Source organism: Sorex araneus, chromosome 2 (assembly GCF_027595985.1).
Source record: "Sorex araneus isolate mSorAra2 chromosome 2, mSorAra2.pri, whole genome shotgun sequence".
Classification (NCBI taxonomy): Eukaryota; Metazoa; Chordata; class Mammalia; order Eulipotyphla; family Soricidae; genus Sorex; species Sorex araneus.
Window position 1 is genome coordinate 157,395,347 of NC_073303.1, and position 144,179 is coordinate 157,539,525.

General features: G+C 36.1%; 1 pseudogene; it reads left to right on the forward strand.

Annotated features, from left to right (window-relative positions):
• The first annotated feature begins 14,911 nt into the window (after positions 1-14,911).
• Positions 14,912-88,595, forward strand: LOC101554465 (casein kinase II subunit alpha-like; annotated as a pseudogene).
• The last annotated feature ends 55,584 nt before the right edge of the window (positions 88,596-144,179 follow it).

Sequence of the window (144,179 nt, forward strand, 5' to 3'; positions counted from 1 at the left end):
GAGATAATTCCCACTTTCTTAATTTTCAGTATGGGTTTGACTATTTCTGTTCTTTATGATTCCACATAAAGAATTTTATCTTTATTGCAAATTCCACATATTGAATTTCTTGAAGAATGTTGTCTGAATTTGGATAGCTATTGCTTTGTATTATATAGAAGGCAATCTTTAGAAAACAAAACTGAGGGTTCAGAAAAATAGTACAACAGGCAGAATGCTTGTCTTGCACATGGTTGACCCATGTTTCATCCTCAGCAACCCATATGATACCCGAAGCACTGCCAGGAGTGATTAGTGAGTATGGAGCCCGGAATAAGCCCTGAGCATCGCCAGCTGTGGCCTAAATTCCTCCACCCGCAAACACACACACACACACACACACACACACACACACACACCACATAACAAACATAGCAAAACTAAACTGTGAAACATTTTTAATAAGCATGCAAATTTCATGTCCATATATATTAGAAACATGTTCGTATTATAACTGAGTTGACAATTAAGGTTGGAAATACAATATAGCAAGTAGAGCTCTTTCCTTCTGTACACCTGTCCTGGGTTCAATCCCTGGTACCCATGTTCCCTGAGTCAGTCAGGAGTGATATGTACAGGCAGATCCAGGAGTTACCCTGAACACCCAAAGTGTTGCCTCAAAATAAAAAATTAAAAAGAAAAAAACCAAAGAGATACTTTTCAACACTGTCAAAATCCAGAGAAATTATTTTAAAATACTCAAGATGTCTTAATAATTTCAAAAGCATATGGCCTAAATGATAGTATGGGGAGTAAAGCACTTGCCTTGCATGTGGTCAGCCAATTTCAATGCCCAGCATCCCATATGTTCCCCAAGCACTGCCAGGAGCGAGGACTTGTGCAGAATCGGGAGTAACACCTGGGCATTTCTGGCTGTGGCCTACCCCAAAAGCAAACAAACAAAAAACACTACTATCTCTACTGCTGGGGGTTCATACAGAATATTAAACTTAGCAGAATTTCAATTAAAATTTATTTTAATTAATTTTAAAATACATTATAAGCATAACCCATACAAAATAAAATTTACATGTTTTTAAGCAGCCCAGTAATAGCTTTTATTGTTAAAGAACTAACATAAAGGAAATATGTGCATATGTATCTAGATCAAGATATATCTTGATTTCTATTCATAAAAAATGAAACAAAAATAAAACCTATTTGATGATGCCTATTATATATTTGAACCTTTTATGAGCTGTTAGAAATATTTTTTTAGAAAATGGTATAGCATATGTTGTCAAAAAGAATGATTATTATGCAAATAAAATCATTTCCCAAGGTGATACAAGCATTATAATTTAGTTTTCAACATGTAGATGGGTAAAGTACTTATGAAAATCTATTTCACTAAAGAAAAAATTATAGATAAATCCTAAAAGCCTCAACTTTTGCTTTAAAGTTCAGAGATCTGACTCCAGAACAACAAAATATTTTATAGATTTAAGTTATTGGTTAGGAAATGCTGAACTTTATGGAAGTTTAGCCAAAACAATTTTATTTTTTATTATTGTCCATCATTAAAAATATTTAATTTCTTTAAGATATAGATGCACATATACTTAGTTCGAAACACTAGGGTCAATTAATAGATTTGTCAATTGCTACTTAAAAATTATTCTTACCCTTTTTTTTACTTCATTCTTTCTCTTTTCTTTTTTTTTTCTGCACTACTTCTGTCAATGGTCAGGGCTTAATGCCCATCTCTACGCTTAGGAATCACTACTGGCAAGGCATAATTATTTTTTAAGAAAATTGCCATTATGACAAATAAAATGTGAGTTACACATTGACCCTGTTTTCCATTCTCATCTATTAAGTTTCTTAGTGTTTTGGACTAAGTGTATGTGCACCTATCTCTTCAAGAAATTAAACATTTTAATGTGGACAATAATAAAAAGTAAATGAAATTATTTTGGCTAAACTTCCATAAAGTTTAACATTTTTTTATTTTATTTCCTAACCAACAACTTAAATCCAGAGGAGTAATTTTCAGTGGTGACCTTGTACTGACTAAGGTCGAACCCATACCAAATGCAAAGCATGCAAAGATAATCCTTTGAGTGTTCTCCTAGTCTCTTCCTTATTCTGAACTGACTCAACATTACTCACAAATATTTAGTTTTCAACTTTAAGACAACTCGACGTTACCTGCTGCATATCTGGGTTCTCAATGTAATCATCCAGAGACAAGTCAATCTTCTCTAGAAGTTTTAAATTCTTTGATATGGAGCTCTAAATTTAGTGATATCTTTCATCCCAGTGCACTGTGCCTAATTCTTATCAAACACCGAATGAGAAATTCTTAATTAAACAATGAATGGAAATAATGAATGGGAAGTGTGAAAGAAGGAGTAAGAATGAAATATAAAATGATTCCACATAAAAATAAGGGTTAATTAATTGCACAGGTGGGAAGAAGAAACTATAATAAATATTAACTACTCTTGTAGTATATAAACCAATGTTTATACCAATATATAAACCAATATTAAAAACAAAATACTCATGTCAGAGGACCTAAGTACTTTTCATAGAAAATCTGTCTAACAGTATTGTCTAAAGGAGAGAAAATTCTGTTGCTTTAAATATTTTTCTTGCATTCATGACTAAGAAAGCCCATTTATTATGTAATTATTTTATACTGTTATTATGACTCATGGGGCTGGAGCAATAGCACCGTGGGTAGGGCATTTGCCCTGCATGCAGCCGACCCGGGTTTGATTCCTCCATCCCTCTCAGAGAGCCTGGCAAACTACCAAGAGTATCCCCCCCTTGCACGGCAGAGCCTGGCAAGCTACCCGTGGCATATTAGATGTGCCAAAAACCGTAACAACAAGTCTCACAATGAAGACTTTACTGGTGCCCGCTCGAGCAAATCGATGAACAATGGGATGACAGTGCTACAGCGCATTATGACTAATAGAATATTTGCACTCACACAAGCTTGACAATAGCAAAATAAGCCACAAGGGAAAATACAGATGACAAATATTACTACAATTTTTATCATACATTCATGGTTATTATAATAAATTTTTACTGTCCTCAAAATTGTCTTTGTCCCAGTGTTCTAGAAGAAAGAACATTAAATAATTTCTGCTTGACAATGAAAGACAATCATTAGTAATTTGCTTAGAACACTTATTTAATAGTCAGAAATGTTAGAATCCTTTGGAGATTATATAGTTAATCAAATTAACCTACAGTGTAATTAGACATGTCTAAATTAAATTCCTTTTTTTCAATGATAGTATGTGTAATAGAAGTAGTCTTCAGGGATCAAGAGATTAAAATTCACATTAGTAGTAAATTTGTTATCAGAACCACATTTATTCTTAAAGTTTTTCATCCCTGAAGGATTCTACTGGGAAATTCACAGGTTTGTCCTTTCTTACCTACTACTTTGTCTTACTTTTATTTCAAGGAATATTGGATTTTATCATAATTTCCTAATCTGAATTTTAATTTCAAAATTATTACCTTGACTTTTGCCTGATATTATTAGAAGATACAGGAATAAAACATACACACTACAGTATTTCCAACTCCCTTGAAAATTGTCAAGGGCTTTTTAGAAATGAAATCACAGCTGCCAAATTTATTCTGGCATTTCAAAGGTGGTACTGGTATGTGCATTCAAACTTTATTCCTTTTAGAAAATCTCAATTTAATTAATTGATGACTTCAATGCACAGATGACTTGAAGATACAGAGTAATGCTTCAAAATCACCACACTTATGAAGAATTAATATGTAAAATATACTTATCTCCTTTGTTCTAATATTTTCACAAATGCAAATACGTATGTAAATTCTTTTTGATGCATTTTATCAAGACTTATATCAACTTTAAAAATTCCCACGATGTCTTTAGTTCTTCAGAATTCCTGTCAGGCAGGATAGATAGAACAAAGGGTAAGGTGCTTGTCTTGCAAACCACCCACCAAGATTCAGTCCCTAGAACTCTGTAAGTTCTCATGAGCACATCCGGGAATTATTTCTGAGCACAAAGTCAGGAGCGAACCCAGATACCACCAGTTGTGGTCACAAAAAAAGCAAACAAGTTCCTTTTGTATTATGTTGCAAGCTCTGTTCAGCATGTGCAGCATTCATGTATAGTACTGAATCTCTTTTCGTTGCAATTGTACCAGTGTAAGTCATATATTTTCTTATTTTGGAGTCTTTCAAATTCATTTTTCTGCGCCTGCTTGGCCCCCAAAAAAATCCAGCATGGGAGATATTTATAGCTCATATTTAGTAGAGTAACTTTATACTGTGACTTGGAGTTTAAAATTTGAAATTTTCTTTGTTTTATCAAATAGCTGCTAATCTAAGATCTTTATTGTTATCTTCCTGGTCACCCAGGACAGGAGTAAAGATGACTTCTAATAATTGTAAAAAATTAAGTAAGCAAATATCAAACATCACTTCAATCATTCTTGGATGTAAAATGGCAGTGTTATTCTATTCTTTGCTTCTCTTATAAATCTGCTAAAGGGAACAGAGGTATAGTACAGAGGGTAGGGTGCTTGCTTTGCATGTTATTGTACCAGGTTTGATTCCTGGCACCACATATACTACTTAGAGCCCCGCCAGGATTGATTCCTGAACACAGAGCCAGGAATAATGTCTGAGCACTGCTGGGCATGACCAATGACCTAAAAGGAAAAAAATATATATACATGATACACAGTACCGGTATCACAAATCATAATGACCAAAATAAATGAGAGGGGGGAGAGAGAGAGAAGAGGGTGGAAGGCAGGAAATTGGGGACATTGGTAGTGGGAAGTGTACACTTGTGAAGAGATAGGTGTTGAAACATTGTATTGCTGAAAGCCAGTCATGGAAAGCTTTTTAACTGTTTATCTGTAGTTTATTCAATAATAATAATAAAATCTGGTCAAATCAAATATGATGCAGCTTCTGGTCTTATGAATTATTTTTCTATATATATATATTCTATGTTATGACCTATTCTATATTCTGTTTAGACAAATGTTATTTACAGATGAATGTAATACCAAAGAGGAAGTTTGTTATATTACTGTGCACTGTCATTTCATTGTTCATCGATTTTCTCGAGTGGGTACCAGTAACATCTCCCTTTATCCCAGCCTAAGATTTTAGCAGCCTCTCTTTACTTGTATTTCCCAATGATTGGAGACTTTTTCAGAGTGAAGGAAATGAGACCTGTTATTGTTACAGTATTTGGCATATCAAATACAACATGGGGAGCTTGCCAGGCTCTTGCTGGAGGGAGGGTTACTCTCGGTAGCTTGCCAAGCTCTCCAAAAATGACAGAACATGTATATCAGAGAATGCAACTGAGAATGTTAAAACCAAACACATGTGTGCTACTTTAGGCACATCAGTGGACTACACTATAAGAGGTCGTGTGGCCGCGAACAGAATGATTTTTTACATATATATGTATATATATTAAAACATTCTAGGGGCAAATTTATATATACAGATATATATGTGTATATATATATGTGTGTATATATTGTACACACATACACACACACACACATTTGGACGAGCCTCACGCATGAAGGAACCGGCAGAGGAATCCAGGGTTGTGGAATCAGGGGCCAAGATCTCCAAGGCTGCTCGGATTGGGACTGGGCTACTTCCACCCAGATTTTGCATTTTCCAGTAGCTAGGCAATCACACCCAGAATCTGCCCCCAGAACTGTGTAATCCCATCAACGGCCAACATCCAGAGACGATAAAATCAAGCTCCTGAAAGCGCAATGCGGCAGCGCAACATCTGATAGCTTAGTTCTCCCTTTTGGAGAACCTGGCAAGCTACCTAGAGTTTATTACCCACACAGGAGAGTCTAGCAAGCTTCCCATGACAAATTCATATATTAAATACAGTAACAGATATATACATACATCTCAGAGAGCCCAGAAAACTACCAAGAGTATCTATCCGCACAGGTAGAGCCTGGCAAGCTCCCCATGGCGTATTCAATATCCCAAAAACAGTAACAATAGGTCTCCTTCCCCTGACCTTGAAAGAGCCTCCAATCATTGGGAAAAACGAGTAAGGAGAGGCTGCTAAAATCTCAGGGCTGAGAGGAATAGAGACATTACTGGTACCCGCTCAAATAAATTGGCGAACAATGGGATGACAGTGATAATGTGATCTATATATATATACATATACATATATATGCATTCATATATATGTATAAAACAGGATCCATACTCAGTGGGTAGTTGGAGAAGGGGTTTGGGACTCTCAGTGATGCTCAGAGTGATGCTAAGCCTGAAGGCTCAGTGCCACACCTACTGATACTGTGTTCTCAGGTGTATCAGTGCTTACTGGCCATAGGAAAGCCATCAGAGGCACTGCAGACCTCTAGTGCTGTCCTCTTCAGTGCTGGTGAGGGTGATTTGATGTTGAGGATCAAACTCTGGCCTTTGTATATGCTAGGCATGTGATCTACTATTTAAATTAATACCTGAGTCCACGTGTTTTATACATTTGTAATGATAAATTTATTTGAGCTTCACCAGTTTTATTGTGAGGCTCAAGAAATAGCTATTGTATAAAGAAATAAATTATAATTGGCTGTTCATGGTACAATAGGCAAAGATTGCACTACAGGTTGTAAATACATTCTGACTATGGAAAATAAATTGTGAGGTCAGAGTGATGGCAAGTATGGCACGTGCCTCACATACAGCTTACCGGGGACGAATTCCTGACACACTATATTGTCACCAAGGGTGATCTCTGAGTGCAGTGCCGAGGGAGCCCTGAACAGGGCCAGGTGTGCCACACTCCCCACCAAATAAATAAATAAATAAATAATGATAATTTTAGGCTCTTATTTCAAAGTTGCTATGTTTTAATGTCTTCAATTGTGGAATTTGCTAGGAGCTGCATTTCATTTAATTTATCCCTTGCAAGCTAATTAAGTATTTCCATTTCATATTGAAGGAAATGAAGCGTCAAAATATTAGTTAAATGCTCAAAGCTATGCTGCAGTCATCTAAAGTTACCTACAGGTCTTTTAAAGTTAATAGTTATGCTCTCACTTCTGTGATGCCTTCCTTACCTACGTGGCAGAATTACCTTGTAAGCAAGTTTATATATGACATGGGAAATAATTTCACTTTCTAATAATAATCATGGAAATTAAGCTACTTTAGGTACCCAAGCAAAATCTGAACAGCACTATCCTATTAAAACTAGAATATATGAGTTTACAAAAATGAGTATAAGATAGATACAATAGATTCCAATAGTCTACAGGAAAATTGTATGAAGATTTCCAATTTATGTCTGAAATTATGACTAATGCTGGATCCTATGTATCCATTATAATTTTCTTATGTATTTATGCCTGTGATGATTATTTTATAATTTAGGCACAATAATAGTCAAAACTAATAACAGAGTAGTTATCACATTATATTAAAATTAATTTGAAAATGATATTTGTTAAAATATCTTATTTCTCATAATAGTGTTAGGACTGTATTTGAACAAAGGTAATTGAAGTAACAAAATGTTATAATGTATACTGTGGTCTTTATGTAAATAAGCTTCCAGTGATATTCTCTTTAAATGACCAGTTTTTGGTCTAATCACTTTCCTGTTATTATTGAATAGTTCTGACATAGATGTATAGAAATTTGTATTCAGATTAAAGTCAAATGCTAAGTCAAATTTAATAAGGATAAAATTGTAGTTCTGAGATAGATGTATAGAAATTTGTATTCAGCTTAAAATCAAATGCCTAAGTCAAATTTAGTAAGGATAAAATTGTATCTTTGTTACAATGTCTAATAAAAGAACAAGAAAAAGATAATTTATGGGAGGAGATACATGTGGGAAGTAAATTATAACCATTAGCTGGGTGAATTGTAGACAACTTAATTTTTTTAATTATGAAAACTACCTGTAGAGTGATTTAAAGTTTTGTGTTTTTTCATATGTAATATGTGATTATTTAATATTGCTTAACACCCTTTCCAGGATATCTTCATTAGCTGACTAGCTCAATAAACTAACATCCTTTTTTCTTCAATCACAAAATTGAAGCTAGTTTATATATAATAGCATCACAATATCCAACCAGTATTATAACCTCTTGGCTATCTGCAATTTACAAGTTCTAGTACATAAGTCATGTGTCATTATCAAGTCTCTTTTTCTCTGTAAGTTACAAGAAGTTGGCAGGTATTTCAGGATATGTATTATAGGCAATAGCTTCATGCCACAATTAAGAAAACTAAGCTTAGAAATATTCAGTAGTATAAAGGCCTATGCAAGAACCCACAATCTTTCTTTACCCCACAAGTGTGATCTTGGTGTCTAAGGACAGAAAATAAGTATGCCATCTATCATATAAAGAGAAACAACTCAAACTACAAAGGATATTTCCTCCTCCAAAGGCTAGCCTATGACAGAAATTAAAAAGCACGTAGCAACATTGCGGAAACTTAATAACCATGGATGTGCTTTTCATTTATGGGGGGAAGGGGAGCTGTGGAAACCCATTAATATGTTTCTAAGAAGATGGGCTGAATTTTCGGTCAGTCAAAACCCTGCAGTGATGCCCACCCCATTCTGCTTCCACACCACTGGTCTAATGGCCTAACCGGATGGCTTTACTAAGAATCTCTGTGGAGACAACAAACCATAGAAACCCCAGCACTAGGGATTTGAATGGAGAAATCTTGGATATTCTTAGAGTGGGGGGCCAGCATTATCCCATCACCTGAAGTACTTCGAAAAGCTCAGGCAAACACCTACCTGCTGTGCTATCGTTCCAGTTCAACGAGATATGTGAAATAAATAATCATATTCCTACTATGGAGGCAGGCTTCAGGGATGGGGAACATGGAGATTATGGTGAAGGGAAGGTCACTCAGATGATGGAATTGTTATTAGAACATTAAAAACCAGTAACAATTGTATTATGAACAAATTTGTAAATTATGGTGCTTAAATAAAGTATAAAGTAATGTTTTTCACTTAAGTTTATGCCTACCTTGGGTTTAACAGTTTTATTTTTCAATCATTTGGGCTAAGATAAACTGGAAGTTGCATCATGATAAGTTTTGTATCATGAATTAAGAACAAATAAACTTATCAAACATTGACCTTATACTTCCACTCATAAGTTTTCCAAACTACATTTGCTGGAAGTAATAAGTGTTTTGCACACATATGTCTATATTATTTAATTAAGATTATATAGTCAATGACCATCACTAAGAATATTTATATTCTTTAATTTTCAATAAAATTTAATGATGGAATGCAAATTATACTTAACTTATTTTTCATTGAAGACCACTGCACAAGCCACAATAATCCACTATCAGAGTCAATGAAGTGTTTGAAAAATTATATTCCTGCATAACCACACTTTCAAATTTTTGTTAGATTAGATGAAAATGGGGAATTAATGAAATGGGAGACATTAACGATAAATAGTGGTTAAGAAACTATGACACTTGCTTTCAAATAAATTACAATTTTGTATAAGGCACAGAAAAAACTTTAGAGTTCATAGTAAGTGCTAGGAAGTGTACTTATCCTTGCAGATTAAGAACATCTGGGTCATAAAACTGTGTCTAAGCATATTTTGGTGAGTAGATTTTTCGTTAGATGTTTTAGCACATAAAATATACATACATTTTAAAAATTGGAATAAATATCAGCTTTCTATAAATATTAATCAGTATGCTGTTGATTCCATTCAAACTCAGAAGCATGATGATGTTGAGCAATTTACTTCGAGAAACATCCAATAGAAATAAAGATGAAAAGTCTTCCACTTTTGTTGAATCATCTATGTCTAGAATTCTAATGATGATTTTTTTTTTGTAGTGATACGTTTTAACAGTCATACACTGAAAAAAACTTGGGAATTGAATTGCTTCTGAGATCAATGTGTTTAAAAATGGAAACTTAAAAGTATAACTCAATAATACATAGACATATGGTGTCCTTAAGAAATAAAAGATAATTTCACAGTTCTGTATTAGATAGTTCATTCAATTTAGGAGGAATTTTAGATTTATTTAAAACTGGAATCCACACAAAAGAGTTTCAGTAGGTTAAGGATCCATGTGGTTTCAATAAAGACCATATGGATCAAATATATATTTCTTATAATATCTCAGCTTGGTAACATACTTATTTCATTTATGTCTAATTTTAGCAGTATCAAAATCTTGTATTTTTCTTTTCAGTAAATGAATCTTTCACAAGCTCTCTTAACACATCTTTCTATTCATTTTTATGCCACTTGATATGAAATAGCAGAAAAACCAAGGAGAAAACAGAATAGCAAATGTAGAGTTACTTCTATCAATTCCATTATCTTTAATATCTTAGCCCTATATTAACATTCTGGCAAAATTGAACTCCAATCTTTTTAATCAGACAGTATTTTCTCAAGCTATTCTATTGAGTGAGATTATAACATATTTTCAAATTTGAATTTAAATAGATTTTCTAACAGTATTTTTATTAAAAAAAATCTGGTTTTCTTTCTGATAACATAGAATGCAGGCTGTGTAATCATTTAAGATGACGTTTTGCTGACTGTGGATAAAAACACTAATTAGGACATATTTAGATATTAAGGTACAAGCTATAACATATATCTTGCATCATCTATAGACAAAAGTTTTTGTGACTGGTGTTCTGATTTCCATAATTTTTATGAATGACATTGACTATCTTCTTTAAAATAACATTTGTTTTAAAAGACAAACAAACACATATATAATTATTGACATAGTTGGGATTTTTGTTTGTTTGAGGGCCACACCAAATAGCTCTGTGTTTATTCCTGGCTCTGTGCTCAGGGATCACTACTGGGATGATAGAATAAAACCTAGGTCTGTTGTATGAAAGGCAAGTACCTTACTTTCTGTACTGTATCATTGGTCCCTGATACTATTTGTTTCAAATCTATTATATTCTAGGCTCAATGTCTGGATTCTACTGCCTTTTGTTGCTTTCTGCAATAAAGGGACTATATTTCTAGCTTACTTTATTATTTTAGTTATTTGGCTTATTTTATGCTATTTTATTTTACTCTAATTCATGGCATGCATTTTTTACTTCACCTAAACTAACTTTAAGTAATATTATATAACCTCTAAGTTATATAAACATCTTGGATCCTCGTTACTGTTCTTGGAAACAGTTCTAAAGCCATTATAATTCTCTAATGTAATTAAAAATAATAAGGTACTTTTATTATATATTTGATACTTCGTCTCCAGTTTCTGAACTGTCTCCAGAAAAATAAAGGTTGGTTTTAGAGCCACACCTGGAGGTGCTCAGGGCTTACTCCTTGCTTTGTGCTCATGAATCACTTCCTTGCTGGGCTCACCAGTGTCCATAGGGGATGCTGGAATTTAATCCACATAAGCCAGGTGCAAGGGCAGTACCTTTACCTGCTATATTATTGTGACAGCTGCTAAAAAAGCATCTTATACCATTCATAATAAACCCCTTCAACTTAATTTGAATTTATCTACATGAGGTAACTTTCCAAAAGTCCTGAAATAACCACAGAATAGAAGCCAGTTGTCAGGGAACATTCTTATTCATCTGGTCTTCTCAACTGGAGGAATTGTAGGAGGGAACGAAGGTTGAATTAATTTTCAGTGGCTAATCATGTAATTAATCCTGCAAAGGTAAAGATGCTTTCATAAAAATAGAAAATTTGAATGTGTGAATTTGCGCACTTAAACGATGTTCTCACATATTAAAAATAAAAGATCTGAAATAACAGGGTAGCACGATTCAGAGAGCTACCATATTGAACACATGCAAATGTTAGACATTATTAGAGAGCGAAAACTTTTCCACATCCCTGCCATATCTTATCTATGCAAAGTACAGGATGTAAACCCTGAGTGCATAGCCAGGAGTAAGCACTGATCACCACTATGTGTGACCCCAAAATCAAAATAAATAAAGTAAGAAAGAAAGAGAGAGACAGAGAGAGGAAGGAGGGAGGGAGGAATGAAGGAAAGGAAGAAGGGAGGAAAGAGAGAGAAAGAGAGAAAGAGAAAGAAAGAGAGAAGGAAGGAAGAAAGGAAGGAAGGAAGGAAGGAAGGAAGGAAGGAAGGAAGGAAGGAATATTATTACTTCTATCATTGCTACTTTCTTTCATAGCTTACTTTTTTCTTTGTATTTGTGTCCCTAACAAAAGTTTAGATATCAATAAATGTCTTAAGAGGGGAAAAATTTTAAATGACCCACAGGTAAAATTTTGACTAGTATACCTGACTTCTGTTTTGGTCTTTGAGAAGAAGAAAATTTTGTTCTATTTTTCTGACACCAGATATGTGAGAATTTCCCATACCAGATATTTCTGCAATTCTCTGAAGACAACACCAAATTGTTCTACTGTTCAATAACATTCTCATATTCTCTACCTCTCTGAGGTTGGTGTAGACTGCACAGGTTAAGGGCTCATAGGCTGCCTACCACTTCAGATACTAACCTCAACTCTTATATTGTCACCCCTGTTTCTCAGTAACTGACAGATGCATATTCCAAGGTTAGAGATGTAGTACAGGGTTAAGCCATTTGTCTTGCATATAGCCAACCCTGAATTATTTGGTCTCAGAGAACTGCACTCATGGATTACTCCTTCTGGGTACAGGGAACGATATAGGGAGCTGGGGACTCAAACACAGGCCGGCTGCAGGCAAGAAATCACCGTAGCTATTGTACTATTATTCTGGCCCTAGTTGTAACCAATTTTAATCAAGAAGAGATGAAAGTAATTAACCTAATGTCTTGCTATCATCAGATATTAGGATAGTAAGGGAAAATTATGAAAAATAAGGATATCCTTAATAAAACAAATTTTCTTAAACTTTAATTGATTTTTAAAATTCCTTTTTAATTCCTAAGCTTTCGTGTTAAATTTAATTGGCATGTCTCTTTAAATTGTTTTACCCTGGACAGTTTTTCAGATTTTGTTTTCTTGAAATTGGTATTTCCAGAGTACTAGTCCATTATTTTCTAAAATTCCATTCAATTTCAGTTAATCTCATGACAAAATTTATATTATGGACCTGTACCAGAAATATTAAAAAGTGATGCTTCTCCTAATTATATCAAGAGGTACAATTATTTATGATGTTAGATACAAGACCTTGGTTTCTTCCAGGTTTCTAAATTAAGACATTCACTTTACTTTCACTTTTTTCAATAGGTGACTATAGATACCTTGAAATTATATACATAAATTTTGTTCCTCACTAACACATCCTATGAATTCTTTCAGTAGGGAGGTGTGGACCACACCTGGCAGATTTCAGGGCTCACTCTTGGTCTGTTATATGCGGTACCTGGGACCAGACCAGGGCAGCAACATTCAATGCAAGTGTCTTACATCCTTTACTATCTCTTTTCCCATCTCAAGAGTTCCTGTAAAATTAATGGCAAATGTATGAATCCAGTAACTCAATAAATTTGCATGATGACCTATAGTAGTAAGGGAATTTAAAGAAGAATATTTTTATCTTAAAATCTATTTTTATATAAAAATATTAAAGAATGTTTTAATTGTTTAAAATAGAGTCAGATAGCAGAGTGGGTAAGGCATGTACCTTGCAAGAAGTTGACCTGGGTTTGAACCCCAGCAGCCCTTATAGTCCCCTGAGCCCTGCCAGAAGTGACCACTTAGCACAGAGCTAGGAGTAAGTCCTGAGAAGAGCCAGTGTGGACTCAAAACAAATATTATTTAAAACAATGTTTGAAAAATCATTTTTAAAATATTTTTTAAGTTCAGCTAGTCTGGATAGTACATGTTTATAAAACTTTGGGCAGAAGAGATAATACCAAAGGTAAGGCACTGCCAACCTCAGTGCATCGAAGTTGGCACATGATTCTGCATATGATTCCCAAAACAACTAGAGCTCACTCCTGAGCACAGATCTAAGAGTATTCCCTGAGCACAGCTGGGTACTCCAAAACTCCTCAAATCACACTAAATTGTATGTCTTGATGTCTTGTGCACAAAGATTAATGATGACAACACCTAAACAATGCACAAAACACCAAATTTATAAGATTGTAAGAACTATCTTTATAAATTCCCAGTTAAGTTTTTTTTGTTTCCTATTGCAACAACGTTAGATATAACAAGTATATCCTTGGAAAAAAAAGATGTATTTTTAATCCATAGTACTCTGGGACTTTAATTAGATTTGGGAACATCCTTGGGCATGTTCAAATAAGGTTATTTGTAAATCAGAAAAATAAAAGAGTGCAGAGAGAACATTTAATGTGAAAACAAAATACAATTCAAAATAAATATATAGAAATCATTTTCCTTTTTGGTCAGTGATATCATAAAGCATATTGCCATGCATGCAGCTAACCCAGGTTCTGCCCATATGGTCCTCAAGCACCACTGGGACTGGTCTCTGAGCTCAACGCCTGGAGTGGCCCTCAAAACAAAGCAAAACAAAACAAAACATCAAATATTTAAAGAGCGTAAAGTGGAAAGGATTCATAAATAGTCCTCAGAAATATTTAGAATAATGGGAGCAATCTGGGCATACTACTTTGAAAACAAAATGACTCATTTCAGCTTTCAGTAAGAATAAAGGAGATGCAGATTAGTTAGTGAATTAATGAATTAAATCTCGTATATTAGAGCAATAGAAGAGATTTTCAGAGATATGTACCATCCATGCTGATAACTGAAAATGAACTGCATATGTATGGAATTAAAACTAGACAAGTTCTATGAGGAGAACACTTTTCTATGAAGTCACAGGTACTAACCATAGTTCCATTGCAATAGTCTCCATGGCACTGAGTGTAAACAAGCATGTGATATGAGGTGGCAGCATGGAAGAAGCAGAAAGAGATAAGAATGAGAAAGAGTCTTGTAAGTGACTATTTGTGATTTGCCTGAATGTAACCGGGAGATGACTGGAGCGATAGCACAACAGGTAGGGTGTTTGCCTTGCACGAGGCTGACCCAGGTTTGATTCCTCTGTCCCTCTCGGAGAGCCCAGAAAACTACCAAGTGTATCCCGCCTGCAGGGCAGAGCCTGGCAAGTTACCCGTGGCGTATTTGCTATGACAAAAACAGTAACAACAAGTTTCACAATGGAGACATTACCAGTGCCCGCTCAAGCAAATTGATGAACAACAGGATGACGGTGCTACAGTGCTACAATAGGGAAATAACAAGATTTATACTAGGAAATAATTTTATCCTCTTAAGATACAGTGCTATTTTCTAAAGAATAAACTTATCAGAACGGAAGGGAAGGATTTATAGGTTATGGAAATTTAGATAGGTTATTTTCCCTTTATAGTGGGAATAAAGAACCCTACATTTACTTGCATCTGTTGATGAAAATGAGGTGTAAGCAATGATTTTACCCTTTATAAGGCTGAAGTGTTAGAACTGTGGTTAGGCCACTTGCCTTTCAGCCTGCCTAATCCCCGGCACCACAGAGTGTCTCAAACTCTCCCAAGAGTGATCCCTGAGCATCCAATAAAGAGTAAGCCCTTAAAAACCAAAGGATTTGCCCTTACCTCATAAAACTATCAATAATCATAAATTTTAAATTTTCTATTGATTTTATTGAAAACTTATATTTTATATGAATACAAAATTATACTGTTTTCAGCATTTCCTCCAGTCACTTTTGTCTTCAAATGATCCTCTGATTCAGACATTCAGCTCAGGATCATGCAGTCTGGTCTGTGCACCCTTCTGTTGTATAATCAAGGTTTTCTCTGAAAAGGTCAGTGATAGAGCTAAACCCCAGAAGGCACCTGCAATGGGACACACAGCAGGTAACTGCCATGGTCCCATCCTTCAGACAGCACTCTAAATGCTCCTCAGAAAGTGCCATTAAGAATCAAGTGTACCTCTTTGCATACAGCTAAGACCTCATAAATGTTTATGTTTGCTTCTTTTTTCCTGAAGCTTTTTTTCCCCTACACTTTACTTTGCTTTTGGGGAGATGGCCTTTTAAATATTTCCTTCCAATTCCCCCAATCCGCTCGAATGTCATGATTCTCTTTCTATTTCACAGAACCTATTTAATTTATTATTTAACCCTAGTATGTTAAATTGTTTACTTTCAAATATGAGTTGTCTAGCTAGAATTTCTAATATATTTGTAATAGAGACGTTACTGAGACCACTCGAGAAAATTGATGATCAATGGGATGATGATGATGATGATGATGATGATGATGATGATGATGATAATCTTCTGCAACATGCTATTATACTATTCTTTCTTATGACATGTCAGTCTCTAAAAGCCATTCTGTCACCATGACTGCATTTCTTTAATTCATATCATTTAAAAAATCTGGTAAATGCATTATATCTAGCAAGTCAACAAGACCTATTGTAAGGTGTGTTTTTTAACCACAATATGCAGTACTTCACTTTAGCGTGTTGGGGCCGGAGGTGGGGGGGTTGGGAGGTAGATAGTGGCATATATAACTTGCAAGTGCTTAGCGTGTGTTTACCACTTTGACTATCTCCCAAGCTAAGCCACCATCATCTGAATATAATTAGAAATGCACCAACTGTACAAGACTTAGTAAATTACACTTTATATCGCCTCAAATATTAACATGAGTTTGTATTTTATGAGTTACTGATATTTTAGAGAAAGTACAATTAAGTCAGAATGTTTGGATAAGAACACACTATATTATTAATTTTTCCTTTAATCATGTTTTGAATATGATCAAGAATTTTAAAACTTCATTTAGTACACACTTTTAAAACACTCATTTAGTATACACTCATTTTTTTTTGTTTTTGTTTTGGGAGTTATACCTATCTCTGATTGGGGCTTACCCCTGACTCTGCACTCAGAGATTACTTGTCTTGGCACTTGGGAATCATATGTGGTACCAGGATTGAACCCAGGACCATTACTGTCAGGCCAGCAAGCTCACCACCCACTTACCCACCAGCCCCAATCCGAGTACCAACTCTAATGCCCACTCTCTGAAAAGTTGGCTCTATAGAGACTTTTAAACTTGAGGGCCAGAATGATAAAACAGTGGATAAAGCACTTGTTTTGCGGGCAGGAGACCAGAATTCGATTATGGCACCTCATATTGTCCTGGAGCTGGCCTTGAGTGATAATCGAGTGCAGAGCCAGGAGTAACCCTTGAGCAATGCAGCATAGCCCGAAATAACATAAAACAAACAAACTAACTGAAAGTTTAAAAGCCCTAGTTTCTCTTAAATATTAAGATTTCCAGTAAGAACACTGTTCTGCTTCCAGTGTATTTGGAAATGGCTAATACGAAGCATACTCTCCATAGCTATATAAATATTTTAAACATCTTAAAGCTTATTTTACATTTCTTTGTCAGGAACTTCAACTTATCCTTAGATTGAAAGCTTGGATGACACAAGGAATTTGATCTAAGCATAAATAATATTATTTATGATATTATCAAGCTTACTGGCAATAGTCAGGGGAGTTTAGATAATTTTTTAGAAATCTATTATTGAAATTTACAAGCAGACTGATACTTAAAGCTACACAAATTTTGAACTTTTGGGGTTGGAGCAATATTATAGTGGATGCGGGAGTCACCTTGCACTCTGTCAATCTGGGTCCCATACCAGGCACCTCATATGAGCCTAGAGTCCCTCAGGCAATGATCCCCAAGTGTATAACCAGGAGTCATCGCTGTGTGCAGTGTCCATTGTGTCAGCTTCCCCTTTTCCCCAGCCCCAAATATGTGGACTTATAAATAATGACAACGTTTTACTGATTATACTCTTGGTACAAAACTCTCTAAATTAAAATTAGCCTGAGTGATGTAGTGGACAGGGTATTTGCCTTGCACCAGGCCCATCAGGTTCTATCCCCACAGCCCATATGGTTTCCTTTGACCTGTTAGAAAAGACCCCTGCGCTCAGAGCCCAAGTAAGCTCCTCCCCCAATTCCATTCCCTTTAATTATTTTTTTAAATGAAAAAATAAAATTAGCATGTACTAGATACTAAAAAATATACTGGAAACTAAATATATTAAGGTTGAAATGTTCATGTTGTTAGCCTTTTACAATTGCTATTTTTTTTTTAAATTAAGTTTTTTTTTTTCTAATTTAGGGTTTTGGTTCCAAATATTGGGTGTCTTTTTTTTTTCCTAGAAAAAACTGTGTTCAAATTTCTTACTTAAAATAATAGAATGGCTATAGATTTGAATCATTCTATACTTTTATTTCACTTTGTTTTTCATCTTTGTAGCTCAGTGCATTTTAGGGCTGTAGATAAATCCACATATGACATTAATCTACAGTTACTTGAATGCCATAATTGCCTTCAAATTAATGTTATTTTTCTTATAGCATTTAGAAGGTAAATTTTTAATTCAAACAAAAAACTAGTACAGAAAGTTCCTTTTGCCTCTACCCTCATTCATGATTAGCTTTATCAAACAAATTCAACATCTCTCAAGAGTGGTTTATTTAATCAATGAAAATATTCACAAATAGTGTCACCCAAAATCTACCATTTCATTGTGTTCACTTTTGGTGTTATCTACTCTTCGTTCCAATCTTAATATTTGAGTTTTCTATTTGTTATTCATTGCTAGAAGTAAGTATATGACAGTTTTATTGTGGTGATTATTTTAAAAAGAACTAATTTGGTTTCATTTTTATTACCACCCTCCTGTTCAGTTTCAGTAGCTTTTCTTTAATCTATGAATATTCCCACTATTTGCTTTGGGCTCAGGTGATTTTTTTCCTTTCCGTTGTTACTTTTCCTTTTATACAAGAATAATAGTATATTATTGATTTGACAAGTTTTCCTTTTTTAAGGTTGATACTGTTATACTGTCTTGCTTATTAAATATTATGTATTTTAAAGAAAGTAATTATGGTTACTATGCAAAATAAACCAATTGCTAAACGTTTTTTCTAAAGACTTGGTAATATACATAACTTTATATTTTAGCTGTCGACAAAAAAAATTATATATATTTATTTATCAAAAATGGATACTTCCATCCCTCTTGGAGAGCCAGGCAAGCTACTGAGAGTATCCTGCCAACACAGCAGAGCCTGGCAAGCTACCCATGGTGTATTAGATATGCCAGAAACAATAACAACAAGTCTCACAATGGAGACGTTACTGGTGCCTCTTCGAGCAAATTGATGAACTACAGTGTTATAGTGCTATAGTACTATTTATCAAAAAAGTCACATCCCACTGGTAATAAATGATTTGAAATAAAGTATTGAATCAAATCTTAAATTATATCAGGACTTTATACACAAAACAAATTAGGGTAAATTATTAGATTTTGCTCGTTGTGTGGCTATAGTAAAATCAAACATTCTGATTCAAATATTGATGACACATTGATTATTGTATGGTTAGTTTCAGACACAGTGACAAAGGATATCAGGTTTCAGTAACTATGTTAATATTTTCTCAATTTTTATAGCAGCCATAAACCAGTATCTTATGCTATATGAAAAATTCCTATAATTTTGAGTTATACATCTAAAAAATAAAATTTAAGTTTACTTTTTGCCATTTTTTAGTTTTGCTTAGGAAATGTTGTTGAAAAATTTAATGTGTTTATGATACATCATAGTTAATATATTTTAATATAAACAATAATATGAATATACTTAACAGTACCAAACATATTAATTAAAATGCTCAAGATGCAGCAAACTCCTGTAAACCTTGTATTCAATTACGTTAAAAAATTAAAAAAATTGAAAAGGGTTCTTACATCTGTGAATTGATCACTATGTACTTCTTCAATGTATCTGGCAACAGTTTTTGCTATGTGAATATTAAATTTCATTAGATCTCATTCTTTTAATATGACATCTAATTAGATCGCATTATTTTAAATTCTTTCTGGCAAATTATTCTCTGAGGTTTTTTAGGGGGTCGGATGAAGGGGGCTGAGCAGAATGTTTACTTTTCACATAATTGTAAAAATTGTCCCTTTGAACTGAGTTATAATTTTATTTTATAAAAGTAAAGTGAACAGACTTTTTATCTACTCCTTTGAATCTTTTATAAGCTTATTTTATTTGCTATCACATTTTAATTTTCAATAATGTATTTTATTAGTAGAGACTTAAAGATTTCTCACTGATCCAATTATTACTTAATAGCATGTTGCTTAGTCTTCACATTTTTATATATTTTCTAGTTTTTTGTAGATGATTTCTAATTTCATGCCATTATAAGATATAAAATTTAAACTTTGATATGATGGGTCCTGAGACAATTACCATGGGTAGGGTGCTTACCCAGAATATATATACCTGACGCAAGTTCTATATTTTGCACTGCATATGGTCCCCTGACTCCCATCAAAAATAATTAATGAACTCGAGGACTAGAGCAAAGCTTTAGTAGAGTCCAGAAATCAGAAGAAAATTCAGTATCACCTCAATATTTATGCAATAATAGATTTCATATGTCTCAACATCTAGTTTACCCTCAAGTATGTTCCATGCGCAGTTGAGAGAAATGTGTGGTCAGGATTCTTTGTTTGTTTTTACAGAAAGAAATCAGAAAATCAAGTGTCTTGTTTATATCGATTAGTCATCTTTCTGATTCCACATTTAAGGCTGTCCTTCCTTTTTAGTTTTATTTATCTGTCCATCGGTGTAAGTGAGGAATTATTGTACATTACTACTATCATGTTTATCAGTGTCTCTTTTTAGCTTCTCTCATTAGCTATTTTTATTGCTTTATATGATGGTTCTTCATTGGATACATACTGTCCAATAATTGTTATATCTTCTTGATGAGTTAATTCTTTAATTTTATATGTTAATTATATATACTTATTAAATACATATATAAAATATATAATATATATTTAAATTATATATAAAATATATAATTATATAATTTATATAATGTTAATTCCTGTGTGATTTTTAAAATAATCTGTTTTAAAACCTATACTGACCAATATTGCATGCATACTAGAGAATAATGTGTATCTCTATAACACAAGGTATAGATGTAGCTACTTATTAACGTGTGGATAGCTTATAGTGGTTTTTGAGGTAATCTCAATTTATTGATCTTACCTACTGCTTTTCCCACTTTTTGAAGATGAAATATGAAATTCTCTATTTATTATTCTGTAGTTAACCATTTGCTCTTTGGATGCAATAGGCTTGTTTGTTCTTAATTTTTATGGCAATTTTTTATGAAAAAATAAGAGGGAGACAGATAGTTAGATTTCCCACACGCCACCTTTTGATGTGATTATTTTTGAGTGTTCTGTTGAAAATTCTGCTATGTTTAATGGATTATTCTAATTTTCCTTACAGTTCTGTCATTTGTTTTGCCTTGCATGATTGAACACTCTATTGCTCGCTATTGCATGCTAAAATTTTCCTACTTGAAGATTGAATCTCTATTTTTCCTTTATTCCTCATAATTTTCTTTGTTAGGCAATCTGTTCATTCTAAAACACACAGTTACCATTACCTTTTCTTTACAGAGGTAACATTTCATGGCAAAAAAGGATATGTCGGCAATTTCTCTCTGGATAGCTATTCATAATGTACTGAGTAAAATGAATTGTCACAAATATGGCTCTAGTAATGTGATACTATTGCCGATGAAATGAGGAAGGAGGGGCCATTACTCAAAAGCCCCAATAGGTTGTTTTAAAAACCCTCATTTCATAAGAGCATATGATTCTTTTATAAAACATCATTTACATAAGGCATAAGCAGAAAACAGAAACAGCTAAGAATTCGATATATATATACATATATGTGTGTGTGTATATATATATATATATATATATATATATATATATATATATATAAGCTCAGGTTTCTGTAAAGTGAGTTAAGTTGTTTGAGTTGCTTTCTTGGATGCAGAGTTGCTGTTGAACTCTTATTTCATATGTGAGCTGTAAATAAAAATCTCTAACACTGAAAACATCTGGTGGTTGGCATGTTATTGTCATGTGTTATCCACAGAAACCTGAAGTTAGTTGCAATCTGCTGCAACAGTAGTAAGATGTGGGTGCAGGAAGATATAATTTATATTGTTACTAGATCTCAGTCTTTTTCTAAGTCTATGATGTTAGACTCTGAGTTTTATAGGTTTCCAATTTCTTCCCCATCTTCTGTGGTAGAACAGATAGGTAATCCAACATAAGGGTGGGATTTACTTTATCTAAAACTAGAAATCTAGAGTCAACTGGAATTGGGCATTTTGCCAGCACAACCTATTAGTTCACAACCACCAGTAAAACTTTAGCTGGTTAAAGTTTTGTTAATTTCATCTGAGAGCAGGAGCTAATTAAGAAAAGAATAATATGTTGAAAAACGGCTCCTCCCTGCTCCACTTTATTCAAATTCTGAGAAAATGTTTCTCTGATATTTTCTATGAGTACCTGATTAAGCTGTACACAAATTTCACAAAAATGTAGTGGTTTTATGACTGGATCTTTTTGGCTCCCTACTCTCTCTGAACTTTCTACAGTTGTTTAGTTGCAACTAAGTTTCTTTACCCCATATTGATCCCACAGTGGTCTCTGTTATTGAGTCTCTGCTTGGTAGATGTTTTTCCCTGTATGGGTCTGACAGTCTCCTCCGTCTTTTTCTTTTCTTTTTTTTTTTTTTGAAGTAAACAGATTTATTTAGAGGATTCTGAGGGAAGGAGGAAGGGATAAGTGGGAGAGAGAATAGTAAGAATAACTCGCTCAAGAGAGAATGCAGGCTTCTCCAAGAGTGGAGAGAGCTCTACACACATCTGAGCTCTAGATAGGAAAGCATGAAAGTACACATCTCAAGAAAGGAGATGTGGGCAACACATGAACTCAGGCACCGAATGTGCTCTGCCACATGGGCGCAAGCAGCACATGGTCTTGGGCAGCATATGCCCCCACTCTCCTCCGTCTTAGAACAGTGGTTTCCCAGCGTCTTCCCAATTATTCTGTTTATTTGTCTTTTGCACCCTGCCACATGGTACTTAGGGCTTACTCCTGACTCTGTATTCAAGGATCATTCTTGGCAGTGCTCGAGGACCACATGGGTTGCCTGGGACTGAACCTCGGTCAGTTGCATGTAAGGCAAGCACCTAACAAGTTGTGCTATCATCTGACCTATGTCTCCTCTTTCTTAAGGATCTTTCTGTTACTAATTTGTTGCTATTGAAATTTTGGTCTTTTCAGCTGTTTGCTTGTTAGGAAAGTGTCAAATCCAAACTCCTAGAATGCAGAACAGGAAACTGAATGTAGTCTTTGAGTTTTTCTTCATGTTTTTTAGTGTCATCTCTATGGTGGTTTGTTTATTTCCTAAGGCTGAATAAAGAAAATACCACAAGTAGGTAAAACTACATAAGTTTTTGGTTTGACAGTTTTGTAAACTAGAAATCTGAAAACAAGGCTTTACTAGAACCAGCTTCTTTGGAAGTCAGTAGGACAGAATCTTCCTTTGTCTTTGCCTTGTTTCTCTGGGTTCTCCGGCAATCCTTGGCATTCCTTGTTTTTAACTCTAATCCTTCTGATTTTGCCTTTATCTTTGCATGACCTTCTCCTCTTGTATCTGTCATCACTTTTTCTCTCTCTCTCCCCTTTTAATTGAATAACCACAAGATACAGATACAGAGTTACAAATCTGATTATAGCCAGGTTTCAGTCATACAGTGTTCCAACACCCATCCCTCCACCAGTGCACATTTCCCACCACTAATGACCAATATCACCAGTTTCCTTCCCCCATTCCCCCACCATCCCCCCAGCCTGTCTCTATGGCAGAATATTTCCTTCTCTCTGCCTCTCTGTCTCTGTCTCTGTCTCTGTCAGTCTCTCGGTTTCTTTCTTTCTCTCTCTCTCTCTCTCTCTCTCTCTCTCTCTCTCTCTCTCTCTCTCTCTCTCTCTCTCTCTCTCTCTCTCTCTCTCTCTCTCTCTCTCTCTCCCTCCCTCCCCACACTCTTTGGAACGTTGGAACATTATGGTTTTTCTATACAGGTACTGGGATGTTGTTATGTTTGTTTCTTTATATGTTTTCAGCACGCAGTTCTTCCAGAATGATAATTTCCAACTATTTTTAACATGGCGGTCCCTTCTCTACCCCAACTAACTTCTCTCCCAGAACTTGAGGTAGGCTTGCAACTGTGGAACAATCTTCCTGGCCCTTTTCCTACTGTCCTTGGGTATTGGTCTCATATTATGCTGTTGTTTTTTTTTTAAATATTCCACAAATGAGTCCAATCATTCTTTCTATCCCTCTCCTGACTCATGTCACTCAGAATGACATGGACTTTCCAAGTTCATACATTTATAGGCAACTTTCATGACTTCATTTTTTGTAACAGCTGCATAGCATTCCGTTGTGTAGATGTATCATAGTTCTTTAACCAATCACTTGTTCTCTGGCCCTCGGGTTGCTATTCTTGCTATTGTGAATAATCCTATAATGAGCATCAAAGGCATCCAGATAGGAAAGGAAGAATTCAAGCTCTCACTATATGTAGATGATATGACATGATACTTATAGTATTCTAAAATTTCATGAAATAGCTCCTAAAAACAATAGATTTGTATAGTAGAGTGGCAAGTTACAAAATCAATACTCAGAAGTTTGTGACTTTATTATATACAAAGAAGAAAGCAATACCATTCACAATCATGGCTGAGAAAATCAAGTACCTCGGAATCAGTTTAACCCAAGAGGTAAAAGACCTATCTATATAAAAGGACCTATTTAAAGAAAACTGCAAAACTGCCTTTAGTTTTCTCTTCTTAAAGGGATAAGGATGCTGGATTGGAGTCTCAGTAAGTTTTATACAGCATTATCTTAATTAAATACATCTATGACAATTCTACTTTCAATTAAGGTATCATATAAAGTGTGAAGGTTAAGAATAGTATAGCAGGATTTACAATTCCACTCATACAGAAATATGTATAAAAAGGAGATAGACTAGTTAGAAATCATAAATTCTCTTTGTGTATGTGTTTTGTGTATGTGTGTGTATGTGACAAGATAGTTTTCACTCAATAAAATTTCATTAGAATGTTTTGAGGGAAGATAAAGAGAGGAATATATGTTTAATAGAGAACAAAGGCTTTTCCAGAGTGGAAAAATACAAAGTATAATTCATGCAATTCCAACAGATTATTTTTCAGTTTGTTGAAAATCTTTGGTCAAATTTTATCGTTGGTTTTTAATTTGGGATACACATTTTGCTGTTTGTTGAACAAGTTTTCAAAGTTTCTTGCACTACTTTTCTAGCCCTAAATCATTTCTTAAATGAGTGACTTAGAATCCATACCATTAAGCACCAAACTATCTTAAAGATATATACTTTGATTAATGTTACACTTTTCACTTCATCATGTGAATCCATTTATCTCTATCATGTGGATAATCACTGACACTGTCACTGTCATCCCATTGCTCATTGATTTGCTCCAGTGGGCACCAGTAATGTCTCCATTGTCAGACTTATTGTTACTGTTTTTGGCATATTGAATACACCACAGTAGCTTGCCAGGCTCTGCCGTGTGGGCAAAGTACTCTGGGTAGCTTGCCGTACTCTCTGAAGGGGTGGAGGATATGAATGCATTATAGAATTATGAAAATTAAATATGAGCTGTTCTAAAAATTAAATATAAGAATACCTTTACTATATTACATAGAGACAAGTAAAGCACAAATAAATGTTAATAATCTTTTTTAAAAAAATTGTTAAAGTCAGGAAAGGCATGATTATTACCATAATAAAATCCAAATATTAAATGCAAGTAGACTTTATTTTTTTTAATTTATTTTATTGAATCACCATGTGGAAAGTTGCAAAGTTCTCAGGCTTATGTCTCAGTTATACAATGCTCCTTTCACCAGTGCCCATATTCCACGACCAAAAAAAAAAGAAAGAAAAAGAAACCCGTATACCTCCCACCCCCCAACCCTCCACCTCCCCCTGCATAACTGATAAATTTCACTTCCTTTTCTCTTTACCTTGATTACATTCCATATTACAACACAAAACTCACTATTGTTGGAGTTTCAACACAGAACTCACTATTCTTGTTGGAGTTTATCCCCCAAGAATATGGCCCTATTGACAAGGAAACATTTGATAATTAGTTTTCCAATGATGAGAATAAAGAGATATAAAGTCTCTCCTAAACTGCGGCCCCTTGGTTTAGGATTTCTGTATTTTAGTAATTAAGTCCAGGGAGATTTAAGTTGGAAATTGAATATTTCCCTTCCTGGAGCAGCATGGAGCAAAAGCTTAGTTCACAGTCTGGAGACATGGCTGCAAGCACTTGCTGGGACCCCAAGTAATATAGCTGGCTCTGGATCTTGGTCGTTCAGCAGCAAAGTGGCTGTGCAGAGGCATGGCTACCCTGGTCAAATCTCAGGGGAGCTCGAGCCCGCACCGGCCCCGGGCCGAGACTGCCCAAGTGTCCCGCTGTTTCAAGTTGAAAACACATTTTTTTTTCTCGTTCCACCAAGTTCATACCTATTTAAAAGTTCCATAAAATGGTGGACACCACACCGCTTCCTCCCTGATGGAAGAAAAACCAAGGAAGAAGAACAAAATGCAGTAGACTTTAGATTCCAGAGTTGAAAACTTACTTAAGTAAATGAGAACCAGCATTCTATTATATTGTATTTAGAATTTTTTAAATTTATCCTAATTTTTTAATTATTTTTAATTGTGTCACTATGAGATAGAGCATTACAGAGTTGTTCATTGATCAGGTTTCAGTTATACAGTGTTCCAACATCCTTTCCTCCACAGGTGAAATTTCCCAGCAACAACGTCCTCAGTTTCCCTTCTACCCACACCCCAGCATGCCTCTTTGGCAGCACCTCCCTACCTCTCCCTTCTCTCCTCTCCCTTCTCTCCTCTCTCTCTCTCTCTCTCTCTCTCTCTCTCTCATTTTAGGCATTTTGGTTTGCAATGCAGATGTTGAAGAGTTATCATGTATATCCCTTTACCTACTTTCAATATGCAGTTTCTGTCCACAGTGATGATTTTCAACTATTCAACTATTGCTGAAAATTAAATATAAGTACCCTATACCCTCCTCTATCTTAAGTACCCTCTACCATCCACATCCTTGTGAATATTTTCAACTATTGATAGTCTTCCTGGCCTCTGTTTTTCCTGGCCTTGAATACTAGTCCTATACCATTTTTTACATCCCATAAATAAATGCAGTAAGTCTATGCCTGTCCCTCTCCTTCTGACTTATTTCATATTTCACTCAGTATGATACTCTCCAAGTCCATTTACAGGCAAATTTCATGAGTTCATTCTTCCCAACAGCAGTGTAGAAGTACTATAGTTTCTTTAACCAGTTTTCTGTTCTCGGGCACTCAGGTTGTTTACAGATTCTGGCTATCGTGAATAGTGCTGCAATGAACAAAGGAGTGCAGATGGTGTTTCTACTGTGTGTTTTTTGTTACCACCGAGGAAACATGTATGGGAGGTAGGTGGGAAACTTGGCACAATGGTGGACAGAATGTCAAACTGATGGTGGGATTGGTGTTGGAATGCCAGAAACAGCTACAATATGAACTTTGTAAACCACAGTGTTTAAGTAAAGATTTTTTAAAAATCAGAAACAGGCATCATTACCAATGTTTGTATTTACAGGATTTGCAATATAAAACTTTTCTATATTTTTAGCTGATGAAAGTTAAAAAATCCACTTATGGTAGTAGTGAATATTATTTGAATACATATATAATTTGTCTTGGTTTAATAAAATAACACAATATACAAATAAAATGTTAACCTTGTTTTGGACTAGTCTAACAAAATATCATAGAATGGGTAAAATTTTGAAAATACATATTTTTGTCATAGTTCTGGGGGTTGGAATGCTAGGATCAGTGTATAAGCATGGCTGAATTCTGATAGGAACCATTTTTATTTTCAAAGTGCTGACATCTCATTGTATTCTGGCACATAGCAGAGAAAAAGGAGAAGGCAAGCTCTCTGGTGAATTATAAAATCACTAACCTCTCTATTAGTGCTCTGTGCTTACATCTTCATTTAATGCTAATTATGTCCCATAGGTCCCACATCCTAATACCATACTTTTTCTTGATAGAGCTTTAACATAAAAATGGGGGAATGTGAACCAACAATTTGTAACCAACTTATACACATTATGTTTGAGTAGATAATATTTGTTATATATTTTAAGTAAATATATATATTGTAACTATTGTCTCTTAGCAACAGTTATAATCTTTAATCTGTACACAGTATTTTAAGTAGTGATAAAAATAAAGGCATAAAATAAGTAAATAATTTAACTACAATCTGAAGAATTTCAATAGAGTAGTTACTTAAAAGTTTTCAAATTTAATTAGACATCTTAAATATTCAGTTAGCTGATTAAAATTAAAAAGCATTTAATCAGTAAGTACTTCAAATGCTTAAACAATAATAACAAATTAGCTATTTCTCACACAATGCTTCAGTAAATGAGCCTTGCTGTTCCTATTCTAAAAAATTAAGAAATACATGTCTAAGTAAATTAAGTTTGCATGACATCTTAACAGTTTTTATTTTTTAAATAGAAGAAGTTTATTTTGAAATATTGTTTCTAATATTTTTTTGTAATACATATCAAGGGAAATATATTGACACCAATAACTTAGGAGGGGCAGGTACGAGGTTTTATTTAAAAATTGAATACTAAAAATCATGTTATCTCCTATTTGTTTCTTTCCATATCTGATATGCATTTTGACAATTTTCTAAATAAGTATAATATTATAAATATGACTAGTACATATTAATATAGAAGGCACAATGTCTTTTTCTAAATTAAATGTAAAAAAATAAGGCCATTTTATTTTTGTTATATAGCTTAATTTCTAGGTTGATAAATGTAAAGAATTGTTCAATTTATGGAATAAATTTCTCAGAACATTGTAGTGAACACTTTAAAATTCTCTAATAGATGAGTTCGACATTTCTTCAACATTTCTATATCCACAAAAACAGTCTTGGCATGAGAAATAATAGTGTAACCTTGAGTTAAATAGCTTAATGATGATTTAAGTGATAATGATACAAGTTCTTTTTGTTTTTGCAAGAGTTGAACCTAAACCCACAATTGTATGTATAAATTAAAACTTTGTACAGCGTCATGTTCTTCTCCTATTTTCAAAACGCTTATATAAGTTGCTCATCTCTCAATTATCTACAATCAGACTGATTCTCTTGTCTCAGCAGATATAATTATTGTACATTTTATAAAAAAGTTTCAGGATGACATAACATGAACTTCATGAACTTTCTACTCTTCAACTTTGTGCTTTCTATCATTTGATTCTTCTTGGTTATGCAGAGCCACTTTCTACTCTATTGAGCCCATTTTGGTTTCTTCCCTTGATGAAGAAAAATTGCTTGCATTCACAAAAACATAAAAGATGTTCTGGGAAATAATGTTGTTATATCACCAGTCAAGAATATAAAACAGAGTGGGAAAAAGCGTGGACTTTTTCCCCTAGTAGTTAATTGTAACTGGCAAAGAAAGTTTTGATATTTTTCTGCTTAGATGTTTTGTTCACAGTGATATACAGTGATGTTATAACTTGGCTGCCTCCCTTGTTCATGATTTTACCCAGGTAGGACAGATTTATGGATGAGGTCTGAACTATAAATTAAAGTCTGCCATGGTTAATCTGATAAATGTTCCACAGAGTTGGCACAATCGTCTATTTATAAAGGGAGGTACTCTCCACTGTGTATGTACTTGTTTTGTGAAAATCACAATGATATTTCAAGGCCTAATTTAGAATATTATATTCTTAAATGCAATGATGTATAAAAACTATTTTTAAATTATATTTAGAAAGCACAGTTCATTAAATTATAGTTCTTTCCATAGGGTTCATTCTGTAGAAAACAAATGCAAATTAGCCAGCAAACATTTGGGCATGACCTGACTCATAAATGAAACCAATGGATAGGTTAGCTGGCCAGCAATGTTGCAATTCTGACTAGCAGATGATCATTTGGCACCTTAGAACACGGGGATGATTGACTCTACATGACCAACTTCTCACAGATCCTAAGCTGATACAGGTATATGTGGGTAATTGCTTCAGTCACCCAAGAGGGAAACAGGGAGCAGGTGTGCGGCTACCAATAGAGCTCAAGTTTTAACTCATTTAAATTATAAATTTAGTTGGTGGCTGGAGCCAAGAAATTTGGATCAATTGAGGTTTTTGCTGTCTCAATTTTGGAGATTATAATTGACTTTTATTGCCTCTTGGACCTGATTCTTGCTAATGTGTTTTCTATATTTGTAATGTTAAAATTTAAATTTTCCCTAAGTTCCTTCTGTTCTGATAGACTTGCTGAGTATAGAACTCACTTACTGGTTTAGTAACAACTGACAGATTTCTCTTTTGAGAGATTGACTGTGTCAACTTTCCTGAGAGAAGAGCTGATGACAAAAGGTTAGATTTGTAAATTTTTTTTCACAGTGTTCTTCAGATGGACGATGGAGTGTGATTAGAAAAGACTTTGATTTTTTTAAAGCAAAAATAAAATTAAAAAAATAACCCAAAATGGAAAAAAATGTTTGGTTTCTCCCTCCCTCTTATAAACAACAAAAACATTGGTGGAGGTATAGGGTGATAATACAAAGGGTTGGAGCAGGCACACAGTTCTAAATCAATCTTTGACCTCTTATAATTGCCAAATCATTGCTCTTTGTAGTGCTTGCAGTCCCAAAGGACTGATAAACCCCCAAATCATCACAGAATTAGGCAGAACACTGAAATGTTAGGCTCAATAACCACTTGTATGTCACTGGGAGTACTTCTGAGTGAATTACCCAGGTGATTATAACTTTCGACTATCTCCCTTGGAAAAAAAAAAGGAATTTTAAAGAATCAAGAATCAAGTATACTAGACTATATTACTCACCTACTCTTATTCAATATTTTTTTCCTTTATTTTCAGGATCATTAGTGTGTTTCCTTCCTATTTATTCCTGAAAATACATTTTCTTTGCCAAGAAAACGCTTGTAATGGAAACTTGACTTTAACACCAAATTTGAGTAGGTTAGGACAATTATTTGTTAAATTGTTTATCTTTCTCTTAGAAAAAGACAGACTCTCTGTAAAGTACCATGTATTTTTCTATTTTTTGCAACTATTAATAATTGAGTATAATTACATTTTCCTTAATTATACAGAAACATATGAGCATATTTGCCTTAGTAAATTATTGCACTTGTCTATCTCTAAGAAATTTTACAGTACCTAAAAACTATATTTGTGTTATAATGTATATAAGTTATTAAAAAGTTCTCTTCTGTTTCCACAAATATGTATGTTCTTCAATTATAATTGGCAACTTTATTTCCAATTGCTTCATTAATCAAAAAAATTTTAATTTAGGAGTACTGCTATTTATTTAGCCATTGATTAAGCTGATTGAATTGGGCATGCACTCAACATTACTTTCTTTTATTCAGAATGTCAATTTTATTTTATGACGACCTAGGTTTGATTCCTTCATCCCTTTCAGAGAGCCCAGCAAGCTACCGAGAGTATCCCATCTGCACTGCAGAGCCTGGCAAGCTACCTGTGGCATATTCCATATGCCAAAACCAGTAACAACAAGTCTCACAATGGAGACGTTACTGGTGCCTGCTTGAGCAAATAGACGAACAACAAGATGACAGTGCTATGTTTTTATTATTATTATTTTTTAATCACCGTGATATACAGCTACAAAGCTTTCCCATTTGAGTTTCAGTCCCACAATTATCTATCACCCAACCCTCCTCGGTGCACATCCTCCAACACCAAAGTCCTGAGAATCCCCCTATCCCACCCCTCCTCCTTGCCTTTATGGCACAAATTTTCTCCATAATCTCCTTTGCATTACTTGTTACAAATAGTAGAAGATGTCATAGCCACACTCTCCTAGAATTCTAAAATTTTAGATAATTAGGGTCTAGAGATCTCTGCAGCAAGTTTCTTGGTTAGGTGATTCTTTTGTGTGTCTCTGGATCTTGGCCATTAATAAGCTTAAGCAGCAGCTGGCGGGAGTTTGTGGACATGACCTCCAGGGTCCCATGGGGATGCAGGATGAGAAGGACCAGCCATTCCCCTATTCTTTGAGGCCTGGAGTTCACCATCACTGAGCCCACGTGACTACACTTTTCACTGGGTTCTGAAAGTTGACAGTCACTGGAGGTTTTAGGGGTCAGATGGAGGGATGACACCTGTCCCTTTCTGAGGCACCCCAGTGAAGTTAGCCTGACTTAAATTCTGGAGTCATCTCTGCAGCAAGCTGCTCAGTTCAGAGATTCTTTTGTGTGTTGGCCCAAAGATGGCCCTTGTTTCAATCTTTTCCAGAGAAATAAACTATTAACATATGGCCAGCAGGGCATGCCTGCTCACCCACAATGCGCTGTGCCATTAGCCCTAACTGCAGCTTTTGATATCTTTCAAGATTTATGGGTCTCTGAAATAAGGTCAATGAATGAGCTTATATAGCTGAGCTGGAGGTGGTTTGTGCGTGTGGCTCCCACATACCTAACTTTTAGTCATTTAATTTCTTGGTAAACTTGGCCACAAGTGTTGGGGTCCAGCAAAAGGCACAGTGGCAATTTTGGGGTATCAGGAAGTTTAAAGGCACCATCAGGCTGCTGATGTACTCTCCCCACAGGTATAAGTTGACCTGTTGGCAGCACTATACCACTTATTGGTCAAAATTTTTGAACCCACTAATTTCCCAACTTCTTTATGAGTTCTGGCCTGGGAAAATAGGTAACTACCTCAGTAAAATTCTGAAAACTTTCTATTTAGAGATTTTTTTTTCAAAAGAGCTTATTACAAACAATTTTATGTATTTTAGTACTGACAGGAAATATTTTTATTTTAGGCTGAATTACAGTTAGATTTTATATCATTGGTTTCCAACCCTTTTTTTTTTCCCTTTACCTATAGAATTGTGCTGATCTGTGAATAATTCCATCAACTGGTGGAGTAGTTGGAAACAATATTTCTAGGTGTCAGAGATTTATATCACTGTCACTGTTATCCCGTTGCTCATCATTTTGTTCGAGCAGGCACCAGTAATGGCTCTCAGTGTGAGACTTATAGTTACTGTTTTTGGCATATCCAATATGCCATGGGTAGCTTGCCAGGCTCTGCTGTGTGGGCGAGATACTCTTGGTAGCTTGCCGGTCTCTCCGGGAGGGACGGAGGAATCAAACACGGGTCGGCTGCATGAAAGGCGAACGCACTACCCCTGTGCTATCGCTCCAGTCCAGAGATTTATATCAAAGCTTTAAATTATAAGATTGTATCTCCTTTCTTAAATATGTGCTTGGGGTTAAAAAAATAGTATAGTAAGGACGTTGCTTTACATATGCCTCACATGGATCCAATCACTGACACCCCATGAAGTTCTTCAAGCATAATAGTAGTAATCCCTGAGGGCAGAACCAGGAGTAAGGCCTGACCACCACCCGGTGTGGTTGAATGACCAAAAACAAACAAATGCGTATTTATTAATTCAAACATATACGCACATCCATGCTTATTGCAGCACTTATTACAATGTCTAAGATATGGAAACAACCCAAACGCCCACCTATATTTGAATGGATCAAGAGCTATAGTACATATACATAATGGAATTAATGCAGCTTCAAGAAAAAAAAACATAATGCCATTTGTAACAACATAAATGGAACTAGAAAATCATGCTTAGTAAAATTAGTGAGAAGTAAAGTGATAAGTCTCATTGGGATTCTCTTCTATTATCTTATTTTGTTTGGGCCATACCTGGCTGTGATTAGGTGATATTCCTGACTCTGTGCCCCGGGATCATTTAGTTCTGTCCAGCTTGCACTTTGATTGAACATAAGCATGGATAATGCCCTACTCTTGTATTATTTCTCCAGCCCTCTATGGAATTTAAGGAACACGGTAAGAAACAATAAATATTTTAATATTTAAGTTAAACAAAGAAATAACACAACATGCTCCAGTCTCAGGGATAATTCCAGAAAATGTTTTATAGGAAATTATGCAGGTTTTGTAAGCCATTTTTCATAATAAAAATTACTAACAATATTTACAGCAATATAAAAGCAACTATACAGAAATCTCCTAACCTGTGATGAATATGCTTGTGAATTATTATTTTTCATAAAAATTCAAATATTTCCATAAATATTACATATAAAATCATAGGCATTATTATTTCATAAACTAGAAAATTGCTATCTCTTAGAAATTGAGCTAGCAAAACATTTCCCCTTAAAACAAGTAGTTGAAAAAAGCCTGACTTCCAAATAGAGCATTTTCAACTCTATACAGTTAAGTGGGCTTTGGCGATAGAAATATAGAGAAGACTGTGTACAGTGGGGAATTTTGATTCTGATCTTTTATGGTCTGGTGATTTCATTTATACAACCATAGACTTATTAGAAAATTATCAAAATACATTATCTGTATTATTATTGCTATTTATCTTTAGGTTTTGGTCCTGGGACACACCTGAAAAGTGCTCATGTCTTACACATGGCTTCCTGGTGCTCAAGGATCTTGATGTATCAGAAAAATGAATCACTATTAAAAGCATGTGCTCCAGTCTTTAAGTTATTTTCCTAGTTCCTCTCATCTATATCTTAGTCTTGAGTGTGCCCTAAGTTATTAAGAAGAAAAGCGACCACATAAATTAGTTTCAACAGGGCACCTTATAGTTGTCAGTTCTGTTAAAAACCTTCTTTAGGTTACTATTGATGGAAGATTCTGGCAAGAGGGAGAGGGAAACTATATTAACATACAGTTTTATATGTCTATCTACTTACCTATTTACTATGAATGTGAAATCTTTTGATGTGAAATATTATTTTTACATTAAGCTAGGGAATCTCTATAGAGCATAATATCTTCTTAGGTAGAAAAGATACGTGCCTTAACTTTCATGAAATTCTCTGGTGGTAAAATGTGAAGTTGTCTAGCTAAAGACTCCTAAATAGATGCCTAACTTAAATTCTCATTTCAAAGACCTAGCAGCTGAGACTCTGCTTGCAAAGAGAAGCGGCTATGCCCAGTAGGCTCTAGAGACCTTATTATTGCCTGAAAATCTTGGGATGATGAGAACCTGTGATGAGCCTCCTTGCACCCCAGTGAAAGATGAGAGCTATTTGCAGCATTAAGTTGAGAAGATGGTGCTTTCAATTCTAGAAGACAGGCACTTGAAACTTAAATCCAGAAAAACCTTTCAGGGTAATTGTGGATAATAATATACCTATCTTGGAAAGGTACATGTGTTGTGACCAAGAGATTTGACACAGAAGAGAGCCCAAAGTTGGTGGTAGTTTCAAACCACTGTCACTGTCACTCTCATCCCATTGCTCATTGATTTGCTCAAGTGGGTACCAGTAACGTCTCCATTGTGAGACCTGTTGATACTGTTTTTGTCATATCGAATACGCCACTGCTAGCTTATCAGGCTCTGCCATGCAGATGAGATACTCTGGGTAGCTTGCCAGGCTCTCCAAGATGGGTGGAGGAATCAAATCCGGATCAGCTGCGTGCAAGGCAAACACCCTACCCGCTGTTCTATCACTCCAGCCCAGTTTCAAACCAGTGATGAAAATTTTAAGACATGGAAAATTGGAACTTTACAGCTAGAAAACTGGTAGGTATGGTTTTTCAAGCTGGGACCCAGCTGCCAGTTAATCTCCCGTACCATATCCCATAAGATCCACAAATTAGCCTCTTACTCTACTCACTAGAGCAGCCAGACTATCCCAACTGCATTAGGCCAATTGTCCATTAGCCCCTACTCCAACCAACATTCCATCCCCAAACACAAAAGCAATGGTGAACACAACAATGTAGTTGTAATCAAAAAGTAACAGTAAGTGGAATCTGAAAACTGAAAGGACAGGTGAGTTCAGGAGCACCACTCTGCACCTGAGGTACCCAGGAACAACTCTGTAAAGAGTGTATTTCCTCATCCCTCCATAACATAAACATACAAAGACATCGTAACTTTAGGTCCTTAACCACACAAAAACAGACAAGACACAGATAACGACAAACTGCAAAGGTCACAATGGGAAAGCAACACAGGAACCCACCAGACTCAGTAAATGAAAACGCCAGCCCAGATGACCCAAGCAGTTTTATTGATATTGTATAACAGAATGGTCCTACTGGTTTTCCACTGAGACAGAGCCTTGCATTCAGACAGGTAGCGTGTGACGAGTCGAGCCAGTATATTGATGAGTACTGGCAGCGGATTCTGCAGGTGTTTGGGTCTGACCTTGTCCAGACCAGGTGCTGTATGCGTCTTTACGAATGAAATGGTGTGTCGGGTTTCAGAAGGGAGGACGTTGGGAATGACATATCCATCCTGCGGAATTTGGTACGTGGGCAGGTGGACATGGCTGTCAAAGAGATCCAAGTAGAAGTCATGAATAATCCTCTCCATTGCCTTTCTGGAAGATGTGATAGATCCATCGGGACGTCGGAGGGCAGTCATCCTGGCCTTGTAGTTGGCGAAGGATAGACAAGCATTGCAAATACTTTTCCTGGCTTCTACAACATCAGCCAACACTGCTGCTCTTCTCTCTTTGAGGTCTTCCTTTATCGAATCTCTGCACAGCTTTGTGAGCTCGGACATTAGCTTGTGGTTGCCTGAGGCTCACGCCAAACCACATTGACGAATGAGCTCCAGAGTTTCCAAAGACAGGCGTCTGGTTGTGGCTTTCTCACTCTAGGCATTCTTTGCACAGTCATGGAGATGCTGAACCAGTGGATTGTATATCTTGTCGATGTTGTCAAGGATGGCATTTTACCACGTTGCTGCAACAGTGCCAAAGAGCTCCTAGTTGGTGGTCATTTTGGGAGTTGTCTTCTTAGACTTAAATTTTGCAGACTTTTCTCCCCGCTCTGTGAAGTAGAATTTTACACGAAGGAGACAGTAGTCCGATTCGGTCTGGAATTTTGGGACAACAGCGTCATTGGTCAGGCAAAACCTTTGATTGAATATGATGTTGTCAATTTTATTGTGGAACTGTCCACCGGGAGACTCCCATGTCCGGAGTTTATATTCAGCCTTCTGGAACTGTGAGTTACCATGGATGGTCTTGGTCGACATGAGGAATTCAGACAGTTTCTCGCCCTGATCGTTCCATTCCAGGCCATGGGTCCCAATGTGGAGTTCTTCGGATGATCTTCTCAAACCTATCTTGGCATTAAAATCACCAACAGTGATCTTGTAGAAGGTGTGGTCTTCTTTATAGAACGTCTTGAGTTCCTTTGTAGTTGGAAGTTGGTGCATAGACGACGAAGATAGAAACTGCAGGCAGTGAGCCACATCTATTCAAGTGTAATCATCTGATTTGGGTTATTAGTTATTCGAATGAATCAGTGCTCATGGCCAAGTTAGTGTTGACAAGGACACCAATGCCACCGATGCCTCTGTTGTTCCATGTTCCAAGGAACAATTCTTCTCCAGTGTCGAAAATGGCATGATGTGATTGATGTCTTCTCATTTCGGTCAGACCAATGATGTTGTATTTGATCTTCTGTATTTGCACCATCAGGTTTTGATGGATGCTTCTGATGCCAGCATACGTGCCTTGAAAGTACAGATAATCATTTTAGTCTTTCTTCATTTTGGCAGTCCCCGAGATTTTTTTCTGCCTCTCCTTGCTCATCTTTATTAATGCTACCATATTGGGGGCTCTTTCGGTGTCAGGTGAATGAGGCCAATTGCTCTTACTATTATTGTCATATCGAATATGCCACGGTACCTTGATAGGTTCTACCGTGCGGGCATGACACTCTCAGAACATCATGTGATGACTAGAATGGAAAGGAATGGGAGTGAAGATAGATGGTCGGCAATTACACCACCTCCGCTTGCTTCGCTGATGACATCGTTCTCATAACACCAAACATTAGCCAAGCGGCACAAATGCTGGCCAACTTCAACCACGAGTGTGGAAAGGTCGAATTGCAGCTGAATCTCAACAAGATAATGCTCATGAAAAACGAACTAGTTCCTGAAGCTCGATTTGCTCTCAATGGAATGAACATCTCCGAATGCAGCAACTATGTGTACCTGGGTCAAGATATCAACATAAAGAATGACTTGGTGCCAGAACGACGCAGAAGGAAGAGAGCAGCATGGAATGCCTTCAAGATTGTCAAAGAAGTGGTTAAGAGAAAGAAGAACCTCCGACTCCCAGCATATCTTTTTGATTCCACTGTTCTTCCTGCACTAACATATGCCTCAGAGACCTGGGCCCTACGCAGACAGGATGAGAACACTATTAGAACACTATGAGAACAATATTATTCCTATTCCCAAATAGGAATCAAAAGAGCTATGCTAGGAGTATCAGGTCTCACTCAAGTGAGGGAAAGAATCCAGAGTTCTGACCTCCATCGACGGTCAAGAATCAAGGACATTGTCTCGTTTGCCAAGGCATCCAATAAGAGATGGGCCGGTCATGTAATGCGATTCAGACACAATCACTGGACTGGAGCTGTTACTGCCTGGATTCCACGGGACGTCAGAAGACCTTGTGGCCACCCACCAATGAGATGGTCAGATTTATTCATCAAATCCCAGAATGAACAATTTGAGGCTCTTCCTGTTCCTGGAGCAAGCAAATATCATTGGGCTGCACTAGCACATGACATGGACAAATGGAAACGTTACTGGAGCACACTCAAGCAAATCGAAGATCAACGGAATGACAAGTGATACAAGTGATAGCACTTTCAAAGTAATTAAAATGGTAATAGTCTTCCCCAAAACAAAAAAAGCTCATGCCCATGTGTATTTATTTACTATTGAATTCTTTCAAATATCTAAAGAGGACCTACTGTCAATGTTTTTCAAGCTTTTGGAGATAATTGAAGAAATGGAAGAAATTATCAAGAAAATTGAAGACACTTTCAAACAGCTTCCATGGGGCAATTATTACTCTGATACCCAAACCAGAGACACTATAAAAAACTGAGAGAATTACAGGCTAATATTCCTGAAGAATATATGCAAAGTTTCTCAACAAACCCATGCAAACAGAATCACAAAATTCATCAAAAAGATCATACATATTGACTAAATAGTTTTCATCCCAAGGATTCAAGGATGGTTCATAATTTGCAAATCAATGTACATGATATCATCATCATCATCATCATCATCATCATCATCATCATCATCATCATCATCATCATCATCATCATCCTGTATCATTGAATTTCTCGAGTAGTCTCAGTAATGTCTCAATTTATCCAATCCCTGAGATTTTAGAAGCCTCTCTCTACTCGTCCTTCCAACGATGCCGTACTGGAGGCTCTTACAGGGTCAGGGGAATGAAACCCAGCTTGTTACTGGTTTTGGCATGTTAATACACCATGGGGACCTTGCGAGGTTCTCCCATGTGGGCAGGAAACTCCTAGTAGTTTACCAGATTCTCCCAGAGGGAAGAGTAGGCTATAAGATATCGTGTGGCCGGCTGCAAAGCAGCATCGCAGCGCACTTCTGGGAGCTTGCTTTTAAGTCTCTGGATGCTGGCCTTTGAGAGGATTACACGGCGCTGGGGACAGTTCCTGGGTGTGATTGCCTAGCTACTGGGAAATGGGAAATCTGGGTGGGCAGGCGCAGTCCCAATATGAGTAGGCTTAGAGGTCTCAGCCCTGGGTCCCACACACCTGGGTTTCTCTGCCGGTTCCTTCATGCATGAGGCTCATCCGAATGTGTGGAGAGGGGCCTTGAGCATAGCTGTGGCTAGGCTCCAGAGGTCTTTGGCCGCCAGGAGCCCTGCTCGGGGTGGGGATATATGGTATACATAATATTCCATATCAATAAAAGAAAAGATAAAATCTATATGATCTTATCAATAGATGCAGAGAACATTTGACAAGGTCCAGCCCCCATTCTTGATAAAAACTCTCAACAAAATGGGAGTTGAAGGAACTTTCCTTAATACAGTCAAAGCCACCTACCACAAGGCCACAGCAAGCATTATTCTAAATGGGGGAAGACATACCCATTCCTCAAAGGACAGACACAAGATATGGTTGCCCACTCTCTAGCCACCTCTATTCAATATTATACTGGGAATTCTTGCTATAGCAGTTAGGCAAGAAAAATATATCATATGCATCCAGATAGGAAAGGAAGAAGTCTAGCTCTCACTATTTGCCAATGGCGTGGCTTTATTACACACAAATAATGAAAGAGAAGAAAAATACTTTGAAAAAATAATCCATTCACAATTGAGCCTCAGAATATTAAGCACATCAGAATCAACTAAAGTGGTGAAGAATCTAGAAAAAATTATAAATCACTAACTCATGAGATGAAAGAGTACATGAGGAAATGGAGAAACTTCTCTTGGACATGGATTGGGGGGATTATCATTGTCAAAATCGCTATATTCCCCAAAGCATTATAAAGATTCAATACAGTCTGGACAAAGATACCCATAGCATTTCTAAAAATAGGTCAAGCACTCTTGAAATTCATAAGGAACAATAAATCCCCATGAATAGCTAAAGCAATTCTTGGGGAAAGAAAATTGGGGGTATCACCTTTCCCTACTTCAAACTGCACTACAAACTGGTAGTAATTAAAATAGCATGGTATTGGAGTAAAGACATACCCACAAATCAATAAAATACAGTTGGATATCCTGACACTGACATTCAAATATATAATCTTCGATAAAGGATCAAGAAATGTGAAGTGGAGCAAGGAAAGTTTTTTCAAAAAGTGGTGCTGTGAAAGGTGAACAGTTACATACAAAAAAAAAAAAGTGAAATCATATCTCTCTCTACACCAGGTTCGAACCTCTGGCTCTAGGCACATCTTTTCAACTCCACCATTCTTCCTGCACTAACATTTGCCTCAGAGACCTGGGTCCTACGAAAAAAGGATGAGAATGCTATTAAGGTATCCCAAAGAGGAATCGAAAGAGCTATGCTTGGAATATCTCATTTCACTCAAGTGAGAGAAGGAATCTGGAGTTCTGACCTCCATCAAGGATCAAGAATCAGGGACACTGTCTGATTTGCCAAGACATTGAAAATCACTTGAGCTGGACACATAATGCGATTTAGAGATGACCACTGGACTAGAGCTGTTTCAAATTTGATTCCATGGGACGTCAAAAGACTTTGTGGCCACCCATCTATGAGGTGGTCAAACTTCTTCGTCAAAAGGAAAGGTTTGAGGCTCTTCATGCTACTGGAGCGAGCAGATATCATTGGGCTACACTAGCTCTTGGGCTGGAGCGATAGTACAACGGTAGGGTGTTCGCCTTTCATTCGGCCGACCCGTGTTCCATTCCTCCACCACTCTCGGAGAGCCCGCCAAGCTACCAAGAGTATCTTGCCCATAAGGCAGAGCCTGGCAAGCTACCGTGGCATATTGGATATGCCAAAAACAGTAACAATAAGTCTCACAATGAGAGATGTTACTGGTGCCCGCTTGAACAAATCAATGAGCAATGGGATCACAGTGACAGGGACAGTGACACTAGCACATGACAGGGATGGATGGAGACATTACTGGTGCCTCATCGAGCAAATTGAAGATCAAGGGGATGACAAGTGATACCAGTGATACCTATAGTGCAAACTATTATGTCAAAAGTAGAGAAGACAGACAGAAAGAGACCAAGACACAGAGAGAGACAGAGAGAGAGAGACAGAAGAAAAGAGCTTGCCATAGAGTCAGGTTGGTGTGTGTGGGAGAGCAGCAGTGGCGGGAGGGAAACTGGAGATATTGGTGGTGGGAAGTGTACATGGGTGAAGAGATGTGTGTTGGGACATTGTATGACTGAAACCCAATAACGAACAACTTTAACTATATCATGATGATTTAAAAAACATAATTTATTAAAACTATAAAAACTTCTGTGTGTTACGCCTAAACCAAATTATAAATAAACATAAAAGGAAACAAAAAATAATAATATACCTTTCTAGGAGAGTGCAGGGAATTTTATATTCCTTACTTTAAATTTTGTCCAATAGGGATATAATTTTCAAGCCTACTGACATGGCAAGTTGGAGAATAAATCATGCACGCACACACACACACACACACACACATATATACATATATATATATATATATATATATATATATATATAACACTGTATCACTGTCATCCCATTGCTCATCAGTTTGCTCGAGAGGGGCAATAGTAACGTCTCCATTGCGAGACTTGTTACTGTTTTTGGCATACCGAATTCACCAGGGGTAGCTTGCCAGGCTCTACCATGTGGTTGGGATACTCTCAGTAGCTTGCCGAGTTCTCTGAGAGGGGTGGAGAAATCGAACCCAGGTTGGCCGCACACAAGGTAGTACTACCCATTGTGCTATCGCTCCAGCCCATACATATAAATACACATATGGGTTAACGTATTTTTTCCCATATACATGTGTTTTTTTTAATATGTCCATGGAGTGATAGCACTGTGGGTAGGGCATTTACCTTGCATGCTGCCGACCCAGATTCGATTCCTCTGCCCCTCTCGGAGAGCCCAGCAAGCTACCAAATGTATCCCACCTACACAGCAGAGCCTGGCAAGCTACCCATGGCATATTCGATATGCCAACAACAGTCACAACAAGTCTCACAATGGAGACATTACTGGTGCCTGCTCCAGCAAATTGATGAACAATGGGATAACAGTGACATTGACAGTATGTGTGTGTAGATACATGCCAAAGCACAGGATGTGTTTCTAGAAATGAGTAGGGACAACACTAACACAGAATAGCAGAACAATAGTAAGAGATGTCTAGTTGCTGAATATGTAATATAATAATAGTACACAACATTCTATAGAATAAAACAAAGATTTTTTATTCTAAATATCAAAAGTTAAATGTCATTTTAAACTAAATGATAACATTCTATAAATTCTATAAATTGAGCAAAAATAGAGAAAGATTATAAAAGTAACAGTTAACCCCAGATAGGTCATAATAATTGATAATTATGTGAAAAGTGGAAGTATGTTTCCATTTGCTATACCAATCTAATTTCTCCATAAATAAATTATCCTATAAAGCTTTTACTTTAGGCATATTCAAGTAATAGATAGAGGAAGGAAAACAATAGTTCTTTAAAACAGATTTGGTGGGTCAATTACTTTTCAAATATTTCTCATACTGATTCTTCTATTCCAGATACAGAGTTCATATAAACTCCACACATCTTAGAGAATTTAATAATGCTTAAAGTAAAATAAAAAATGTTGGCATTGTCTTAGAGTTTATAAATCTTCACAAATTCATATTCATAACTTATTTTCTAATAACATTTTTAAGTAATCAGTTTAGAATTTAGTAGCAATACTTTGCAAGTTTGGATTGACACAATTTGTTGGGAAAATGAAAGCATGTTATTTGGTTATCAGAGATACACAAAGACAGCAAGTTGTATTTTTCAGCTTGACATCTCAATGCCTATTTTCTATCATGCTTTTTATAAGGAACACGGCATTCTGTTAATTGTCAAACTTCAGATTTAGTATAAAGAAACTCATGTAAAGAAAAGCATATTAAAATAAGGCTGAAAACATAACAATATTCAAGAAAAATTCTGAATTTCTTCTATCTGTTATATAAGGGATTATGTAAGATAAAGATCAAAGACATACTGACTGATGTGAAGCCATGTTTAAATTTCTGTAATAGTTGTTTCCTCCAATTTGTGCATGTTTTTGTTCCACTTCATTCTCAAAATGTTTCACTTAAGAGTAAACATCACTGTCACTGTCATCCTGTTGCTCATTGATTTGTTTGATTTTTCAAGCTGGCTGGAACAGTAAACATAAGATATAAAAATTTTAGACATCTCTAAAGGAAACTATAGATATCTTTATCCTTCCACCAGTGCACATTTTCCTCCACCAATGTCCCCAGTATCCCTATCCCCCCTCCCATCGCTCCCCCCTGCCTCTATGGCAGGCAATTTCCCTCTTACTCACTCTCTACTTTTGGGTGTTATGGTTTACAATTGTTACCTTGACTAAATACTGAAAAATTCCAATGAGAAGGTGAAGGATAATTGTTTTCAATCAGGTTGTTGACATTGATATAATCAGAAGGAATGTAGGCAGAGGAGGAGGAAGAGGAAGAGGAGGAGGAGGAGGATTCTGAATAAATTACCGAAGTGAGGATAGATTTTAGAGAACTTGAAGCTGGCAGGAATGTTTTCACTCAAGCATCTAAATTAGAGTAATATAAACCTAAATGAGTAAGATATGAAAAGACAGTTTGTTTACCCAAAGAAGTCTAAAAGGTCTATAATCCACCCCAGTGGATGCAGAATAAACAGCTAGTTGCTTATTTCTGGAATTACACAAAGGAGAAATAATCAACACATATTGTTTTAAGATGTGAAATTAAATGAATTTACAAAGCCTTCAAAACTTGAAGACTTGGACAAATGCAAATGTTTAAATTTCTAGATAAACCAATAGAGACTAAAAATATTTCTTAGAAATACATACATAATCTAAAGTTTAGAATACAGTATTCTTTTACAGAGCAAAAAAGGAATTTCTGATTCCAAATATTCTGAAATGCCTCATGGTTCAACATATAGATATCTCTAAGTATTAAAAATAATGTTCATTAACAAACTATTAATATGTCTTGACTTAAATTTCACTTATGATTAATTATTTGGATCACCATAAAATATAAATTACCCAGTAGAAAAATAATGATAAAAATTTTAAATGAGGTTCTATATTTAATAGTAAATATTGAAATAAAAATAAATTAAACAATATACAATAGTGGAATAAAACATAAATATATACCTAGTGATTTTTCCTGACTATATGTGTAAATTTCCTTTTTCACCAATATGTAAACAGCCTAAGAATTACTCTATTTAGCTAAACTAAAAACTAAAGATATCATGGAAACTATTTCCATTTATTTTACTGTTATATGGAGAGCATTTTATTTAAAAAATTGAAAACTTTAAAGGATTACTGAAATTCTACTTCCTACCAAATTGGATAGGAATTGAATATAAGAGGACATCTTGAATGTCACTTGCTAATATTAAACATAATATCATCAACATCAAAGAAAGCAATCTCATATTTAATTAGAGTAGGTGGATCTCTGGAACTATCAGCCAGCTGTCTGCTTCTCATTGTGATGTTCAAAACAAATTCAATTGGAGGAGCTGTGTACATTGCTAGACCATTTGAGCAGTATTAAATAATCTAAAATTGGGGAGTATTCACAATTTAAGGTCCATTTTTGGGAAAGTCATATACAAAAATATACTAAATTCTAGTCTCAATTTTGCTTTTTAAAAATAGAAACAGTGAAAAATGTTATTACCCTAATTGTCTTTGTTAGAGTTAAAGAATTACCTTCAAGATGACTTACTTTCTCTGACCTCTAAAGTAACAATCATACAGATATGGTATGAGACTGTTTTTTGGTGTATTACTTGACTGATTGCTTAACACAATGCTTTACTTAGGCAAGAGTAAAATAAGTTTGAGAAAAGAAAATTACAAAATTTCTTCTAAGAGATATCCCTATAATTGAAGTTACCATGAAGAGTTTTTTTTTTATTGTCACAAAAGCCTCTTATAGGCATTCCTTTAGTCCTTGCTAATAGACAATCACCATTTTGACTCATAAATGATGGCAAAGTTCATTTTGTATTCCATTTCACTGAGCTCTTTGGTATAAAAAAACCTTGGTAACTCTAAGTTAAGTACAAAGTTGATAGCAATAATCCTTTAGTAAAGTAGAAAAATTTAAATATAAGAAGTTGCATTTCAGTCTTACTTGAAGGAACAACATACCATTACAGGAAACTTTTTAAAGTTGCATACTTTGGAGTTACTTTTTAGTTTGATAAACTTTTTATGTTATGTTTTTAAAAAAAAAATTAAAATTTTATTGAATCACCATGAGATAGTTACAAGCTTTCATGTTTGGGTTACAATCTCACAATGATCCAACACCCATCCCTCCACCAGTGCACATTCCCCACCACCAATATCCTGGATATAACCCCCCTTTCCCACCCTCCCCCTGCCTCTATGGCAGACAATATATGTTATACATTTTTAAACAACATGTTAAATATAGCTTATTGATATGTTATAATACATGAGTAGATCAAATAATCTCAAAATAAAACGGCAACAAAAATGACACAGATGTGCTATCATGTCATATTTTCCAAATCTGAAAAAAGTATGGACTGTTAAATAAAACTTATATAACACCCATAGACATAACATAGGATTCAATACTTGAATGAGCTTATATAGATACTGACTTAAGTGTTGCAGATCATTTGTTGCTGAACAAAATCATTCCCTCAAAAATATATATTGGCATTGGCCTAACCTGTGCTAGGAAATATTGTTTGTATTATTTGTTTTATTGGTCATTTTTACTTAAAAACAGTCACATATTAGGGTTTCATTACAATAAGATGAGACTCAAATAACTCTAAATCAGAGTCAGGGTTCAGTTCACTTTGTGATTCTTTCTGTTAAATTTAAGTTCTATAATGGAATTGAGAAAATCTCTAAATGATAGTGTTTTTGACACATACTATTTCTCATTGTTCAGTTGGTCATGTGTGTCAACTATAATGTAATGCATGTGTTCAAGCTATCCATGGGATATATCTAATATGCCAAAAACAGTAGCAACAAGTCTCACAATGGAGACGTTACTGGTGCCTGCTTGAGCAAATCGATGAGCAACAGGATTACAGTGATACAGTGATTATCATTCAGATATAATGACATACACTTATGCTTTTGGTGTACACACTTACCTAGTTTGAAGAGGGTAACAACCTTGGTAAGCAGTTCTGCCCTATCCTTAGCTATAGGGGTATAATAAATCTCCTTATACTCATTTTATTTTTTTAAGGAGTACAGGGTAATCCAAACATGGCTATCTTCAGGTCTTATTCCTGACTCCTTTCTCAGAAATAACTCTTGGAGGTGTTCAGGGGATGTTATGAGGTAATAGGGATTAAGCTAAGGTTAGCTGGATGCAAGAGGATTCCTATTTCAATTGCCTTCTTATATTTTTTATTGGATAATGTCTTAATCAGGTATAATTGATTTAAAATCAATACTGGTTAAAGTACTAAGTAAAGTGGTTGTTTAATATAATCCTGAGTTTGTTCAACTATAATCATAATCAAATTAGAAAACCAAAAGTAACCCCAAGCCATTTGTGGTGACCCCAAAATGTACGTCTAAACTTTCCAAAGGGCCTGGAAATCACAAGCAATTTTGAGTCTATGAATTTCCCTGCTGGGGAAACTTCATAAAAATGGAGTCATCTGATTGTGGCTGTTTGTGACTGATTTTTTCTATGCAACACAATATTTATTAATTTATGTTTCATAATATCCCTCTTTTTATTGTAAAAAAGTATTTTATTATGTAATATAATGTTTTATTTATTCATTCATGAGTTGGTAGACATTTGAGTTCTTTGTATATATTTCACCATATAAAGAATACCATTCATAATTAAGTTTTTGTATAGTTATGGCTTTGTTATGTCAAAATCTCCTGCCCTCATGCCAGGCTGTCTTTACCGAAGCCCCTCAGAAGAGGGCGGGTTGAGTCTTCCTCCCTGCCCCTGGCAGCCGAAAACCTCCAGAACCCAACCACAGCATGCTCAAGGCCACTCTCCACATGCTCAGACAAGCCTCAAGCATGAAGAAACTGGCAGAGGAAGCCAGGTATGCCAGACCCGTGACTGAGATCTCCAAGCCTGCTTGGATGGGGACTGTGCTTCCTCTATCCAGATCCCCATTTTTCCAGTAGCTTGGCAGTCACACCCACAAACTTTCCCCTAGAGCCATGTATTCTTATCTACGGCCAAGATTAAGAGACTATAAAATAAAGTTCCCGGAAGAGAGCGATACAGAATCTTGCACGGCAGAGCCTGGCAAGCTACCTGTAGTGTATTCGATATGCCAAAAACAGTAACAATAATGCGCCTCATTCCCCTGACCCTGAACTCGACAGGGACGAATGGAGACATTTCTGGCGCCCACACACAGGATGACAGTGATACAGTGATGGCTTAATTGCTCTTGAGCAGAATTATTATGGTCACTATTTCTAAGAACAATATATATTGTGTAACTGATGAATAATAAGGTGACTTTCTTCAACCCTTTGAAGAACTGCAAGATTACTCCACAGTTTTGGTCACAGTGTGTAAGTAATGTGAACTCTCTACCTTGCCAGTAGTTGTTATTTTAATTAATATTGGCTTCCAAGTAAACATGAATGATCTCATTGGGGATTTGATTTATTTTCCTAAATTATTTGACATTGACTGAAAATTTATGTTTATCTCCCTCCCAAAATCATATGTTTAATGTTATTCTCCCTATATTATATTTTTGGACGTTAAGACTGAGTGCTTATGATTTTAATCAATATTGCCAAATTTTCTTCTTAAAAGTTTCAAGATTTTAATTTCCACAAGCACTGCATAAGATTTCTTATATTTGTGAACTTCCCCAAACTCACTGATTGTATATAATAATTTTAATTTGAATTTTTAAACTATTAGTTAAGATCAGAATCTTCATATATTTAAAAGCTATATATACTTATCTTTCTTTAAGGTAAGCTATTTATTTTATCTTTTCTCTCCTTTGCTGTTTAACTCTTGGTCCCAACCTTCCTTATTTCCATTTCTAGAGGCTGTATAAATATTAGAAAGATGAATTTTTTGTCTGAAATAGAAACTCATATTTTCCCCCAATTTATCTTTGTCTTTGGTCAGGTCTTCCTAAATTTGCTCATTGCTAAATGAGATGTTTGTATCAACAATAATTCAAATATATGTATATGTATATACTTATATATACATATATTATATATTCATTTGATATATTTATATATATTTAATATATAATATAGATTAAAATTTACAAGTTTGTTCATTCTACTGAATTGCCCACAGGTGTGTTCTGCTAATTAAGTTGTGAAAAATCCCACAGGATTAGCTGAAAAAAGACTCAAGAAGTGATCTACAGAAAAGAACACGCCACAGGAGACTCTCTCAGGGACTACAGGGATCTGCAGTGGGTCCAGGATGGAGTGGTGCTGTCAAGAAGGGAAACATGAATGGGGGAGGCAAACACTTTAGTGCAGGGTATGGTATTGGAAAGCTGTACGCATAAAACCCTACACTAACAGTATTGCAAAGAAAGTCACTGATTCAGTGTGATAATAACAAATGTACATAATTTTATTTTCTTCTTTGTACTTTAGAATTATCATTCATCTACTATACTCATCATAACTGACAGATTTCATTTACATTATGCTCATTTTTTCTGAATTCACTTATCATTTATCCTTCATTATTGCTTCTAGAGAAAGGGCAAATATTTTTAAATTTTACATGCACTAATAACTAGTAAAATGTCTGTCAGATTGTATAGTGGACACTTCTTTAAGATACATTTGTAAAGTAGAGTTCTTCTGTTTTTTTATGCTACTTGATAACAGTTTTGGATTTTGTTCTGAAATGACTGAAAATACAGAAACAATAAAATGCCAACTCTAGATTTATTACAACAATACGTAAATGTCAGTGTGGTTTAGATCAGTGGCCTTCCACATTTATATAGTTGAGGATTGCACTGGTCCTCAGACTAGCAGTTAATAAACCCTGCAGTAGACCAGCGGTTTTTATAGTCAGCGGACCATCAACAGTCTACAGAAGGGCAGCTGATAAGCACTGATTTAGGATTAGTCAGATAGAGTGCTTGCCTTAAATGCTGTGGATCATGGCTCTAACTCTAGCACTGAATATGGCCTCTGAGCACAGCAATCTTGTAAGTGAACCATGTGCATAGAGCCAGGAGCAAGCCAGGAGCCCTGCTGGGTATGACCCCAAAACAAACAAACAAACAGAAAGGGTGGGGGAAGTCATTGGTTTATACACACACACACACACACACACACACACACACACACACATACACACACACAGAGTTATGGGCCATAAACCCACCTGTGCTCAGGGCTTACTTTTGACTCTGTTCTCATAGTTCACTTCTGACATGGCTCAGGGATTGACCGGCCATATGGGATGCCAAAGATTGAACCCAGGTTGGCTGCATATAAGACAAGGCCCCTACATGCTGTAGTATTACTCAGTCACCCCACTACTGATTTAGATCTTAGAAAGTGCTTGTTGACTTTCTGTTATGAATAAGATTGAGTACACTGAGTTGTCTCTTGTCCTATTAATTAATGCATCTAAAATTCACTGATAATATATAGAAAGTAAATTTTAGACAATGGAAGAGAGTTGTAAATGACCCCACTTCCAGATATTCTCAGAAAATATGCCAAGCAAAGCCCATTAAACTCATGGGTAGACAAGTCTTTGGGTTGAAAACTCTGGTGTCCCCATGGAGAGAGGGGTGACGTGTATCATCTGAGTTCTACCAATCCTGGAGTGCCTGGAGAGCTCGGCCATAAAACAACTCCAAATTCCACAGTACTGACGGCCCAGTAAATTAGATCGGAAGTAGCATAGAAGCTAACTAAGCTAAATAAGCAAAAACGGTAACATAGAATGCTCAAATAGCAAGAAACAGCTCATTAAATCCTTGGACAATGACTTTAATAACCCCTTTCCAAGTCTAACAATTTCACAAGCCTTTTACTAAACTAGACCATTTTGTTCCATCAATGTAAAATAAATTATTTTGTGCCTCCCAAGGGGACAGGCTTGGGCTGGGGATGGGAAACCAGGAAAAGTAGTAGAGGAAAGATCACACTGGGGGTGGATGGGTGTTGGAACATAGAATGACTGAAACAACTGCAACTGTATTAAGAACAGCTGTGTAAACCAGGATGTTTAAATAAAGTTTTTTCAGAAAAATAATAAAACTTTTCAAGAGGGGTGAAAGTCATATTAGCTATTGAAAACCAGTATTTGTGAAATGGTGCATCAATAAGATCAGTTACTGAGTCCTAAGTTTTTTCTTCATACTTGCTCCCACTATGTGCTGGAGCAAGTAGAGAACAAAAAAAACTATCATCACTTGCCCTCAATAACCAAAGTATAAGTAAAGAAGCAACCTAAAATGATCATTTTGCTACAATAAAATCCCATGAAAAAATAGGATGTCTGGATAGTGATCAAAAAGATAATTGCTGTTGTTCAGGAATAAACAATTTGAATAAAAGATAAAATTATAAATATTGATATATTGATATATCCATGACATCGGCAACTATCACCCAATCTGCCTGTTGTCTGCCATCTACAAGTTGTTCAATCGAGTCATCCTGAATATAATAGGCAGAACACTAGATGAGGGACAACGATGCCAGCAAGCCGGGTTCCAAAAAGGATTCAGCACGATTGACCATATCCACACAGTGACCAAACTCATTAAAGTCTCTCGAGAGTTCAAGATGCTGCTCTGTCTAACTTTCATTGATTTAAAGAAGGTCTTCAATTCTGTTGAGACTGAAGTGGTCATTGAAGCAGTAGCAAAACGGCATTCAAACTCAGTACATCAAGATCCTCCTAGAGCTGTATTACAGATTCACCACCAGGATCTCACCATTCTACAAGGAAGCGATCATTGACACAAAGAGAGGGGTTTGGCAGGGTGATACCATTTCACCAAAACTCTTCAGTGCCACCCTTGAGAATGTCATGCGACAACAAGAATGGGAAGGAATGGGAGTGAAAATAGACGGTGGGCAACTATACCACCTCCACTTCGCTAATGACATCATTCAAAAAAAAAAAAAAGCTGCTGGGGCCGGAGCGATAGCACAGAGAGAAGGACGTTTGCCTTGCACGTGGCCGACCCGGGTTCGATCCCCGGCATCCCATATGGTCCCCCAAGCACTGCCAGGAGTAATTCCTGAGTGCAAAGCCAGGAATAGCCCCTGAGCATCACTGAGTGTGACCCAAAAAGCAAAAAAAAAAAAAAATTGGAAAAAAAAGCTGCAGTAATAAATAAAATAAAATCCACATAAACATTTATTTAGGAGGTCTTAGCTGTATACAAAGAGGTACACTTGATTCTTAATGGCACTTTCTGAGGAGCATTTACAGTGCTGCCTGAAGGATGGGACCATGGCAGTTACCTGCTGTGTGTCCCATTGCAGGTGCCTTCTGGGGTTTAGCTCTATCACTGACCTTTTCAGAGAAAACCTTGATTATACAACAGAAAGGTGCACAGACCAGACTGCATGATCCTGAGCTGAATGTCTGAATCAGAGGATCATTAGAAAACAAAAGTGACTGGAGGAAATGCTGAAAACAGTATAATTTTGTATTCACATAAAATATGTTTTCAATAAAAACAATAGAAAATTTAAAATTTATGGTTACTGATATGTTTATGAGGTAAGGGCAAATCCTTTGGTTTTTAAGGGCTTACTCTTTATTGGATGCTCAGGGATCACTCCTGGGAGAGTTTGAGACACTCTGTGGTGCCGGGGATTAGGCAGGCTGAAAGGCAAGTGGCCTAACCACTGTTCTAACACTTCAGCCTTATAAAGAGTAAAATCATTGCTTACACCTCATTTCCAGCAATGGATGCAAATGAATGTAGGGTTCTTTATTCCCACTATAAAGGGAAAATAACCTATCTAAATTTCCATAACCTATAAATCCTTCCTTTTCGTTCTGTTGATTCTTTAAAAAATAGCACTATACCTTAAGAAGATAAAATTATTTCCTAGTATAAATCCTATTATTCCCCCATTATAGCACTATAGAACTCTCATCCTATTGTTCATCAATTTTCTCAAGTGGGCACCAGTAATGTCTCCATTGTGAGACTTGTTCATACTGTTTTTGGCACAGTGAATACGCCATAGGGAGCTTGCCAGGTTCTGCCATGCAGGCAGGATACTCTTGGTAGCTTGCTGGGCTCTCCGAGAGGGACAGAGGAATCAAACCTGGGTCAGCCTCATGCAAGGCAAATGTCCCACCCGCTGTGCTATTGCTCAGTCATTCCCCCATTGTATTCAGGCAAATCACAAATGGCCACTTACAAGACGCTTTTTCATTCTTATCTCTTTCTGCTTCTTCTGTGCTGCCACCTCATATCACATGCTTGTTTACACTCAGTGCCATGGAGACTATTGCTATGGAACTATGGTTAGTACCTGTGACTTCATAGAAAAGTGTTCTCATAGAACTTGTCTAGTTGGAAGTCCGTACATGTAGTTCATTTTCAGTTATCATCATGGATGGTACATATCTCTGAAAATCTTTTCTATGCTGTAATATACAAAATTTAATTCACTAATTCACTAACTTATCTGCATGTCTTTTATTCTTACTGAAAACAGAAATGAGGCCTTTTGTTTTCAAGGTAGTATAGCCAGATCCCTCCCATTATCCTAAATCTTTCTGAGGACTATTTGAGTCCTTTCTACTCTATGCCTTTTAAAACTTTGATTTTTTGTTTTGTTTTGCTTTGTTTTGAGGGCCACTCCTGGCACTGAACTCAGGGATCAATCCCAGTGGTGTTTGAGGACCATCTGGGCAGAACCTGGGTTAGCTGCATGGATGGCAACATGCTGTAGGATATCACTGTCAAAAAGAAAAATGTTTTCTATATATTTCTTTTGTTTGGATAGAAGAAAAACAGAAGGTGTTTCTATCAAAACAGGGCGTTCAAACTCAGTACATCAAGATCCTCCTTGAGCTGTATTACGGATTCACCACCAGGATCTCACCATTCTACAAGGAAGTGATCATGGATGTAAAGAGAGGGGTTCAGCAGGGCGATACCATTTCACCGAAACTCTTCAGTGCCACCCTTGAGAATGTCATGCAGTGACTTGAATGGGAAGGAATGGGAGTGAAGATAGATGGTTGGCAACTACACCACCTCTGCTTAGCTGATGACATCGTTCTCATAATGCCAAACATTAGCCAAGTAGCACAAATGCTGGCTGACTTTGACCGAGAGTATGGAAAGGTCGGACTGCAGCTGAAACTCAACAAGACGATGCTCATGAAAAAGGAATTAGTCCCTGACTCTCCATTTGTTCTCAATGGAACGAACATCTCCGAATGCAGCAGCTATGTGTACCTTGGTCAAGAAATCAACATGAGGAATGACTTGGTGCCAGAACTGCACAGGAGGAAGTGGAATGTCTTCACGAGTGTTGAAGAAGTGGTTAAGAGGACAAAGGATATCCAACTCCGGGTATGTCTTTTCAATTCCACCGTTCTTCCTGCACTAACATATGCCTCAGAGACCTGGGCCCTATGCAAATAGGATGAGAACGCTATTTGTGTATCCAAAGGAGGAATTGAAAGAGCTATGCTAGGAGTATCATATATCACTCAAGTGAGAGAAGGAATCTGGAGTTCCAACCTCCGTCAATGGTCAAGAATCAGGGACACTCATTTGCCAAGACATCAAAAATCATGTTCGGTCTTTAATTCTCTACTAGGTGTTCCCTTCTCTGTCTCTGCTACCTTTTCCCCACCTTGTGAGTCCAGTTTCCAAGCTGTGGGGCAGACTTCCTGGTTCTAATCTCTACTACTCTTGAGTGTTAGTGTCTCATTCTGCTACTTTATATTCCACATATGAGTGCCATCTTTCTATATGATGGCCACTCAATATCTCTATTGCAAACTACAACATCCAACAGGAGAGAGAACAAAAGGGAATGCCCTGCTGCAGAGGCAGGGTGGGGTAGTTGTTGTTGGGGTGGGAGTGGTGGGAGGGATACTGGGAACATTGGTGGAGGAGAATGGGCAGTGTGAAGGGGATGTAAACCATATACAAACATGAAACTTCATAAGTTTGTAACTGTACCTCATGGTGTTTTACTAATAAATTTTTTTTTAAAAGAAGACATCAAAAATCAGATGGGCCGGAAATCTAATGTGATTCAAAGACAACTGCTGGACTAGAGCTGTTACCGGCTGGATTCCACGGGACGTCAAAAGACCGCGTGGCCGCCCACCAATGAGATGATCAAACTTCTTCATCAAAACCCTGCATGAACAGTTTGAGGCTCTTCCTGTTCCTGGAGCAAGCAGATATCATCAGGCTACACTAGCACATGACAGGGACAAATGGAGACTTTACTGGCACCCGCTTGAGCAAATTGAAGAACAAGGGGATGACAAGTGATACAAGTATTATCTAGAGATTATACATATATAAAACCATGAAATAAAATAATTTCTTATTTCTCTCATGACATAGGCTAATGATTTACATTTAATAAGGGAAGGTCAATATATTGAAAAAGGCCCAAGAGATAGTTCAAACATGCTTAGGTGCATGTGTGGCATGAAGAGGCCCTGAATAGATCCTGGCACTATATTGTACTAACTGGCCATATTGCTTTGAGCAACTCTGATGACTCGAGGTATGCTTGGGTGATCCATCCAAAAGCATAAAGAATGATGGCTATTTGTTTATCGTTGGCTACATAAACAAAACAAGACTCATACACGGAATATCTTAAATGAAAGATGTTTTCTCAGAGTTCTGAAAGTGAGAAGTTCAGATATGTGAATTGTAAGTGTCTTCTCACTGAGTCTTCCTATGGTGCAAGGTAAGAGAGAAATGGTATTGCTGGGTCTTATGGATGCTGGGATTGAACCCAGATCAGCCACAAGCAAGGCTGTACATTTCTCCATAATATGAACTTTTGAAGCAATAACAAAGGTAGGTAAGATTCACTATTCCATAATACAATCCCAATAAATATAAAATTGTTTAACTCTCATAGTGACTCTGTTCTGTGAAAACAATGTAATTATGGTAGAAGTTAGTAATTAAAAGGTAGCTGGGAAATCCCCAACTATTAAAACTAAGCACATATATAACTCAAGAGCCATAGAAGATTTTATGTAATAATGTTGAAAATACTTTAAATGGGAAGGATCAAAATTTTGGATTCTGTACACATGATTATTGAAAAATGTATAATTTGAATTGTTTACATTAGGCAATATATCAACTCTGTAATAAGTTGTTTATGTTAAAAAATGTGAAAGACAAACTATAGAGATAGCTAAACATTCTGAACACATTTCATATATTTTAAGGTATATTCCTCATACCATATAATCCCAAAAGTCACTGAGCACTCCAGAAGTGAACTGATAAAATGAAAAAATAACCACAGTGAGTCAAGGTAATTGCACCTTTCATGAAGAATGTAGATAGATGTAAAGATATAGATTGTTGTAGAAATCAATGATATGAACTATAATCATTAAAGAAAATTAAAGGAAGCCAAAATCTCAAGAATTCAGATATCAATAATATTGATTAGCTTCAAATTACCCTGATTGAGGAATAAGAGAAAATAGACAGTCAAAAAAAGCACATATAAATATATGTAGTAAGAAAATGTTTTAAGAAAATTAGAACAAGTTTAGGTCCTGAAGTCTATTAGGCTGATGAAATAAACATACCTTGATTTATCAAATTGCTGAAATTGATCCAAGAAAAATCTTAAAATTTAAAACATTTTTCAAAACACAAATGAGTGACTGGGGACTCTACAGTGGTAGGGCTCTTGTCCTGCATGCAATCGACCCAGATACGATTCTTACGATTTCCTGTGGACCCTAAACACCACTAGAAATAATTCCTGGATGCAAAACCATGGAATAACCTCTAGGCATCACTGATTTTGGTCCAATATCTCCTCAAAAATAATTGAATAGAATGATAAGGGGCTAGAGAAATCATAGGGGGGTTAAATTTTATGCCTCAGATGTAGATACCCCAAGCAGAGTTAGATCCCCAGTATCCCATGCGTTCTGAGAATAATTAGGTGCAGCCATGGAGTGACCCAACCCCTGCAGGAAGTGGACTTGGTGTATGCAAGCACTTCAAGGGAAGCCTGGTAATCCCTAGCACCACAAAAACCAGTAAGTTCCACATCCTCAAGGCTCTCATATTGCATCTCAGTCGACTACAGATGAGAATAAGTAGTGAGAGCCGGGAGGCCTCTTGATCACTAGCTTTGTAGACTAAAACATTCATTAATAGAATTAAACACAAATAAATTACATTTAAATCTTCTCGAGCACGCTAATTTAGAAGTTCACTAAAAAATTACATTAAGCTTTTAATGAAGAGATAAAAGAAAATTGGCAAAGTTAAGTATAGGAGGAGCCATCTTCAAATAATTTTATAAACTGTTTTGCAATAAGATTATGAGAAATGGAAAATTTTCACAAAATACTTATAAATCAAGTAATATACAAATTAATATCCATTCTGATCAAGTGTTGGTTCTAAGGAATGTATAGTTTATCATTAAAAAATTGGATCATTATAATTCCCTATCCTCTCACAATAAAATTGAATAATAATATAATTCGTATAATGAAAAAGTTAACACCAATTCATAATTAAATCCCACAGTAATAAAAAAAAATTTCATCATAGATTTTGTATCACTGTCATCCCATTGTTTATTGATTTGCTCGAGAAGGCACCAGTAACGTCTCCATTGTGAAACTTGTTACTGTTTTTGGCAGGTGGCTTGCCATGCTCTACTATGTGGGCGGGATACTTTCGGTAGCTTGCTGGGCTCTCCGAGAGGAATGGAGGAATCGAACCTGGGTTGGCCGAGTGCAAGACAACCTACCCTGTGCTATTCACAACTGGCATAATATTGAGGTAATGAATGCTTTCTTTTAAGATAAAACATAATTTTAGAATATGACTTTATTTAACATTACTCTGAATGGTTTATATAATTCAATAGTACTATAAAAATAAAATATAATTAAAAGATAGAAAAAGACACTTTAAGAATATTCTGTCAATAAGCAATTATAACCAATAAATTTAGCAAGGTTGAAGAACATCCCAGGCCCCAAAATACAAATAATTTACAAATATAAACACAAAGCTGACACATGAAGCTGCATAGGACAACATATAAATTCTTGTTAATATTCAATAAAATACTGACTGAAGAAAATTAAAATTAGATCTTGGCCAAACCATTAGAGAAGAAGATTTTATTAAAGCCATAGATTGATGTCAAGTGAAAAATTAGAATGTTTTGTTATTTGAATGATACTTAAAAAATCTAATATAAGAAAGCCATAAGAACTTCAGGAATTTTAATACTGAGCGAAATGCTACTTAAAAAATTATTATCTGTAAAGGTTAACTTTGACATCCATCAGTCGAACACAAAGTTGGAAGTAAAATACAACCATGAATTATAATTTTGAAAAGGAAAATTTCGATATACAAAATCAGAGATAAGTGAGGATAAAGAGGAAGAGTCAAGTGAGGTCAGTTTCTAGGTCAGGTAGTTTTAAATATCCATTAAGGCCATTACTATTAGCCTCAAAGAGAGGGATTAAGAACAAAGGCCAGAATGAAAAGGATGACATGAAAGAATAGAGTAGAGATAGTTCTATCATTGGATTCAGTGACATTAGCATTTGATTTGATTTGGTGGACAACCACAAAAATAAACGATCCAAGGTAGTCAAGACAAATACAATAAAATAATCTAATGATGTTAAAAGTACATCCAAAATATAATGTATTAATTGGAAAATTTGTTATCCTTTGAATACTAGAAATAAAAGTTCATGTGAGCACAGTTTTAAAGTTTAAGTAATATGGTTGCAATCCTGCCAAACTGTAATGAAATTGAGTGAAACATTACTGCACCTGTCCACCTGCACGGTGCCCATGGCATACCACCACTCTGGCTGCATCACCTCAAGCTGGATCCTAATCTCCCCCCTCACTCATAGGACTCTTTAATCACTTTTGTAATCAAATGCCAAGTGGTTGTAAATATTCAGTACTGTGTATTCCATTGTGTGTTTTTGTTCTTTCTATTCCACAGATGAGTGAGATCATCTAGTATTTGTCCTATCCTTCTGATTTAATTCACTAAATATCTTATCATTCAGTTCCACCCTTGTTAGCATACTGCAACTTTTCATGTTGCATACTTTCCCAGGGGAAGTTTCTTCAGGGATTTGGCTCCATTGGCAAAGCTGAAAGAAATAGGTAGATAAATAGACAGGTAAATAAATGGAACAATATCAAAGCAGAAAACGTTTTGCATGGCAAAAGAAATATTTGGACTCAGGAAGAAGGGATTGTATATTGGGTTGGGAATTTGCCTTGCAGTAATCAATCAGGGTGTAATCCCTAGCATCCCTAGGGTTCCCCTGAGCAAAGGGTCAGGAGTAAACTCTGAGCACTGATGGATGGGTCCCCCTCCTCAAACCACCACCCCGAAAAAAGAGGAAAGAAACATGAGCTAAAATAAAAAGACATCCTATTTAATGGAAGAAAATACACAAAATACATTATATAAAAAGAACTAATACCCAACGTATATAAAACACTGACAGCTCAAAAACAACAACAAAAATCTCATCAAAACAATGGTGGATATGGATCAGAGAAATAGAAGTTAAGTCCTTGCTTTTCAAGTGACAGATCCTGATTTCACCCTTGGCATAATGCATATGTGTATTCACGCAATTACCCAAATGCCATCCCCCCCACAAAATGTGGAGAGAACATGAATACAAACTCCCCAAAGAAGACACTCAGGTGATCAATTCAATTGGCAGTAGACATAGTGTTAATCCTCACTTATTATTAGTGAAATATGAATGCAAATCAAAAAACCCATGAGGTATCAACTATTGCCAGTGAAAATGGCATAGATCAAAAGTAAGGAAAACAACCAGTGTTATGAGGCATATGGTGAAAAGAGAAACCCTCATTTGCCACTGGTGGGCATATCTTCTCATTTGGCCTCTATGAAAGACAGTATGAAGATTCCCCAAAAAAGCAAAAATGGAGTCTCATGTGAGCAATCAATTCTATTTTATGGCATCTACTCCATTTTTTGGAGGAGGTGGTAGGTGTATAGCATGTGGTGTCTCTCTGTTCAGGGATCACTGCTGATGGTGCTAGGGGTTGAGCCCACGTTGGCTTCATATAAGGTCAATGCCTTTACTATCTTTCTAGTCTTGCTAATAGATTATTTCTGAACATTCAAAGTGTATGTATGTGTAATACATGTAAGTATAGTATAACATTTCCAGTGCTTCTCTAAGTTAAATACCTCAGTAATAATTTCCTGGATACTACAAGGGTTCATGAATCACATATTGGAGATGAAAGATATGCATTTCACATACATCATTAAAATTTCATTTTAAAAAGTCATTTGAAGACTCATCCATATTGTATTCTAATGAGAGTAATGACCTTTATTTAATGTCCTCCACTACCAAAAATATTCCAATGCAGAGAAACATAAAACTACATACTTACATGAGCTCTGCAAATGAGTATGTTTTCCCACCCCAACTCCACCACATGTACTTTTTTACCTTGTCAGGATGTCTGCTATTCATCACTGTATAGCAATTTTTGTTTTTCATGTCTATTTGAAGGTCACTGATGTCATAGCTAATACTCCTGAAACTGTCAGTGAAATCCTGGATCTCCAGGACTCAAACATACTGAAATGTACACTGAGAACAGTAACTGGTATTTTTGAAAAATATATAATATAATTATTAAAATATTTTTATAATTTTTATACAAAATGCTTTTCACTCAGAGCTAAGTTTAGAAATGTAGAACAAATGTTTACTCTCCTTTTATACAGGATATATGTTTATTTCTAGTTTTTAATAATGGTTGGAGATAATAATAGCTAGAGATAAGTATCCAATGATAGCTAGAATATCCGTAGTAAAAATATTAGTTTAATATCCTGATCATTTGAAAGCAATTAAAAACAATATTTGGATTTTAATCTAACCTCATTTTATTTATTTGATACTATGTATACTAAAAAAAAACCTTCTGGGACTTGATGACTTGATCAAGAAATGTTAAATTATGGTGTAATCAAGAAAACATTTGTTTGAAAATAGGAATATTGACTAGGTCCACAAACGAAGAGCAGTCAGTTCCAATGCATGTCCCATTGGCTCAGGGTTTAGGGGATAATCAAATGATTTAGAAAGAAAGTAAATAGCATAAAGATAGGTTATTTGGAAAAACACTTAGATTGATTAACAAGTATCTTCAGATAGATAACTGCACTGCATTCCCTTCTATAGTCATTAGCAGATGGCCTTCCTGCTTCTTTCATAACCATTAATAAAGAGATACGAGGGTGTTTTTTTTCTGGTAACTAGTAAGATGAAATTAGTGTAAAGTTTATAAGTCGTATGATTGCATCCATAAGTTGCAATTAAATAAGTCTGGGTTAAGTAATAAAATAGGAAAAATAGATTAGCTCTGTGGATTTTACTGGGAACAAAGCGTGGCTTTAAAAATATTCCTACGTGTCAAGTGCATAATTATTTGATAGTTATTTTATTTCAATTTTATTAATAGTCTGCAGGTTAGTACTATTTTATTCAAAGTAGTTTCTATAATAGAGATGATCGAATATAGGAAAGATTTAAATCTCTTCTCAATGACTTATTTAAGGTAATAACCTGTAAACTGTAAGATTTTCTTGTATTTCCCCCAAATTTAAGATTTCCTTGTGAGAACATTGGAGAAATGTTGTAAATGATATATCACTCTTTAAAACATATTTATGAAAGTCAATTACACAGATACTTTGTATGTAGCAAAATTCTAGTTAAATTTATTTTATTTTGCAATAGGTACAATTTATAAGTAGAAAAATACTTTAAAAAAATTATTGAATTACCGTGAGATAGTTAGAAGCTTCCATGTTTGGATTGCATTCACACAATGATCAAACACCCATCCCTCCACCAGTGCACATTGCCCACCACCGATATCCCTCCCCTCCATTCCCCACCCTCCCCCTGCCTCCATGGCAGAAAAATACTTTTATGTGCTTACTCTGACCAATGTTGTCTCCTACATATTCACAGTGAAAAGGATTCCATAAGACTTTTTTAATTTCCTTTTGTGTCAGTGGCTCTAAACAACATCCTTTTATTACTTCTATGGACCAAATGGTACTCTGGAGGTCTTTGACTTTTCTTGGTGATTTTTGGCTACTGGCTAGGGCTCAGGGTTTGGACCTGTGATCGGTGCTGCTTGGGGCCCTGTGGCGCAAGGGACTATCTTGGTCACTTCTAAAGTGTCCAGGGGCCTCTGAGGTTACAATGAGTGAAGCTTAGGGGAGCATACATTGCCTGGAATAGAATCAGGTTTGACCAAGTGGGGAAAAAAAGCACATTCACCCCAGTATTACCTCCCTAAGCACTAAAAGCTCTAACCTCTAAAACCCACACATTATTGCTGTTTGTTATACAGAAGAACAGAAAACTGATTTGGATTCCACTGTTAAATTCATCATATGGTGGACAGCTTTGCCAATAATCAGTTTTTAAATCTTTCTTCTAGAGAGTTGTTTTAGACTAATAATTCTCTCATTTTTAATCAAGTGTTAATCCATTTAGGATTTTGCAGCTAAAATCCAATTTTGATGTCTATGATTGTCACACTTTGTGCATGTTCACATTATCTACAATAGGAAGCAGAGTACATCGTCTAATTACTTGTTCTATTGTCTTGTTACACTATATATCATCTGCTTATTTCATCAAGGAAGTTTATTCTCATTATGTACTTGCAATAATTTTTAGTGCCAATCAACCTACCCTAAATTGCAATTGCACGCCCTTCAGTCTCTCCAAGCATTGTATGCTACTTCAGTTACAAATTAGACACTTTCTTCTCTATAATTTTGGTTAAGTTCATACGTGCATCAATTCTGAATTTTCTAAACGCTCATAAATTAATTTTGCACTTTATATATACAGAAGCTTAGTTAAATTTAATCATCAAAATGCTTATCGTTATCACTCACTGATGAATGATACAAAATGATATTTTTATCTATATAAACAAAATGATATTGGAATCAGAAAAGACTCATTTTGCAAACTAACTTTTGAAGCTTTAATTAATTAATTCTATGTAATTATTTTTATATTACTCACCTTAGGTTTTCAATTGGTAAGTGTCACTGAAGCTCTTTAATTTAATAATGAGTGTTTTTAAAAAACCTGATTTTCTATTACTATAACTGGACAAAATTCTAACACTTCTAATTCTAACATAGATCACTAATCACTGCCATGTAGAGTTCTAGATTAGTATATCTGTATATTGGTGAATTCTCCATGTTACTAATGACTGAGGGAAAACTGTGTAATTTAAAATAGCGATACAATAGATACAATAGAGTTATGCATTAGGGTAGTGATTCTTTACTCAGGTTAAAATTTTCTCTATAATTTCAGTAAATGAAATAACTATTTCTATGTTGTTTGAGATTATCAGAAACATATAGCAGAAGAAAGTGTCTTGCTGCCCTAAGGAACTATGGAACACACAGAAATAGTTTAATTATTCTCTCAGTTGTTACTACTACTCTCCCATTGTATTTGATTATTTCTGCATTTTTTATCTTAATCTATTAATCTCGAATTATTGAGGAGAATAACCTTTGGAGCAAATCATTCAGATAACTGATAAGCATTTCTCAAGGGCTCATGAAGAATTACAACAAAGAAAAAAATGTGAGTTTCTTCAATATATTATATATGGTTCTTTTTCTAAAAAGATAAAAAAATATATTAAATGTAACAAACACATTTTTCTGCTACAAATGTTAACTTTCTATCTTCCAGATTCTCAACTGCAGAGAGAAGAAATCATGCTTTAGAGTTTGGAAATTAAGTACCAAGAATATTGTCCATGAATAAATAAGAATGCATGAGCCTCGGTAGATTACATCTTGGGAAATTATGATGGTTCATAAATAAACTAAAAATTAGCTTTTTGTAAAGCATTGGTATCCTTTGATAAAAATAAGTCAGAAAAATTTGATATTCTGAAACATGAAACAATACTACAATGGAAATAGAATTATGAGAAGGGTATGTTTCTAAGGATACCATTTTATACCAGTTTCAAAAAAAATTAAGAATAGATACTAAGCAAAACAGAACTTAAAAAAAAACAAACTTCCTTTCATTTGAATTCAAATAAATTACAGAACATAAAGCAGGAGTCAAAGAGGCTTCAGCCGGCACCAGGGCTGTTGAGAGAGCAGCAGCGGTTCTGAAGACGGGAATGCAGTCTCCATAATGGAAGCACAAGGGGAAATTGTCAATAGTCTGGCTTATGTAACTCTGATGTCAGGACTATGAATGTGGCGGAAGTGATGTTAAGCACTGGGTTTTGGGTTTCCAAGTGGTGAGACAGAGGAGAAATACAAATTCGATAATGCAAAAGCAGTAGGAGTTTTATTCCATTATTCTGGGGTCAAGTATCTCACCCACAGAGTGGTCTATTGATAGCTACCCCAGCCAGGCAGCAAGCTGTTTATATAGGGTTTGATTGCATAAGCAGTATGTGCCTTATTGTTTCAGAAAGAAGTCTTACTTAACTACCAAACAAATGTTTTAGCAAGTGTCTAGGTTAACAGTAGCCAGGCAATAGTTAAAACAATAGTTTCCACTAACAGTTGTGGTTACATATGCTAAGCATTCTTTGTAGGGTTAACAAAAGGCAATTTCTGAGGCATTGTGAGAATTGATTAATTGAGCTCACTTGCTGAGCCCAGGAACTTTCCCAGGTGGGGGCTAGTTACACATTGTTTTATTGCTGGGAAAATGAATCTGTTTCAGTTCCAGGAACTGAACCTGAGGCCTACTCGATTTTTCTCATTTCTGTCACTTGTCATGGTGTCAGTTTCACCCTTATAGTGGAAACAAAACATAGGATGTGGGGACCAAGAAACAACAACAAAAAATTCTTATAATGTCCTCCAGCATTGTCCGCTCACAGAACCTTATAAAACCTTTACTACAGAAGTGACATGCCTAAAGATTCTAGACTTTGGGACTAGGAGATAGTACAGAGATTAGGGCACATGTCTCCTGTATTAACTATGCAGAAATCCTCCAGCCCTTGTTCGTTAGTCAAGAATTATTGAGGGGCCCTAAGATTCCTGGACACCGCTTGGGGGGCCACAATAAACAAGACTTTATCCCAGAACATGTAACAGGGAGAAGAGGAGGAATTGATATATAATAAATCTATAAGAGTTTTAAGCAGATTGAGGTAATTGAAGTCATTTTAGGAAGGATAAATATTGACTCACACTGTGAGGGGAACAGTGCTAGTAGGTTAAGGCAGTTTAATTATGTAAATATTTTGAGAATAGAACTAACAGATTTACTGGTGAATGTGATAAAAAAGGAGGAAATTTTTTTTATCTGATCAATATAAAACCGGACATAGTTTATTTCATAATGAGTGTTTATGAAGTAAATGTTTAATTGGTTTAAGGATATAGTGAAGTGTTTCGTAAATACAAAGAAAATGGTTGAATAAACTGTTGTGAGAAGTTGGTAGATCAGAATACAAGTTTGAGATATACATATCATCAGGAATATGATTTTTATAGGCAAGAGATTAAATGAAAAAACATGCTTATGTAAGTAAAGATGAAAATGATATCTAAATAAGTCTAGAATAGTGAAATTTTGGAAGGTGATGATGTGAGTTGTTACGACTTCAGAGAAATGTGTCAAGATTGTATGGTAGGGGCTGGAGCGATAGCACAGCGGGTAGGGCGTTTGCCTTGCATGCGGCCGACCCGGGTTCGATCCCCGGCATCCCATATGGTCCCCCAAGCACCGCCAGGAGTAATTCCTGAGTGCAAAGCCAGAAGTAACCCCTGAGTATCGCTGGGTGTGACCCCCCAAAAAAAAAGAAAAAAAAAGATTGTATGGTAATACAAAGAATGAATTCTTTTGAATTTGAGATAAATAAAAGTTCATTAAGTTAGTGCTTTTTATAATTTTCTAGCAACTTCCAATGTACCTACTACAATTGTTTAGAGTATCTGTTGTAAAATGTTGTAAAATGATACATTTTTTTTCTTTGCATCACAAATGAAATGATGTAAGATACTATAAATTACAATTGTGATTATAGCAGTGAAGCACACTGTCTCTTTTCTAACATTAATGGTTGTGGGCTGGAGCAACAGTGGGAGCAGAGCATTTGCCTTCCATGCAACCCACCCAGTTTGGATCCCCTATCCCTCATATTGCCTCCAATCACACCAGGAGTGATATCAAAGAACAGAGCCAAGAGTAAGCTCTGAGCACTGCCAGATGTGGCTCCAAAACAACAATAAAAGCTACTGCTGTGGGGCTGGAGCAATAGCAAAGCAGGTAGGGCATTTGCCTTGCACGCCGCCAACCTGGGTTCAATTCCCAGCATCCCATATGGTCCCCTGAGCACTGCCAGGGGTAATTTCCTGAGTGCAGAGCCAGGAGTGACCCCTGTGCATTGCCGGGTGTGACCTAAAAAAAAAAAAATCTACTGCTTTTCTTCAATCATTTTAGCAAAAGTGAGTTTGACATTTTCTTTATTTTTCATAAGAAAGTCTTATGATTACCTTTGATTTGATATGTACTTACTGCTATCAGCTATCATTATTAAGACATAAAAAGTAATAATTTAAGAAGGGTATATATTCTTAAATAAGATCAGTTATGCTTTGTCAACAGTAAAGCAATTTTAAAGATAATTCTATATCTGATAATATAGTTGAAATGATACTGGCAATCTCTGCTTTCTATACCAACACCTCATAATTCCCCCAACTGATTAATCATACAATACTTACTCTGAATTCCGTTGGCATTTATCTGCATTATTTGCTTCCCTTTTCCTTACCAATGTAACAAAAATTTGAATCTATACGTTAAATAATGATCTGTTATTTATAAATGTTTAAAAACTTTTGAGTAAGAACAATCCATGCTAAAAAAATCCATGATTTATATGAAATTTTAAAATCAATACTGAAACTATATATTGAATGTTTAGTAACTGCAGTGGATAGGAAGGAGATTTGAAAAAATGATCAAGATAACCTTTCATCATGTAGTCATGAAATGTATTTACAAATCTAAAAATACAGTACAGAGTAAGGCATAACATATTTTATAATAAGAATTCAAATTAAATGCAGTTAAAACTCAGCAATTATAAATAACAAGGTAAATACAGATTGCATAAATTGGGTATAATTATCTTAGTTAAAGAATGCAGACAATTTCAGTAAAGAAAGAAACAGTTTTGAGGAAGAGTATTCAGCCTTAACAAAGGCAAAGATCATGCTAACTATGTTTATTTGCTGACAAATGAGTATTCTAAAGCAATTTAAATGTGAGAATTAGGATCATGCTGGAATATGAGTCTCTGAATCAGTGTAAGCTAGAGGTAAAGAGATGGTTTTGAACAAGAGTTTGGAAATAGGAGTTAAGGCCAGATCTGAAATGGGCTATAGAAATAGACTTTAATTTTTAAAAAAACTTTATTTATTTTTTTGTTTTAGTCTTAGACCGCACCCAGTGGTGCTAGGGCTAACTCCTGATTCTGGATTCAGAGATAATTCCTGGCAGTAGTGGGGACTATGTGCAGTGCTGGGATCAAACTCATGTAGACTACATACAAGGTAGTTTACTACCTGCTGTATTCTGCTGTACTCTGATCCCCCAGATTACTTTTTTTTAGATTTTAATACGAGAGAATACATCAATAAGAGAATAAAAGTAAAAAATGATTATTGGAAAAGTTTGAAACAGTTCAAGAACAATTTATTCATACCAGGATATTTGCACAAAGAAGTGAAAATGAACATGAAAGAAACAGTTCAGAATCAAGCCATATTTGTTATTCACCAATCGAGCATTGGCAATGAGAGAAAAAAATAATTTCATTTTCTGACTTTTTTTCTTTGGCATCACTGAAAAAAAAGTCTTCTCTAATTTCCCACAAATGCCTTTTTAATTGTTCATCTACTTTCATTTTATTTATTTATTTATTTATTGCTTTTTGAGTCACACCTGGAGATGCACAGGGGTTACTCCTGGCTCTGCACTAAGGAATTACTCCTGGCGGTGCTCAGGGGACCATATGAGATGCTGGGAATCGAACCTGGGTCGGCTGCGTGCAAGGCAAACACCCTACTCACTGTGCTATCTCTCCAGCCCCTGCTTTCAGATTTTTTAAATCTTTGCTTTAGGCATGGTTATTTCCAACACTATCAAATAGTAGAGTTTCCTGCTTAAAACATTCCGCAAAATGTTCTGCACCTTAACCAATATGTGTTTCTCACCCATTCTATTACCCCTATTCCACCTCACTATAGTAATCTTCCTACTGAATATCAGTTCTCATTTTATTTTATCTTGTCTTTGGAAATTGTTATTCCCCTATTATATTTTTTATATTCCACATGTGAGAGAGATCATTCTGTGTTCATACCTCTCCTTCTGACTAATTTCACTAAGTATAATACTGTCCAGATCTATCCACACAACAAAAAATACCTGAGCAGTATTTTATTGTATGTATGTACTATAGTTTTTTTTTTATCTAGTATCTGTTTTTGATCATTTGTGTAGTTTCCAGGTTTTGATTATTGTAGATATTTCTACAATGTATATAGGGTATAAATGTCTGTTTTTAATAGAGTTTATGGGTCCTTAGGATAGGTGCCAAGTATTAGATTGTTGAATTATGCAGAAATTCAATTCCTAGATTTATTGACAAATATAGATATTGTTTCCCCACACTGCAGTGAATGCGAGTCTCTTTACCCCCCCACCCACAGTAAATGTTGGTGGTGCTTGTGCGACAATATGCAATATAACGGATTGAACCTGGTTTGGGCTCATACAAAGGGCACATTCTTGAACCCTTGTAATGTCTCTTAGTCCCTATGAAATTTTTAAACAGAAATATTCAAAATATGATTTTCACCTCATGCAATTTAAATAACTTATTTCTTCCAGTAGTGTTTTTACAGACCATTACAAGCTATCTATACTTCTCCAGTTTTTTAATTTTCTAATCAACTTTCTGTGTAAATTAGTATGCTTCCTATTATTCTAAGTACTCCCTTTCTACTTTCCTTGTTCTATTGTTCTATTTTTCCAAAGCTCATATCACCAAAGAATATACTATTTTGTCATTATATGCTTATTTTACTGTAATGTATCTAATATGCTTGCAAATAAGAAATTTGGGGCTTTGCTTATCCAATTAGGAAAATTCCAAGTCACATTTTACTCAAAATGACAAAATCTAAAGTTGGAGACACAATACTAAAATCAGGAAGTTCAAAAAATCAACTTATATACATAGGAAAGATCATAGATATACAGCAAAGCTGTCAAATGAAACTCTATAAGCCAGAATAATATGAAAAGATATAGTACAACGGTTCATTGAAAGAACACCTCACCAAGAATATTCTATCCAGCTAAATCTGAAGGAACTACACAGAGCTTCATGGGGATTCATAGACTTGAACCTTCATAGGAATTCATAGTTTTTAAGCAGTTCAGGGAATTTATAGCATTAAAACCAGTTTGCAAGAATTAAAAGATATTCTTTAAAAAACAGGATAAATTTCCCATCACATAGTACTGAATATGGTACTAACTAATGTTGTCCTATATTCAATTGAGAAAGATTAAAACATAGAGCATTCAATCATCACAAATTAGTTTTCATTGATTTATCTTCTAATAATTCTATTTGCCATTCTTTTAAGTTTTTTTGGACTTTTTTGGACCATGCAATATGAAATAAATTTCTTATATGCCTGCCAAAGGTGCAAAAAAAAAAAAGGGGAAATCTCATATATGACTTCCCTTAGATATGATGGTTACTGCAATAAGGTTCAAGTATAAAATAAAATTCAATGCAATATATTTTAGATGCCAGGGTTGAAAACTAAGTTATATAAATGAGAATAAGGCATATAAGATATTACATTAACTAATTTGAATTTTCTTCTTTACACAGGTTAAAATCATATAGCAATTAATGACTACAAATTGAATTTTGTTGATTTATATTTTGATAAATCAAATTCACATTTTTTAAACATTTTTATAGCAAGCAATATGAAATAAATTAGTTAATTGCCTGCCTAGGGAATGGCAGGGACTCTGGACATACTGGTGGTGGTGTTGGTGTTGTAACTTTGAATACTTGATAATTCTATTCTATTATGAAAAGATTTCTAAATCATGTTTTTATTAAATTTCTTTTAATTATTGAATATGTATCTAGTTAGGTTACTTTTATTTTATTTTATTTTATTTATTTATTTATTTAATTTTTGCTTTTTCGGTCACACCTAGCGAAGCACAGGGGTCACTCCTGGCTCTGCACTCAGGAATTACCCCTTGGGGTGCTCAGGGGACCATATAGGATGCTGGAATTGAACCTGGGTCGGCCACGTGCAAGGCAAACGCCCTACCCGCTGTGCTATCATTCCAGCCCAAGTTAGGTTACTTTTAACTCAAATTTCTCTATATAACCAAATTATTTATCTTTTATTTCAAGGACTTGCACCACCTGTAGTTTTATGATACCATCATCACAAAATTTTAACACATGATTTCCCCTGTATCATATTTTTTTATATTACTGTACCTTAATATCCTAAGATTGTGTGAGGTATTGCAGATCAAATTTATTGTGTCATGTTTAGCATTTTTATCATTCTAGTAAAAGAATAAGGAGATATTCAATAAGTATTTCTGAAACAGAACTATAGATAAATTATGGATACTTACTGTATATAGTAAAACTGGTTATATATTTATATATAATATAATATATATTTATATTTATTTTATATAATATATATTTATATAAAGTAAGGAATAAATAAATATCTTGTAAAGGACATCTATATATGTAATATAAATAAACAGACATAAGGAAACACAAAAGTCTCAAATTCCTGTGCAGTAAATTCAAAGTTAAACTTTGAATTCTTCTTAAATTCTACATACTATAAAAACTGACCATAAATTTTATACAGTCTTACATATATCTTGTTCACACCATTATGATTGTTTTCACTCAGCCTATGAATCAATATTTGCTTTGCTTTTTTTTCAACTGTGAAACTCCATGCAGTATGATACTGTTAGTAAAAGAATGGAATACATGTAGTGTTCTAACACCACAACCACCACAAGTGGACCCATGTACTCTCCCATTTACCTCCTGCCTCACTTGGCCCTATTTCAAGATCTGGTACTGGTAATGGAAAAGTAGCATCTTTCAAATATTTTTTCACAAGTCAACAGTAATATTTAACCAATGAATTTGCAGTTTTGATGATGTTAATAACTTGTCCAATAGGAGTGTTATAACCACAAAGAAGTCAGGTTCAGACCAGAGAAGTATTGCTAAAAGGAGAAATACATTTCCCAAGTAACAATCTTTTCTTAATAACTAATACAGGAGTTCTTATGATAAAATAGATCCCAAACTGGAAATGCTTCTAAATTAAACAGTGATTCACTAAACTCAGTAAAGAGAGGAAAATTTGCATATTTTATAGAATGCCATTTTACTGTATTTTGTTGTTTCTTATAGTTTTTAAAAATAAGCATTTAAGAATATTTTTATGTTGATCCACCTATATGCAAATTTCATGACTTCATCTTTTCTAACAGCTGCATAGTATTCCATTGTGTAGATGTACTAAAGTTTCTTTAACCAGCCATCTGTTCTCGGGCACTCGGTTTTTTTCCAGATTTTGACTATTGTGAACAGTGCTGCAATGAACATATAGGTGCAGATGCCACTTTTACTATACTTTTTTGCGTCTCCGGGAAATATTCCCAGACGTGGTATTGCTGGGTCAAATGGGAGCTCAATTCTAATTTTGAGAAGCGTCCATACTGTTTTCCAAAAGGGCTGAACCAGTCGACATTCCCACAAGTATCATGTTAAAATGAAATGAGTCAGAAAGAGAGGGACAGACATAGAAAGATAGTACTCATTTGTGGGAATATAAAGTAACAGAATGGAGACTAACACCCAAGAATAGTAGAGATAAGTACCAAGAGGAGTATTCCACAGTTTGAAAACTGAGCTCAAATGCTAGGTGAAGAAGCAGCTCTGATAGAGAAGGGATCACCAAGCAAAGGGTGCTAGGTGGGCCCACTAAGGATGGGAGATACGGCTCGGAGAAAGTAGACTATAGACTGAACATGATGCCTACTTAATACCTCTGTAGGAAACCACAACACCCAAAAAAGAGAGAGCAAGCAAATGGGAATGCCCTGCCACAGAGGCACGGTAGGATGAAGGGGACAGAGTGGAGGTGGTAGGAGGGATGCTGGGACCATTGGTGGTGGAAAATGGGCACTGTGGAGGGATGGGTACTGGATCATTGTATGACTGAAATGTAAGCATGAAAACCTGTAAGTCTATAACTTTGCCTCACAGTGATTCACTAATAAAAAAAAAGATTTTTTTTGATGACTAATATGGGACTGGAGCGATAGCACAGCGGGTAGCATGTTTGCCTTGCATGAGGCCAACCCAGTTTTGATTCCTCAGCCCCTCTCAGAGAGCTACCGAGAGTATTCTGCCTGCACGGCAGAGCCTGGCAAGCTACCCGGGCATGTTACAATATGCCAAAAACAGTAACAAGTCTCACAATGGAGACGTTACTGGTGCCCGCTTGAGCAAATCAATGAACAACAGGACAACAGTGCTACAGCGCATGGTACAATCTACAACTTCTGATAGTTTTAAGAGACAAGAAATAAAATTTGTATGCAAATAGGCATAAGAAAAAATTCTCAGAACTAGTTATCAGGAAAATGAATATCTAAACAATAAAGCATCATGATGCCTTTGAGAGAAAAAAAAATAACTTACTATTTGTGAAGAAAAAGTAACCCTCAAACATAAACTCTTGGCAAGAATATACGTTGATCCAGCCTTTACAGAAAAAATCTTTTCTCAAACATTAAAAATAGGTGTAGCATGTGATCTAAAAATGCCATTTCTATATATGTATTTTTTTTCTTTTTGGGTCACACCTGGCGATGCACCGGGGCTACTCCTGGCTCTGCATTCAGGAATGACCCCTGGCAGTGCTCAGGGGACCATATGGGATGCTGGGAATCGAACCCAGGTTGGCGCGTGCCCTACCCGCTGCGCTATTGCTCCAGCCCTCTATATATGTATATAAAGAGAAATAATATGCCAATTCAAAAGGATCTGTTCACCTATGTTCACAGCACGCATATTTACAATACACCAATACACAGAATATGAAAACACCCCAATGCTAAGGAAATATTCGTAGATTAAAAAACTCTAATATTATGGAACATTTAGCAAAATAAAACCCCACATTTTAAAGTGATATGAAATTGTAGGAGATCATCCTAAATCATAAAATCAAAGGGAAACTACAAACATGAGATGGTCTTATATAAGATGGAAAGCAAGAGACATTTCAAAAACGGAAACCAAACATGTGGACTCAGAACAAAGAAAGAGGTTACCAGAGTAGATGGGAATGGGGAGAGCTGCAGCAGGCAGGGGTCTCAGTGTCCCACGGTAGCGGTTGTGGTGTGCTAATAGTATAATTTGAAGAAGGAACAAATATACACCTAAAACACATATATTGTGTAATCCAATACTATATCAATACTAATTAGACAGAATGCTAAAATTTAACTCTGTATTGGCACTTCCATAGTGTTTTCTAAACACTAGGGAAGTTACTGAGCGTTACTGGGACACATTAAATGCTTTTTAACTCAATCAATGCACAGATTCTCTATAGGAGCAGATTATGACTATACTGAAAAGAATCTTGACTTATTATTATAAGGCATAATTTAATATATATAGTTGCATAAACATATACCACAATAGATTTACCTGCTTTAAAATATTTTATGTATTTCTTTATTTAAATATGTATATATACATATATATACTATCTATTCATCATTCTTCAGCAATATACAGTTATTTCTCTAAATCTGTATATGTACTAAGTGCCTAGTCAACCCATATCCTGTCCCTTCCAACAATTTTGCTCTTTATCATTTTTGTATGTATGGTAAGGAGCTATTTGAAATAGTGTAGCAAAACTATTCCTTCATTCAACAAATATTTTATGATTAACCAAGGCATGCGAATTAGTATGTTAGATATACATATAAAATGGTCTTTACCTCTGAAATTTTATAATCTGTTAAAAATAAGATGGATTTCTCCATTTTTATTATTGCCTTTCTCTAATACATTTAAATATTTGAGAACAGCTTCTTCTCCTGAGTAGTTTACTATTCCACTGGCCAATCTACAAATTTGATTACCCTGTGGATTTACTTGGCAAGTTCTCATTATCACAGATGGCATTGCTGCTTTTAAATTATCACAAATTCTTATTTGAGTTGTTCAATTAAATGAAGTATCATTTTAATGTGCACAGTTGGATTGGGAGCTTACAAGAAAATGTGTGTATAAATGTATGTCACCAAGTAATTTTATATGTCCTCATAAATTCTTTTTGAAATTTAGAGCAGCAAAAATTTCACTCAATGGACAAATATTGGAGAGGGTAAGTTCTCACCATTAATTTAGATGATCTCACTGATGGGGCTTGATGCTATAGTATTATAGAGTCAGGAAAATTGAAAGGGTCATGGCTGCAGTGTCATTGTATGTTTCATTAGCAGCTGATATATTAAGAAAAGATGTAGAATGAAAATAGTACTGAAATAAAGCCAATGATTCTTGAGGGCAGTGGTTTTAAACAACTGGTCCAGAGGCTGTCTCAAACCCACAGCATAAAAGTGTAGAACACCAAAGCTGTAGATTGCCAAGATAGATAAAACTTTTTTTCTGGACACCTGATCTGCATCACTTGCCTTCTGGAATGTTGTAACTAGTGATAGTTTTGAAAAAATTGTACAGCTTTACCAATAGAAGAGTTTAAACACTCAGAAATGTTTGTCTTTTGAAGTGGAGTTTGTGGCTGTTCTATAAAACTTTAAGCACACAAAGCAAACTTTCCATCAGAGCTGACATTCATGGTGCCCAATAAAGAGAATTATACCTGCAGGCAAAATAATATTTGAATGTATGAATAAATATGCATCACATGTGTTTGCAATGATTAAAGCATGTGGCCCTTTTGCTAAGAATTCAATCTGTTCTTCGTATGCTCAAGATCCAACAATAAATCATGTTAAGTGATGATTCCTGCAAAATGATCTTCACTTGCATCTGTATTAGAAAAAAATGAATAATTTTACCATTACAACCTGACATTTGGAATGAAAGAGTGAGCCATAATATTTTGTCTCAAAAGTACTCAGCTGATAAAATCTCCATAAAACAGAAAACCAGGAGGGAGGCAGTGGATAAAGATAAAAGCTGTTCAACCACCTTCATGGCTGATGGCAACCCCATGCCATTCACTGAATAAAAGATGAAGGTTATTTTTTCAATGCCGTGGCTAGAATTAATACTTAAGATAGATAAGAGAAATTAATGTTATTAGTAATAATCTTATAACTAAATATCTTTTCCAAATTTCCCTTTCACTAAGAGAAAAATAGTTAAATATGAAATCAAATATTTAACTATTGATGTAATACAGAATCATAGATTGCACAAAAGTTATAGTGGCATAAACACTAATGGCTAGACATTAAAATCAACAAACTAAGGTAGAACCAATAGGAACATTTTTGATGATAAGCATATTTTCAATGCCATAGTAATAATGCCATGCAGGAAATAAATACTAATATTTGACACACTTCTTTATTTATAAATGTTTATTTATAAATTAACATTTTATATATTTGTGTAGTTAACATCTAAGGTAGTTAAGGAAAACCCACCAATGTCGATTTAGGAAATTAATCTATTAATGGTGAATCATTTCGTGGAAGAATTTATTCTATCAACTGCCTTCTCACAATTTGTCTTTCTCAGGAATTCCAGAATTTATCCGAGTAAGGATTGACTTTTAACTTTTCTATTCTTTCCAAACCAAGTGTTGGATTTCTATAATTGACTACTTCCTCCAAGGATTTCATTATGAGATTGAATATTTGACATAATGATCTGAGGGTTTTCTTTAAGATGACCATTTTATTTATTTGTGGAAGGGGTCTTATATTTTATAACAGTTATATAGAAATCAGAAATTCATCCAAAAGTTTGGAAACTTGTTGGACATTCTGATGAAGTTCTAGCAATAATTTAAACCTCTTTTATTTGAAAACATCTTTAAATCACTGGCTACTACCAAAATGCATGTGCCATATATGTATATGTATATATGTATATATCTATGAGTGTATATATATATACTCTTATGTTTGTATATTGTTATTGTAAACTTCTAGTAATTAGGACAATTTCTACATTGAAACCAATTTTACTTTAGGGGAAAGTATTTGTTCTAAATAAAAAATTCTCAAATCAGCTGCAGAATTTTGTGCTTAATAAATCCAGTTAAATTTCTGAAATATAATCTATTAGCAAACAATGTTAGGTTTATGTTCTCATGAAGTAGCATGAACAAGATAGGGAAAGTTTTTTATTTAATTTAATATAGTCATAATATTCTTTTTTATTGGTTGGAATACAAAAGTGTCAGGATTCAGAGGTGATTCAGTCCTACTATATTCAAGGAAATAATTATGTGAGGAAGATTTGAATTGTTAGCTTAGTTTAAATACCTAACTGAAAGTTTTTCTTTCTCAAGTCTAAATAATATCTGTACTGCATGTAGAATGATGGCCAAGTGGGAAAGCTAAATTTAGTTCAGATGAAGCTTACATAATGTCTTTGTGTGTAATGTGTTTGTGGGCATGTGTGTATGTGTGAGCAAGAGTGTTTGTGGCACTAATTCCTAAGACAAAAATTAAGGAAATAAATGATGCAATAAGGTCAAGATTGAGGATGTTATAATGTAGTTTCACTGTAAAATACATTATTTTTAGGGAAATTTTAAGTTAACTAAACAGAAAGGAAAGTACAGAGATTTTATGTTCACTGATATACTTACTCAATGATCCTGTGATCCTATATGAACTAATCTTTCACAGTCAACATCTATCACCAGAATGGTACATAATTTAACCAAGTATGTACTTAGCTGGATACATCATAATCATCATTTGTCTTAGTGTTCACACTTGGTTTGAGACATTTGAGAGTTTTAACTATATATTTAATGACAGACATAACTATACATATTCACATAATGTTTAAAAACACGACTACATAGGTATATATAATTTTGGTTTGGGAGGGCACAGATTGCAACACTCAGGGCCTACTCCTGGTTCACGGACAGTTGCTGGTAGTGCTCCGTCTACCATAAGCAAGGAATTGAACTGAAGTCTTTCGAGTACATGGCAAGAACTTTCACCTCTGTCTCTCTCTATCCAAATCACAAATATATCAAGCAGCATTTTCATCGATCTAAAATTCCTGTGTTTTTATTCTGTTTCTGTCTTCAATACCCTCACCACTAGATATAATCAACCTTTTAAAATATTTTTCATAGTTTTGCCTTTTCTTTATACCATAGAAGAGCAATTGTTTAACATTTAGTATTCTTGCTTGGCTTATTTTATGTTATTTTATTTTATTTTGGGTCACATCCGATGATGCACAGGGTTTACTCCTGGGTCTGCACTCAGGAATTACCCCTGGTGGTACTCAGGGGACCATATGAGATAATGGGAGCCAAATCTGGCCGGCCACGTGCAAGGCACCCGCTGTGCTATCACTCCAGCCCCTTGGCTTATTTTAGTTAGTAAAATGCCATTAAAGTTTCTTTACATAATTTCATAACTAGAGAGCTCATTTCTGTAATGTTTATTATATCCCATTGCTTAGGTGAACTATCAACTATCCTGTAAAGGTCTTATTAGTAACTTCCAAGTTTGACAATCATAAAGTCATAAATATTTGGTAGATGCTTTGTATAGGTATTTGCTTTCAATTCATTTGATTAAATGCCATGGAATATGATTGCTGAAGCATATAAGTATGGATAGCTTTCTGTGAAACTGCCAAAATTTCATTTAAATTTGTTGTTTCCTACATTCATCCCATATAGAAACCTGTGAACATTTCTGTTGTTTCAAATTGTTAACATCTATATTAGTGGTTGTCAGCCTTCTGTTTTTTGGATATTTTAGTGTGTGTGTACTGATTTATCATTGTTTTAATTTTCTATATATGCATCTCAATTACTTCTAATGTGAGGCAAAATTTGGTATTAATTAATTAAAATAAATGAAGTAACAAAATTATGTTACTAGTGCTCTACATCCCTATCACTCCATGAATAGCCATGTAAAGTACTAGTGATAGCACAGTAGATATGGCGTTTGCTTTGCATGTAGCAAACTCGGGTTTGATTCCTCTGTCCCTCTTGGAGTGCCCAGCAAGCTACCAAGAGTATCCCGTCCACACGAAAGAGCCTGGCAAGCTATCCGTGGTGTATTCGATATGTCATAAACAGTAACAACAAATCTTACAATGGAGATATTACTCGGTTCCCACTCAAGCAAATCGATGAACAATGGGATGACAGTGCTACAGTGCTACAGTAATTTACATTTGTGACATGAATTAAATAATGTACAGATAATGTAAAAAGCATTGGCTAAATAATAGTACTAGTAAAATAGCAAGTTTTGAGATAATGGGGCCAAAGAATCAGAGAAAATTAAATATAAACTTATGGGTGGGAATGTGTTTTAAAAAATAAACTGAGCATATTAAGATTTCAAAAGATTAAAATTCTTTTACCAAGTCATCTGCTTATCTTTCCTGCCATACTGACAAGGGCACTTCTGCATTCATATGCTCCATGATTATCCCTCTGTATTAAAAATATAGAAAATAAACACAATGATAATTCTACTAGTAATTCATTTAAATAAGTTTTGTTCTTTTTTCTTTTAAAACTATTTTTTACAAGTATCTTTAAAAGGTTGCACCATCACGGAGGCTTCAAGCCATTATAAATCAATATCTGTATTGACTACACTATGTTTGCTACAAAAAATCTAATTTTTTTCTTCTTCAAAGAGTTTATGTTTTAATTCCTTTTTTCTCATTTCCAGTTCACTAAATTCCCATTTTTAAACAAGGAGTTATAATGGTATGGTGTATATATATATACACATATATGTATATATATTACCCATACACTAAAATGAAATATATTAGAACTACCTGAAAAAATCTAAAAATATAAATGTGCAAAAGCCATTATCTAAATTCTAAGTCCACAGAACACTTCAGACTGAATGTAAAAATTGAGGGTTTTTTTTTTTTTTTGCTTTTTGGGTCACACCCAGAGATGCTTAGGGGTTACTTCTGGCTTTGCACTCAGGAACCACTCCTGGAGGTGCTTGGGGGACCATATGGGATTCCGGGGATTGAACCCAGGTCAGCCGTGTGCAAGGCAAACACCCTACCCGCTGTGCTATCGCTCCGGCCCCAAGATTTTTTTTTTTTGAAGAAAGACATAACTACCCTTTCAACTAACTCTTAGATTTCTCCTTTAAAAGACAAGTCCTAAGAGATCACATGCCTTTTAAGGGATCGAATCCTACTGAGAATTCTACAGTGATGACTACTTAAATAACCTCAACATTATAAATAAGACAAATGAAATTGGTTTTCAGTTTTGAAACATTTTAATATATAAATGATGATCATTAGAAGTAACTAAAAATGGAAAATCATAGCGTACAGGTTTGAACATTAAAAATTTAAACTAATGATCTAAAATAATAAAAGTGTATAAAAATGTTCTAAAGATATAAGCTTTCTATTATGTGACAAATCAGACATGAGGTAGTGTGTCAAACATTTGTTTTAGAGTACTCTATTGTTTGTCTGAAAGTTATGAGTCTATTTTTAAATTCTCAAGAAAATGAGTAAATGTATAGTATTTTATGTCAATCAGACTCAGTATGGTGAACGTTTCATAAGTGCCAAATCATTATTATTGTATTCCAGAGAGTATGTAGTCTTATCTCAAATATTGCCTCCATTCCACCTAAAATTTACCTTCTACCAGAATTTATAATTTATTTGTCACATTTGCCTCTGAATTTTTTGAATAGCTTCCCTATGTTAGCAGCTGTTGCCTCCCCCTTTCTTTTGAGAAAGGCAGATCAGTAGTTCACAATTCAGCAATTCATTGTGCTTTTACACATAGTCATTAATTCTATGAAAAATATTAATATAGCTAAAGGTTCTCTGTGAATATATATACACATAAGTATATATACATCATGGGTTTGACATTTGGTTGGTAGATGGACTAGACACTGTTCAAAGTTAGAGTTATAGTGAACATCCAGTTCTAACATTCAACAAAATAGCAATTATTTTGACAGAAACTGATAAGTAACTAAAACAGTTGCTATAAATTCTAGCATATAATTAACACAATATTCTACAAAATAATAAGTCTAGTCACAGTTTTCCAATTTCACTTATTATGAAAATATTGCCATAAAAAATAAGGGATGGAACGCTAATTTGTCCAACTATTACTTCTCATTACAGGTAACCAACCTTAATTATGAGAGAGGTTGTTAGAAAATTAATTTATCAGATTCTAAGAAAAATAGATTTAAAATGAAATATATCTAGTAAATATGAAGGTCTTAGCATCATACAGTGTTTAAAGAGAATCATTAACTATGTCGTTAGTAGAAGTCTCCATTCCAACAGTTCACTGTATTTTTGTTTGTTTGCTTGCTGTAGCCTCCTACGAAGTGTTCTGGGCAATTCTGGGTGCTCTCAGGATACTCAGTTAGATAGGTTGAATGTCCAATGCTAGTTCTGAGGACACAATGCTGCACAATTGTTGCCATAAAAATTTCCATAAATGGGATTGAGGTTGGCCTCAAGACCATACTTGGTGAAACTTGGGTGAAAGGCAGGTGCTATTGTTGGGAACCAAAGCAAGATCCTGCATAGGCAAACATGATCTAATAATACTTGCACTATGTCCTCACTCCCTTTTTTTTTTTTTTTAGTGAGTTGAAAGCATAGGGACCTCTGCAAAAATATAATTCCCCCTGTTGCTTTCAATTGGGATTTTGGATTTTATCTATACACATAAACTTGAGCGATAGCACATCAACTAGGGCATTTTCCTTTCACGTGGCCGACCTGGGTTCGATTCCTTCACCCCTATTGGAGAGCCAGGCAAGCTACCAAGAGTATCCCGGCCGCACAGCAGAGCCTGGCAAGCTACCCGTGATATATTCAATATGCTAAAAACAGTAACAACAAGTCTCACAATGGAGACATTACTGATGCCCCCTCGAGCAAATCGATGAACAATGAGATGACAGTGCTACAGTGCTACATAAATGTCATCATTTTTGTTTCTGCACAGGTAAATCTGGTTCAAAATTCTGTGCTTTTGTCATTGATCAGGTACAAAAATACTTGATTCTTTTTTGTTCCCAATTTTGCGTGAGACTTAATAGGCATCTGGCAATTTTGACCAAAGGTCAAGATTATGAAGAACAGATAGTTAGGATAAAGAAGACTTAAATTATGCAGATGATACTTGAAAAGGTGTACAGTACATTATTTCTTGTAGTTTCTGTAACGTTTCTTTCTGAATCTTATGAGGAAAACCCATCTGAAAATTTCACCTCATATTTTAAGTAATTTAGTATTCATTGGCTATGATAAGATCTAACACGTTTCACCTTATTTTCCCCTGACACTTCTATCTGATTAAATTAAAATGTGTTAAGTGCTCTAGGGAATCCAAATTTTGATAAGCTCTCATTCCTTTATTTAAATAACTATAATACAAAATATTAAGTAATATATGCAGATTAAGAAATATACATAGATAAATAATTATTTGAGTGTAAAATTATATTGCATATTATAGGAATGAGTATATGTTTTAGTCTAAAAGATAAGACATTTCTTTAAATTATCAGCAATACTTTCTTTTCAGTCAGTCATCTTTTGGAAATTCTTGATTCATTTCCTCTCTTTTCTTTTCATTTTTCTTTTAACTCTTAATTATTCCCTTTATTTTACCCATTTTCTGTGGAAAGTGTGAGTGAATAGTTCATATAAGGAGTTATTCTTTGGGGTAATGTATTTCACTTTTTGTTTTCTGAGGATGGTGTCTTTTTTTTTTTTTTTTTTTTTTGCTTTTTGGGTCACACCCGGTGATGCTCAGGGGTTACTCCTGGCTCTGCACTCAGGAATTACCCCTGGCCATGCTCAGCGGACCATATGGGATGCTGGGATTTGAACCCGGGTTGGCCGCATGCAAGGCAAATGCCTCACCCGCTGTGCTATCGCTCCAGCCCAGGATGGTGTCATCTTAGAATACCTGAGATGACATATCCATAGATTCTAAGAATACTTGTTATTTTTCAAAATATTTTTATTAAATCAGGAGATTGTGTGTAAGCATTCTACTTTTGTGGCTGGAAAAGAAGTACAGCAGGAGATAGTACAACTAGTTAGGCTCTTGTCTCACTTGCAGTGAATCTGGGTGCAACCACAGGCACTACTAGAACTGATTTCTGAATGCAGAGTCATGATGAAGGACCTTAAGCACTGCTCAAAAACCCATCAAAATGAACTAGAAGAGCTACATATAATATAGCAACTAAAATACTTGCCTTGTGTATGGCTTACCTGGTTCAGTCCCTGCCACAAGTTATGGTCCCTTGAGGGCTAGGAGTATGCAGAGACAGGAGCAAACACTGCCTGAGCACAACCAAGTGGAGTGTACCCTAGCCCCATCTCCACACTCAAAATAACTAGGGTCTGATTTCACCTGAGTTGCTTACGAGGCACAGAAAAATAACCAATGAAAAATGATGCTATTGGATAACACAATAGCACTGTAGCACTGTTGTCCCATTGTTCATTGATTTGCTCGAGCAGGCACCAGTATCGTCTCCATTGTGAGACTTGTTACTGTTTTGACATATCGAATATGCCACAGGTAGTTGCCAGGCTCTGCTGTGCAGGTGGGATACTCTCGGTAGCTTGCTGGGCTCTCCAAGAGGGATGGAGGAATCGAACCTAGTTCAGCAGTGTGCATGGCAAACACCCTATCCACTGTGCTATTGCTCTAGTCCACAATGTTCTACCTACTAATAAAATTTATTAATGTGTATCTACCAGGGAGTAAATATGTAGCACTGCCACACTGTCGTCCCATTGTTCATCGATTTGCTCAGTAGGCACCAGTAACATCTCCATTGTGAGACTGTTGTTACTGTTTTTGGCATATTGAACATGCCACGGGGAGCTTTCCAGTCTCTTCCATGTTGGTAGAATACTCTCCGTAGCTTGCCAAGCTCTCTGAGAGGGACAGAGGAATCAAACCCGGGTCAGCTGTGTGCAAGGCAAATGCCCTCCCACCATGCTATTGCTCCAGTCCATAATCTTTTACCTACTAATAAAATTTGTCAATTTGTATCTGACCAGGGAGTAAATATAACTTGAGAAATTTATTTTACATAGTATTTTAAAAGATATTGCTCATTTTTCTTTGATAAGTACATAAAAAATGAGAGAGAACACTTCATGAAAAAAGCATCTCTTTATAAACAGCCCAAAATAAAATTACTGATCATCTGGAAATTCACATTGGGGCATATTTTCTTTGAAGAGTGTGAAAATAATAACTGAAATGGAAAAGTCATGAAAATTTCTCATAATACATTGTGAAGTAAGGAAGACATTTAAGTTAGAGTTAAAATATAAAGAATGTGATTTATATTAAGGATAGACTCATAGATGTTTTAGAAATTAACATTTTAAAGATAAAAGAGGTGGTCATATTAAATGAGATGAAAAATGCTATTCTAGTGTTAAAGAAAAAGTAAACCTACATTTAAAAAAAAGTTATATGTGTAATGGACTTTAAAAAGTTCAATGTGTCTTGTGTGACAATTCATGTATGGGGAATGAGATATGAGTATAAAGATAGGAAGGATATTTAGGCATGAAAGATCTTCTAAAACCCTCTCATTCATTCAGTTAAGAAAAACTCTACACCACCTTTACAGATTAGAGGATAAGAATGATATTACCTCAGATAAGATGCTTGCCTTGTGCAACTCTAACAAGGTTAAACAAGAAAATTATTTAATTCCCAGAACCCCCTGAGCCTCCAAGAGGATCCTTGAGCATAGAGGCACATGTAAGTCTTGAGCACATCTGGGTATGGCCTGAAAAACAAATTAATGCTGTCTTTTTCTCTCTATTTTATGCTAGTCCCAGTTAATGAAGATTCGTCTGCATGATTTCTGAAGATGGAAGATTCTTATGAGAAATTGCCAGATGTTTATTTCCAAAATCCCTCAGATAATCTTTGAAGGATACTTATACCTCTGGGAAGTTCCTTTTATCTGAGAACTGTGTTCAATTAAAATAAGTACAGGATAGAGAGGGCTTTACAGGAGGAGCACTACAATATTTATCTCCCATTACTGCTGTTTCTGACATCACTGTTACTGTGCTTATAGTAGACTGTATGATATGAAAATGCAAGTTCTAAGTACTGATCCTGTCAAATACTGGAATAAGGTCAACTTATTACTGGGCCCTCATTCCTTATTTATCTCCTTTATCCCAGACCTTTTTACTTCAATATGATGGAAAAAGCACATCAGCAATCCATTTTCCAGGTTTACCATAACAAATAAGATAAATGAATGGGTAACCGTTTTCTCAAATGGAAAACTCTATCACAAATATATAGTAAAAAGTTTTTCTATATAAAGCAATAACATATTTCAATATTTTTTAAAACTTCATGTCACTAAAATGACTTATTACAAAAGTAGTTGTACACTTCCAAGTGAGAGATGCGATAAAATTTATGTTACATCACTGCAAATGTGAAATTTACCTTTTTAAATGTGTCTTTGATTTTAGGTACTTAATACCCCAATTTATCTGTATTGTTTTTTAAAATGACAATTCATTATAATACAACTTTGAAAATACTTTTGAGACTGCAGTTAGCACTGATTTTATCAGATGATAACAAAATGTGTATATTATACTTACTCAAAAACAGGTGGCTAAGATCTTGTAAATACATAATTTATCATGCAGTTTGTCCAAGTGCATGCCATACTCTCCAAAGATAGAAAAGAGATATTTTACATAATAAATTTAAAATCTGTATCTCTAAGTTCTACTTCAAAATGATTAAGGTTTGCATAACACACCGTAGGAAGCAAGACATTTATGATGTTAAGTTCACACAGGAAGCAGAAACAGTACTTAAAATATAGCAGGATTCTACTGCAGAGTGATATGAACTATAAATATGGAAAATCTGTCCTGAGAAAGGTAACAGATAAATAGTTGTAATTTAGATGCTAAAAGTAGAGACTATGGTCCAGTTAATCAATCATCCAATATGTAAAATAAAGATAATATCCTTAGAATTTGCAAACACATTTAAGGAAATGTTTTCAAATCCTGATGTGGTTCCATTTCTAGTTTACTTTTGAGAGATCAACAAAAGGTGCTGTCTAGAAAAATTAACAAAAAATACGTACGCAGAAGGGTGTGTCTTCACAGACTCTCTGGGTGTCTCTCTCTCACTGCCCATATTCAGTGCTCTTGAGCTGCTGCGTATGGACTGGATCAGGACAGCTATTGGCAATGGGCAGGTGAAGGAAGAACAAGGACCAAGCTGGTTGCTGATTAGTTGCCATTTATTCAATCTCTTGTCTCTCCAATCTCACACACTCTTCCTTTCTAGCCACTCACTCCTTGATCCCAGCTCTCCGGATTCTCTCTCTGACTCTGACCTCAGGATTCTGACTCTGACTGCTTCTCCTCCTACAACTCCCTGACTCTCTTTTTCTGCCTCTCCCCCACTTCTCTCTCCACCCCTCGCCCTCTGGGCCTATGCTACACCCAGTCAGATAGCAAATTCAACATAAGAAAGCCCTTCCTGAATGTCCATCAGGCTCCAGGGCAGAAACACCACCTAGGGGCATTCATTTCCTCCTAACATCTTAATTAACATCTTAATATTAGTTATTTCTGTATGGGCACAGTAAGAGATACATTGAGGCTTATAGGGCAGCTCTCCTGGGAACATCTTGCCATGGACTCAGACTCGCATCAATGGTCAACATCCAGAGACTTAAAAACAAGCTCCCAGAAGATATCTTGTAGCCTACTTCTCCCTCTGGGAGAAACTGGCAAGCTTCTGAGAGTTTCCTGCCCACAGGGGACAGCTTTGCAAGCTTCCCATGGTATATTCATATGCTAAAGCCAGTAACAAGCTGGATCTCATTCCCTAACTCTGAAAGAGCCTCCAGTGCAACATCGTTGGGAGGGCCAAGTCGAGAGAGACTTCTAAGATCTCAGGGAAAGATCGAATGGGGGAGGTTACTGAGCCCTCTGGAGAAATCAAAGATTAACGGGATTTCGTGATCGTGATTGTGACAGAATTTGTCCATGATCATGCTCTTAACTTATAGTTAATCATTTTGACACTTTGACCAGGCCCATCTCGATGCCAGGGTAGTGCATAGCTCACTACTTGCCCTGGGTCCATCCATTTCCTGATGGGACCCTGCTTTGGGGGGCTAGGAAGTAAGGGCAACTGGGGCTTATGTTGAAAGAACAGATGCACAGAGGGTAAATATCAATTTACTCCCACATGACAAAAGCATAGCATTTACTATCCTGTGCCCATACAAAAATGACATTGCTCTGAATAAACTATGAAAAAGGCTTAAGGAGAAGAGGAAAATAATATTTACAACAGAGCACAAAGAAAGAAGTTACAGATAAGCACAGAGGAATGGGAGCACTGTGATGGGAGTAACCCAAATAAACCTAAGCTCCCAGTGGCAAGGAAGAAAAGACAAATGTTATCCTGCAGGTCTCCTCCTCTGCCACCGTCATATTGTCTGTGTGAGGAGAGGGGAGTGAGGCCACCAACGTTTTCGCTGCCACCACAGTTCGAAGAAAGCAGGTCTAAAACAAGGTCTAACCTCCAGATGCCTCTCAACACTGTGACTGCTAGATCTCCAAACATCAAGTTTGGCTCTGTCTGCCAACCTGTCTGATGTGTCGGGACCCGTGCCAAGCAGGGCCAGAATTTACACAAATGTTAATACACACAGACCCTGAGAATACTGGGATTATGAGTCACATGTGGTGGAATAGGGAAATCAATATGCTACGAGCTAGTCTGAAAATTAGGCCAGGGTAAATACAGTGAAGTATTTGAAGCCATCAACATGAGAAATAATGAAAAAGTTGTTGTTAAAATTCTCAAGCGAGTAAAAAAGAAGAAAATCAAGCATGAAATAAACTTCTTGGAAAATTTGTGAGGGGGTCCTAACATCATTACATTGGCAGACACTGTAAAAGACCCTGTGTCACAAACCCGTGAGTTGCTTTTTGAACACGTAAACAACACAGACTTCAAGCAATTATACCAGACATTAATGACTAGGATATTTAGTTTTATATGTATGAGATTCTGAAGGCCTTGGATTACTGTCACAGCATGGGAATTATGCACAGATATGTGTATCTCCATAATGTAATGATTGATCATGAACACAGAAAGTTACAGCTTAAAGACTGGGGTTTGGCTGAATTTTACCATCCTGGCCAAAAATACAATGTTCACGTTGCTTCCCAATACTTAAAAGGTCCTGAACCATCAGATGTATGATTATAGTTTGGATATGTGGAGTTTGGGTTGTATTTTCTGGCCAGTATGATCTTTCAGAAGAAGCAATTTTTCCACAGACATGATCATCATGATCAGTTGGTGAGGATAGCCAAAGTTCTGGAGATTAAAGATTTATATGACTATACTGACAAATACATACGGCAGAGTCTGGCAAATTACCTATGGCATACTCTATATGCCAAAATCAGTAACAATGACAGTCCTCATTCCCCTGACCTTGAAAGGGGGTCCAATACGCCAACGGGCTACACTAGCAGGTGGCAGGGGTGAATGGGGACGTTACTGGTGCCCACTTGAGCAAATCGATGAACAACAGGATGACAGTGATGCAGTGACTGACAAATACAACATTGTATTACATCCATGTTTCAATGATATTTTGGGCAGGCGCTCCCGTAAGCGATGGGAGCACTTTGTCCACAGTGAAAACCAGCATCTTGTCAGCCCAGAGGCCTTGAATTTCTGGGATAAGCTAATACAATATGACCATCAGTTATGGCTTACTGCAAGAGAAGCCATGGAGCACCCCCATTTCTACACTGCCGTGAAGGACCAGGCTCGAATGGGTTCATCTAGCATGGCAGGAGGCAGTATACTGGTCAGCAGCACCAATATGATATCAGGGATTTCCTTCAGTGCCAACCCCTTCACCCCTTCACCTCTGGTAGGCTCACCAGTGATGGCTGCTGCCACCTGCCTTGAGATGCCTGTAGTAATAGCACCTTCGTTTCTTCTGAGCACCCGTGGGAAGGAGTCCACTCTGTCCTTAGTGCAGCTTGCACCTGGCAGAGAGGGTTGAAAAACTTCAGACGCACCCTGTCTGAACCGTTGCTTGTGGATTTATAGTAGTTCAGTCATTTAAAAAAAATACATAATAAGCTAATTATCTCTCCCTGACCTCCTTTTTGTTTCATAATTCAGGGGATTTCCTGAAAATGAACTTCCAAGTGGAATATTTCACGGACAAACTTTTCTCTCCCCTTCCAAATTCAGTTCCTTATCACTAAAAACAAAAGCAAACCAGTCCCAATCCCAATTGCTGCTTTCGAGTAGAGACTTCTTCCCATGCCCATTGCTCCCCTGCCATTCCATGGTCTGAGGGTTTGTCTCTTGTGCTCTCCAGAAATTACAAAACAGGAACTTCACAAGGGACTTGAGAAGGAACAAAAAGAAGGGGAGGACCCAACCTCACACTGTACTGCTAATCACTATCACCTTTCTCCAGAAGTGTTTCAGTGAGGTTATCCAAGCAAACCTGGTGGAAACCTGTGTTATATTGAGATGCTAAAAGTCTACGAAAAGTGCAGACAGATCCGGAAAACTTGTTAGGTATGAAGCATGTCTTATTGACCTAGCCCTCAGTCCTCCTACTCACTGATGATTTGAGTTTCCATCTAAATTTTTAATATTTTTTTTCTCCCACGCTTCTTGCCATGGTCTTTTTTGTCCCTTAGATATCTTATTATGCTCTATTGCAGATGGGGGTGGGGAGGCAAATTTTTTTCTGTTTTGACTTGGCCATTTTGAATTCAGTTCATTACTGAGTATAACTTACTGCCTTTTAAGAAAGAAACAGATATAGAATGTAAAGGTTTCATGCTAGCAACTCTTTGAAAAGAGCTATTGGGAGAGGTGGCCACACCGATTTCTTTTAATTTTTTTGTGTACTTTTCTTTCTCCCTTTCCAATTTCCCTCACTTGCCATCCAGTGAGAGCTCTGCCCCTCACTCTGGTAAGTGTATTTGAGAGGTAGAAGCAGGTCTACTATCTTCAGTGAGCCTGAAATGGTAGACCTGTAATTGTGGGGAAACTCTTTTGTAACAGCCCTGCCATCTCTTGCTGTGTGTATATATAATACTTTGTTCTTCATATGTGAAAGACTCAGTGTTGGAATTCTTTGGTATAAATAAATTTTTGGTTTTATTTATCAAAAAAAATCTGAAAATATATAAATTAGCTTCCGGGGGTGTAATATCTCTAATTGCTATTCTTTTTATAATTAAATTCAAGAGCAGCTCTCTATTGTTGAATACAATCGAATTAATGGCAAACTTTGACTTGATTCAAAATTCTTTGTACACATAATAATTTTTTAAAACTATAAACCTCTTACAAAGTAATAAATTTAATTTTAGTTAAATTTTAATTTTAATTTAATTAAAAACACTATAATTTCCAAAGTTGTTCATTATATAGTTGTTTTAAGCACTTAGTATTCCACACCACCATATTGGTGAAGGGAAGATTGACCTTCCTTCTACCAATATCCTCAATATCCCTTCCAAACTACCCTCATTGGCACATAACAAATTCAACAAAACATTAAGCACTGGTAAACAGAATGATCAGAAAATAAATCAACAGCTCAGCGCGGAGAAGCCCCCCTCCCCGTCCCCTGCCCGCCGCGGCTCGGGGCCTCTCCTGAAGCCCCTGCCTGGCACCTTTCCGCTGCCGCTGTCGGATCCTGACCAATCTCCATCCTGCAGGTAAACAGGCAATCCCTTGGAGAGCCTGCCTCAGCGCGGAGAAGCCCCCCTCCCCGCCCCCTGCCCGCCGCGGCTCGGGGCTTCTCCTGAAGCCCCTGCCTGGCACCGATCCTGACCAATCCCCACTCTGCTGCTTAGGGGCGTGTCCTCATCTCAGGGGGCATGGCCTAAAAGTGGGCGTGGCCTCTTTCCGGAGCACAGGCCGCTAACGCGGCCGCAGTTATTTTTTTTTTTACCATTCCATGCCTTCACCTTTGGCCACAATTGATAGAATTCATTCTATCTGTGTCTTAGTGGGCGTGGTCTAAAGTGGGCGTGGCCTCCTCTCAGAGCGGCCAACGCTAACGCGGCCGCAGTTATTCTTTGCTACCTCAGCTCAATCCGTACTGTGTATTCCTTTGAAAACTCACTTTTACGAGCTCAAACATTTACGCAAAATAGCCATTAGCTTAGGCTGACAGTATAAAAGCTATCAGTGAATAAGGGAAGTTTAGCACAATCGGAGCCCCTTCTTCCCACAAAAAGGAAGAGGAATAAATAACTACAAGGTTCCAACTCTGCACTTCCGTGACAATATGAAGAAACAGCGAAAATCCCCTCCACCAAGAGAGGGAGAAGAAAAGATACTAGAAACCTCAAAAGAGTCACCCAACATCTACAACCTCTCAGATAAACAATTCAGAGAGGAAATATGGAGGAGAGTCGACCTACTCCAAGCAACTATGGAACAGACATCCAATAAATTAAGGGAGGAGATGAATCAAGCGCTGGAACGGTCTACCAAGAAAATACAGGAAGAAATGAGAGCAGAAATGAGAGCAGAAATTTCAAACCTTCGAACCGAAGTCTCACAAATAAAGCAATCAGTAGATGAAATAAAAATCTCACTAGATGCCCTCAACAGCAGAATGACTACAGCCGAAGACAGAATCAGCGAGCTTGAGGATGAGCTGCAGAAAGCTTACAGACAGCAACAAATAATGGCCAAAGACCTCAAAATGGCTATAGAGCGAATCAGAGCCCTGGGGGATGACTTCAAGAGGAACAACATAAGAATCATTGGAGTACCAGAACCACAGGGAAGTAACCCCAATGAAAAAAACATAGTCAAAGACATCATCACTAAGAAATTCCCAGAGTTGGAGAAGGCAGGCGTCCAGATACAAGAAGTCCGAAGAGTGCCAGCAAAAAGAGACCCAAATAAAAAGACTCCAAGGCATATCATAGTCAGAATGGCGGATACTGTAGATAGAGACGCAATTCTACAAGTAGCAAGGTCAAAGAGGGAAATCACATACCAAGGAGCACCCCTCAGATTTACGGCCGATCTGTCAGAAGAAACCCTCCGAGCCCGAAGACAATGGTGGGACATAGTGAAAAAACTCAACGAAATGAATGCCTCACCAAGAATACTTTATCCAGCTAAACTCTCACTCAAACTCGAAGGAACTATACACTATTTCTCGGATAAACAACAGCTCAGGAACTTCATAGACTCAAAACCAATCTCGAAAGAAGGTCTAAAGGGGCTACTGTAAGACAAGGAGGAGCCCCATAAGAACAACAAATCCCACAGAAAGATGACACAAAACCACATCACAATAATCTCTCTCAATGTCAATGGCCTAAATGCACCTATCAAAAGACACAGAGTGGCTAAATGGATCCGGAAATTAAACCCAACATTCTGTTGCCTGCAAGAAACACACCTGAACAAACAGAGTAAACATAGACTCAAAGTCAAAGGATGGAAAACAATCCTCCAAGCAAACAACCCCCTTAAAAAAGCTGGAGTGGCCATCCTGGTATCCGACAACATAGATTTCAGGATGAAAAAGATCAAAAGGGACAGCGAAGGTCATTTTCTGTTTATCAAGGGATATGTACAACAGGAAGAAATCACACTCTTAAACGTATATGCTCCTAACAAACGACCGGCTAAATATTTAAAACGACTCCTAACAGACTTCAAAGAGGACATCACTAACAGCACAATTGTAGTCGGAGACTTCAATATGGCCTTATCACCTCTAGATAGATCCACAAGAACAAAACTCAACAAGGAAACACTGACTCTGAATGAAGAAATTGAAGAGAGAGGCCTAATAGACCTATACAGGGCCTTACACCCCAAAAAGAAAGAATACACATTCTTTTCCAGTGCACATGGAACATTTTCAAAAATAGACCATGTACTGGGCCCCAGAACATACCTCAATAGAATCGGAAAAATAGAAATTGTATCAACCATCTTTTCAGACCACGATGCGCTGAAGATAGAAGCTAACCACCCACAAATACGGAAAATCAAATCAAACACCTGGAAATTAAACAATTCCATGTTGAACAATGAGTGGGTCAAGAAGGAAATCTAGGAAGAAATCAAAAGATACTTAGAAACAAATGAGAATGAAGACACGAGCTACCAAAACCTATGGGACGCAGCTAAAGCCGTGTTAAGGGGAAAATTTATAGCTCTCCAAGCATTCCTCAGGAAGGAAGAAAGGATCCACATAGATAGCTTGACTTCACGACTCAAGACCCTAGAAAAGGACCAGAGAAAGGACCCCAAACCAGACCGAAGGAAAGAAATAATAAAAATTAGAGCAGAAATTAATGACATCGAAACCAAAAAAACAATCCGAAAGATCAATGAAACAAAGAGTTGGTTCTTTGAGAAAATAAATAAGATTGATAAACCGCTAGCAAGTCTCACAAAGAAAGAAAGAGAGAAAACTCTAATAAATCGAATCAGAAATGAAAAGGGGGACATCATAACAGAAACCAGTGAGATTCAAAAGATCATTAGAGACTACTTTGAAAGTCTTTACGCCACAAAAAAGGAGAACCTAAAAGAAATGGATGGATTCCTTGATTCCTATAATCTCCCAATACTGAAGAAAGAAGACCTGGAATACCTGAATAGACCCATCAATGTTAAGGAAATTGAAACGGTAATCAAAAACCTCCCCAAAAACAAAAGCCCAGGCCCAGATGGTTTCACTGGCGAATTCTTCCAAACATTTAAAGAAGACCTATTGCCTGTTTTCCTCAAACTTTTCCAGGAAATTGAAGAAACAGGAACTCTCCCAAACAGTTTCTATGAAGCACATATCTCCCTAATACCAAAAGCAAACAAAGACACCACTAAGAAAGAAAATTACAGACCAATTTCCCTGATGAACACCGATGCGAAGATCCTCAACAAAATACTAGCAAATAGGATCCAACAACTCATCAAAAAGATCATACATCACGACCAAGTGGGATTCATCCCAGGGATGCAAGGATGGTTTAACATTCGGAAATCAATCAACATAATCCAGCATATCAACAAAAGTAAAGATAAAAACCATATGATCATATCAATAGATGCAGAGAAAGCATTTGACAAGATCCAACATCCTTTCATGATGAAAACCCTCGCCAAAATGGGGTTTGGAGGAACTTTCCTCAAGATAGTCGAAGCCATCTATCACAAGCCTACGGCAAGCATTATCCTCAACGGGGAAAAACTAAGGGCCTTTCCTCTGAGATCAGGCACAAGACAAGGATGCCCACTCTCACCACTCCTCTTCAATATAGTACTGGAAGTACTTGCGATAGCTATTAGACAAGAAAAAGAGATTAAGGGCATCCAGATAGGAAGGGAAGAAATCAAACTCTCACTATTTGCAGACGACATGATACTATATCTAGAGAAGCCTAAAACCTCTACTAAGAAACTCTTAGAAACAATAGACTTATACAGTAAAGTTGCAGGCTACAAAATCAATACCCAAAAATCCATGGCCTTCATATATGCAAACAATGAGGCAGAGGAAAGGGACATGAAAAAAGCAATCCCATTCACAATCGTGCCCCAGAAAATCAGGTACCTCGGAATCAGCTTAACCAAGGAAGTAAAAGACCTCTACAAAGAAAACTACATAACGCTACTCCATGAAATCAAAGAGGACATGAGGAAATGGAAACATATACCCTGCTCGTGGATAGGGAGAATCAATGTTGTCAAAATGGCAATACTCCCTAAAGCATTATACAGATTCAATGCGATCCCTATAGGTATACCCATGACATTCTTCAAAGAAATGGATCAAGCAATCCTAAAATTCATATGGAATAACAAACGTCCAAGGATAGCTAAAACAATTCTTGGGAAAAAGAGGATGGGAGGCATCACCATCCCCAACCTCAAACTTTACTACAAAGCAGTAACAATTAAAACAGCATGGTACTGGAACAAAGGCAGAGCCGTAGACCAATGGAACAGGGTGGAATATCCCTACACACAACCCCAAATGTATGACCATCTAATCTTTGATAAGGGAGCAAGAGATGTGAAGTGGAGCAAGGAAAGCCTCTTTAACAAATGGTGCTGGCACAACTGGACAACCACATGCAAAAAAATGGGTTTAGACCTTGACCTGACACCATGCACAAAAGTCAGATCAAAATGGATTAAAGACCTCAACATTAGACCACAAACCATAAGGTACATTGAAGACAAGGTCGGCGAAACCCTCCACGATATTCAAGATAAAAGTATCTTCAAAGGTGACACGGAACTAAGCAATCTAGTAAAAACAGAGATCAACAAATGGGACTACATTAAACTAAAAAGCTTCTGCACCGCAAGAGATACAGTGACCAGAATACAAAGACTATCCACAGAATGGGAAAGGATATTTACACAATACTCATCAGATAAGGGGTTGATATCAATGGTATATAAAGCACTGGTTGAACTCTACAAGAAGAAAACATCCAACCCCATCAAAAAATGGGGCGAAGAAATGAACAGAAAGTTTACCAAGGAAGAAATACGAATGGCCAAAAGGCACATGAAAAAGTGCTCTGCATCACTAATCATCAGAGAGATGCAGATCAAAACAACTTTGAGATACCACCTCACACCACAGAGACTAGCACACATCCAAAAGAACAAAAGCAACCGCTGTTGGAGAGGATGTGGGGAGAAAGGGACCCTTCTTCACTGCTGGTGGGAATGCCGACTGGTTCAGCCCTTCTGGAAAACAATTTGGACGACTCTCAAAAAATTAGATATTGAATTCCCATTTGACCCAGCAATACCACTGCTGGGAATATATCCCAGAGAGGCAAAAAAGTACAATCGAAACAACATCTGCACATGTATGTTCATCGCAGCACTGTTTACAATAGCCAGAATCTGGAAAAAACCCGAATGCCCCAGAACGGATGACTGGTTGAGGAAACTTTGGTACATCTATACAATGGAATACTATGCAGCTGTTAGAAAAAAGGAGGTCAAGAATTTTGTAGTCAAGTGGATGGGCATGAAAAGTTTCATGCTGAGTGAAATGAGTCAGAAAGAGAGAGACAGACATAGAAAGATTGCACTCATCTATGGTATATAGAATAACAGAGTGGGAGACTAACACTCAAGAACTGTAGAAATAAGTACCAGGAGGTTGACTCCATGGCTTCGAGGCTGGCCTCATGTTCCGGGGAAAGGTCAACTCAGAGAAGCGATCACCAACTACATTGTAGTCGAAGGCCATGTGGGGGAAGGGAGTTGCGGGCTGAATGAGGGCTAGAGACTGAGCACAGCGGCCACTCAACACCTTTATTGCAAACCACAACAGCTAATTAGAGAGAGAAAACAGAAGGGAATGCCTTGCCACAGTGGCAGGGTGGGGTGGGGGGGAGATGGGATTGGGGAGGGTGGGAGGGACACTGGGTTTACGGGTGGTGGAGAATGGGCACTGGTGAAGGGATGGGTTCCAAACTTTGTATGAGGGAAGTATAAGCACAAAAGTGTATAAATCTGTAACTGTACCCTCACGGTGATTCTCTAATTAAAAATAAATAAATTTAAAAAAAGAAAAGAAAATAAATCAACAAGGGTCAATTAGTTATTACTATGTGACTTTGACCTATGTAAATAAGAAAATTTTGGATGGGTAAATGATCAGTGTATGAGTGAAATGCAAACACAAAAGTTTAATAAGTTTGTAACTGTACATCACAGTGATTCTCTAATAAAAAATAAAAAATTGAAAAAATAAGAAAATTAAAACTAATACAACATAAAATGTCTATTCTCATTTACATATATACATTTTCAACTGTGAAATCTAGAGTATATTAAATTAAATTTTACACTTTACATTATTAAAAGAGCAGTGAATGATTGCACTATTTCTATGAAGGACAAAGAGTTTGATGAAAACTAATTCTCTGCAATATAGATCCTGCTTTTTTCTGATTTTTTTTCTTTTTATACTTTCATCCATTGATAATCATCTCAAATAATGATGTTAAGTGTTACCACAGTTACATACACATACATTAGCTGCAATTTTTCTGTAGATATGCATTTTCTTTAACACTTCAACTTTTGGATAAATTAATGCAGCTCAGTGTAAGGAATATGAACACATATTTAGTAATTTATTTTAAATATTCAAATATTTTAGGAAATTATCAATCTAGTAAAAGCATAATAAAGAGTTAGGCTTGCAATTGTGATTGTTGTTTTTGACATTCTCTTTTTATTATGAAGCAGTTTCATCAATTTAAATAATATTTTAAAATGATTTTAATTTAGATCTCTATTCATTTAGTTTTTCTCATTTTGAGGGATTCAAAATCATTTACTCTAGATATTGCCCACAAATTCTCTTTTGTTTTGATTTTAATATTTTTTTTCTGTCTCATGGAAAAATCTACTCCAATATTATTTGACATGTCCTATCTCAGATCTAAAGCCAGCAAAGCATTTGGGCTCATTTTTGAGACCATTTCTGGATATAGGACACATTCTGAATGAAAGGTATAATAACATAGATGTAATAGAGAATGGATCATAAATATGATGGTTTGAGTGCTGTTACCTTTCAGTAAAAATGCAACAAACTATTCGTTAATAGTCTGAAATTGTTAGATATCTATGTTCTTAAGCTCATGTTTGCATTCCATTATTCTATAAAATTACATCCAGTATACTTGTTTGCTTGAAAACTTTTTTTATAGTATATGTCACAAAATAAAACATTAAATAACTTTAAGCTAAAACTGCACTTACCTTGTTATTTTTTACAAGAATTACTAGAACATAATTACAATAAACAATCAAAACACACGTTTTGCCAAAAGCACTACAAATGTACATTTTTTTTTACTGTGCTTTACAAAGTTTTACTGTGATTTACAAAGTTTTGATAGTTTATTTTAGACATACAATATTCCAGCATGGATTTCACCACCAGTGTCACCTTCCATTCACCTATGTTCCCGGGTTCCCTCCCATGCCCCAAACCCTAGTCTGTCTTCTTGAGTGGCACCTTTTAATGTATTTTATTTCTTTAATTTTAGCTTTGGGGGTCAGGGATTACTCCTAGCTCTGTATGCAGAAACCACACCTGCTATGTGCGAGGGAATATTGAGGATTGAATCCCAGGTTGGCCTCATGCAAGGCAAACTCCCCTGCTAGCTGGACTATCGCTCTCACCTTGAGAGGCAATTTTTTAAATTCCAGTTGTTAAGGTTAAAATATTATGCTTTTAGAGTTATTGACTGTTTGATTTGGATACTTAACTCAATCATTTCATAATGACATAATGCACCTGAATCTTCTTGAACCTGTCACCCATTGCTCTCATCTTTTCTCTCCCTGAACTCCACTTTATTCCTTTATTTGTTTCCTTCTGCCTATAATCTGAGACTAAGTGTGATTAGGAAAACCCACATCCTTTTTTTTTTAACAAATTAGCAAAAGAAAATGTAAAATGACAAAAAGAAAGGGAAATTAAGATTTTTCTCACATGTTCCTTGCATCTCATAGAAATATATTCTAATTTCAGAATATAAAACAAGAAAAGACATTCCTGAAAACATTCTACATATCAATGTATCTTAAAAATGCTCTGATGCTCCCCAAAATATGCTAAATCTAGTTCAAATACTATAAATCCAAATCATAAACTTTATGACAGAATAAGAATGAGAGATATAATATGCACACACTTTGGAAAGTAACACTGTTATTTGTGAACAAGAAAATATGTCAAACTATATCACAAATAGAAATGTGTCCAAATCAGTTTTCTATAGATATATATTCATTTTAAATTAATATCTGGTTAGGATACCTAGAATTATATGTACATAGAATTCACCACACCCACTATCAAAAAGATTTTCTCTCCCACATCCTTCTTCCCTCTCTTCTAATTACCACAGTTTTCACAATATCTAAAAGTTAAGAGATTTGTTTGCTTTTCAGTGTTAGGGATCAAAAGGAAGCTCTGACAAGAAATAGACTATTATTGAGCCACATTTATTTCAGCAGGGATGGGGACGTCGGGGGAATGGAGTAGTTGGGGACTGAGGTTCATGCCACACCCAGAGGTGCTCTGAGTTTACCCCTGCCTCTGCACTGGAATCACTCCTGCAGATCCCAGAAGACCATTTGAGGTGAAAAGGATCAAACTGTGTCGGCTGCATGCAAAGCAAACACTCTACTCACTATACTATAGCTCTGAACTCAGACATGTTCTTAATTGCAGTTTTGTTGGGTTTTGCCAATTTACTTGCCTTATTAATATTACAAATCTGAGACTATCTGATAATTTGGTTTCACTTCCCCTAGCCCATTTGTAGACTTTATCTTTATGTCCATTTTCGAGATCCTTTGATGTTTCACTTTCCCTCTGTTTTGAGTCACGTTTTTATTTTTAAGGGGAAAAAATGTATATGAAGAAAGGCTGAGAATTAAGATCTATAATATTGTTTTATTATTTGCTACCAATAAGCATAAGAGAAGAGTAAATGAATTTACAGAAAGGGTACCAAAATGTCTTCCTTTTACAAATAAATTAATTCTGCATGATTTATTGGTCTTTGAACATCTGGGCCTAACTGATTTTTTTCTTTCACAATTTCTTAGAGTTCCCAATGAATTGAAACATTGGATTCAATTTACACTGAAAGAAGTCAGACTATAGTATTTTATGAAAATGCCTGACATTGTAATCATTGTTCCTTCAGTCTATCAGAACTTAAAAAAATTAAGAACTCCTTTTTAAATTTAATAACTATTAGTCAGGATTCCCTAGATACATAGAACTAAATAGTACAATGGAAGGGACTTAGTGTAAAGAATTGACACATACAGTTACAACTAGTTGCTGTGGATCTCAAACTTGGTGTCCAAAAGCTTTAGAAGAGCAAAATCAATGCCTCACCTTAAATCCATTAGACACAGACAGAGAAAATCCTCTTTGCTCAGCCTTCCATAAAAATCTACTCAGTCTTTTAAAAGATCGAATAAGTCCTGCTTGTTTTCAAGCAGGCAATCTGCTTTCCTCTGTTTATTATTTCAAATATATCAGGATAAAGAAACTCAAGACACACCAAAAGAGTGTTTGTATATCAGTTAATATTTGACTTTGTCAACTAACATTAAGATCCCAAAGTCTGACAAACAAAATCACAATAATTTTCTAGCTTCCTTTATTTTATTTCTTTTCCCTATTTTAAGAAAAGTTTAAGGTTGAGAAGTTTTATTTCATTAAGGACTATATTTGGCACCAAAGTTAGTGGAAATACAATAGCTTTTAGAGAGAGCAAAGTAGCTATAGTTGACACACTTCAGGAGGATTTCATGGAAGAGGGGCTTAAACAGTCTTTAGAATGAGTATTGATTGAGTAGAGAAGCGCATAAATCCAGTCTTTCCATTGCATTGTGTCAGGATCAGATCACAGGTAAACAAATGACCTATCAGTATTTCTCAGTGTACAATACAATGTGCCAGTGAATATTTTGTCTGCCATGTTCTTAGATATTTTTTCTTTGAGAAAATTAGTTTATATATATGAGATGTTATTTCCTTTTTATAACTAGGCTAGTGTCCCTTCAAAGAAATATAATACAGAGATAAAAATTATTTCTCTCAAAACTGTATCATTTTTCTCTATCAGTATGTGTGTCATATTATGGTTTAACTAACTCAGGTCTACAGTAACATATGTATAGCTTGAGGGCTACATCCATCTGTGCTGAGGGTTTACACCTGGCTTAGTCCTCAGGAGTCATCTCTGGTGGCACCTGGGGATCTTGTGAAATTCTAGTGATTAAACTGGGGTTGGCCACATGCAAAGCAAGTAGCTTAACCCTTGTACTATCTCTCTCTAGTCATGTGGTTATACTTTTAAATAATTTTGATTTGATGAGACAATTGAAATAGTGAATTTATTTCATTTCCTGATTTTTGATGGGTATGTTTCACCAAAAGAATAATAATTACTTCTGCTAGATATATATGACCAATAGAATAATGAAATACATCTTCCTGCGAAGGAGATAAATGAATTATCTGATAAATTCTATTTTAATTCATACAAAATAACTTAATCTGGAACACTTATATTTTAGTTTCTAAAAGTCAAGTTGAGTATATAACCTTCAGTTAAATATCCTTACCCTAAAGTCATATATGTCGGTGAGTGACAAAATAAATGAATATAAGTCTTTGTAGAAGCATTTTATTTATTTTTGCAAACTAATAAATTGATTTTTCCTATTATCTCTATAATTTAAATAATTATGTCTATGACAATTTTAAATAACATGAAATAGAATAATCACAAATATTAGCTCTTATTAGTCACTCCCATTGCTTAATTTCAGTTTTATTAAATATGGAACTTAAGGGAAGAAATTAAATTTACTACAACAATTCAGTAGAACAGAAAAAAGTAGGTTTTTTTTTACTGCAAAGTTTTAGCCTGTTCCTCAGGAGTTTGTGAGATATTGGGAGATATCTATGTACACCACTATGCCGGCAATGATATTTCTCAGGAGTTTGGGATTCTGTTTTTCTTTCTTTTCTATAATGTATGTTAAGTTTAAAAAAAAGTCCTAAGTACGTATAAGTCTATTAATAAATGTGGGAAGAATTTACAGGATATGATAGAAAATATGCCAGGGAAAATAAATTAACAATGGTAGTGTTGACTTAATTGCTAAAAGAAGGTCCTATAAATAAAAAGAAGTATTATGAAGACTAATTATTGATTCATTACTCACAACACCTAAGGCTTAATTCTGATTCAATACTCAAAACAGTGACTAAGCTGGAATAAGAAGACAAAAATCCTAAGTACTCACTACTCTGGGATTTTGATAGAAGAAAATCCAAAGAATTTTATTCACTAATTCGCTAATCCAAATCATCTTATTCATTAGTAAAACACTAAATCTTTAGGAATATCCACAAAATCTCATCATTATTCTTACCAATGTTCATTCTATAAGGAAATATGTTTTATAAATATACTTAAGATTTTTGGTTTTATCTTGTCTGCTTCTACATATACTGGAAATGCTAGTGATGATAAAATTCAGCTAGAAATAATAAAAAAGATATGCTACTTATCAGTTATCTATATTCTCTTCTACTTGGTTTTGTAGTTTCTGATTGCAGAACTACTACCTGTAGGTAGTTCTTGAAGGCAACATTTTTCTTTACCTATTTTTATTATCTTATCTAGAGTCTCAATTATGTATATTACAAAATATATATCTTGTAGGAAATAAATATTTTGTTCCATTTTTTATTATATGTTATTTAAACTATTTTTATGAAAATAATTATGTGACCTTTACTCACCTTACCTTACCTATATGTTGTGGTGTTCCTTTAAGAACACATGCTTTTAAAATTCATAATAGTGTAGGATGACATTGCTTTGTCCTTTCTCCCTTGCCACAAGGAACACCCATCAAGGTGCTCCCGAGTCACTCCCATTCCTTTGTTTATCTGTAACCACTCCTCTATGCTCTCTTCCCCAACCAATTAATAAGCTTTTCCTCCTGATCAGACTCTGTTAATTTGTAAGGTCAGATCTTTCTAAGACACTAAACTTAAATTGTAAGTAAATATTGTCTTTCTCCTCTCTGTATGTTTTTTGAATAGTTTACTTTAAAGCAATGTCGTTTTTGTATAAACACAAGAAGACAATTAATATTATGCTTCTGTAACTTGAGATTTATTTGGTTTTGGATATTATTTATTCCCGAGCATCTGCTTTCTCGACTTAAGCCTCAGATGTCCTCAGTTCCTAACACCCCAAAAGCAGGGTCCCAACGAGGGACTGAAGGGACCCAGGAAAAGCTCTGAGCTACCCTGGCATCGAAGTGGACCAGGCCAAAGCACCAGGATTCTTAACTACAAGTTAAGAACCTGATCATGGACAAATGCTGTCATGATCCAAAGTAACGATGAGACTAGGACCCTGCTAGGGATAGGAAAGACTAATCTGGCCTGAGCACTGTCGTCTGAGATTGAGATGACCCCAGGAGAGCAATTCTATAAGTTTAATGCATCTCTTATTGTGTCCATACAAAATGATTAATATTATGAATTCTTATATGTTTGTTGGACAAGGAGAGGAGAAACACACCCATGGGAAGACCTTGGGCTGGTCTTCCTGCTGAAGGAGCTGTCCTAGAAGCAGCATTCCCTGAGGGAAAGAACTTTTAACCCTATTGATTGTGACCACACCTATGTGTAAGCCCCAACCCCCTCATGCTGGAGGGATTTAATTAGGCTGGAAGAGTAGGTTGGTATGCCAGATCAAGAGCTGGGAGAGAAGCAGAGAGAGAGAGACAGGAGTGAATGAAATAAACGGCAACTGATCAATCAACCGGCTTGGCCCTCGTTTCTTCCTCCCTCTGCCCCATGGCCCAATCCGCTCCATCAGCCCGGGACCACCCCCTGAACCCGGGCATGGCCAATGGGGAGACCTCCCCTCCTGCAGATGTTTTTTACATAATGGTATACAAAGAAATAAGCCAGTGTATAAAAAGACATTTTATACTGCTATATTTTAAATAGTTCACATTTATACTACCATTTTGATTACCATATATATTTTGTTTATTGTTAATTATTTAAAAAAACATTTGTTGATTTCATACTATATATTGCCATGGGCTTAGAATACAAAATGAATAAAGCATAATTTCTGCATTAAAGCAGTTTTTATTTTTTCAAAAGAATTTTTAAAATATACAATAAAAAGTGTTCTCTGCTATAGAGATAAATAGAGTTCTAAAGAAGAACAAAGTCAAAAGGCACTGGTGGAGGGATGTAAATGATCACTGTATGACTGAAATGCAAACACGAAAGTTCATAAGGTTGTAAGTGTACCTCACTGTCATTCACTGATACATTTAAAAAAAACGTAGTTGTAGCTGAGTGTGTTTAAATTTTGAAAGTAATGAACTGGGACTTGGAGAATTAAGGAACACAGGGGTCATAAGAGTAGGAAAATTTAGGCATAATGAACAGTCGATGTAAAGACATTGGATTTCAGCAAATTTTTCACAGCAACCATACGCCAATCAATTATAAACACATTGCTTGTTACTAGTATTCTTGTTTCCTTAATTCACTACTGGTGTATAAATTATAAATCAGTAATTTTATGTAAACATTTTTGCTGATTTTGGGGTCACTCTCCAAAGTTGTGCTGACACAGTGGAGGCCCTCTTTCTCCACTGTGGACTTCCACACCTCCTGGTCATATCATGGAACTCAGGATTGAAGGCTGCAGGGCGAAAGAACAGAGGGCCATCTGCTGTCGCCTCAGGGGCTGGGGGTTGTGTACAGGGACCCTGGAGTCTGATGGAGTCCATCCCTCAGTGCCTCTACAGGGAAAGACTGCAGGGGCCTTTTCCTTCCTTACAGATGCAGGGGGTGCTGGGGACGCGCGGGCTGGTCTCAGGAGCGGGGAGGGTTTGCCGCTTCATCTATAGCTGCTGGTTTCTACATTCTTTCTGAGGTCCCGGAGACTGGCTGGGTGGCCGCTAATCTGGAACCCGGGCTCTGACTGCCCCGTCTGCATCTCATCTCCCTCCCCTGGTGCGCCTGTTCAGGGCTGACTCCGTTTCTGTGGCAGGTCCACGGGATCCATCCTTGGCAGGAAAACATTTCAAAGGGCTGAGAAATCGGAGTTTGGAGCGATAGCACAGTGGGTTAGGCGTTTGTCTTGCACCCAGCCGACCCAGGTTTGATTCCTTCGTCCCTCTTGGAGAGCCCAGCAAGCTACGGAGAGTATCCCGCCCGCGGGCAGAGCCTGGCAAGCTCCCGGTGGTGTATTTGATATGCCAAAAACAGTAGCAACAAGTCTCACGATGGAGACGTTACTGGGCCCGCTTGAGCAAATCGATGAACAACAGGATAACAGTGCTATTTATGTTGATTTTTGGGGTCACTTTCCCAAGTGGTGCTGACTAACTTCTGGCCCTTGGGGCTACTCCTCATGATACTCAGCCTATTACACCAGAGATTCAATCTGAGAGTCAGAGCATGCCAGGTTGCTGTTCTGGTTCTATAGCATTGTGGTATCACCAAGGCCACAGAGGCATACCACTATGTCCTCAGAGGCCTGCTGTGTCATATCTGGGAATACTTAGAGGCCTTCATGCATTTGAGACTCAGGAGACTAAGTGTACTTGTGATTAAATAAATACCCAAGAAAAACATATGAGAATGCACCCTAACTCCTATACTATCTCCCAGGCCCTCAATGTTAATTTATTTTTTTATCTTGTCTACAGATAATTATCTGATTTACATAATGCCTCAGCTCGTTTACTTGTCTGATTTCTTTTTGTTGTTGTTGATCATTATAGTTTAGGTAATATGATTACAAATGTGCTTAAGTTTATAGTATATATATTGATATACAAAATCATTGCACCCAATCACTACAAAAGTGCCCATGAAACTCCACTCTGACCGTCACCTCTAGTCCATTTGTATTTTTTTATTCCAATGTAATAATTTTTTGTATTTTACTACAGCCATGTAGTTCCTAAACCAAAGTTACAAAAGGATGTGCCAGAAAGATAGTATAGGGATTACTATATGTATTAACTGCATGGTCTTCTGAGCATGAAGTGACTCCTGATCCCAGATTTGGAATGAGGCCCCAGCTCAATTAGTGGCTGACCACTATTCAAATGTTAAAAAAATGATAATATCAAAATTTCTGTCTCACCACGAAACACCCATATCATTACTAACATGCATTACGGCCACCATTACTTTAGAGACAAACTAGCAAACACTCATATTTATTCTTTTCTAAAATGTAGTTTAGAAATATTTCAATGGCAGTACATTTTGTAAAATTTCTTTTGTGTCTAATTTCTTTTGTGTCTAATACAATTTATCTTTAAATCATTTTATAATTATCAATATATCAAAGATTTCTGTCTGTTTCTACTTAAACAATGCTGAGTTGAATATATATTTATATGTTTATTTTATATATTTTTATAAAGCTTATATGTTTCAGTTATGCATGAGTAACAAATCAAATCTTGGATTCACTACATAAATTCACTGCATAAATTGTCTTCATAAATTCACTATAAAAGCCCAAGTCTATCTTTTACCACATAGGTAACCCATTTTACTTGAGTTAAAATGCCTTTTATCACACCTTTGTGACACTACATTGTTCTTATAGTCTAAAATTTATTATAATTTTATTTGGAACTTTTGCTTCTTTTGTCTATATACCATATAATTGAAATAATTTGATGTTTGTCTTTGTCTGACTTATCTCACTAAGCATAGGACCTCATAGGTCCATCCACATTTCAAGGAGCAAAACCTTATATTTTATAATAACCGAGTAGTGCTCCATTGTGCCTGTTCCTATGTCCTCAAAATTATCTGTCAATAAACACATGGGTGATTTTCAAATCTTGTCTAGTGTAAATAATGCTGTAAAAAAAATTAACAACCATGTGGCTTTATATACATGATATTATGTTTTGGTAAATTCCGAGCTAATATAAAAATGTAAAATAATGAGAATGTATGGAATTTCTATTTTAGTTAGCTTTTAAGTATTTTACTTGTGGGGGCTCCTTAGCAGTGTTCAGATGGAACCAGGAACTTTCAAAAAAATTCTTGAAACACTTTTGTGGGCTCAGTGATTCACACCTCATGATAGGGGGCTGCTTGGCCTGCAGTACTAGGGACAATGCTTGAGGCTCTTGGGGGAATTGTGTCATGATAGTGATCCAAGTCAGAGTCTTGAGCATGCAAAAATATACTTTGGCTCTTGGGATATTTCCCTGATCATTATTTCAACTTTTGGCAGTGAGTTCAATCTATCTTTCCATTTTGATTGTACAAATTTACATTTCAAGAAAGGTTGACAAGAATTTTCTTCTCTCCACATACTTTTCAACCTGTGTATTTGAACATACCTTCTCAAAAGTAGGAAGAGATTTTTATTTTAATATTTTCACTTCTCAAATAATAAAAAATGATGATCATATTCCTATGTCCCCATTGGCCATTCACCTATTTTCTTTGGAAAAGTGTCTATTCAGATCCACTCTGATTTCTTTTTATTTTAAACATTAGTCCATCACTTGTATTACTTGTAGTCCTGTAGATCTTCGATTTGCTCGAGTGGGCTCGAGTAACATCTCCATTTGTCCCGTCGACAGCTAGTATAGCCCAATGATACCTGCTTGCCCCAGGAACAGAAAAGAGCCTCAAATCTTTCATTCAGAGATTTGACGAAGAAATCTGACCATCTAGTTGGAGGGCAGCCATGAGGTCTTCTGAAGTCTCGTGGAATCCAGTTTGTAACAGCTCTAGTCCAACGGTCGTCTCTGAATCGCATTACATGACCGACCCATCTGATTTTCGATGCCTTGGCAAATGAGACAGCATCCCTGATTTTTGACCTTCGACGGAGGGCAGAACTCAGAATTCCTTTTCTCACTTGAGTGAGACATGATATTCCCAGCATAGTTCTTTTGATTCCTCTTTGGGATACCCTAATAGTATTCTCATCCTGCTTGCCTAGGGCCCAAGTCTCTGAGGCATATGGTAGTGCACGAAGAACAGTGGAATCAAAAAGATGTGCCCGGAGTCAGAGGTTCTTTGTTCTCTTAAGCACCTCTTCAATGCTCTTGAATGCATTCCACGCTGGCTCTCCTGCGCAGTTCTGGCACCAAGTCGTTCCTCATGTTGATTTCTCACCCTGGTACACATAGCTGCTACATTCGGAGATGTTCATTCCATTGAGAGCAAATGGAGTTTCAGGGACCAGTTCATTTTTCATGAACACCATCTTGTTGAGATTAAGCTGCAATCTGACCTTTCCACACTTGTGGGCGAAGTCGGTCGGCATTTGTGCCGCTTGGCTTATGTTTGGCTTTATGAGAACGATGTCATCAGCAAAGCGGAGGTGGTGTAATTGCGGACCATCTATCTTCACTCCCATTCCTTCCCATTCCAGTTATCACATGATGTTCTCAAGGGCGGCACTGAAGAGTTTTGGTGAAATGGTATCACCTTGCCGCACCCCTCTCTTTACATCAATGATCACTTCCTTGTAGATTGGTGATATCCTGGTGGTGAGTCCACAATATAGTTCGCGAAGGATTTTGATATACTGAGTTTGGATGCCCTGTTTTGCTAGGGCTTCAATGATTGCCTCAGTCTCAACAGAATCGAAGGCCTACTTTAATTTGATGAACGTTAGACAGAGGGGCATCTTGAACTCTCGCAAAACTTCAATGAGTTTGGTCACTGTGTGGATATGGTCTATCATGCTGAATCCTATTCAGAACCCGGCTTGCTCGCATGGTTGTCCTTCTTCTAGTGTTTTGCCTATTCTATTCAGGATAACATGAGTGAACAACTTGTAGATGACAGACAGCAGGCAGATTGGGCAATAGTTGCCAATGTCGTGGATGTCTCCCTTCTTGAACAACAGAACGGTCCTACTGGTTTTCCACTGGGACGGAACCTTGCATTCAGACAGGTAGCATGTGAATAGCATAGCCAGTGTATTGATGAGTACTGGTGGCAGATTCTTCAGGTGTTCCAACCTGACGTTGTCCGGACCAGGTGCTATTCGGTTCTTTACCAGCGAAATGGCGTGTCGGATTTCAGAAGGGAGGACGTTGGGAATGACATATCCATCCTGTAGAATTTGGTATGTGGGCAGGTGGACATGGCTGTCAAAGAGATCCGAGTAAAAGCCACAAATAATTTTCTCCATTGCCTTTCTGGAGGATGTGATAGATCCATCGGGATGTTGGAAGGCAGTCATCTTGGTCTTGTAGTTGGCGAAGGATAGGCAAGCATTGTGAATACTTTTCCCGCCTTCTGCTGCATTGGCCAACATTGCTGCTCTCTCTCTTTGAGATCTTCCTTTATCGCATCTCTGCACAGCTTTGTGAGCTTGGATGTTAGCTTATGGTTGCCTGAGGCTCACGCCAAACCATGTTGATGAATGAGCTCGAGATTTTCCGAAGACAGGCGTCTGGTTGTGGCTTTCTCACTCTCGGCATTTTTCGCACAGACATGGAGGTGCTGAACTAGTCGATCATATTCCTCGTCGATCCACTACCCAGACACCACCACCCTCCAGGTTGCTCTCCGGACACTTGGGCCAAACCTCACACTCGAGTGAAGCCCCACAAAGCCAGGTAAGCAGAACTTTGTGACCTTAGCTCTAGGTTCAATGAGACCTGGAAACAAGTTCCTCTGTCTGCCTCCTCCAATCCCCGGCATCTGAGCGAGGGGTCCAAACCAGAGGCTCCACCCTACCCAAAATAAATACCTCACTGGCCAAACCCCACTACATCCACTTCCCAGATACTGCCACCCTCCAGGTTGCTCTCTGGATCATAAAACACTTAATACCTATTATTCCCATACCATATTTCATAGGGTTCAAATTTAGTGTGAACCATGGTAACACCTCTAAGGGCGATTGGAGGCCGCCCTAAAAGCCTCCGTCCCTCTCAGAGAGCCCGGCAAGCTACCAAGAGTATTGAGCCCGCAGGACAGAGCCTAGCAAGCTACCCATCGCATATTCAATATGCCAACAACAATAACAATTTGCCTCATTCACCTCTCACGAAAGAGCCCCTAATACTGCAGTGTTAAGAAAGATGAGAAAAGAGAGGCTGAAAAAGTCTTGGGGATGAACTTGACTGCCAAAACGAAGGAAGACTAAGATGATTGTCTGTACATTCAATGCACGGTCACTGGCATCAGAAGCATCTGTCGAGAACGTGATGGTGCAAGCGCAGAAGATCAAGTACAACATCATTGGTCTGACCAAAATGAGGAGACATGAATCACATCACGCCATTTTTGACACTGGAGAAGAATTGTTTCTTGGAACATGCGACAATAGAGGCGTTGGTGGCATTGGTGTCCTTGTCAACACAAACTTGGCCAGGAGCATCGATTCATTCGAATGCCTAACAACCCGAATTGGACGATTACGCTTGAATAGATGTGGCTCACTGCCTGCAGTTTCTATCTTCATCGTCTACGCACCAACTTCCAACTATGATGAAGAAGAAATTGAGAGGTTCTACATGAAACTGGAGAAGTTCTATAAAGAAGACCACACCTTCTACAAGATCATTTTTGGTGATTTTAATGCCAACATAGGTCTGAGAAGGTCGCCCGAAGAACTCCACATTGGGACCCATGGCCTAGAATGGAACAATCAGGGTGAGAGACTATCTGAATTCATCATGTCGACCAAGACCATCCATGGTAACTCAGAGTTCCAGAAGGCCGAATCTAAATGCTGGACATGGGAGTCTCCCGGTGGACAGTTCCACAATGAAATTGACCACATCATATTCAATCGATGGTTTTGTCTGACCGATGTCACTGTTGTCCCAAAATTCCAAATGTTATCAGACCACTGTCTCCTTCTTTCCAAATTCTACTTCACAGAGTAGGGAGAAAAGTCTGCAAAATTTAAGTCTAAGAAGACAACTCCCAGAATGACCACCATCTGGGAGCTCTTTGGCATTATTGCAGCAGCGTGGGAAGATGCCATCCTCGACAACATTAGTCCATATGCATGCATATATCTGTATATACACATCATAAATATATATGATATGCAATTATTCCCTTCCATTCTAATTGGAAAATAGCAATATTGATAATAATATTTAAGTCTTTCTTTCTTTTTGACAGTAGTTTCCTTAGGTATGTAGACAGCTTTTAATTGAATGTAGTCTTATTTATTTTTCTTGCCATCAAAGACCCTAAAGGACAATTTTTGGCACATTGATTTGTTCATGTGTGAATTTTTTAATTGACTAAATATAAAGAAATAAAACTTAGGTAAAGCAATATGTGTGCTTATAATTATGTTCAAAATTCCCAGAGAAATTTTATAGTCATTGTATTGTCCATAAAGCCTATATTAAAATCAGCAATAAAATGTGTCCATTTTATCCATATTCTGAGAATCTAAGTAAAACGAATCTCTTAAGTATTCTCAAGGTTATTTTCTAGTGAAATATATATATGTATATATATATTCTCAGTATTAAAGTTATACTCAAACTATATATATATATACATATATATAGTTTCAGTATAACGTTTTTCCATTTTTGTATGAGATATAAAAAGGAGCATCAGTTTACTACTGATTCATTTTAATATATTTTATTGGCAATATTTCTCTCTCCACTTAGGTTTTCATTTTGCTCATATATTAATCATACATTGAAGTCAGCTGTGTAAGTTTTTTAATCTACAAGGCAAAAAATATATAAGGAAAGTAAAAATATAAACTTTTAAAAATGGAAACAGTACTTTAACTAAAATTCTATAGCCCTATTCTGCTTTTATGTATACTAAATAGATTAACTTTATAGTGCACAATTTATTTATTTTTTCCACTATCCATATCCATAATTTCCATATGCAAAATTCTAATGGTAAATATATGGAAATAGCAGTAAGATATGGTAGTTATACTCCAATGTGAAATTAGTGCTTTTATTTTTTATTACTACCTAAAAGTAAAGTAATTAATATGTCAGCTTCCATGTAATGAAATTTATGCAGAGATTTTTTATCTGAATTTCTGGAGGCATTTTAATGAGAATTATAAGTGAATCAGAAAAAAAACATTAATCATTAACACTTAAAATAGCTAATTTGTGGAGCTTTTAGTGACTTTTTTTTTTTTTTGGTGTTAGGGTCACACCCTGTATTGCTCAGCCCACATCCTTAGCTCTGCACTCAGGAATCACTCGTGGTGGGCTCAGGGACCATCTGGAATACCCAGGACCAAACTCAGGTAAGCTGTGTGAAAGGCTTCCTTCTGTAATCTCTCTGGCTCCTTGTGGTGCCTTTTTGAAGGGAAGTGGTCAATAGAGTTTCATATGTCTCTCACTCTTGGAAAGCATCTTTAGATGATTTGAAGGGAGGACAAACCATTTAAGAACAAAGAACGCTGTTATTTTTCAGAGTACTTCTCTCTATAGCGAATGCAGAAAATGGGTAAACTGCATGTTAGTACTAGTAACTAGTACTGAAAAGCAGACTTACCATTAGGTACATTAGATGTCACCTTTGTATCAAACAATAGATGATGAGAATTCCTTTCACCTCAAGTTTTATAGAAATGAAGGGAGCAGGCCCCTTATTAATTTTTGTAAGTCTCTGCATCTTTAATTTCAAATGAAAATAATATATGTAACAAGCTTTACAACATAATAACAAATTTTAACACAGCACTAAAATTTCAAGTGTATTTAACGATTTATTTTTAAAATATACTAAATTACAATTGTAAAAGGAACCAGCTAGTCTTATGCTTACATAGTTTGAAACAGTCATGGTATGCTACTATTTAAATGCAATAAAATATGCAGGATGGAAAATGCATTAAGGCAATAATAAGGTTTTTACATAGTACTAATGATTTAGCCTGAGCTTGCTGTTATAGTTGTCATTAAACCATTTTTAACTTAGTGCCAAGAAGTGGACGCCACCCTGCTGGACATAATCCTTGCCAAAACAGCTTCCAGGCACAGCAAGAAATTAAAAGCTTTGTTGATTGGATTACTAAAGAACATAATGGTCAAAATGAATTTCCAAATGTAATGATCTCAGAAATTCATAATTTTTAGCTGCAAAATGTGGAAAGTAAAATTCTTTACAGTATAGGTCACTTAAAACACTTTTAAATATAAATATAATGATCACAACATTTATCACTTCTTTTTGATCTGAGTCTTTTTTTGTAGATGACTTAATAATAATGTTTTCACTTCATTGTTTGTTGAAAAGTGTTCTGAAGTTTTCACTTCCATGTTTCCATTCATAAGCGAGAAAAGAAAGGGGAATCAAAGAAAGATCATACATATGTATGTTTTATTAATTTTATGACAATCTTCACAATTCTCCATGTGCATGTATTTTTGCCAAATTTCAGTAGCTACTAACTTCTGAAAACTTAAATTTATATCAATAGTTAAGTCTAGAGACTCTTTTTTTCAAGAGTAATGAGTCAAAGAATATAAAATAACCTATACAACTAGAATTGCCTTACTTACAAAGACTGGGGACCATCATTGCTGAGATATTTGAAAATATCTGTGAGTTCTGGGTAGCCCTTATGAATTTAGATTCTGCTCACCTTAAGATAAGGTATTCTTCTAATCCTCTGTTTATTCTGGTTGCTCTAACCTCCCACCAACTCTGGTTTTATTAGAAAAGGGGCTGCTAATAAAAAACAGCTTTTATTAAAACAGTGTGTGATTGTTATGTTCTAAGTTCTCTACTGTGCTCTTTCATTACACTTTGTAAGTTCACCCGGGAATGACTATCTTTACCCCTCCTTTAACTGATTCGTAAAGTTAGATAGAGAGAGGATAAGTTCTCTTGCCCACTGTACTAACACATTAAGATGCATTTCAGAAGTTAAACTTTAAAATACATATGCCAGAGTTCTGAATTTTAACCCGTTCTTCTCCTTTAATAATGGATTGTAAGTCTCTGTATTAGATACTGAATGTATCTTCAAAAGTGAAGATACATTTTGGGGGTACATTTTCTTTGGACTTTACAATTAGGGAGTTTGAAAAAACTATGAATAACTGAACTTTGTCAATTTAGAGCCAGGCAGGTACTAATACAGTTCCATGTAACAGGTTTAAAATTATCATTTTAAACTTCAATAGAGTTCCTAAAATGCAATACATTTTGAAAACAAAACATGACCTCTAGAGGTCACTTAAAAAAATGACTATTTCAAATGGACCACAGGCACAGGTGCCTTTCCAGTTACTATTTATCCCTAAAAATCAAATTATCATATAAATTAAAAATAAGCACTTTATCTTTTGCTTCTAAGTATGCGCCAGACTATATTTACTGCAAAAATTAAACTTGAGATACGACAATGGTAATAAAATGTCATGTAGAATTTGCTTAAGTACTTTAAAATGATATTAAAAATGTGTTTTAAACTCAATTACATAAATGATAAATGTATTGATCTTCTTAAATGAGAAGGTTTTTTTTAGGTGGGAGGCCTTGCCACAGGAACTTAGACAGATTTTTAATGTTCAAACTTAAAGATGTTGTAAAATATTTTTGGTAATTAAAGACTTCAAATATCAAATATGTTCTTATTTTAGAATACTACAGAATAATAATTCAAAGGAACACTTACATATGACTAAATATGTATTTAATCTTGAAATGTGTCAAATTCATATAAAAATATTAGGCTCAGTATGAATCTGAGGAATTTATACAGTATTGTACAAAACTATACCCTTCTCTATGTCAAAAGGCTTGGCAATAATCTCAATTTTTGTTCTTTACTCTTGTATATAATAAATATAATCCAAGATCTCATCCTTAATCTTACATAAAATGCAAATATCTATGCTATCAGATATATAACAAATTTTTCAAATTAATTTTACCCTTATGAAGGTGAATAAAAAATGATTGTACCAATTAGCCCTAGAGTCAGTTTGTTATTTTATTGTGGAAGTCATTGTGATCTTTTAGTGTAAAATCATCATTCTGCATCTATGTAGTGGCAGGATTTCTTACAAAAATCACAGATATAGACCCTTATAAAGCTCTTCATGATTAGGTTTCAGTCATTCAGTGTTCCAACATATATCCGTTTAGCAGTATGTTTCCCAGCATCAGTATCCCCACTTTCCCTCGCATTGGCCCCCAAACACAACCTGCGTCTTTGGCACACAATTTTCTTTCCGGTCTGTCAGTCTGTCTGTCTGTCTGCCTGTCTGTCTGCCTGCCTGTCTCTTTCTCTGTCTCTGTCTGTGTCTGTGCCTCTGTCTCTATCTCTGTCTGTTTCTCTCTCTCTCTCTCTTTCTCTCTTTCTCTCTCTCTCTTTCTCCCCTCCCTGTTGGGCATTGTAGTTTGTAAGTACTGAAAGGTTACCTGCTTTTAACACTCAGTCCTTGTCAAACATGATCATTCCCACCTGTTATTGTCATACTGTACCCTTCTCTCTCTTATCTACCCTCCACTCCGTACACACTTGTGATTTATTCCAACCATTGACCAGTCCTCCAGGCCCCTGTTTTCCTTGGACATGGATATAAATCTTCAACTATATATTTTTATATACCACAAATGAATGCAATCTTTCTATATTTTTCCTCTCTGACTAATTTCATTCAGCAAGATACTTCCCATGTCCATCCACATAGAGGCAAATTTCATGAGAGTAAAATTTACAATGTTTTCTACAGAGGAACTGAATTCCCAGACAATTTTCATATGAATAATACCATTCTTTTCCAAGGCCTGGAATGTTATCAATAGTTTTAGATATTTTCTTTATGGCATGAATAAAATTTTACGTAGAAACCATTTATTTTTCTATAAAGATTATATTTTCTAGACACTTTATGAAGGTACATGAATATTCACAAAGTGATAGGGAATTTACTCTCTCTCTCTCTCTCTCTCTCTCTCTCTCTCTCTCTCTCTCTCTCTCTCTCTCGCCGCCTGAGTTCAGTGGTCTCGGGCTGCTCCCCAATCTGGGACAGCGGATGCCATGGGTGGACAAAGGAGGAAATGAGGGTCAGGCTGGTTGGTGATCAATTGCCATTGCCATGTATTCCATTTTCCGCACATGCCTGTCCCAGTCTCACTAAGCGACCCGTTCTAGTCTCACACTACCCCTTATTTCCGTGTCCTCCTGTATCTCCCGCTCATCTTTCCATGCTCCATCTCGCAGCCTAGTCTCTCTCTCGTTTCTCTCCAACTCCCTGTTTTGTGGGTAGACATCACACCCGGTCTGTTGCACAATCAACATATACAAGCCCTTCCTGATCGCCATCAACTCAAGGGCAAAATACCACCTAGGAGTGTTTCCCTTCTTCTTAGTCCAATAACGTAATTAACATTTTAATTAGCATCTTAATTCTACTTCTTGGTAATATTAGTTATTTTGTATGGACACAGCAAGAGATACATTAAGCTTATAGGGTGGTTTTCCTATCTAGTTGTACTTTATGGATCATGACAGAATTTGACCATGACCATACTCTTAACTTATAGTTAAGTATTAGGCACTTCCACCTGGCCTATTTCAATGCCAGGTTAGCTTGCCCTAGGTCCATCCAGTTCCTTGTGAGGACTCTGCTTTTGGGGTTAGGAAGTAAGGGCAATTGAGGCTTATGTTGAGAGAACAGATGTCCAGGAGCCTGAATATCATCCAGAGTCAATTAATTCCCAAGTTACAAAGGCATTACATTAACTGTCTTCTTGTGTCTGTACAAAAAGGACATTGCTCTGAATTAAATACGCAGAGGAGTTAAGGAGAAGAGAAAAGCAATATTTACAAGTTAGCAGAGTCCTATTTAGAGACAAAGGTGATTGACCAGTTGGGGAAGCAGAGCACAAAGAAAGAGGCTACAAATAAACACAGAAAAATGGGAGCACTGTGATGGGAGTAACCCAATAAACCTAAGCTCCCTGTGGCAAGGCAAAGGACAAACCAATGTTATCTATAGGTAAATTATGTTTTTTTAAAATTTTTTAAGATGAAAGAATGCATGTTATCAAGTAACATCTTTAAACAATACCTTTTATTTGCTATCTAAAAGAAAAATTCACTTTAAATTTTTTTTTTAACTTTTAAAAATTCACCTACAATTTAACTGTTATATATGGTTTAGATACCCTTTCCATTTACCTTAGGTAAACATTAATTTTTTTGTAATCTAAAAGTAATTTTTATTTAAATTGTTTGTTTTGCTTTCTTGATGTTTTATGTATGAATTAAGTTACATTTTTCTTTCATATTCATTTCACTTATTGATTCACTATAACTGCAAATATAAAATATTTTAAAATTTTATTTATAGATGAATAATATTCCATCATGTATGCATACCACATCATTATCAAATCATATGTTCATGGACATTTAAGCATTTTTTAATTTGTATTGTAAATAATTATTCAGTGACCATGGAGATGGGAACATCTATTTAATATAGTATATTTAATCTTTTCATGTAAATACCAAGTAGGACAAGTGGGTTAGATGCAATTGGTTTTCAATTTTTCAACAAATTTCCACAATGCTTTCTGAAAAAGCTAGACCAATTTACATTCCCACCAATAGTGTTAAGGGTTACCTTCTCTTCTCATCCTCCCCAATCTCTATTTATTATTATGTCTTGGTTAATTATTACTCTATGGGTACAAAGTGATATAGTGTTATTTTTTGTTTTGATTTCCATTTTTTTGATAATGAAAGATGATGTATATGGTTTCATGTGTTTGTGTGGTAATCTGAATGTCTTCATTACAAAAGAATCTAAAGGTCAGAGCAATCATACAGTGGGTCGAAGTTTACTGTGCACATGGACGACCTAGGTACAATCCCTTGAATCCAACATGGTTCCACCAGAAGTACCAGGATCATTCTTTATGCACTGATCCAGGAGGAACCTCTGAGCATCACTGAGCATCACCAAAACCATCTGAAATAAATTTTAAAAGAAAATAGTCATACTCAATTAATTTTTATGGGTTATTTGGTTGGAAACTTGAATGAATGCCTAAAACATCTGTATTGTAAATGTCAAGGAGCATACTGGATATTTTTATAGCAAATAAACATATTTAATTTCACAATATAGTTTAATAATATAGTTTAGGCAGAGAGTTTCTTGCCTGTGTGCCTGGCTGTCTTCCCCAGGGTCTCCTCGGAGGGCATGGGCTCCAGCTTCCCTCCCCACCCCAAGCAGAGCTCTCGGCGGCCGAAGACTTCCAGAGCCTAGCCACAGCCATGCTCAAGGCCCCTTTCCACACTTTACACAGGTTCAGATGGGCCTCATGCGTGAGGGAACCGGCAGAGGAACCCAGGTGTGTGGGACCCGGGGCTGTGACCTCCAAGGCTGCTTAGATAGGGACTGGGCCTACCCCGCCCAGATTTCCCATTTCCCAGTAGCTAGGCAGTCACACCCGGGGACTGCCCCTTGTGCCTTGTAATCCTGTCAAAGGCCAGCATCCAGAGTCTTAAAAGCAAGCTCCGGAAGCGTGCTGCTCTTTGAGGCCCCTCGATATCTTATAGCCTACTTTTCCCTCTGGGAGAACCTAGCAAGCTACTGGGAGTTTCCTGCCCACATGGGAGAGCATCGCAAGGTCCCCATGGTGTATTAATATGCCAAAACCAGTAACAAGCTGGGTCTCATTCCCCTGACCCTGTAAAAGCCTCCAGTATGGCATCGTTGGAAGGATGAGTAGAGAGAGGCTTCCAAAATCTCAGGGCTTGGACGAATGGAGACATTACTGAGACTGCTCGAGAAATTTGACCATCAATGGGATGATGATGATGATAATGATGAATATAGTTTAATTAAATTACATTAAGTATTAGTATTCTATGTTCTTTCACATACAGTAGTCCATTTTTATGAAAACACTTATTGTAGAAAATTTTTCAGTTCCATTATTTTAAAATATCTGTATAGATAAATATTTGATTGATCAGTATGTCAGTTTTCATTCCAACACCATTGTCTTCTATTACTTTTTCTTTTCATGGTTTAAAATGAGGACTGTGAAACCTACTTTTTTTTTTCACATGATAATGCTTTGAGACTTATTTTTGCTTCCAAATAAACATTATGGTGTTTTGTTGAAGAATCCAACATGGTCTTTGAAAGAGATTGCACTGAATCTGTGAATCATTTTAAGTCAGATGTATACTACATTGAAGGTAGTTTCTTTTTATCTTTTGGGGCCTCTCTGGTGGTGCTGAAGGAATCATGCAGTGCCATGAAACAAAACTGATTTCATATGGCAGGCATGTGAGCTTGTTCCTTGAGTTATCTTTTCAGCCAAGATAGACATTTTAAACAAACTTAATTCTTATTATCTATGAGCAAAGATTATTTTTGTAGTATTTTGTGTTTTCTATCTCTTTTAATAATGTCTTAGATATTTCTGTATATATATTTTCAGTCTTATAAAACGTATACCTATATATTTAATACTTTTTGACATAGATGTAAATTACTGTTTTCTTTGTTTTTTTCTCTGCTAGTTTATTATGTTTATTGAAAAACAATATTTTATATAATTTTTCTGAAAATTTAGTGGAACTCTTAGGGATTTATAGATGCATTACCATGCAATATGAAAATAGTGATAGATTCATATATTCTTTTCTAGTATGGATACATTTTCCTTTCTTTACTTGATAAATCTGATTTAAAATATCCTTTTGAGTTATAGAGGTGAGACTGGACTTTTCTTATTACTGATATTAGTGGAAAAGTTTCTATTTTACAAGTGTCAGAGACCCTTATTTTAAAGGTTATAGGAGTGAAAAAGATTGTGTTGCTTATAGCAAACATTTTTGATTTTTATTATTGGATATAATGATGCCCAAGTGTTTTTTCATAAGTAGGGTTTTTATGTTGTGATGCATTTCTTATATACCAATGTTGTTGAGTTTTCTAGTATATATCTTCTCAAAAGCATTTTGTGCACCAATGATATTATTATTTTGCTAAGTTTATATATCAATATTCATTTATTTACATATGTTTGTAACACAGCAGGTAGGGCATTTGCCTTGCACATGGCCAACCTGGGTTTGATTCCTCCATTCCTCTCAGAGAGCCCAGCAAGCTACCAAGAGTATCCCGCCCATACGGCAAAGCCTGGAAACCTACCCATGACGTATTTGATATGCCAAAAACAGTAACAACAAGTCTCACAATGGAGATGTTACTGTTGCCCACTCGAGCAAATCTATGAACAATGGGATGACAGTGCTACAGTGCTATATTTGTTTTTATTCAATTTGGGACCACATCTTTTGATGCTAAGGGTTTATTCCTGTCTCTGAATTCAGGGATGACTCCTGGTAGTCTTCGAAGACCATATGAGGTTTCAGAAATCAGTCTGGTTTGGCCACATAGAAGACTAGCACTCTATCCACTGCACTATCACTCTGGCCTTTATTTGCCTATAAACCATACTTAAGTTCCTTGGATAAATTATATATGAACAGAACATACAATGCCTTCAATATTTTATTTATTTATTTATTTATTTATTTATTTATTTATTTATTTATTTATTTATTTTTCTTTTTGGGTAACAACCAGCGATGCACAGGGATTACTCCTGACTCTATGCTCAGGAATTAACCCTGGAGGTGCTCAGGGGACCATATGGGATGCAGGGAATTGAACCCAGGTCGGCCATGTGCAAGGCAAATGACCTACCTGCTGTGCTATTGTTCCATCCTGCTTTTACTATTTTGAAGTCACTTTTGTAGTATCACTCTATCATTGTCACTGTCACCTCATTGTTCATCGATTTGCTTGAGCAGGTGCTAGTAACATCTTCATTCATCCCTGTTGAATGCTAGTGCGGCCCGATAGCATATTAAGGGCTCTTTCAGGGTCAGGGAATGAGAACCATCGTTGTTACTGTCTTTGGCATATTGAGTACACCATAGGTAGCTTGCCACACTCTGCCATGCGGGCGGGATACTCTAGGTAGTTTGCTGGGCTCTCTGAGAGAGAAAAAGAGAGGAAAAGAAAAAGAGAGAGAAAGGAAGAAAACAAAAGAGAAAGAAAAAGAATGTAAAAGAGAGAAAGAGATAGAAAGCAAGCAAGAAAGCTAGAAAGCAAGAAAGAAAGCGAGAAAGCAAGAAAGAAAGCAAGCAAGAAAGAAAGCAAGAAAGCAAGAAAACAAGCAAGCAAGAAAGAAAGAAAGTAGGAAGGAAAGAAAGAAGGAAGGAAAGAAGGATGGAAGGAAGGAAGGAAAGAAAGAAAGAAAGAAAGAAAGAAAGAAAGAAAGAAAGAAAGAAAGAAAGAAAGAAAGAAAGAAAGAAAGAAAGAAAGAAAGAAAGAAAGAAACAAGAAAGGAAGGAAGAAATGAAGGAAGAAAGGGAAGAAAAGGACAAAAAGGAAGAGAGAAAAAGAAAAAGAGAAAGGAAAAGTTGATTGGTCAATTTAAATAATCAGATCTTTCTCTAATGCTATGCACAACCATCAAAGCAAAGTAGATCAAAGACTTTGATACCAGATTTAAATCCATAGATAATATTGAGAAACCCATAGATAGTACACTTCATGACATAGAACCTAGAGATATATTCAGTGATTCAAATTCATTGACCAGTCAAATGGGGATGACAAATAAATTGACTACATTGAACTCAGAAGCTTATGCACCACAGTAAAGTACACTTTGAATAGAATAAAAACACAACCTAGGGGGCTGGAGCGATAGCACAGTGGGTAGGGTGTTTGCCTTGCATGCTACCAACCCGGGTTCAATTCCCAGCATCCCATATGGTCCCCTGAGCACCACCAGGAGTAATTTCTGAGTGCAGAGCCAGGAGTAACCCCTGTGCATTGCCAGATGTGACCCCCTCCCAAAAAAAATAACCAAAACCTACAGATGGAGAAAGAGTATTTTGCCACCACTCCTCTGATAAAAGTTTGATACCTAAGATATATAAAGCACTGGTAGAATTTTACAAAATAATCCCATCAAAAAGTGGCAGAAAGAGGTTAACTTATACTTCTTCAAAGAAGACATGCAGATGGTCAAAAGTTACATGAAAAAGGCTGTGCTTCATCAGAGAAATTCAAATAAAAATAACAATGTGGCGGGGCCGGAGCGATAGCACAGCGGGTAGGGCGTTTGCCTTGCATGCGGCCGACCCGGGTTCGATCCCCGGAATCCCATATGGTCCCCCAAGCACCGCCAGGAGTAATTCCTGAGTGCAAAGCCAGGAGTAACCCCTGAGCATCGCTGGGTGTGACCCAAAAAGCAAAAAAAAAAATAAATAAATAACAATGTGGCATCCTCTTATACCAGTAAATCTCTCACACATCACAAAGAACAAAAAGTGTTCCTTTGAATTTGGGGGGAAGGGACTCTCATTCACTCCTGGTGTGAATGGCATTCCTCCATTCTTTTTGGAAAACAAAATGAATATTTCTCAAAAAACTAGGAACTGAGTTCTTTATTACCCAGCATTCCACTTCTAGGTGTCTATGCCAAGGGTCCTAAAACACTGTTCAGAAAAGATATTTGCACTTTTATGCTAATTGAAATACTATTCACACAAGCCAGAATATGGAAACAACCAAACTGACCAAAACATGCCTTGATAAAGAAACTATGGTATATAGACACAGTGAAATCCTACTTGAGTTTAAGAAAAAATAAAATTATGCAATTTGCTACGACATGGTAGACCTAGAAAGTGTGCTAACTGAAATTAACCCAGAGAGGGACTAACACAAAATGGTATCTGTCATATACAGGATATAAAGAAACACAGTAGGAAAATAACTACTGCCCAAAGGAAAAAGAAACTGAGAATGGTCTTTAGTATGTATCTTATCACAAAAGAGAGTGGTGGGGTGGGATGAGGTGGATGGGAACGTCCACTGGGACAAAAGGGAAGAGAAGAGAACTCTCTGGTGAAAGATGTGGAAATATGTGGAAAGAATGGAAAATTCTTTGCAGAAAACACTGCATTAACAGTTCTATAAACTAGTGCCTAAATTGAAATAAACAGAATTGGTTATTGTCAAATAAGAAAAATAGATAAGTTATTTTTTAAAATTTTTTAATGAAGAAAGGTTATATAACTCTTTTAGTAAAGGCAACATAAAGATAATGAGTATACCTGATGATGATAAGAAAGAGAAGGAAGGAAAGAAATACGGTTCAGTGACATGATAGTTTGAAAATCTCCCAAACATGCAAAAGGTACTAAATACACAGATTCACAAAACTAGTAGAGGAAACTATCCAGTCCTCATTCTCTTCAACCTCTCTTCTACCTTGCCACTTGGATTTTCTTAAGTGTATCTTTGTTTCTTCCATCTCAGAAAACCATGCACTCACTTTTTCTGGATTCTGATTTTTATCTTCTTTCCCTCACCAAAATCTTTGTGTCTCCTTTCCCTCACAAAATTTTTATCTCCTTTTCCTGACCAAAGAGACTCCAAGCCAGGCTGTTTACACTCAGGGTGCCCCAGAGGAGGGAGGTTGAGAACCCGCCCTGCCCCAAGGGACCCAGCCCTGGCAGCTGACCTCCACTACTCAACCTCTGCCATGCTCCAGCTCCAGGCCGCTTTCTGAACACATTATAAGACACTTCCTACCCGTTTTTCATAATTACCACACCATATCTGATAGTGTTTAGACAGTAGGCAACAAATCATAATGAATAATATATATATACACACATGTAGATGTATATATACATATATTATACCTCTCAGAGAGCCTGGCAAGCACAATTCATAAAAATTAGTTCAAAAAGTATTGATTTAAATGTAAAACTCAAAATTGTGAAAGGCCAAAGAGACAATATATATTTTGAGATCAGTCTTATAGTTATTTGGGCAACTGAACACCAATGATAAGAGAAACCCCCCCAAAAAAACCCAAAAACAAATTGTGCTTCTTCAAACTAAAATTTATATCAAGAAAAAGCATTTTACATTTTCTAAATACAAGACTATATTTTCCATTAGTAATAATTAATATTCAAAAACATTAAAAAACTAATAAAATTCAACAGCAAAAACGTTTTATTTAAAAACGAGTCATATCAGATATTTCCTGAAGAATAGATATGAACAACCAACAGGAACATGCAAAGGTAATCACCATCACTTACTCCTAGAAAAATGCAAATCAAAGCAACATTAAAATAAATGCTCACTCACACTTGTGATAACACAGACCCAAAACAAAACAAACACCCAAAAGTCAGAAAACAACAAAAAATGCATACCTTTTTTTTACGTATTATTGTTCTTTTGGGGGAACATACACATCAAAATACATTATAATTGAAGTGGCAAAAGTAAAGTATAATTTTATTAACTTACAGGCAACAAGAGAAGAACGGTAACTCTTGTATAAGAGAGCTTGCATATGACTAACAGTAAATTTCTCTACCAAAAATGTTCAATAAAGAACAGAATGGTATATTTTCAAAGTGTAAAAGGAAAAGACCTTCAATCAAGGATACATAGTAAATCAATGCTCAGATATAAAAGTGGAAACAACATCTTTCAAACAATCAAAAGGAATGAATGGCCTGTAAACCAACTATATAAAAAATTAGATAATTCCATTTAAAAGAATCTAGATAACAAAAATGGTAGTATATGAAATATGGAGATTAATAGTTAGGTAATTAGAACAAAATAAATCTACTTTCTTTGAATGAAAATGGCACATAAACTTAGAACCTACCTGTAAACTGCATAAAAAGCTGAAAATAAAAATAATTTTAAAGCAAACAAGTGGAGACAAATGGAACCCCATGACTACAAAAAATAGCAGTGTCAAAAAACAGGGTAAGGGCTCCCCACCTCAACAAGAACCTGAGTTGCCACCCACGAACGGCTCCTCCAGCTCCTGAATGGCCATGACCCCAGAAGCAAACAAACCAATTTCAGAACCCAGTGGTTTTGGGCAGAAATCGCTTCAGACCTAATTATTAAAATAGCAGAATTCCAAAATTGCACAGCCGATAGCGGGCACCAGTAATGTCTCCATTGTGAGACATGTTGTTACTGTTTTTGGCATATCATATACATCACGGGTAGCTTGCCAAGCTCTGCCGTGTGGACAGGATTGTCTTGGTAGCTTGCCTGGCTCTCCGAGAGGGGCAGAGGAACTGAACCCGGGTTGGCCACGTGCAAGGCAAATGCCCTACTGCTGTGCTATCTCTCCAGCAATCTTAATGGATGAAAACAGCAACAATAAATGAAAAACAAATTCAGTAGAAGTAAGGAAACAAGAATATTAGAATAAAACTAAAATAAAAGCCAAAGGACAATGAAAGAGCTAATTTTCAAAAAGAGTAAGCAATATTGAAAGTACTTTCATTAGGATTACAAGGTGGAAAAAAGAAACAGAGAGCTTAAGAAATAGAATGAAAAACTAAATGGAGAAGTTACAACCGATATTATAGAACTGTGATTTGCAAGACATCACTATGAAAAGCTTTATAGCACTGTGTCAGAGAGCCCACAAGCATAGTATAAACATAGTTAGAAAAACCAAACTTCCAAGATCAAATTATGAAGAAAATAAATAGACTAGAATAGGCCAATTACAAGCTAGTATATTGATGTTCTCCCCAAAAACAAGAGTCTGTGTAAACATGGTGACTGGTGAATTATATAAAACCTTCAAAAGTGTTCTATTACTATCCTTATCTGGATATTGCTATGATAAGGAAATTCTTATTCTTATTCTTCTACAAAAACTAGAAGAAAGAAAATTTTTACAGACACTTTTTGTGAGGTCAGCTTTACTCTGATATTTAAAGGAGACAGAGACATCTTACACACACACACAAAGTATAGATTAAAAAATCTGAAGAAAACTGATAGATATAATAAAAAAATCTTCATAAGAAAGAAATAATAATATATGAAAAGAGTCTGTATCATGAACCATGCAGATATTCAAAGATGGTTCAACATATGCAAATTGATTAATGCAATACAACACGTCAGCAAAGAAAACTATTTAAACATAAAATCTAATAAAAGATCCAGAGAATGCTTTATGTTCTTTTGGGATCAGATAGAGATGAGAATTAATCTATATGCAGTGGCACTCAGGGGTTATGTGGTTCTGGGGATTAAGCCAAGCCTTGTTCCAATCACAGTACATTCTCAGTCCTTTGGTATCTTTCTGGTCTAAAGGATGTCAGGATTTTATAAATGGATTTAATGCCAATTTACAAAAATACTGATTTAATGGAGACACAAAAGTATATGTAAACACATATGTGTCAAAACCTCTACTGAGATAGTATATAATGGCAAAAAATAAATTTTAAGACTAGACTCAAGACTAGGTATATATTTTTATTTCTATTATTTAACATAATTGAAAATCCTAGCTATATTAGTTAGGCACAAGAGAGTTTATTATATATCCACACTAGCATTTCTTTCTAAAGAAATTTGCTGTAATTAATGTGGATCAGACATGAATTAATGTGGGTTCCTGATTTTAATACAAAATTGTATTTTATGGCTGTTGTTATCTAGCCCAGAATCTAAATTTCCTTTTTTATTGGAGCAACCCAAGACTACAATATCTACCTTCAGGTAGTACATCAAAGTAGAGTACCATTCTTTTAGCTTCTGCTATTTTATCTTACCATAATGCTTCTTACACTAGCATCACCTAAACTCTGATTTCCTTTATTAAAAAACCATGAATGCAAGTCAAATTTGTTTACCCTCATTATTTAGAATCACTCATAGGCATATATTTTAATGTCCACAGAATTTCCAAATTGGATATACAATCTCAGTCTATTTTTTTAAGTCACCATCTTGTGCAGATGTGTTTCCTTAGGCTATATGCCTAGAAGAGAAGTTATTAAATCAAAAAGTCTGAGCTGCTTTCTTTACCTTGGAATTATCATATGTACAGTAGCATGTGAAGAGCCAAGCCAGTGTATTGACGGTACTGGCGGCAGATTCTTTATGTGTTCGGTATGACCTTGTCTGAACTGGGTGCTATAAAGTTCTTTACCAATGACATGGCATGTCAGAATTCAGAAGGAAAACCAACAGAGCCATCCTGTTGTACAAGAAGGGAGACATTCACAACATCGGCAACTATGGTCCAATCTGCCTGTTCTCCATCATCTACAAGTTATTAACTTGAGTCATCTTGAATAGGATTGTCAGAACACTAGACGAAGGACAACCATGCTAGCAAGCTGGGTTCTGAAAAGGATTCAGCACGATCAACCATATCCACACAGTGACCAAGCTCATTGAAGTTTTGCAAGAGTTTGAGATGCCGCTCTGTCTAATGTTCACTGATTTAAAGAAGGCCTTTAATTCTGTTGAGACTGAAGTGTTCATCGAAGCCCTAGCCAAACAAGGTGTTCAAACTCAATACATCAGGATCCTCCATGAGCTGTATTACGGATTCACCACCAGAATCTCATTATTCTACAAAAAAGTGATCATCGATCTCAAGAGAGGAGTTTGGCAGGGTGACACCATTTCACCAAAACTCTTCAGTGCCACGCTGGAGAACATCATGTGATGACTGGAATGGGAAGGAATGGGAGTGAAGATAGACGGTCGGCAACTACACCACCTCTGCTTTGCTGATGACATTGTTCTAATAACACCAAATATCAGCCAAGCAGCACAAATGCTGGCCGACTTTGTCTGTAAGTGTGGAAAGTTCGGACTGCAGCTGAACCTCACGAAGACAATGTTCATGAGAAACGGACTAGTTTCTGATGTTCCATTTGCCCTCAACAGAGCAAATATCTCCAAATGCAGCAGTTATGTGTACCTAGGTTGAGAACTCAACATTACAAACAACCTGGCACCTGAGCTATGTAGGAGCAAGAGAACAGTGTGGAACGCCTTCAAGAACGTCAAAGAAGTGATTAAGAGAACAAAGAACCTCCAGCTCCAGGCACATCTTTTCGACTCCATTGTTCTTCCTGCACTAACATATGCCTCAGAGACCTGGGCCCTGCAATTACAGGATGAGCACAATATTCGAGTATCTCAAAGAGGAATCAAAAGAGCTTTGCTTGGATTATCATGTTTCACTGAAGTGAGAGAAGGAATCCGGAGTCCTGACCTCTGTCGAAGATCAAGAATCAGAGATCCTGTATTTTTCACAAGTGTGTCGAAAATCAGATGGGCCAGACACATAATTCGATTTAGAGACGACTGCTGCACTAGAGCTGTTACCGACTAGATTCCACAGGACATCAAAAGACCACGTGGCAGCCCACCTACGAGATGGTCAGACTTCTTCTTCAAGACCCTGAATGAACAGTTTAAGGATCTTTATGTTCCTGAAGCAGGCAGATACAATTGGGTACACTAGCACGCAACAGGGAGAGATGGAGATGTTACTGTGCCCACTCGAGCAAATCAAAGATCAAAAGGATGACAAGTGATCCAAGTGATCATATTAAAGTAGCAGAAATATTCCAAATTTTTATTTGTGGTTTGTATGTTTATGTTTTATTCAAATGTAATCTTTATTATCTCAAGATTATAGAAATCATTTTTATATTTATTTTAAATTATTTTGCCATTGTTTATTTGGGGGACATTCCTGGCAATTCTCAAGGACTACTCCTGGCTCTTTGGTTAGGGATACCTCCTGGTGGTGCTCTGGGTACCCTGCTGTATGGGGATCAAACTGTGGATACCAGCACGTTTAATAGGTTCTTTAATCCCTGTACTATATCTCCAGGTTCTTTTAACAATATTTTTAGAAACAAACTTAGATATTTTACTGCATATAAGTATGGATTTAATTTGGAATATAAACTGCATAGGTCAATTAAAATACAATTTAGTAGAAAGTGAGGAAATGATATTTTATGCAAGTACTTTAAAATTAGTGATAATGATTATGTAAATTGAGTAGGGGGACATTGATTCATGTTCTATTCTTTAATAACATGTACAAAGATTTTTCTTTGTACATGTTAGTAAAATTCACTAAGAATATAGTTATTGCAATAACATGAAATCACTAGTATAAGTTAATGTATAATTAAGAATATAGAGTTAATGTATATTGAGAATGTATATTGAGAATATAGAGACTCTCTATATTCAAGGGGATATAGAGAACAGTAAAATTGCCAAGTGCTTTTAGGAACAGATATGTGTTGAAAAATTCTTAACAGTAAAGTAGATGAAAGAGAAAAAATGAAAGGTGATCAAGGAAAAGAGAGAGAAGGAAGTATTAAGCAATATGTAAATATATAAATGCAAATTAATATTTAGAGTTAACAAGTTTGGGATGTATCTATATAAACACATATATAGCTCTAAGAACATTATTCTTTTCATTGCTAAACAAGTCATTTATTTAAGTTGTTCAATTTTCTCTTTAACATATGTCAGATGACTGGTGTCAGGTTTTCCTAGGGACTATATCCTTTGTATAGTTCCATTTCTTACATTCAACAAACAATCTTTCTGTGTGGCATGGTTGCTCATTTCACAACCTTTGAGAGATTTAGAGAGTGGGGAATATTACATATGCAGTTTGGTCTATGTGTTCTCAACATCACTGAATAAAAACAAATCCATTGAGTAATTTAGCACTAGAGGGACAGGAAGCTGCTAATGATCAAATCATTCTGAGACATGAAGTAGTCCAAGGATTTGCTTTCCTTCAGAGTCTAGAGAGGAACCATTTTTATAAAAAACATCAAACCATGCAGAGAAAGACAGAGGTAGAACCTGTGTTTCAATGCACACTTTAGAATTGTGACTAAACTCACAAGCAGGTCATAATTTATTTGTTATAGTCTCTAGAATACAAATAGACTTGTTTAGGAAACTGCATATTGAAAACAGATGAAATTACCCATTAATATGTCAAACTTTTTGCAAAAATTTAGACTGCCACACAATACATATACTTAGAATCTACATAAACACGATAGTCAGTGATTTTTTTTCCAGTGGAGCATATTTTTTTTTCATTTATGGGTCACAACCAGTGATGCACAGGGGTTTTTCCTGCCTATGCACTCAGGAATCACTCTTGGTGGTGCTCAGGGGACCTGAGATGCTGGGAATTGAACCTGGGTTAGCTGCGTGCAAGGCAAATGCCCTGCCTGCGGTGCTATTGCTCCAGTCCTCCAGTGATGCATTCTTGACACAGCCCCGAAAACAGTTACAGGATTGAGTTGGAGGGCAATATATTTGAACACCAGTTTGCAAACAATAAAACTGTCTAATAAGTGTTCTGCTAGCTAGGTATGAAAATAGAAATACTGCTCTGCAACAAAGCTATCAGAAATGCAATACCCACACCACATCTCTAGTTCTCTCAAAACTCTATCTGGAGAGAAGAGGTGTTCTCTCCAAATTAACTATTCTAATAAACTGTTTCTGATGAAGATTGAGTGAGTCAAACTTTTTGGCACAACTGCAGCAGCTAAATTGGATAACTATTTGGGCTTGAAAAACAAATTTTAGTCAACTAAAAAGATCTATTATGTAATGTTGAAACTTGGTAAGAATATTAAATCTAGAGAAGTTAAAAGATAATCCTGAAAAGTGACAATCAGATGTTAGTGTTTTAATGTATTAATACACTAATACATTAGTGTATTAATGTATTAGTGTAAATGATGCATTACATATAAGAACTGCAATTGTTTGGGCAAGTTCACCAATGAAGCATCACTTGTAGGACCTGTATATATTTAGGCAACTTTAAAGCATTTAACAAGAAAGTTGTATAAAGTCCTCAATGTTCTCTAAGTATATCTGCTCAGGCTTCTTTATTGGTCAATATATTTTAAATATTTTTGTATCATATTTTATCAAAGGTGACCTGAAAAATATACAATAAAAATAAAGACTAAATTAGTATATATTATATGTAGGAATTTAATTATAAAGTGGGAATACTAAAATACATAGAGCTTAGTGAATATTTTGGCCATGGAAATGCCGACTGGTTCAGCCCTTTTGGAAAACAAAATGTACACTTCTCAAAAAATTAGAAATTGAGTGTCCATTTGACCCAACAATACCACTTCTGGGAATATATCCCGGAGAGGCAAAAAAGTATAGTCAAAATGACATCTGCATTTGTATCTTCATCGAAGCACTGTTTACAATAGCCAGAATCTGGAAAAAACCTGAGTGCCCGAGAACAGATGACTGGTCAAAGAAACTTTGGTACATCTACACAATGAAATACTATGCAGCTGTTAGAAAATACTAAGTTATGAACTTTGCATGTAAGTGGATCAACATGAAAAGTATCATGCTAAGTGAAATAACTCAGAAAGAGAGAGACAGACACAGAAAGATTGCACTCATCTGTGGAATATAAAACAACAGAATGGGAGACTAACACCCAAGAATAGTGAAAATAAGTACCAGGAGGTTTGCTCTACGGCTTGGAAGCCAGCCTCTCATGCTAGGGGAAAAGGCCACTCAAAGAAAGAAACACCAAGTAAAGAGTGCTTGGAGATGTGTGCTGAAAGTAGACTATAGATTGAACACAATGGCTACTCAATACTTCTATTGCAAACCACAACACCCAAAAGGAGAGAGAGAAAACAAAAAGGAATGCCCTGCCACAGAGGCGGGGGTGGGGGAGTATGGATTGGGAGGGTGGGAGGGGTACTGGGATCATTGGTGGTGGAGAATGGGCACTGGTGAAGGGATGGGTACTTGAGCATTGTATGACTGAAAACAAGCACGAAAATATGTAAATCTGTAACTGTACCCTCACGTTGATTCGCTAATAAAAAAATAATAAATTAAAAAATATGTATGGGGAAACAACTTGCATAAAAAATGATTAACCACAGCAAACTGAATTTTCTAAATGAAAGATAATGTCTACTGTTGTGGATAATTTTCTCTTGATTTATGCAATGATGGGAGGGAAAGTTGGGGAGAGTTCTCTGCATCTTCATATTATTTCCAAATGAGTTTTTGTATTGTCTAAAATCTACTAGTTAGTTTACTAAACTCATTGAATAGAGTAAATTCATTAGATTTATATGATGTAAATCTAGTAAATCTACTACTACCTGATTTTATGTGGCGAGTTTATATATTATATTTTCTTTTAAATCTATATTGAGAATACTGTGTAGTGATTAGAATTCTAGACTTTAGAAGTGTCATTCTTATTTAAGTCAGATTAACTGTGTGAAGCTGGTGCTACTGTCATTGTTAACAGCACTTAAAACTATTCATTTATAAAAAAAAATCGGGGCCATAGAGAAATATATCTTCCTCTAAACCCTCATCTTTTCTTGATACTATCATTTTCTGTGCTTAAACTCACCTTCATTATCATAGACAGACTCTGAGAATCATAGATATTAGCGATCTCAGTGTAATATAATATTAATACATAAACAGATCTAAGCATATACAATTTCTACATTTTATAAACAAATCATTGATAGAATTAACCACTCTCTTCAATATGCATTACCATAACCTAAACAATCACTATATCCAATTAAAAATTTTGTTGAAGTTAACAGTATAAAATTACAAATGTTCACATAAATTTAAGTGTTTTTTTTTTGAGCCATATCCTAAGAAGTTGCTTTGCTTAAGGCTTTCTTCTGAATTTGTGCTCTTGGATCACTTCTAACAGTGCTCAGGGGACCATATGCAGTGCCAGAGATCAAATCTGGGTCAGCCATATGCAAGGCAGGCACTTTAACTCTTGTACAATTTTAAAGATCCCTAATCTTTTCATTTTTATATCAGCATGATCTTGTTATAATAATGCAAACTTTTACCATTATATCATTTTGAATTTGACCTTAGATTTTGAAAGAAAATATATGTGAAATCGTCTTGCTTTCTTAATAAACAAGATAGGGATGAATCTGATAATTCTAAAATAATGCTCTTTCCGATTGTTTTTATTACTCAGGTTTGGTGAGCATGTTAAGATTGAAAAGACAATTGTAAACAATTAAGAAAATATGTGGGTATTTGTGAGAACTGAATTCAGAATTTTTCCCCTTCTGTGCCCTAATTTCTCTGCTATAAAAATATATCGTTAATTCAGGCAATTTAAAAGGAAGGAAAGGAAATGCCTCGTGGAGGATTTTTAATGGATTCTTAATGATGTGAACTGAATTCAATACTTTGCTTATCTTATTTTTAAAAGTTTTTCTATTATATGAGCACTTCCTCAGTGTTAGTAATGGAAATAGCATAAATCATAATTCTTCTCTAGATGGAAATCAGATATGACTGTTTTTTCCGGAATGCCTCCTTACTTTGTTTCTTAATATCTAGTTTCAGTGGACATAATGAAAAAACCTGAGAATACAAAAAAATTTGTTTTTATATTTAAAAAATCAATTTATTCAAGGACTATAAAAAACTTTTGATCTTATAACAAAATTTATTTTTTATGATTTTTATACTCCTGATCTGCATGAAAGTTTATTATGATACAGCTGTCAAAAATGGCATTTTTATTTATTAATAAAATAATACTTCTTCTGGAGTGTTATCCTGTTTCCCTCATTTGCTCACAACATAAACACATGTACAAAATCCACTTTAAAATAAATAATGTTATTACTTTATAAAAATGGATTATCAAGAGGAAGAAAAATGATTAAAACTGTGGTTTGATAATTTTGCTCAGGACCCTCAGATATTAGTGTTCTGTGGTAACTGGAAATACATTTATTATACTCTTTGCAATGTCTAAAATTTTAATTTTCCGGTATGAAGCATCTAGGGTCTGTCTGGGATAGTCGGAAATGTGTTTCTAATTGCTTTTTCTATGCAAAAGATATACAATAGATTATCAACAACAGGACTATTAATCATGCATCTAAGTGCAATTTCTCTTCTGCATGAAATATTTATAAGTGTTTATATACTCCTGGCTAATGCTAACAATCAATGTCTACTTGATGAGCCACCTTATATAATTATCAAATGTCTTGAACTTACCAACAGATTTAGTTTGATTTGAGGCTTGTTTCAGATCAAATTTGCAATAAAAAAATAAAGAAGGAAAAATATTTATTGAAGTTTCTATTAAGATGGGAAAAATTCCTACTCACACTTTTAATATAGATAGTAGGATTTCTTGTAATTGTTAAATTTCATTTTTTATTGAATAAGCATGAGATATACAGTTACAAAGTTGTTCATGGTTGGGGTTCAGTTATACAATGTTCCAACATCCATGCCTTCAGCACTGCACATTTCCCATAGCTAATATTTCTTGACAACCCACCCATCCCCAGTCTGCCTCTATGGCAGACACTTTTCCTTTCTATTTCTCTCTGTCTCTCTGTCTCTCTATGTCTGTCTGCTGTCTCTCTTTCTCTCTCCCCTCTACCTCTCTCTCCTTTTGGGCATTATAGCTTTGAAATACAGGTACTGAAAAATTATCATGTATATCCCTTTGTCATATTTCAGCACTCAGTTCTTGTCCAGGGTGATAATTTCCAACTATCATTGCCACAGTGGTTCCTTCTCTGTCCTAACTGCTTGTCTGTTTTCTTATATCAATCACAAAAACAAAATAGAGATAGTTAACCTAGCATTTTTTGAAAGATATCTCAATCTATAACTTCTATGGTGTTAGATTAAAAGAAAAAACTAATAACTCCATAACTTATTTTAATTAGAAACATTTAGAACTAGAATTAATCTAAATCCTTATCAATTTACAAATGTGTTCTAATGTGTGTTCTTGTATTTTTGTTATTTTCTTTACTTTATTGGTAGTGCAATGTATCCCTGAGTATTGTTCATTAACCGCAAGTTAACCATCTTTTCATTGCTTACATTTTGATAGTTATGGTATCAAGACACCCATGAACAATAGGTTTTACTCTTTTTACACCTCTAACCAGTTTGCAGTATAAATTTGCAGGCTGGTTGGTAAGTTTAATAAAATATCATAATTTTAATCTATTTAAATATTAAACATGGAATTTCAAGACTATTTATAGTTAAAATTATATAAATTATTTTATACTATTGAGTACTAGCTATATACTAAGTATATTTGTATATCCATTTATACTTATATCTATATACCTATACATATATGCACATAGTTTTAGTAATTACTACTCTTAATTTGCAATACCTTAAGTTTGGTGAATACATTTTGACCTTAAATTTCAAACAGCCTTCAAACCTGAAGGATGTTAAATTCTGTATTCACTAGATAAATAATTTATAAGTCCATGCTATGCATATTACACATCATATTCTGAAAAAACTTAAGAGTCTAAATTAATACCATTCATCTCAAAATGTATGTTTTATTACAGGACAAAGATTACCATGGCAAATTCAATACCAATACACAAGTGGTGCATAGTGGTTATTGAGGGAGTGCAGTGAGAGCTTCAGAAATTATTGGTAGTATAACTAGATGATATTCACCATCACTGTCACTGTCCACCCATTACTGATTGATTTGCTCAAGCAGGCACCAGTAACGTCTCCATTGTGAGACTTACTATTTTTGGCATATCAAATACGCCAAGGGTAGCTTCCCAGGCTCTGCCATTCGGGCAAGATACTCCCAGTAGCCTGCTGTGCTCTCTGAGAGCGGCGGAGAAATCGAACGCAGGTCGGCTGTGTGCAAGGGGAACGTCCTACCCACTGTGCTATTGCTCCAGTCCTAGAAGATATTATCACAGAGAAAATAGTATGTAAATTATGTCAAGAAGAGTAGCTCATACAAACTGAAGAGAGGAGTTCAGGTGGGAGAGAAATGTAAGCAAAAATCCAGGTATGGAAATTTTTGTGTTATTTAGCAGTCAGCTTAAGGGGAGAATGGAGGAGAAGGTAAGACTTGTGAAGTTGAGAGGAGAAAGAGATAAAAGAGGAAGTGTGCAGAAAGAGATAAAAGAACTAGAGACAGTGCAGAGATGGTTGAGGAAGTCAGTCAGTAAAGAGATTGCCTGGGCAGGATATAGAATTTCAGGCGTAGAGTTTCTATTTTATTTTATAATTGAAATCCTTTTAAAACCGATCAAGAGGAGATGACAGGACAGAAGTCAAGTATTATAAACATTTATCCAAACGCGGTTGCAGCTAAAGAAGAGGTGCACTGCCATCAAACACATTAAACAATCATCTTAAGACTGCTGTCAAACCAGCTCAGTACCGGGCCCCAGCTGGGAGATCCTGGAGAAGGACTGGAGTTTAGAAAGGAATGGAGATTGATGTTTGGCTTTTGTTCTAAGTGACTGGAATTATTATTAGATTTTATGGTTTTTTGGTCACACCTGGCTGTGCTCAGGGTTTACACTTGGCTCTGTGAATAAGGATTACTCCTGGAAGTGCTCAGGGGACCACATGTGGTATTGGAGATCAAAATGATCAGCACTTTGCAGGACACGCGCTTACCCACTGTCACAGAGAGAGATTTCTCCAGTCAGGATAACTGGAAACATTTAATGATTTATCATTACAAAGAGGTAAATCAGACTCACTTCGTTGTTGGAAAGTTTGCCTTATTATTGTTGAAGTCTCTTTTAGATTGTTGGCTCAAAATTTTCAGAAGCTATGACTCTTATTAAAGACATGTTTATTTGTTGTTTTGTTTCTGGATTTGTTGCCACTCAAGATACTAATGATAAATGGTTGTCTACTAAGTGGAACTAAAAAAAATAAGATGAGAATACAAATATGATCATTTTCACTTCTATTATTTAGTAAAGCAATAGTCTTTTCTTCTCTGATCCTTGTGTTTTTCCTAATTTCTGCTCGTAACCAATTTATTCTTTAGTTTTCTTTTCCTTAAAAAAGAGTTGCTCCTTTTGTCTAAAAGTACCTTCTCCTTGGGGCTCTAGAGATGGTACAGCAGTTAAGTCCTTGCCTTGCTTGTTCTTGATTCTTAATCCCCAATAATGTACGCAGACCCCTGAGCACTGCTGGATGCCGTCCCAAATCTCCTCTAAATAAAAAGTGTCTCCTCTTTTTTGCTGTTATACAGTGATGATAACAGGCAGAAAAGAACAGGAGAATAGAAAACAGCAAGTCCTTTTTGAATATTTAGAAGCACTGATTGTGAGAAAAGTTAATTCTTTAGAGTCAAGAGACTTCATGAGTCATGAGAATGAGAAAGTGATCATTTAAAAGTACAAGAATAACATTTCTTCAATGGATGGATTCCTTGATTTCTATAATCTCCCAACACTGAAGAAAGAAGACCTGGAATACCTGAATAGACCCATCAATGTTAAGGAAATTGAAACGGTAATCAAAAACCTCCCCAAAAACAAAAGCCCAGGCCCAGATGGTTTCACTGGCGAATTCTTCCAAACATTTAAAGAAGACCTATTGCCTGTTTTCCTCAAACTTTTCCAGGAAATTGAAAAAACAGGAACTCTCCCAAACAGTTTCTATGAAGCACATATCTCCCTAATACCAAAAGCAAACAAAGACACCACTAAGAAAGAAAATTACAGACCAATTTCCCTGATGAACACCGATGCGAAGATCCTCAACAAAATACTAGCAAATAGGATCCAACAACTCATCAAAAAGATCATACATCACGACCAAGTGGGATTCATCCCAGGGATGCAAGGATGGTTTAACATTCGGAAATCAATCAACATAATCCAGCATATCAACAAAAGTAAAGATAAAAACCACATGATCATATCAGTAGATGCAGAGAAAGCATTTGACAAGATCCAACATCCTTTCATGATGAAAACCCTCGCCAAAATGGGGTTTGGAGGAACTTTCCTCAAGATAGTCGAAGCCATCTATCACAAGCCTACGGCAAGCATTATCCTCAACGGGGAAAAACTAAGGGCCTTTCCTCTGAGATCAGGCACAAGACAAGGATGCCCACTCTCACCACTGCTCTTCAATATAGTACTGGAAGTACTTGCGATAGCTATTAGACAAGAAAAAGAGATTAAGGGCATCCAGATAGGAAGGGAAGAAATCAAACTCTCACTATTTGCAGACGACATGATACTATATCTAGAGAAGCCTAAAACCTCTACTAAGAAACTCTTAGAAACAATAGACTTATACAGTAAAGTTGCAGGCTACAAAATCAATACCCAAAAATCCATGGCCTTCATATATGCAAACAATGAGGCAGAGGAAAGGGACATGAAAAAAGCAATCCCATTCACAATCGTGCCCCAGAAAATCAGGTACCTCGGAATCAGCTTAACCAAGGAAGTAAAAGACCTTTACAAAGAAAACTACATAACGCTACTCCATGAAATCAAAGAGGACATGAGGAAATGGAAACATATACCCTGCTCGTGGATAGGGAGAATCAATGTTGTCAAAATGGCAATACTCCCTAAAGCATTATACAGATTCAATGCGATCCCTATAAGTATACCCATGACATTCTTCAAAGAAATGGATCAAGCAATCCTAAAATTCATATGGAATAACAAACGTCCAAGGATAGCTAAAACAATTCTTGGGAAAAAGATGATGGGAGGCATCACCATCCCCAACCTCAAACTTTACTACAAAGCAGTAACAATTAAAACAGCATGGTACTGGAACAAAGGCAGAGCCGTAGACCAATGGAACAGGGTGGAATATCCCTACACACAACCCCAAATGTATGACCATCTAATCTTTGATAAGGGAGCAAGAGATGTGAAGTGAAGCAAGGAAAGCCTCTTTAACAAATGGTGCTGGCACAACTGGACAACCACATGCAAAAAAATGGGTTTAGACCTTGACCTGACACCATGCACAAAAGTCAGATCAAAATGGATTAAAGACCTCAACATTAGACCACAAACCATAAGGTACATTGAAGACAAGGTCGGCGAAACCCTCCACGATATTGAAGATAAAGGTATCTTCAAAGGTGACACGGAACTAAGCAATCTAGTAAAAACAGAGATCAACAAATGGGACTACATTAAACTAAAAAGCTTCTGCACCGCAAGAGATACAGTGACCAGAATCCAAAGACTATCCACAGAATGGGAAAGGATATTTACACAATACCCATCAGATAAGGGGTTGATATCAATGGTATATAAAGCACTGGTTGAACTCTACAAGAAGAAAACATCCAACCCCATCAAAAAATGGGGCAAAGAAATGAACAGAAACTTTACCAAGGAAGAAATACGAATGGCCAAAAGGCACATGAAAAAGTGTTCTGCATCACTAATCATCAGAGAGATGCAGATCAAAACAACCTTGAGATACCACCTCACACCACAGAGACTAGCACACATCCAAAAGAACAAAAGCAACCGCTGTTGGAGAGGATGTGGGGAGAAAGGGACCCTTCTTCACTGCTGGTGGGAATGCCGACTGGTTCAGCCCTTCTGGAAAACAATTTGGACGACTCTCAAAAAATTAGATATTGAATTCCCATTTGACCCAGCAATACCACTGCTGGGAATATATCCCAGAGAGGCAAAAAAGTACAATCGAAACAACATCTGCACATGTATGTTCATCGCAGCACTGTTTACAATAGCCAGAATCTGGAAAAAACCCGAATGCCCCAGAACGGATGACTGGTTGAGGAAACTTTGGTACATCTCTACAATGGAATACTATGCAGCTGTTAGAAAAAAGGAGGTCAAGAATTTTGTAGTTAAGTGGATGGGCATGAAAAGTTTCATGCTGAGTGAAATGAGTCAGAAAGAGAGAGACAGACATAGAAAGATTGCACTCATCTATGGTATATAGAATAACAGAGTGGGAGACTAACACCCAAGAACTGTAGAAATAAGTACCAGGAGGTTGACTCCATGGCTTCGAGGCTGGCCTCACGTTCCGGGGAAAGGTCAACTCAGAGAAGCGATCACCAACTACATTGTAGTCGAAGGCCATGTGGGGGAAGGGAGTTGCGGGCTGAATGAGGGCTAGAGACTGAGCACAGCGGCCACTCAACACCTTTATTGCAAACCACAACAGCTAATTAGAGAGAGAAAACAGAAGGGAATGCCTTGCCACAGTGGCAGGGTGGGGTGGGGGGGAGATGGGATTGGGGAGGGTGGGAGGGACACTGGGTTTACGGGTGGTGGAGAATGGGCACTGGTGAAGGGATGGGTTCCAAACTTTGTATGAGGGAAGTATAAGCACAAAAGTGTATAAATCTGTAACTGTACCCTCACAGTGATTCTCTAATTAAAAATAAATAAATTAAAAAAAAAAAGAATAACATTTCTTCAATAACATCTTTCTCATTTTGCTTTTACCTCTTCCTTGTGTGTTTTTATATTCCATTTTTTATATATAATACTCCAGTAACCTAGACACTAGTAATGGAGAGAAGGTTTATCAACAGATGGAATGATACCATTAGAGAAGTTGACTCAATTAAGTATTTCCAAGTAGAGCCAAAATAAGAACTAGGTTTCTGATAAAGAGTTTCTGGATTTAACTACAGCATGACTAATCTAACAAATTGATGTGTGTACTAAAGAAAATAAGTTTGAACAGAGGAGACTCTATATTCTGTTTCCTAAATAAGGACAAATGGTTGCACAATTCCAAATAGTATGAAAATACTTGTCATTCTATCTCATCCACCACATCTTTAATTGTATTGCTAATGATAGCAACTGGAAAAGGTGTACATTTTATATTTATTTTTGTTTACTTGTTGACTTTTGGGGGTCACACTCAGCAGTGCTCAGGGCGTATTCCTGACTGGACTCAGGGATCACTCCTTACTTGATTCAGGGGACTGTATGAGATGTGGGGGATTGAAGTCAGGTTGATTTTACTCAAGGTGAAGGCTATAGTCACTGTACTACCTCACGGTCCCCATGGAATAGTACCTTCTAAAGGATATTAATAAAGCACGTGTGTCTACAACTACAAATGCTTAATTAGCATATATATAATTTTCAGTGACGATAAATAGAATACCTGCTTGTTTGGAGTATTTCTACTGAGACCCTTGTTTCATAAATTCAGTTGATAACATTATAGAATAAGTCATGAGCCATTGTTTCTACATATCGCAATAACTAAGCTCAATTTAAACTTTCAAGAGGAATAATTTGGTTCTTCACCAAACAGGCAATACAAAAACCATCTTCCCATGTGGAACTCAGAACGCTTGCCACCATTTTCAAAAGTGTCACCTCTTCTAGCAGAAATCTGTACATACTGACAGAATCTTTTCCTCCAGTATTTGTACATCTGTTCAATATTGTGCCAGGTATGTGGCCTTTATGATGCATGTTAGATGTAAATTAAACTTAGCACATTTTATATTTACAATGTTTTAGAAATATAGTTTAGCACAATCTCTACTTAAATCTTTTCCTTAGCACAAGAAAAAACATCCTGCTGTTATTTTTTTCGTCAAAGATATTTACAATTTCTGCTTTACTGGGATGTTGGAGCATTAAATTCAGGCTTCAATTCTCTAAAGTATAAAGGCATTATCACAGAAATTCTTGATGCTTGGATGAAATATAAATCATGTGGGTGGGAGGAATAAAAATGTCCCAAGCTCTCAGAGGAAATTAGGTCCATTCGTTGCAGTTCTCCTTTAAGAGGGAGAGGATAATCCATTTGAATGGCTGTATGTACTATTTTATTAGCCTGTGTTTTTTGCATTTTAGCATAGTTGGCATTTATGAAAGGAAACTTTCACTTGGAGAATCTTTAAAATGGCAAAAGAAACAATTTTTCATCTTGTTCTGCTCTTTACTGATTTTATATGATGAAAAGATTTAAATAAAGCTACTGCTCTCTGTCACTGTCTCTGTCATTGCGTTGCTCATCAATTTGCTCAAGCGGGCACCAGTAATATATCCATTATGAGACTTGTTGTTACTTATTTTGGCATATTGAATATGCCACGGTAGCTTGCCAGGCTCTGCCGTGCAGGCGAGATACTCTAGGTAGCTTGCTGGGCTCTCCAAGAAGGGCGGAAGAATCAAACCAGGGTCGTTTGCATGTAAGGCAAATGCCCGAGCCACTGTGCTAAAATTTAAAGCATAGTTTTTGATTATAAGTAGATCAAAATGATTGCCAGAGTTACACAACTAACATAAAATTACCATCAGTATCAAATAAATTATCAGTAAACAAACATTTAAATAGAATATTGTAAAAACTATGCTAAAGTCAATTAGCTGTCAGGTCAAGAAGATAATTTTACAAAAATAGTATTCCTAATTTATTAGATCTTTTAATGTAAGAAGTATACAAATATTTTAATACATTTTGTTTCATAAGGTAGTTCTGGTGGCACTGATAAAATGATTTCTCATGAACTGTTTTGGCTATACCCAGAACTGACACCTGTTTCTAGAATCAGAAAACAATGTCATGGTATTATATGAAAAATAGATCCTATAAATCAATCCATTCTTTTCAATACTTTCCTGCTATCTGGCAAATAAAGTTGGATAAATAAGTTCACTGAGGCTGGAAAAAACACAAACATATAAACTACATTTATAAACACACTGGCAATATTTTTTGTTTTCCTTTTCCCACTTTAATTAAACACCATGGTTTACAAAGTTATTCATATTGCATTTGTTACAGGCATTCTATACTCCAACACCAATCGCTCCACCGCTGTGACCTTCCCTCCATCATTGTCTCTATTTTCATAAGCACTCCTCAAGCCTGCCCCCAGAATGATTTATTTTATATTGCTTATTACCACTAAATGACTAATAAAATTATCAAAAATTTGTTAAGTAAGAGAAAATTTGTGAAACGTTATGTCACACAAGGGGGGAAATTAAGTCCTTGTGTGAGGGCTTCTAAGCTTTTGTTGTTAGTTGAGCCTTCTGTGTTAAATTTTTTGTTACTTGATATTAGTTGTCTCCAGGAGAAAAAGCCATACCTCTGGACCTTCCGGGAGTTTTAGGGGTGGACAATGGGCAATCTCCAGACTTCTGAAGCCCAGGATCCACACTCCCATTTTCCATCTTTATTGTCACATAATCTCATCTACCAGCTTACTCCAGATACTCATAAATTAAAACTTGAAAGAGAGCAACTAGCCGCAAATAAATTTCTCAGATACATGGATCCTGTCTGAGACTTAGGGGCCATCTGGGAAGGTATCGGTTTAAGTCAGCCACCACCATGCCTGTGGCCAGACTCCACTGCCTCAGGACTGAACATCACAGAGATGCCAAAATCGTGACAATTTCTGGTACACCATTTTTGGGGTCTAATACCACCGGGTCTTCTTGGAATCAAGGTTTGCCATGGCTCCGACCCCTGTGTTTCTGGAAGCGGCTGGAACTGCACCCATCCATGTCCCACCACCTCCATCCTATAAGATCACCACTGAGTCAAATAGTCTGGATTTTCTGGAACATCTCCAACTCTACAATAATAACATCCCAGTAGGAACATGCCAATTAGATGGAAATGTAATATAGAAGCCAACTAAACTCGTTTAACATTTTGGAAAACATTAACTAAAGGAAAGTGTTAATTATTATTTTCATACTGTTTAAATTCATTTAATTTTAAAAAACAATAATATTTAAAAAATCATAATATTTTCCCTCACAACTTAATGTGTAATATTAAGAGCCTCAAACAAATGCAGTAAATGTTTCCTCTACTTATTAAGGGGTAATAATAGATCAGAGTTATTTTAAGTATACTTTCAGGTGGGTTTTAAAATACCAGTATTATTGGCTTTTCTGATTCTTGGCTTTCTCCTCTCATATCTAAGTTTCTTTCAATAAAAACTATTTTGATTCACGAATCAATCAGAAATCACAAAATCCTGTTGATCCTCGAATTTCTTGAGAGGTCTCAGTAACCTCTCCATACGTCCTATCCCTGAGATTTAAAAAGTCTCTCTCTACTTGGCTCTCCCAACAATGCTACATTGGAGGCTCTTTCAGGGTCAAGGGAATAAGATCCAGCTTGTTACTGGCTTTGGCATATGAATACACCATGGGAAGCTTGCGAGGCTCTCTCATGTGGGCAGAAAACTCTCAGTAGCTTGCTAGTTTCTCCCAGAGGGAGATATTGCGCAGATATAAGATATTGCGCAGCCTCAAAGCAGCCACACACTTCCAGGAGCTTGCTTGTAAGTCTCTGGATGTTTGCCGTTGATGGGATTACACACACCTGGGTTTCTCTGCCAGTACCTTCATGCGTGAGGCTTGTCCGAACGTGTGGAGAGGGGCCTTGAGCATGGCTGTGGCTAGGTTCTGGAGGTCTTCAGCCGCTGCTGGGGGCGGGAAGAGAAGCTGGAGCCCATCCCCTCTGAGGGGCCCCAGGGAAGACATCCAGGTGTGCGGGCAAGAGACTCTGATTTTGTTTCACTAAAATTAAATAAAATAATATAATCATGGGTTTAAATATGTCCCTCCAAATATACTTGCTGAACTTCCAGCACCCATATCTCTGAATATGACCATTTAAACTATAAAAAAGATCATTTAAAAAGATAAGATTTAAAAAAAGATAATTAAATTTAAAAAGTCATTAAATCCAAATTCCTGTATTCTCACTGATATTCCATGAAAAGAGTAAATTAAGAAAAAGGAAGGGGAAAGAAACAGAGGGAGTAGATATCTGTAAATCAAGAAGACATGAGTCAAAAAATAAAAATAAAATATAAATATCTTCATCTCAAACTTCTAGCCCTATAATAGTAAGAAACTAAATGCATGCCTGTCATCTAGTCCACAGTACTTTGTTATTGCAGATCCAGTTAATGAACAAATTTTAACTTTTGTCAATGTCAGTTGTTCCTTGGTAATATCTCTTTGCTGCCTATAAAGTGTAAGAAAACATAGCCTGTTTCATAAAGATACTTTAAAAGGAACATTTTCAAAGTTCTCCAACTACATGTAGTGAAAAAATAAATGAAGTACATAACTCTTATAAATGGCCTATTATAAGTGCTAATACCCATTTTCTAACACCTCCTTATGTCCACTTGATACTTCGTATTTTTGCATTACATTCTTCATTGTATATGCTTATCAAGTCCTGATCTATTGATGACAAAACTAATGGCTGTAGT